We start from the raw sequence: 121,896 nt of genomic DNA on the forward strand, positions 1-121,896 counted from the left end.
GTTACTAGCTCCAGGTGATTACTCTGTTCCTTTGGGCTTCTCAGTACCTGGCCTCACAATTGTAAATAGTGTACTGCCAAGTTCTCTTTAAATTATTTGACTTTAACATCTGTTTCCTGCCAGGATCTTATACATATTTGAGATATGTTGGCTACAGAACATGTGTTGGATGATATATGTTGGAATTTTGAATTATATCACTTCTCAAAATGAGTATTCTACATTCCTGTATATTCCTTTTTTGTTGTTGTTGTTGTTGTGGGACTTGAACTCTGGGCCTGGGTGCTGTCCCTGAGCTCTTCAGCTCAAGGCTAGAGCTCTACCACTCTGAGCCACATTGCCACTTCTGGTTCACTGGTGGTTAATTGAAGATAAAAGCCTCATGGACTTTCCTGCTTGGGCTCGCTTTGGACCATGATCCCCAGATCTCAGCCTTCTGTAGCTACAATTACAGGCATGAGCCACCAGCACCCAGCTATCCTGTATATTCTTAAGAGCATTGTTCAGTCATGAAGGGGGTAGTGGCAGAATAATGACAATGTGGCATGATATTTTCCCTTCTAGGAAGGCAGATTTGTCCTGGGAAAATAATTGGAAATAAAAGACTCATATAGAAGTAGGGTTCACCATAATCTTTATACGAGAGAAAATTTGCTGACATTGGAAATGCTCATTTGTAGGAAAATCATGCTTTTGAAAAAAAATGTTGAGGATCACAGATGAATCTCATAAATTTTGTAAATACATAGTTAAATATATAAGAGTATATACAATTTTGTAAAACATATATATGATAGATATATCATTGTGTATTGTATATGTATGGTATCTAACTATTTTACCAGTAAAGACACTGAGTGGGGAATAGTTAGTGACATATACTCAGGGGCATAGAGTTTATGAATTTGGATTGAAGGAGGCTACAAGTAACAATATTCAACTTAAAGAAGTTTAAACAACAGAAGCATTTATTTTTATCACCAAGAGACCTGATGGTAGGCAATTCTTCAGTTGGTCTGGCAGTTCAATTTCATCATCCAGGACGTCTGTTCTTTCTGTCATTCAACGTCAATTTTTTGTCCATGTATTTTTTGCCTCATGGTCACAAAATGACTGCTTCAATATTAACTATCACACTAGAGGGCAATAATCAAAGCAGTGAGGCCTTAGAAACCATCCAGTTTACATCAGGTTCTTTGGGCTCGTGGAGGCCTAGGAAGCAACTCGAGGTTTATAAGAATACATGTATACTGCATAATGAGTTTTCACACTATAACAATCTAGTAATCCTGTTTAAATGAAATGAAACAAAAACAGAAACAGAATCTACCTTTTCTTGAATTCAAACAAATGGATTGGAGAAGATAATCTGCAGTCTGTTACAGCTCTGCCTGCCTCTGATTAGGAAATAGACTGGTAGGGAATTCACCACGTTAATTGTAGTTAATGATGGATGGGGAGATTATGGAGAATTTTTTGTTTTCTTCCTTATTATTTTCTCTTTTCAAAAGATTTATGAGGGGCTGGGAATATGCCCTAGTGGTAAAATGCTCGCCTTGTATACTTGAAGTCCTGGGTTCGATTCCTCAGCACCACATACATAGAAAAAGCCAGAAGTGGCGCTGTGGCTCAAGTGGTAGAGTGCTAGCCTTGAGAGAAAAGAAGCCAGGGACAGTGCTCAGGCTCTGAGTTCAAGCCCCAGGACTGGCAAAAAGCAAAACAAAACAAAAGATTTATGAGATGTTATTAATATCATGAAAAATTTAGAATTTTAAAGTAGCATAAGTAATCATCTGTAAGACTTTTAAAGACTTATTATATATGTAATGTGTGTTTTGTTAAGTTTACCCAGTAGTTCAGCTTATTTTAGTAAGACCTATTCCTGTACTTTGACCATCCAGTTCTATAGATGTAAATGTCATCTGCAGTTACAATTATGAGCCTTGCAGTGAAATAGTCGACAGGGGTAATGGTGAGTGGTGAGCAAGCTATTTTTTCTCGAGCACTCTCAATTGCCTTAACAACTGAAATCCTTCCCAGAAAAGCCATAGAATGTGGAGGTAAATTCATAATATATTTAACTGCTGGCAAAACTTATAAATGACAAGGTTGTGAGAGTAATCACATCTAGATTTATTTACAAAAATACCCAGAGCCGCATATCAATTTTTGCACCATTTTTTTTTATGGAAACTGGGCTGCCTTTCAACAAATTCCAAAGGTCTTTGAATTCAGTATAACTCACAAATACCTTGGCATTTTTGAGACACAGATGCACATATACAAAAAGAATAAGGTGGTAAATTGTTCATTTTCTCCAGGGTGTTCATTTTCCCAGAGAGCGTAGTATCATCCATAGTATGATCTAGTGATAGAAATGTTTCAGGTACTGATCACCAATTCCTGTGTGCCCGCTACTGTTCTAAGTGCTGAACAGGCACTCACTCCATCCACACAGAAGTCCTATGTAGAAGGTAATATTAGCCTCGTTCCATTGACAGTGTTAAGGCTCACAGAGAAGAGACATTTTGCTAGTACCAAGGGAGTCAGAATATAAACAAAGAACAATCAAATTCCAAAGCCCAGGTTTTTAGCCACTTGCTGTACTTACCTACTATTTTTTATGTTTAACTCATTTAGTTCAGTTCTCTCTTTAAAGGTACCTGATATTTTGTTCTAAGAAGATCAAAAATAATTTGATCAAGATTGTTTCCTATCATCCATACACAATGTAGTCATTAAAGGAGGATGGATGCCCTTCTGTACTCCAGGGTTCTTTCTTCTTTCAAGTGAGAATGAGTTTTTGGATTATTTATTTCAATACATCTCTGGAATAACCTATCTGGCCTGTAAAATGCTAAATTGTTCTCCCCTTCCTTCAGTTCCACTGCCTTCACTTCTCATGAGATTCTCTGCTGCTTTTAAGTTTCCTGCACCTAAACTAGGACTGACTTTGCCTTTTTGTTCATGGACCTTAAAAGAAAAGAATTGAATGCCTGTCAATTTAATTATTGAATTGAAACAAAGACTCTGTAAGCCACATAGACCTCCCGGCTTTTGGTACATGATAGTGGCTGATAGCTCATAGATGAATTCTTTGCCGGGAACTGCCCTAATCTTCAGTTATCTAAGTTAAACATTGCCATTGAATATACATATTACCCCTCCTCAAATCCCATTTTCTTATCTTGTGTATTTGAATATATGGAAAAAAACATGTCAACAAACAAGTTTTTCATACAAAGTCACAAGATTTTTTTATAGCAAGAAATGTTTGGAAAGGCTTCAAATCATGATTCTTTTGGTCTCAGCCCCCTGAGTAGCTAGGTTTACAAACAGGAGCCACCAGTATCTGGTTTTTTATGTGGTTTTTTGTGTGTATGTGCTTACCTTGGGACTTGAACCCAGGACCTAGGCACTGTCTCTAAGCATTTTGCTCAAGGCTGGTGCCCTACCACTTAAGCTACAGCTACACTTCTGAATTTTGATGATTAGATGAAGTTAATGGTTAAGAGTTAATCTGAGGTTAATGATCCTCAAATCTCAGCCTCCTGAGTAAGTGGGATTATCGGCACGAGCCACCAGCACCTGAGTCATTATATAATATTTTCAAAAAATCAGAAAGAGACAAAGGACGAAGCAATGCCACAGTGATACTCACAAGACAACATGTTGGAAATTAACTTTACAATTTGGAGAGAGGGGATTGCGGGGGAGGGAACATGGGAGAAAAAATGAGGTAGAGGGTAACAATGTTGGACAAAAAAATTTACTCACTACCTTACGTATGTAACTGGAATCCCTCTGTCCATCACCTTGAAAATAAAATAATTTTTAAAGTACTAGGAGGCTATGAAACTCACAGTAGTGAATGCAAGTTCCCAAAATATGAAGTTTTACATGAAATCTTAAATTATATCACTGCCAACAGATACTGTCAGTTGAGTTTTCCTTATAGTGACAGGCTCACTTTGTTCATGTTTGAGAAAATTCCTGGTAGATATTTACATCAGGGAAACTATAGTTTGTCTATAAGTCATTCTTCAAGTAAAAATGATGCTTCCTGAACAAAGCCATTCATTCCATTCACGAGTCAGACAACTCCACAAGTCCTTCACCTTGAGACAATCATCAATCTTTAGTGTGCAGCGTAATTCTCATCTCATCACACAGACTACTTGCAAGGGAGAATTCAAATGGTATAATTCTGTAGAAAAACTTACAGTCCAACAAAATGACTACTAAGAAACTGGCACCTGAACAGTAGGGGAAATAAAGAAAGTCTACATTATTAATGAAGTATATAAGTTTAGTCTTAGTAGGAACCAAAGAGAGGAAAATTTGGATTCTTACACATTTTTATAAAATAATTTTGTTACTTAAAGTTCAATATATCAGCACACTGTGAAATTTTCAACTATGTGTTATTATACGAGCTTTGCCTTTTCTTCCCTGACCAATCCTCACCTTACCACAAAAGTTTCTTGAGATTGGAAACAATGTATAGATCACAGAAAATAACCTATGCTTGTTTCACAAATGTTTGTTTTAGTAACAAGTATATTTACCAATCAAGACATAATATGAGCTGGGTGCCAGTGACTCATGACTGTAATCCTAGATACTCAGGAAGTGGAGACTTTAGGACTGTAGTTTGAAGCCAACCTGGGAAGGAAAGTACACAAGACTCTTGTCTAATTAGCCATGAAAAAAGCTGGAAGCGGAGATGTGGCTCAATTCATGGAGCATTAGCCTTGAGAAAGAGAGAGACAGAGACAGAGACACAGAAAGACAGAGACGGAGAAAGGAAGAAAGGAAAAAAGCAAGGAAGGTAGGGAGGGAGGGAGGGAGGGAGGACTGATCTCAGGGACAGAGCTCAGGCCCTGAGTTCAAGCTCCAGGACCTCTACCAAAAATGAAAGAAAGAAAGAAAGAAAGAAAGAAAGAAAGAAAGAAAGAAAGAAAGAAAGAAAGAAAGAAAGAGACACAATATGAATTTTTAACTAAGAATATGTAACAGTCTAATTGAAATAAACAAGTTAATATTCGGAGACAGATACATTTACATACATAGCTAGAAATAAGACAAATTTTGTCCAACACAATCTTTAGCTATAAAATAGTTTAATCTCTCCATTTTTCTGTATTCCTGTCTCTGACACTAGCAAATACCAAAGGCAGAATATCTGCAATGTTAAGACTGAAGTTTGGTGAACAGGGCATATACGCTTACTCTGAGATGACTAGGATTACTTTTTTGCCACATAATAAGCACTGAGTTGACTATAACACACACACAGGTATACACACACACACACACACACACACACACACACCCCACAGACTCACATGCACACATGAACACGTTATACAATAGGATAGAGAGGAAATGGGGCTTTTGACAAAGTCAGTGGAAAACACTAGGGAGGTGAACATATATGTTTAGCAGAGTATACTGTGGTTCTAAAATTGATAATGCTACCTATTCTACATTTTTCTTTAATTTTAACATAATAGAATGGACCATAGAGGTCATTGGTCCAATCCTAACAATCTGTGTATAAGAAAAAAGTGCTCAGTGAACTAACATTTATAGCCTATGAAAAAAATACGTAAAAAGAAAGGTAAATTATTTTGTTATGGTTGTTTGAGCTTCTCCTCCCAACCTCACATGCCTTCACACATTTTATACCTGTTGAAGATTCTAGACTCCTGTCTTTGTTGAGACAGAAGGTGACAGAATTGCTTTCCTCTAGATTTACTTTGCCTCATCATTCATCATTGTCTAGGTGCTTGTGCATATAGCCACTTTATTAAATTACTATTTGAATAATTTTCAAAACCACTCATTATAAGATAAGTTTACTAGCAAAATGTAGTTTGAATATTTCAACTTTGAAGGGTTAAAGAAAAATAGGTATTACAGTATAGTCTTGTCATACATCTAATTAACTGCATGAATTACACTATATACATTAGGCAAAAAAGTATGATTGTAGTGTAGGTTGCTATTACAAGGTACCATAGACTGGGTGTCTTAGAAACAACAGAAATCTATTATTCATAATTCTGGAGACTAGAAGTCTAAGAAAAGGACGCCAGCATGCTCAGGTTCTGTTGAGGGCCCATTTCCTGGTTATAGACTGCTTACTCCCCTTTCCCCCACCCCCCACCCTCGCCGGGCTTGATCTCAGGGCCTGGGCAATCTTCCTAAGCCTCTCTGTGTTCAAGACCTTACCACGTAAGTCACAGCAACACTTCCAGCTTTTTCTGAGTAGTTTATTGGAGATAAGAGTTTCACAGACTTTTCTTCCTGGGCTGGCTTCAAACTGTGATCCTCAGATCTCCGCCTCCTTAGTACTTAGGATTACAGGCATGAGCCATCAGCTGGGCCCAGCAGCTGCTTACTTGTATCTTTCATGAGAAGAAAGAGGACAAGAGAATTCTCCATGTCCCTTCTTTTTTTTTGCCAGTCCTGGGCCTTGGACTCAGGGCCTGAGCACTGTCCCTGGCTTCTTCCGGCTCAAGGCTAGCACTCTGCCACTTGAGCCACAGCACCCCTTCTGGCCGTTTCCCATATATGTGGTGCTGGGGAATCGAACCGAGAGCTTCATGTGTAGGAGGCAAGCACTCTTGCCACTAGGCCATATTCCCAGCCTCCATGTCCCTTCTTATATGAATGCTATTTTTACTTACAAAGGATCCACAATCATGATGCAATTAATTACTTTCCGAAGGCCTCACATTCTAATTCCATGTTATTTCAGTTTAGGATTTCAACATAAAACTTTGAGGGAACAAAAATTCATTCTGTTGTAGAGAAGTAATTATTTAAAACTTTTAAATATTTAATATCAGGTGGTCTTGAGGAGCTTTTCACTGAATGGGAATACTGGCTAAAGAGAGAGAGCATGAGCTATGACCCAAGAATCTAACATTCTTTCATTCAGTCTAGCAGAAGTGAGACGTTCATATTTTCTGCAAATGCATACTGAAGTTCTAGGTTCCAAAGATACAGCAAAAAGCAAGATAAATAAGGTTCTCTAATGGTATCTTAGAAGATTTCTTATAAAATACACACGAGTGTGTGTGCACAAGGGTGTATGTGTGTCTGTACTTGCCTTGGGGCTTGAACTCAGGCTATGAAAATGCCCTGCTTCTGGGCTGGGGATATAGCCTAGTGGCAAGAGTGCCTGCCTCGGATACACGAGGCCCTAGGTTCGATTCCCCAGCACCACATATACAGAAAACGGCCAGAAGCGGCGCTGTGGCTCAAGTGGCAGAGTGCTAGCCTTGAGCAGGAAGAAGCCAGGGACAGTGCTCAGGCCCTGAGTCCAAGGCCCAGGACTGGCCAAAAAAAAAAAGAAAAAAAAAAAGAAAATGCCCTGTTTCTCCTTATAGTGTAGTGGAATCATATTATTTCAAGGTTCAACAGGGCACGTTTAGACATGTAGAATATTATATACATTTAAATTTTATTCATCCTACTAGGGTATTCTCTGAATTACTTGGATCTGTGATTTGGCATTTATCATTAGTCTTGCAAAATTCTAGGCTATTATTTCTGCAAATGTTTTCTTTAATGCTGTTTGAAAAGAAATGTAATCATTACCTTACTTATGTAATGGTAACCTCTCTGTACATCACTGTTACAATAAAAAAAATTTAAGAAACTCCAGTCAAACCTGTTAAATCATTTGTTATTATTGCACTGCTCTTGGATGTTCTATTCTAAGTGTTTTCTTCTCATTTTTCTTTTATTTCTGGTGTGGATAATTTCTATTAATTTGTCTTTAAGTTTCCTTGGCTGTGTAGAAATTGATAAGTCCATCAAAAGCACTGTTTATCTCTATTACTGTGTTTATTATTGCCATTTGATTCTTTCTAATAATTCTAGAATTATTAGAAATGTACTAAAATATCACCTAGTTTTTCCATTAAGGTCTTTGCCATATTAATCATAATTTTTGTCATATTTTTTAAATTTCTATCTAATTAGTGTGTGTGTGTGTGTGTGTGTGTTTGAACTGGAGATTGAACTCAGGACCTCATACTTAGCTTTTTGTTTTACTTGTTTTTTACTTGTGGCTTCAGCTCTAACACATGAGACACCTCCAATGCCATCTTTGTGCTGGTTAAAGATAAGAATCTTGTTCTGGCTCCAAATCAAAACTTTCAGATCTCACCCTGCTGAGTACCTAGGCTTATAGATGTAAACCACCAGCACACTGCTCCATCAGATTTTTTTTTTTTTTTTTTTTTGCCAGTCCAGGGCCTTGGACTCAGGGCCTGAGCACTGTCTCTGGCTTCTTTTTTGCTCAAGGCTAGCACTCTGCCACTTGAGTCACAGCGCCACTTCTGGCCATTTTCTGTATATGTGGTGCTGGGGAATCGAACCCAGGGCTTCAAGTATACGAGACAAGCGCTCTTGCCACTAGGCCATATCCCCAGCCCTCCATCAGATTAACTTTTTTTTTTTTTACCATATATGTCACATCTGAATCTAGTTCAATGATTGGCTTGTATACTGAAAAAAACTATTTATTCTTGCCTTTTTAAACCATGCTTCGTTTTCTGTGCTGACAGCCCATACCATGTATAGGATGGAATATCCTGAAGTAAATATTTTATGCATCCCTTTCCTTCTGATAAAGCTTTTTAGCATGAAAGTTTTTTGTTAACTTACTCAAAATGTGAGATTTGTTGTTGCTATGGTTACCCTCAGGAAGCCTAAAGCTTCAAATTCTTCCAGTGGTATGTAGTGTTTAGGGTGTGAGCTGCTTTGCCAGAGGTTACTTTTCTCAGTTATCTTCTCCTCTTTTGGCATTGGATTTTCCATTTTTGCTGTACCACAGAGAACGTCTTTTGCAGCTTTCCGACTCTATTCTGCTGTTATTTTTTACTTGATGTTGTGGCTCCATGAGTGCCAGGAGATAGGAGGATTATCTGATGAACCGTTTCAGCTTCCCTCTTAGGCAGGTGCTCTATCTCTGATTCTCGAGGACAAGGCCTTCACAAAGGCTCTTGTGTCTCTCCTCCACTTTTAGTTTGATCCCAGCACATATCCTTGTTTTTCCTACAATGATAAAGTTTTTTTTTTCAGTCTTCCCCAGTTGCCCAGTTTTTCACTAGTCCCCTAAAATATGAACTTTTTGTTGTTGTTCCTTTTACAATCATAGGTTCTAGGTTCATATGAAAAATAAGACAGATGGACTGAGCAGTTTTCGTGGTCACTGCTGACCCTCTCTCCTAGCCAGGAGCATGATGGAAGATATATCAGGATTCGACCTGATCTCTCTTGCAAATATTTAGTGAGATTTTTGTTGAAAAGAATCTTACAAGAGGATAAAGTCTTCAAACTAGTCCACACTTGGCCTTTAGCAATTCTTTCAAAGCATTTAGCTGAATCCTCTTACCAGTTTATATAGAACCCAGCCGCATCTGCCCCAGATTAGTAAACATTTAGGTCCTATCTCTCCCTGAAGGAAACTGATTTTCCTCCATTCTGGAGTTATATATTGTTATCCTATAATCTCAATTCCCTAACTAGTTAAAAAATATTAACTTTTACTTTGTCTAGATTTTTCCTTTTATGTACAAATGAGAGATACTATCTTTTTAACTCTGCACATCTTCAAACTGAAACCGGCAATCCTTATTCGAGGATTTTAAGTAGTGTAGTAATGGGATTTGATTTATGCTAAGAACTTGCTATGGCTATTACATGGAGAATATACTATAGAAGTCTGGAGAGAAAGCAAAGGAGACATGGAGAAACAAGATAGGATGCTGTTGCATCTGTTCAAATAAAATATAGGAGCTTGGCTGGGCTACTAACTGTTGTAACAAAAAGGAATGAATAACGCAGGTGTTGTTTTTTTCTTGAGACACAATATAAGAGAAAATTGATGACTGGAGTGTATTAATCAGTTTTCAGTCAGAAGACTGAAACCATACCAGTAATTTGAACAGGAAAAATGTAATATAAAGTTATTAACCGGTAACAGTAGATTAACTACTAAGAAGGCTGAAACAGGTCTGCGGAACTATAGGAATGCTAAATGAGGGAATTGTAAATTATATCTATGGCTGAGAAAGAGCAGCCAAAGAATTAACCTGGAAGAGAGTACACATTCACCAACAAGGCTGAAAGTGAGCTTTTGTTTTGGACAGGTATGGCCACTGCTCACTGGAAGACAGAGATGTTCTCTGAGATGTCATGAACTTCAGATAGAAAGCAAAACCAACAGTTTACATACCAGAGAAAGTTACAACAAAACTGCCCACCATGATGCTGGCTAAACCCACTACCTCTTAAATTTGTGGTTAAGTTCTGGATACATATACCTATGCTTTGACTCCATCATTCCATTGCTGTTTTTTACTCAAGAGAAATAAAAAAACAAAAAAAAAACAAAAAAAAAAAAAACATGACTCCAAAGAAGCTTGAAAGATCTTTCTGGGATAATAGAAATGTTCTGTATCTTGGTCACAATGGTGTTTATGTATGTATGCATTTGCCAAAATCATGGAAATTTCCATTTTAATCACTGTTGCTGGTAATGGGAAATGTTTGAGATATAAGAATAGGGGATGAAGTAGAAAATATTTATCTCGAATTTAGGAAGTAAATTTCCAAGAGAAATATAATAGGATTAGCTAGCAGTGCTGAAGACCTATTAGAGATTTGTGATAAATTTAAAATGAGAGTGTCCAGATGTGTTGTACTTTTTTCCCAGCAAGGTTATGCTTCTCCAATGTTGAGACAGAAAACATAAAGAAGACCAAGATAGGAGAATAGGATTAAGGGAGTAGGGGAAAAAGACTCAGCTATGTGGTACTTCTGCTAGTTACCTTATACTATTACAGTCATCTGGTAACTCAGCAGGAACAAGATGCCTTAATTCATGCATCTGGGAACTGATGTTGGCTGAGACACATACCTCCAGCTAAGTAGTCTGGACTTGGTCCTTTGGAAATTGGATTCAAAAAGCAGCAAAGGGGAAGGTAAGCCTCAATTCACGCACGCACGCACACACACACACACACACATTCTGTGTCTGCTCATGTGTTTGCTAATATCCATTCACCAAAAAAATGATAATGGCTAGACTAGTGCGTGTGAGGTAGCACTGGGGGAAATAAATACATGGGGCATGGACAGAGAGATGTTATGTCAGTGAAGACCATTAAGGTAGCAATCTACCATGAGGAGATGAGGAATAGTGTTCTTTTTCCTACAGCCAGTAAATAACAGCTAAAACTAAATAGAAACAGGAGCCAGTTATTCTCCTAGGGGAAAAAAGCAACATCATTTTCCTAAGAGTATTATAAGCTAGTTTAGGATGTCTGCAATTTTTCTCAATGTCATAAAACTCTAAAGACAATCAATTTGAAAAATATATGTGTCATAGAATGTTTTAGAAAGAGAGAGCTCTTCCTATAAAATGATAGTGTTTAGCAGCTTCTAAAACTTAACTAAAACCTTTTGCTTTAAATGAGCAAATTTGTAGACAGGAAATTGAACCGTATGACCTTTAATGTTCTTTTCAAGTACTGAGATTTTTATAGTAAACCATTTAGTAATCAGTCTATTACAGCTCATACTATCCTGCCTGAGAAAATGCCCTTCTTTTTTCTCATAAGCACATACACACACGCCTCTGCAGAAAGCCGAGCTCTGAAACAAATGACAGTCCTGTTTCATAATATTTGTCTCCTGACAGAAGAGGACGAGCTCTTGAGTTATTGCCTCATTAGTGAAAATAAAAATCATTGACAACTCCCAGAATTATGGGAATGGAAATATTACAACTTGCCTTTACAAAGGCTGTTTCTTTGACTTTCATTTTTCTTTGAACATCCGAAACTTGGGTTTAAAAGAAAAAAAAACTCTTATTCCTAGATAGTGGAAAGACTACAGAAGAAAATGTTGAAGGTTAAAAGTAGAGAAAATGTAGCCATAGATAAAGAAAAACAAAACAAGTCAGCTTTATTTTTCATGGTGATTAGGGAAATAGAAACAATTTTCATTGTTCTCTGTAGAATTGTATCTTAGAAGAAAATTTTCTTTCATAGAAAATAATAAATAGAGAGCTTTGCTGACCCAGAAGTAGATCCCCAAGTATTTTTCTTTGCTCTGCTGGCATAGCAAAGCTTATGGGCAACTTATAATTGCCTGAGTGCCCACAGGTTATGGATCAATCATTCGGACTGCCAGTCATGCCAAGTCACAAGGCTGGGAATAGTCAAAGAGGCTTGGGATCTTTTTTCACAAAGGCGAAATGGCTTATTGTTACATTTGGAAGAAAAACAGAGTGAAAGGAAAATGCTATTGAGCGTACTTAGTGAGAAACATCATTTATATCTGACAGTAGCACATTTTTAATAATGAGGCCAACAGGGAAAAGATAGAGAGCAGGAAAGGCCTTATAGAAAGTGCTCTGAGCTCAGTGAGCCAGCTCAGCTATTGTGAAAGTGGACCCAAAAGTCCATAAGGGAGAAAAAAATATTGTGTTTTTAAAATGCAGTAGACGGCATTTACTTTTATTTTAAGGGGGGAAAATGCTTGAGTCAACCCCACCCACTGACTTGGTATCATAGCTATATTTATTCTTGCTAGCAGAAATTTCATTCCTATACATTTGTGAATTCTTTCTTAACCAAGAGTTTTTCAATTATTAAGATATTGACTATCATCTTTTAATTAAAATAGTTCAGTTTTGTGAGAAGTTAGTATTAGAGTAGGAAGTCACATACAGTTGGCAATATTCTATTTTTGGCCTTAACACAGAAACTTCACATTGTGAATCTTACAATTCCTATAAGTGATTAATGTCTAGTAGACTTCGTATTTTGCATTTCCAGGCAAAGATTAATTATTAACTATATGTTCCTAGTATCAGATGTGTTTGAGGGGGGGGAAAGTAATGAGTCTACACCAACCCATACACAAAATTGCATTTCAGATATTACCATTTATTAAATGTTAGAAGTATGCAAATGAAGCTATATAGGTATAGTGGACAACTTGAACTACATGACAAGGTCCTAGCCACCCTTGGCTACTTAATGAGACCTGCTCTCAAAAAAATTAGTGAACTTTTGATTTGCAGTTCCTTTGTGGCCAGAGATATTGAGCATTTCTTCACTTGTCTATCTGACATTTTTACTTTTTTTCTGAGAAGACTCTAGTTCTTTTGTCCATTTATTAATTGGGTTGTTGATTCTTTAAGGGTTTAGTTTCTTAAGCTCTCTGCATATTCTAGATATTAAACTACTGTCGGATATATACCTGGCAAAGATCTTTTCCCACTCTGTAGGCTACATTTTAGATTAACTATGATTTTTGCTATGCAGAAACTTTTAAAATTTGATACAGTCCCATTTATCTATTCTTTCTTTGATTTGCTGTGTGTCTGCGCTTTTACTCAGAAAGTTTTTAACCTGTGCAGAGTCCTAATGATTCTCATGCTCCTTCCTATAAGAATCTGTGTGCAGGTATACATTATTGGGAGGTGGGGGGGTCTCCAAGGTATTTCTTATTTTAAAATATAGGGAACATATTACATTCAAATAATACCTTTAAGGTGGCAAAAGTTCAATACATCTTTCTTTGAAACTGTGTAAATAAGATCAAAACATAATTTGAAGGCTGAAAAAGTTCTTGCAATATTTTCAAAAGTTGAAGCCTACCACACATAATGGCACATACCGGTGATCCCAATATTTGGGATTTAAATTGCATTCAGCAGTGCTGGTGCCTCTTGACCATTCCTAGCCAATCACTCAATCAACAATTGTAATTTACACAGAATGTAATTATATTCCACGTTCACTTCCTTCTCCAGAGTGGAGAATTGATCATCTAAAGTCATTCTGACAATTCTTAAGTTGTCATGTTAGTGACAGGATGAGGTGACATAAATCTTACTTTGTAGGCCTGTTGAATTCTGGCTTCAATAAATATTGGTAGTAATTATAGCCTATTATTATCCTATTAGCATTTCCTCCGCTGCCCCAAATACTCTCCATTCCTCTTATCCTGCTTTCCTTCTGAGCATATACCACTTTCTAATGCTTTCAAGAATTGGCACATTTCTTATTTTATTGTCTGCCTCCCCCTACTGGTATAAAGACAGGCAAAATTTTATTGTCTTTTCATTTCTTTGCATTACTTTTCTTTTCTGTTTTATTCACTACTATACCCTTAACACTAGAATAGTACTCTCTCAATAACAAGACCTCAACAAATACTAATCAAATGAGTAAATGAACAAGAGCTCATTTGTTGTAACTTATTTTATGTATCCTATATACCAGATACTTTAATTCAATTTGGTAAGGACAATTCGTAGGGTGAAAGAGATACAAATAGGCGGCAGGAGGGGCATAGGTGAAAGGAGGTGGTAGCATCCCACTCTTCAAGCCTTGCAAATGGCTGTGAGGGTGGCGAATAAGAATAAGGTTAATGAGAAGTGCCACACATCTCTTTTAATGCAAATTTGACAAGCTGCCTCTATCTCCCCACCAACTGTCCCCCTCTGTCACCATCACAGTCAGGAACCCAAAGTGAGGGGGCTAAGAATACCCTTATTTTACTTTCCTCCAGATTTAAAGCTGATGGATACTTCTCCCACCATCTAGAGCTCTATATTGTGTATTGGAGGAGTGTGACAAGACAATGGTATTAAATTGTGTCTTAGAAAGAAGAATAATTGATAAACTCAACAAAATATTCCTAATGGTAGTAATTTCTAATGGATTTTTTTTAAAACCCACGTTTAGCCTTATTACTTAGGATCTTTCTTTGGCTTTTTATATTCACATTCTTATATTCACATTCTTCATGTCCATACTTTTCCCTACAAAGCCTAGTTCTTGGAATCATACTCCCATAATAATGTTAATTATATTTTCTTTTGTTGTTTGTTTTGTTTTGTTTTTGCCAGTCCTGGGGCTAGAACTCAGGGCCTGGGCACTGTCCCTGAGCTTCTTCTGCTCAAGGCTATTGCTTTACCATTTGAACCACAGTGCCACTTCTGGCTTTTTCTGTTTATGTGGTACTGTGGAATCGAACTCAGGGCTTCATGCATGCTAGGCCAGCACTCTACCACTAAGCCACATTCCCAGCCCTGTTCATTAAATTTTCCTGCTGAGCAAGATCAGCTTTGAGATTGTTTTAGCAGAAGTGAAGTTTAAGGATGCATGTCCTGTTTTCTTTCCCTCTCCCCATTCTGTCATAGCTACTGGCCGTTGCCCCTTAGCTAATCATTAGTTCTAATGTGCCTACAATGAATAAAGCCTTCATCTTATACTTTAACAAAAGGGGGAAAAAGACATCTGCTGCAAGTATAAAACACTCAGGTTTCACAACATGAACAAAAACTTCAAAATTATTACCAGTTCCTGACATGCAGATAATTCTTCCAGAATTGCAAGTTCCTATCCAAATTATACTTGAAAAACTACCAGTTCCCTAGAATAAACTCTATGTAGTGTCCAGCTCATACCACCCCCGCAGTAGCAGGAAGAATACTGCTTCATATTTCTCCCTTGAAAGGCAATGCAGTGTAGTTGATAAGAGATCAGAACAGATACCATAAACCTGCTGTATTTATGACTCTACTTCTTAGAAACTGTGCTATTTTATTCTGTCCTCCTCTTCTCTCTTCTCCTCCCCGTTTCCTTCACCTCCCTTCCTCTCCTGTCTCCTATCTCCTTCTCTATTCCTGTTCTGTCTTCTCTACTCCTCTTCTCCACGCCTCTTCTTTCCTCTCCTCTCACTTTCTCTACTCTGCTGTTTCTTTCCCTCCCTTTCCTCCTCTCCCTCTCCCTCTTTCAGTGGTCTTGGGGCTTGAACTTTGGGCCTGAGCATTGCCCCTGAGCTTTTCTGCTTAATGCTAGCACTGTACTAATTGAGTCACAGTGCTACTTCTGGCTTTTTTGGTGGTTAATTGGAGATGAAAGGCTCAGAAGCTTTTCTGCCCTGGCTGGCTTCAAAATGTGATCCTCAGGTCTTAGCCTCTGATTAGCTCTCCTCTCTCTTAATCATTCTCTTCTCCCATCAGCAAAATATTTGCTAAATAATAAATTTATACTAGGACTGACAATCCCTAATGTTGACAAAGATGTAGAGGAACTAAATTTCTCATATATTGCCGGTGGAAGGGTAAAACAGCACAGCCAGTTTGGTAAAGTTTCCATAGTTTCTTTTTTTCATAATTTCTTTTTTTTCTTATTTATTGTCCAAGTGATGTACAGAGAGGTTACAGTTTCATACGTTAGGCATTGGCTACATTTCTTGTACTGTTTGTTAAAAGCTAAAACATGCATCTACTCCATGATCAAGCAATCTTAACACTAAGTATAAACTCAAGAGAAATAGAAACATATTTCCATACAAAGACCTATTCAAGATGTCATGGCAGCTTTACTTGTAATATTTCTGAACTAGAAATAACCCAATGCCCATCAACAATGAATGCACAATGTGTAACTACTTAGAGAAAAGAAGTGGCTGCTGATATAAGCATGAATTTGGATGAATCTCAGCAACACAAAGTTGAATGAAAGACTGTGGACAAAAATATTACACAATATGTTTTTTTATTTTAATGTAAAGATGATGTACAAAGGAGTTACAGTTGCATGATTATCTGTCTTTATTTATATAAAGTTTTGTAACAGATAAAAGTATAATGATAGACATAAAATCAGTAGCTCCATGGGCCAATAGGAAAGAATTCTGGCATAAAGCAGGATGAAGGAACTTTCTAGATGCAGTGAATATGTTTTATATTATGGTTTCAAGGTTGTCAATATTTGTCCAAACTTATCAAACTATGCATTTTATTGTGTAGTTATACCTCAATAGGATTGATTGAAAGATGTATACTGCTTTCTAGGCAGGCTTAGAAAATATTTTTCTTCCTAGAGTGTAAAGGGGGTTAGTGTATCAGCCTTTCCATGCATGCACACACAGGTAGAATGGAGAAACTAGGAAGAATCAGTGAGGATGTGAGTCTGTTGATAAAAGTCCTTCTACTTGACACTTTAGATTCAATAGGCATTGAGCACTCTAACCCGACAGATAATATGTTTTGTATTATGGATGGTGTAAAAATAAATAATTCAGAAGTTCTACTCCCAGGTTGCTAATTACTTTTTAATTAATAGTGATAAAATAAACAAAAAATGTTCAGGCCAGGCACAGGTGGCTCATGCCTGTAATTCTAGCTACTCAGGAGACTGAGATCTGAGGATCATGATTCAAAGGAAGCCCAGGTAGGAAAGTCCTTGAGATTCATATGTCCAATTAACCATCAAAGGGCTGGAAGATTTTGCTCAAGTGGTAGAGCACTAGATTTGAGTAAAACAAAATGCGGGAATGGTTCCCAGACCCTAGGTTCAAGAACCAGGGAGCACACACACACACACACACACACACACACACACACACACACTCACACACAAGTAATGTTCGTGGATTCAACTAATTACCATACAATAGGTTCACTAGGAATGTCACAAGCTATTGGGTATCTTATATATGGTTGTTAAGCCCCCTGGGGGTCTTGTATCCCAGGAATAGATTAACAAAGACAAATGAGTACATATCACCAGAGGATGACCTTTTTTATCCTAGGTATGGTGTTCAGGAATATTGTGGGCAAGTCTTGCTCGTGAAGATAATTTGGTAATGAGTGAGCACATTATTTGATACACTGGGATGAGCTTGATAAACAACAGATATTAGAATTGCCAAAAGCAGGCTGAGTAACAATTGGCTCATGTTTGTCATCCTACCTACTTGGGAGGCTGAGATCTGAGAATCGTATTTCAAACCCATCCTAGGCAGATAAATATTTGAGATTCTTATATCCAATTAACTAACAAAAATGGAGGTGTGGCTAATATGGTAGAGTGCCATCCTTGACTGAAAAAGCCAAGCAAAAGTGCTCTGGCTCTGAGTTCAAGTGCTAGTGTTAGTGTTAACACAATAAAAAAAAGACTTGCCCAAAGTAGGGCTATACTGAACAGCTTCATATGGCTAGATCTTTTTTAAAGGGAATTGTAAAACTGAAAGAGCAAATGTAGGTCATATGTAGGTCATTTCAATGACTTCATTCAAGTAAACAAATGTTTTCTTCCTCCTTCAAAGTGCTGTCTGGACATTCTTATTTGGACTGTACTCACAGAACATTGTTCTCCAAGAGTTCACTTGGGGGTCTTGATGCTTTCATTTTCTAACTTCTAGGTGGCTCTAGTGCTATCTAGCTAATAGATGAAGAGATAGACACATAGATTATGTGACATATTTCATGAATTAGGCTTGGAAGTGACAAACATCAATGCCGCCTACATTTCAAGAAGCAGAACCACAGAATTCAATTACACAATTCTACTTAGATACAAAGGTAACCAAGTAATTTCATTTCATAAGTGCTCAGCAAAAAGAAGAGCTAGATTGGTGACCATCAGCTGTCTTAACCATAGAAATTCTACCTGAGCAATTAGAGTACTATAAATGCTCACTGTTCAATTGCTCAAGAGTAGCCAAAAGAGATATACTATAAAGCAGGCAGTGTGAGGGAGGGGTAGCATTCTACTCTCTGCGAAGGAAGTGTACTACTTTTTAGAAAAATGTAAACAAATCAACAGCTGATACAAGAAGAGCAACATTATGCCACAATTCTACCATATTAATGAACCATAAAATTAAATAGCAGCATTGTCGATTCAGAATAACTCCATTAAAGACCTGATCAAATTGCCACTTTGTTTTGTGAACCGTAAGCCTGAAGTTAGTACATTCCTTACAGCAGCAGCAAGTAGGATTGTGTTGATTGGACTGAACTGTTGGGAGATAGAGTTGTAGGAATTTGGCTGTGAGCTCAAATAGGTATCTCATATATTATTAGCTAGGCTCTTATTTTCACTTTGTTTAATAAAGACTGAAAATGAGAGACATAAACATAGAAATACTATATGATCTAGAAATTCCATTTTTGAATATGTACCCAAATGAATTGAAAGCAAAGACTCAATCAGCTACTTGTAAACCAATGTTCTTAGCAACATAATTTACAATAGCCAACATAGAAATGACCTATCTATTAACAGACTAATGAATAAGCAAAATGTGTCATATATATCCAGTGAAATATATAAGCCTAAAAATGAAATGAAATTCTGATATATGCTTCAACAAAGATGAAGCCTCAAAGAATTATGCTAAGTGAAATAAGCCTAACACCATAGAACAAATACTGCATTATTCCATTTGTGAGATTTCTAGGATAGGCAACTAACTAGAAACAGCAAGTACAATAAAAATTACCAGGGCTGGCCAGGTACTGGTGGATTATGCCTGTAATTCTGGCTTCTCATAAGGCTGAGATCTGAGAACTATGATTAGAAGCCAGGCTGGGCACAACAATCTGTGACCAGCAAAATACTAAGAAATGAAGGTATGATTCAACTGGTAGAGTTCTAGCCATGAGTGAAAAAGATAATGAGAAGTGTTTTGGCTCTGAGTTCAAACTCTATTACTGACACACTAAAAATGTATGAAGGAGGAGTAATGCATAATAATTGCTTAATGTGTGCAGAGTTTCTCATTGGAATGGAGAAATAGCTCAGGATGATGACAGTTCTAGAGTTTGAGTTCTGGGAATAAGTAGTAATGACTGAACAACGTTTGAATATTCTCAATGCCACTATGCACCAGTTATTTTATGTATGTTTTCCTAGAACTAAAAATTGAGGAACAGTGGGGGACACAGGCTACATAATAGAGGAACAAATAATCTGCATACAGCCAAATAAAGATCCCACTTCGTGGATGGGAATGTAAGGTTTCATAGAAGAGAGAATTCATTCATCTGAGCCTTGGAAAGTTCCAAGTTGAATATTAATAGGAAGAAAGAAAAAGGATGACATTCCAGATGGCAAGAAAATGTAAACGAATACAGTCATGAAAGTATGTAGCTTATCCTATAAAGAAGTGATTTGAATGGGCTAGTCAGTGTATTTCCTGTGCTCGCCTGGAGGGGGCACTGGTGTTTCTCTTTGGACCTGTGCTTGGTTAAGTGCTGGTTGCTCAACAATTCCCAGTACCTAGAACATAGAATAATGCCACCTGGTTTCACATGAGAAGATAGAACACTCAATCACTGCACATGCATGTTTTTACCTGGTTCATATCAAGGGGATATCATTGTATTCTGAAGAATTTTATTCATAATATATCTATCAATATATATTGTCAGATGCATAGTAGATTTTATTCCTGAAATGTTTACTACTATCTTTTCTCCCCTTTGTTTCTTCCTCTTTTTACCTTTCCAAGCAGATAGATACATTTGCACATGATTCCTCAAGGGAAGGATGAAGTGCTGGTTTTGATTCTTCCAAACGTTAGAACACTTTCTCTACATGAGTCATTTTCATTCATTCTTCATTGATTCATTCACTCATTTATTCATTTGCCATTATTAGGGTTTGAACTCAGAGCTTGCTCAGATTGCTTAATTGTTTAACTGGCGCTCTACCACTTGAATTAAACCTGCAGTCTTACTATTTGCTTATTATTATTATTATTATTATTATTATTATTATTATTTTTTGCCAGTCCTGGGCCTTGGACTCAGGGCCTGAGCACTGTCCCTGGCTTCTTCCCGCTCAAGGCTAGCACTCTGCCACTTGAGCCACAGCGCCACTTCTGGCCGTTTTCTGTATATGTGGTGCTGGGGAATCGAACCTAGGGCCTCGTGTATCCGAGGCAGGCACTCTTGCCACTAGGCCATATCCCCAGCCCCTTGCTTATTATTTTAGAGATGACTAACTAAAGCCTCATAGAATTTTCTGCCAGAGTTGTCTTTGAATCTTGATCCTCCAGATCTCAACCTCCAGATTAGAGTTTCAGGCCTGAGCCGTGGTCATCTGCTTTTATTTTGATCCTTTTAAAATTAACAAGATGGAAATTTCTGAACATCAGGAATAAGGTTTGCTTTTTCACCTATATACATTTTAAGTACTTGTTCCCTGCCCAAGACAATTCTAAACAACATCAAACAGTGCACGAGTTCTTATCTGTACAGTTGCTATCCTTCTGCAGAACATTAGCATTATCTTTTTGTTTCTAAGCTGCCTTAGATCAGCAACTGCTTGAACTCATCTGTCTCAGGAATAATTTGGCCATGCCCCGTAGCCAAGCCCTGTAGGTCTGCCCAGTGTAGTCTTTCTTGGGGCAGAAACAAAAAGCTGAAGAGATCTCCATGCCTCAATCAAAGGACAGTTTTTCTCTAGTGATTTCATCAAACAGGAGGTGAATGTAAGTTCTAAACACGGCTGGGAATATGGCCTAGTGGCAAGAGAGCTTGCCTCATATACATGAAGCCCTGGGTTCAATTCCCCAGTACCACATATATGGAAAACGGCCAGAAGTGGCGCTGTGGCTCAAGTGGCAGAGTGCTAGCTTTGAGCAAGAAGAAGCCAGGGACAGTGCTCAGGCCCTGAGTCCAAGGCCCTGGACTGGCCAAAAAAAAAAAAAAAAAAAGAAAGCAAGTTCTAAACACATATTTTCAAGTCAATGGTGAAAAATAATACCACTGCAGGTGCTGGTAGCTTATACCTGTAATCCTAGCTACTCAGGAGGCTGAGATCTGAGGAGCACAGTTCAAAGCCAGCCTGGGCAACAAAGTCCATGAGACTCTTATCTCCCAGTGAACTGCCAGAAAACCAGAAGTGGCACTGTGGTAGAGGGCTAGCCTTGAGTGAAGAAGCTCAGAGACAGCATCCAGGCCCTGAGGTGAAGCCCCATGACTAACAAAATAATTTGTGATCCTCTGGCTAGAAGGTACTAGTGATATAAACCTTGGGAGTTGTTACTAATGCAAACTTTAGATGTGTTTACTTACTTTATCAAGAACTCTTGAGTGTGGAATTCAGTCCAGTCAGGGCCAAGATTAGTATAGGGCAAGTAAAATGCATAGGACACATAATTTAAGGACATGCAAATGCAGGGTAGGTAACTGATGGGATAGGTGTGACAACTCTGAGTCATCTTGTCTTGGTGCTGTACTTTGTTTTACAAACCCTCCTTGAGATTCTGATGGATGCTAGAGTTTGAGAACCATTGTTCCATTTCTTTTCAGTAAATCATTACAAAAGAAGACTGTGTCTCAGTCTTTTGGGCACCAATTGAGACCTACTGAGTGAACCTTTGAAAATAGAAATTCTCATCTAGTCCATAAGTGTCTGTGAATGAGAATGCTCATCACAGATCTGTTTGTCAGACTGAAGATTTAGAAGAACAAACACAAAATATTAACTATGATATATTGGATAAGCCAAACGTGTAGAGGCACATAGCAGTTAGAGTATAGAGCTACATGGACCATGCAGCAATTTGATGAATTCTTAGAAACAAAGACTGATGAAAACATGATTTACAGCACTACACCATTTGTGTAAATATAAAAATTCATTTTTTGTTTTGTCATGCTGATAGCAAAGCTTGAAGCCAAGGCCTCATGCTATTGCTTAGTTTTTTTTAACCAATGGCTGCTGTTTTACTACTTGAGCTATGCCTCCATTCCAGCATTTTTCTGGTTTGATAGAGATAGTCTTACAGACTTTTCTTCCTGAGCTGGCTTTGAACTACAAGCCTCCAGCTCTGTTTCCTGAGTAACCAGGATTCTATGTGTAAGCCACTGTACCTGGCATTACAAGCCATGTTTTTTAAATTCCCTGTTTCTTTTGGAATAAAGATGCATCAGTATGGAGAGTAGCAGAGGGGAAGTGGAATGCGAGGAATTTGTAAATAATAAACAAGGACACATAAAACAGAAAGACTTGGTCCAAATGGAGATAATAATAGGCTATGAACTAGGGAATGTGATAAACTCAGCTGTTACATGAAGTCCAAGGTGTACAGAAATCTCAGAAGAAAATCCATCATAAACAGAAGCTTCTTGCACCTTTTGCACCACCTACCCTCATCAATTTTTAATTCTGAAGTATGTTTCCTCCTTAGCACTTCCATAATTTGGTCACTGTATATCTTTCTAATCACCCTGCTTTGCCTTTTACAGTCAGTAATCCAATACATCCCATGATGTTTCCCACCCCCAGATCTTTATTTATGCTGTGTTTCCTGCCTAGAACATTCTTTTGATGTTTCTTCCCCTGACTAACTCTTCTTTTTTTCCCTTTTCAACTGAAATCAGTTCTATTCGTTCAGGAAAGTGTCTCTGACCTCTTGGTCTATGCTAATTTTAACCCCTAGTTCTCCCCATACTGGGCTCTCTAGTCATTCATTACACTGGAATCATTGGCTTGGGCTTTATATCTCTCGAGGCCAAGGACCTGCTCTTTTCACTGTTTTAGTTCACTACCTGTCAATATTGTTCCTGCAATTCAGTAAGTTCTTAAATATAGTAAGGCTCACCAGGAAATAGAAATGTTATTTCCTTGTTCACTTACACAAAACTGTGCTTTCTTCAGAGAGATAGTGCCTGAAAACTCAATGAAAGACAGTGGAGAGAGACAAAGAGAAAAACATTTCATTATAACAAACCAGGAGCACAAGGAACACAAGCAGCCCTCTGCAGCTACAAGGATCCATCATGGCTCTCTGGGCAAACATGATTCAGAGCCAGAGCCTAAAGTTTCATCTCTACCTGCTACTGCCATCTCCAGGGGACTGGTTAGTTTTCACCCAGCTGCCAGTCTCCAGATGCTATGGAAGTCATAGCTCTAAATTAAGATCACCTTCATGAATGAACCAAAAGTTAATTCATTCTTTCTTCTCCAGATTTCTGAAAAGGGTATTGCAGATGCCATATTTTCTAGTCAGGTAGCGACAAGAAGGGTCATTTTATACACTCTTCTCATATACATCAAATAATGTCTGAATTTATAGTCTCACAAGAAAACTCCTAAAATAGACCGCCTGTATAAAGCCAAGGAGTTACATGAGAGATTAATATAGCAAATCAGAAAAAGAAATTAAAAATTTACAAACCATCCAGAGAAAACACCCGAAATAGTCTTGAATGGAGGTTTTCCCCCCCACCCTGAGGTTTTTCATTGATATACATTACATTTTGTAAAGACCCACTGGAGGTGTGGCTCAAGTGGTAGAGCACTTGGCTAACAAGTACAAGGCCATGATTTTAAACCCAATATAATAAAAAAAAACATTGTAAAGTTTTGGGGGTTTTCTTTAACAGACCAACTTACATATTCTTAATGATAGAAAAAAATACCATTTGAGAAAAAAATCTATTATACTGGTTAACAAAACCTTTCTCCTAGTCTGTAATATATTATCTCAGAATGAGTCAAGTAATAACTAGGAAAATTAAATTTATCAGCCTCAGCACTAGTGATATTTTACAGTGAGAGATCCTCTCTTTGTTTGTGTGTGGGGGGGAGTTCCATGGACTGCAGGTTGCTCAGCAGCTTTTCTGGCCTGTGCCCAACAGACACAAGTGGCACCTACCTGCCTCTGGTTATCAGCAACATAAATGTTCCATGGGTGGTGGCTCTAAAAAGCACTACACTAGAGAGAGACACAAAGCCATTCTCAGATAGAATGGAGTCTGTAAATTAGAACCAGATTGGATACACAGACCTTACCCCTAATCCAAACCCCAAAGATTCAACTTTCTTAACTCACAAGTATCAAACGTTCCAGGCTCTGGTGGCTCCCACCTATAATACAAGCTACTTAGGAAGCTGAGATCTAAGGATCACTGTTCAAAACCAGCCAAGACAGGAAAGGCCATGAGACTCTTATCTCCAATTAACTACCAAAAAATCTGGAAGTGTCTCAAGTGGTAGCGCATTCACCTTGAGCAAAAAAGCTCAGGAACAGTGCCCAGACCCTGAATTCAGGGCCAGAAGACAAAAAGCCTAACTTGCCTTTATCAGAAAGAATGGCATTGCCCCATTCATAAGGAAATGGAAGGACCTGGAAAAAATTATACTAAGTGAAGTGAGCCAGACCCAAAAAAACATGGACTCTGGTCTCCCTCATATGGAATAATTAGCACTGGTTTAGGCAAGTCACAGCAGAGGATCACAAGAGCCCAATAGCAATGCCCTTATGAACACATAAGATGATGCTAAGTGATATGAACTCCATGTTATGGAACCAAGTATTATATCATTGTTGTAATTATTTTCAACATGCCATGTGAAACCACAAAAAAAGCCAAACTTGGCAAAATTATGTGTGTAAAAATAGCATTTCAAAAATCTAATGAAAAGATACCTAACATAGGAAGTCTAACTTTTAATATTGACTATAGTTTTTCACTGAATACCAAGAACTCCTTAATTTTGGCTTCTGACAAATACTACCCAAGATGACAAAAAAAGAGCTATGCTGATCTCAATAAACAAATTCAACCATTCTTGATACAAAATAATAAAAAAAGTAAAATACAGCAAATAATTATTCAGTGTTTACAGTGAGCAGAATACCAAACGCCACCCACTAACTCTACTCTCAGCTTTTAGCATCTGAATCCCCAGAACCTATAAGGTTAAGAAAATGATGGGATTATCCTGGATTACCCAGTAGGGTTCATTATAATTACATAAGCCCTACTAAGCAAAAGTTTAAGACAGAGAGTCAAAGAAGATGATATGACAGAATTAGAGTTTAGAGTAATAAAATTGCTAGCTTTGAAGATAGAGCAAGAGGCTAAGGAATGCAAGTAGCTTCTTTAATAAGCTAGGAAAGTCAAGGAAAAGATTTTCTCCTAGTGCCCCCAGGAGTGACAAACTCAGTTAAAACCTTGATTTTAGCCCAATGAGACTTTGATCACTGAACCATAAGGAAATAAACTTGTGTATTTAAGCCCCTAAACTTATGCTAATTTGTTACAACAATAGAAAACTAATGTATGGACCATGTAAGATCACAGGTGTATCACAGGGAAAAACCCAACAGCAATATTGTGGGCTGTAAAGGCAGAATAAGGAGATTAATTCTTAGCTTTTATTAGCACAATTAAATTTTTAAATCATAGTTGCAGGTTTTGAACAATAGCAGTGATGCACTGCTTTTTTTTTTTTGGCCAGTCCTGGGCCTTGGACTCAGGGCCTGAGCACTGTCCCTGGCTTCTTCCCGCTCAAGGCTAGCACTCTGCCACCTGAGCCACAGCGCCCCTTCTGGCCGTTTTCCATATATGTGGTGCTGGGGAATCGAACTGAGAGTTTCATGTGTAGGAGGCAAACACTCTTGCCACTAGGCCATATTCCCAGCCCCAGCACTGCTTCTTTTTGACATCAGACACTATTCTGAGGGCTCTGAATGTATTAACTCATTCAGTCATAATAACACTATAATGAAAATACTTTTATTGTTTCTGTTTTGCTGACAAGGAAACGACTTCAAGCTCATATGGCTAAGTAAGGAGCCCATGCTTTACATTCAGTCTCCAGAATGAAACTAAATGCTTCTCATAGAAATTCTATGAAGTTCAGGTGGGGAATGCTTAAAATCAAAACTCTGAACTTCTACAATGGAAGATGTTAAACTATATATACACCACAGTATCGAAGTATAGGGTTATCTATGGTTTTGCCCATTCTGCATGCCTGCCAGCTCATTTTGATAGTATCATCTCAAGTTTCCCTTAGGTAGCCTCCTCCCTCACTGAATACAATCTCTGCCCTAATACAATACAAGGCAGACCAATGCAACCTGCCACCACTACCACCTGATGAATTTTAATCTCAGAAAATCAGAAAGATACTTTTTACTACCTGCTCCCAGATTTATGGAGTTTCCCAGCTCTTGCCTTTTTCTAAGAATTGCTTTTTGAGCTCTTAACTCTGATTCGATGGGCTGCCCCATATCTATCCAGTAAAGCCCTTTTCTTTTCATATAAGTCTACAAGAGTCTGTTCCTTTTCTTGCAAACAAAATATTTGATCAGTCAAGAAACTTTTAATTTGCTGAAAACCTAAACTGAACCTATTACTTTTCCTACCACACTAAAAGAGGCTGAAACATTCCCCTCACAGGTGTAAAAAAAGAAGCAGAGCAAAGACAGTGGATTAGAGATTAGATAGAGCCTCTTAAAAGGAGGCTATAGACTGTAAAGCCATTCAAATAAAACGAAGTCATAGTCCAGTAATCACTCAGTAGTAGTTTGGAACACAGACCATTTTTCCTTAGCAACTATTATTGCACAGACTACGTATCTGAAGGGAACTATGAGTAATGATTCAACCATCCCAATATCCACCAGCATGGACATACAGTAAAAGTTGCATTGAACCTCAACAGTGCTAGAAGGACTAAGGATTATTGAATCCTTTGATTATCTTCAACTACCACTATTGGTGACTGTCTTGATTCAGTGTATGCTATTGAACATTGCTGCCAAGTTTTTGTTGACATAGGTGACAAATCAAACAAGAATTCCTTCCAACAGAATGATACCATAATAGGGCTCATTTATTTCATAGCTACCTTATAAAAGTAGGACATGAATAAAACTTACTCTGGATTCTTTAAGCTTCTGCAAGCCTATGCATCATTGCAATCTAAAAATGTTTCATTGGGGTACGTTTTCTCTCTGCAGGCCCTATTATGTATATAGCTACAAATCCACAGCCTCCAATCTCTCATAGTTAAGATTAAAAAAAAAAACTTTGAGATGATCAGCAACTTCACTGGCCTGATTTTAACAGGTCTTAAAGTCATTTTTAGTTGTCAAAACTTTTTTAATTACAAAAAGCTACATTTTTTTTCAGTAAATGAAATGTCAAGCATTTTGAGATTGCCTGAGGCAGACTTTTTTTTTTTTACAAGTGTTGTGGGTATTTTTTTTTTAAACATTTCATTCGTAACTGATTCTGGGACATTAAAGTCCTTTCGTATGTTGCCATCACCCCCTCATCTATTTCAACAATATTGTCCTAGATTCAACCTATAGAAGGCAGGTTTTACTGTCACTCTACGAATGTCACCAAGATGCCATCCTACTTTTCTAGCTCCATGATGCGTACATTTTATATTTATAGTTTCAGTTTAGTCTTTTTGCTGAATGTTAAGCATTTCTAAAGACATTAAAAGACAAAGTGCGAATCTGGAAATGCACCCAAATTTCAGTATATTTTTCGTTCATTACAAAAAAGTGAATTTGTACTAATTAGTTATCAGAGTACACTTCTTATCATAGCCAACTCACTGATTAGCTATGCATCTAGGATAGGCTGCAAAAATGTCCCAAATCTTTCACTTTCCCTACTATAGCTTTGCTCATTAACAGAGTCTGATTCTTTCACCTGTATGGTTTGCTTTGGCCACTAGAAAAAAGTGAAAGTGATATTCACGTTGCAAGTTTCAAAAGACTTTACAGGTTCCATTCTCATTGCTCTTGAGACTTGACATCACTATATGAATAGCTCTGGGCTGGCCTGGTGGAAGTTAAGAGACCCTGTGGAGAGATGTGCTAGCTACCCCAGCCTTCCTAGCCAGTCCCCCAGACATACAACTGAGTCCAGACAAGATAAGCAGAATCTGGTTCAGACCATAAGGACTGCCCTCAGACTTATGAGCTAAACAAATGGCTGTTATTTTAAGCCACTAAGCTTTTAAGTGTTTGTTACACAGCAAGAGTTAACTGATATAGAAGCACTAAAGCTCCAGGGCTCTGTAAAATAAAAAGATAGAAGTAGCACTACAATTTTCTCATTGTAAAAACATTCTTAGTATCCTGTTTACTTCTGAGCACTCAAGTGGTAAGAAGTCACACAATTCTATATAAAACTTCAGGAGGTATAGTATAGTATGTGAAAATGCTTATAAACATTAAAGCATTCTACAAAATTAAGCTCTGTCGCTACATACAAGTTGGAAGTACAAATTAATTTAAGGGAAATAATGTGATACTAGGGCAAATCTAGGTAGGAAGGAGTACTCCATCTCTGAGGCAGCCTAAGGAATAGAAGGAAAAAAGATCAATTACTGAACACTTGCAATGTTCTCAGTGCATATGTTCAGTGTTCTCTGCATCATATATATGATGTATATATACATTAAATTTATTATTTTTTAAATTTTTATTCTCAAACTGATGTACAGAGAGGTTACAGTTTCATACGTTAGGCATTGTATATACATTAAAAGGGCTAGTTATTATTGAACATTTGCAATGTTCTCAGTTCATATGTTCATTATTCTCTGTATCACATACACAATCATATATGGTAAAGATATATTTCTATATATCAGAGAGAGAGAGAGAGAGAGAGAGAGAGAAAGAGAGAGAGAAAGGAATCCTACAGGAGCCCTCCCCCAATCACCTCATAGTTTATTTCTTGCTTACAATTCTCCCAACAGCTAAATACATTTTTCCATGTGACAGGAAACTGTGCAACTTATTTACACAAAGGTACCATGTATTAAACTCACAACGTAATGTCCAGGTATGTCAAAATGTAACTTTCAAGTCTGAGGTTCAAGTACTTTATTGGAAATTAGAAAGATTAAAAATTAGGAGACAACTTCTATTGTTTCTAATCATTACAGACCTCCTTGAAATATACTTAATATATTTAAATGTACTTTAAGTACTTTTAAATTTATTCAAGTAAACTTCCAAATAACATTAAAAAGTGTAATTTTCTTCTTTTCTCTTTGGCTGTTCTTAGTTCAAGTGTTATGCTCCTGAAACAATCAGTAATGTCAAATTTAGGTAACAGCCACTTTTAGCTCAAAACTCACAATCTCTTGAGTAACTGTCCACTCTTTGTTTTTTCCAGGGATGAGCTAGTTCTTTTCTGGGTGGTTTACTAATAGATGAGGATTTATAGGGTTTCTAGATACAGAGATCCTGCCTTTTCTTGGACTTACTGGAATTTAGCTTGTTTATCTGGTTTTCATCATTGAATTTAATCCCACCACGGCCTATGATCACCCAGAGGCAATTCTGATTCTTCTCAATCTTGTTCCCAGGCAGGCACCTTCAGGCCCACTTGGCACCGTTTGAGACTCTGTGAAGCCTAGAAACACTCAGCTATGTTTCCTATACCAGACTAACGTGCAGGGACCTCTGTGATGCTGACATAAAAGAATATCTGCTTGGAGAACTCTGTCTCAGTGTCCTCTACTCTGCTGCCTTGCTAAATAACAGACTTCTCTAACAGTTATTATCTCCTGGCTATACTTGAGCTATATGACACAATTCCCTCTATCCTCAGATTTCTTCACTTTCAGCCCTTTCCAGTCCATATGCATCTAAAGGAGTGAGGACCAGGCTCCAAGACTCTTAAAAATACTCACCCATCCCTAACTCCTCATTTCTGCTTTAAAGCCTTCCTCACCCCAAAGTCATTTGTCTTCTGGTCTGGTACAGAAACTACTTTCACATCATCTGGAATTCTCACCCACTTTGTTGTTTATGGATAAACCTTATGTTCTAACTCACTTAGGAGGCTATAAAGGGAAAAAAGTGGTAAAAATGTTCTTTGGAAATTCTACAGTTCTTTGCAAACATAAGGTAGTATTTCAGGTAGTTTTCAGAATGGATGATACCTTCCTAATTTGAATTTAGGATTTCTTCAAACTTTTAATAGGGAAAAAGGGGGAAACAAAAAAGTATACAACTAATGGTCCTAAGATCTGAATTCATCGTTTTTCACATATGGTATTCTTCAACATACTATGTTATTTTTCTAGGGCATGGTTCTCTTTTAGAGAAATTTACATTAGCCATAATAGCAGTTGATTTTTCTTCTAGGCATCAAAACTAGTTTTAGGCTTCATTTTTCTTACTTCTTGTGTCACATGCAATTAATTATACCTCCCTCAAAAACTGACCACACTGTTTACATATTCAGGTCACAGTCAGCCACGTCAATGGTCTAGAATTAAACGAAGAGGAAAATGTGCGACATTCATCTTAAAATCAGAAATAAGATTTGCAGAAGTATCAAAGGAATTCTATATGTTGGAAGAAGCTTTTCATAACCCTTTTTTGCTCTTGATCATATATCAGGCCACCCTGAAGGCAGTTTCACACACAGAGATTCATATTTTATGCTTCCTTCTTTTACTATTTTAAGCAATTTTACCTAATATAATCTGATATTTTAAAATCAGATAAAATTTTTAAAATTTTTATTAACACAGTGTGAATACACACACACACATCTGTATGTTAGTTCCACAAATACTATTTTCTAGTTCCTTCCCAATCTCTATTTACTACAGTTCCACTCCCAAATAGACCTTTCTTAGTTTCTATGTATGAGAGAGAACAAGAAGTACTTGTCTTTCTCTGTGTGTTATTTCACTTAACATAACATTTTCTTTCAACCAACATGATATCATTCCTTATTAAGATTTTATTCTTCAACATGAATAATATTTCATTGTGTACATATACCACATTTTCTTTGTCCATTCATCTGCTGAAGGGTACCTAGGATAATTCCATATTTTACCTACTGTAAATGGTGCTATAATGAAAGTGGATATGCATGTTGATATGCTGATTTCATTTCGATTAGATATAGTATTTTTAAAAATGTAGCTGGGTGTCAGTGGCTCTCACGTATAATAGTAACTATTCAAAAAGCTGAGATCTGAGGATTGCAGTTCAAAGACAGACCAAGCAGACAAGTCTGTGAGATTCTGATTTCCAATTAACCAGCATAAAGTTGGAAGTAGAGCTGTGACTAAAATAATAGAATGCCAACCACAACTGGAAGAGCTGAGCGAGAGCAAGAAGGCCTAAACTGAAGCTGCAGTGCCATCACACACACAAAAATTGCAAACTCCCATGCCTTATACAAATAACATAAATAATACATATGTTGATTGTAAAACTGCTCATATTGAATAGTATTACTTATTAAATATGTAATTCTAGAAATCTGACATTCTAATTAGTGCAATGGACTTTTGAGCTTTAGAAAGAAGCAAGAATAGGTTGGGAAGTCGTCAATGCATGTAACATGTATGCAGATAGGTAAGCATGAGCAGAAATGAGGAAATTTACCAGGCTACAACATTTGATTTTGCCCTTCACCAAAGGTAGAATTACAAAACCCCAGATGACCAACACACTGGACCAACAATTAAGATAAAGTCTTTATATCCGCCTTATCTAACATACTTCCCATAGAAAGGCCACATATGAACCTTGAAGTATGTAATGACTACGACATGACCTTTTAGTGCCTGAAGTCCAAAGAGAATCAAATGTCCAGGAACTCACCCTCACTTCCTGAAAAGCACAGGTGTCTAACTTCCCATACTTGAAAGTCATACCTGTGAAATTGCCAAACCATTTGGGAGGGCCACAGCAGGTGGCCCTAATTTCAGGCCTCCTAGTAACCCTGCCTTATTGGATAGTAAACCTCAAGCCCTAATAATTTTAAATCAGTTGTCTCTTATCAGAACTGATGGTCTCTCAGCTGGAGGTATAATTTGTCTTTGCTAATGAATAACTTCTTGGCATCTTCTACTCTCTGTGGTCCTTTTGTGTATTTGAGGCAGTGTTCTAATCAGAGACATTGTATTCAAAGAACATCCCATCCACTGGTAAAAATATATCTGAAATAGTTTATTACTAAAAAATATTTTATTACTTAAAATATCTGAAGCAAAAAATAGAAAATGCAATTATATCTTGTAATAATTTGTATTGCTTCTATTGTTTTATTTCATAATCAAAACTAAAATTACAAATATCTTTGCATAATTATGTGGCTTTATTCTTGCAAAAAATTAGTGAACATGGAAATGCTTAGATAAAAGAAATATATTGTGGGGGGTGCTGGTCCTAGGCCTTGAATTCAAGGCTTATGCACTGTCCCTGAGCTTTTCTACTGAAGGCTAACACACTAATACTTGACCCACAACTCCATTTCTGGCATCTTGGGTGATTAACTGGAAATAAGAGTCTCATGGGCTTTCCTGCCCAGGCTGGCTTTGAACCATGATCCTCAGATCTCAGCCTCCTGAGTAGTTAGGATTATCGGCATGAGCCACAGGTATCTGGCAAGAAATACAAACATTCGTTTAAAACTTTAAAACACCTTACCGAGTTTCCTTTTGGAACAATATATTCCAGGGGCTGGGAATGTGGCTTAGTGGTACAGTGTTTGCCTAGCATGCATGATGCCCTGGGTTCAAGCCAGAAGCGGCGCTATGGCTCAAGTGGTAGAGTGCTAGCCTTGAGCAAAAGAAGCCCAGGGACAGTGCCCAGGCCCTGAGTTCAAGCCCCAGAAGAAAAATGCATTCCAGTTTATACTATATATACAAACTTGTCCATTTCTCTATTAGTTTTCTATCAATTTTAATAATTTGCATGTAGAGATCTTTGGAAAATTAAATTCATAGCTGACAAAGGTAGCCAGGACTGGTTCTTCATAAGCAATTATCTTAAGAGAACAATGTTTGCTTAAATGTGAAGCTTCTCAACAAACTACCTTCAATTGCAAATTGCATATTGCTGAGAGACAGGAAATATGACACATCTTAGAAAAATATTGTCTCTATCCTAAGGGCTAGTGTTTATGCTAAAGGTAATTTTATCTTTAGAGAAAGTATAACATTTACCTTACTTCAACTGGCAATTTAAGTGGTCCTAAAATCTAATTAAATGGGGATAATAAAAGGTTAAAAAAAGTAATCCAGAACAAGGAGCTTTTTTATTCCATTGAAAATTTCCTGCTGTTTCTTAAAATTGCCCAGAAGTGTCAAGAGAGAAGAACTTCCCCTTCAATTTCTAACAACAAACTATTGACAATTAAAATCACATTCCAGGTTTTGATAAACATGGGCCTCACCCTTCCAGATTCTGGTTTGACAAGTACTGTTGAGATACAACAAAACAAAACACAACACAACCTTAGCCTGGCTAGTGCAATGTCATTTGAATAGAGATAGAGAAGAGGTAACCTCAGTGACACTAAGATTAATTAACCCTTATTACAAATTCTTTGCTGCCTAAGTAATGCTTAACTAAAACAATCAGTTTTAATATATTGTAAGGAAAGTAACTCATGTACAACATATACCTTTGATATATTACAGTATTTTCCCTAGGTTAGGTCTGTACAAGCCTAACGTATAGGCCTGTATTATATACATAATCTAGAAGACATTATAAATCTCTATACTTATTTTTACTTTTTTAAAAGTGAGAATTTTATTGTTTTATTATTTTTAATTGATGGATTCAGTTGTACCTACCATGTACATGTTACTTGAAAGTATATATACCTCGCTAAGAATAAAAATTTAAGTTGGAATAATGGAACTATTTCTTACTCTTCCCAATACCTACTCCAGTTTAGAGAATAAAAGAGGATCTGCCTAAACCATTTAATAGTTTACTATTAGAGTTTGTCAATTGTGATATTTTGGCATTAATGCTACTTTTTAAGTTTTCCTTGTATCACTCATGGGAAAATTCAACACTAGCAGTAGAATTTTTAAAAATACTCAAAAATATACCTTAAATTATTCAGACTTATGGCAATTTTCTAATGGTTATATTATAAAATATATGCATTTTACAAAAAGAATTGTTGCACTGGTTCTTCACAATAGGAATTGTATCAATATAACATCCATCCCAATTATGCCACATGCTTTCCATCCTTTATCCCAAGGCACACACAAAGTGCTACAGCACTCAATGGTACTCCAATAACAGCTTGAAGGTAAAGGCTGCCTATGGTCAAAGAGAGTATAGGTTTCTCAGACAGTTCCTTCAGCTATAATATTCCTAATAAGTCTGGCCTAAGTCCCAGGTTTGAAGACGTTCCTGAGACTGCTAGTATTGCCAAGATATTGACTATAGTAAATGATTCCTCTGGTATAACCCCCTATTTTGAATGTGGTAAATCGGATTAGAGAAGCATTTCAATTACCAACCAGCAAGCTGTCTTTTATAATCCAGGGAAACTGCTTAATGATTTTATTAAACCCCTTTAAACTATATTCCTAGCAAGGCTTCTTTACATAATAATCATTTGTTTTTATGGCAATACCCTAATCCAACACCACCTATAGATCACAGGGTCTGAAGATTCACTTGACTTAAATGTAGTATCTTGTTTGTACTTGACATTTCACTTATAAAGATTGTTCAGATAACATAACTTTTGGTGATCATCTATTCAGGATAGCAGCAAGTCAAAACACAGGGTTAAAATTTAATTGACTGCTCCTAAAACATTGATTGTCAAATATGAATGTCAACTCTGTGATTATTTATACTTACTAGGTCTCCAGTCTTAGCACTACTGTGGGAGTTATCATCTGTCCTAATAGCTCCTGACAGATAAACCAGTGATTTTAAATGGTGTCATCAGGATGGAGTACTACCCTACTTCACTAGCCTTGTATCTTGACTATTTACAAAGCTTTTTAGGTAACCTAGAATCACCTCCTCTCACATTAACTCCTGTTATACAATAGAAAGATCAGTATGATTTTTTAAATCAACCTGAACTGGCAATAATATTGATAGACAGTTCTTTTATCTAATCACCATCAGAAATTCTTCTTGAAATCAGTCATACTAAAACATCACCATACTTTGGAGCTGGAATTCCTATATTGTAATCAGTATTGGCTGTAAGTGACAAGAAGGTAAAATATCATTAGCTTAAATCTGATCAAGTATATTTCTCTTGCATATAAGTAGAGTCCTAAACAATTTCCTAAGCATGCTCCATGGAGAGACTTTATAATGATCAGACACATACCTAAACTCTGCCTAACTTGTTGGACCATCTTTAAAACAGCAATCCCACCATGATCCAAGATAGTCACATGAGCATCAGTCCTCATATTCACTAGCAAAACAATTAAAAACGTTTACTGTCCTTCTTTATAATGACACCTTCAGGGGCTGGGAATATGGCCTAGTGGTAGAATGCTTGCCTCTTATACATGAAGCCCTGGATTTGATTCCTCAGCACCACATATATAGAAAAAGCCAGAAGTGGTGCTGTGGCTCAAGTGGTAGAGTGCTAGCCTTGAGCCAAAAAGAAGCCAGGGACAGTGCTCAGGCCCTGAGTTCAAGCTCCAGGACTGGCAAAAAGAATGACACCTTTATAGTCTATAGACTAGAACTCAGTTAAAAAGTCACCTAATTGCAAAGGACCCTGGGAAATGTAGTCTTTGTTTCAGGAATTAATGTGCCCAATGAAAGTTTGCAGTTTCTATTAGTCAACAGAAAAGAGAAAGCTGGGCACTGGTGGCTAATGCCTGTAATACTAGCTACTTGGGAGGCTGAGATCTGAGGATCATGGTTTGAAGCTGACCCAGGCAGAAAAGTCCCCATGATACTCTTATCTCCAATTAACCACTCAAAAACCAGTAGTGGCACTGTAGCTCAATTGGTGGAGTGCTTGGGATGGTGCCCAGGCCCCAAGTTCAAGCCCCACAACAGACCAAAACAAAAACAAAAAACAGAAAAGCAAGAATGAGTCTTAACCCAAAGAAACATGGACTCTATGGTCACCCTCATAGGGAATAATTAGCACAGGTTTAGGCGAGTCACAGCAGAGGATCACAAGAGCCCAATAGCTATACCCTTATGAACACATAAGATGATGCTGAGTGAAATGAACTCCATGTTATGGAAACGAGTGATATATCACTGTTGTAATTACTTTCAACGTGCCATGTGAAACTGTAGCTTCTATTGTTGATGATCCTCTTGTATCCCCTTCCTGTGGTTGTACCTGCACTATCACTGTATCTTATCTGAGTACATTGGAAACTGTGCATACTGGTATTAGAACTATGAAAGTGAAAGGGAATACCAAAATCGAAAGACACAGGATAAAAAGACAAACGACTACAAAAGCAATATTTGCAAAACTGTTTGATTTAAATCAACTGAACAACTCATGGGGGGAGAGGGCAAAGGAGAGGGAGGAAGGGGGAATGAGGGAGGAGGTAACAAACAGTACAAGAAATGTATCCAGTGCCTAACGTATGAAACTGTAACCTCTCTGTACATCAGTTTGACAATAAAAATTCTATAAAAAGAATGAGTCTTAATGTATATACATCCTTCATACATATGCGCACATAAGCACCATCTCTTTATGGAGACAAATCCAAAGTCCTACCCAGTTATTGCATCCACATCATAATTAGAGGATCATGGACGGAGATGTCTCTTGATGGCCATGCACTTACAAAAAAGAGTAAGTCATACACTTTTATATCCTCAAAAGTCAATGGTGTCATAATGTGAAGTAAACATTCAGAGTTAATATGGCTGTTATTAGTCCTCTATGTTATTCAGATGTTTTCATTGCTATGACAAATACCTGAAAGAGAATTTTCAAAAGATGAGAGATTTATTTCAGTTCACAGTTTCAGATTTTTTAGTTTACAGTAATCTGGCCCTTGTTTATGTGCTATGGTGAGACAGAACATCATGGTGGAGAGGGTGTGGTAGAGCAAAGTAGCTCACTCCATGAAAAACAGGACACTATCTAGTGGCTTTCCACCTTCTTCACCTTCTATTCCAATGAGCCTCTAGCCCATTGGATGGTACCATCCATATTCATGGCCTGTCTTCCCCCTCCTAGTTATCTTTTCTATAAACACCCTCACAGACACATCAGGAGTGTGCTTTACTACTCTCCTTGGCATCTCTCAATCCAGTCAAGTTGACAATCAAGAGTTACCATCTACTTAGTCACAAGGTTAGCTAGGAAATATAGATCTATCTTGGAAGCTACGTACCAGATAAAAAATAACCGATTATATTACTAAAGAGGAACTGTAAGACAAGTAATTTCTGACACAATTCATTAAAATTTACATGTTCAAATTTTTACATATTCATATCTAAAGTTCTATGTATTAGGAAACTTAAGAGTGCATATCCAGTAACTACATATTATTTACTATTCTTCAGGGAACCCATCCTTTGAGTTCAACCATAGGGCTGTATTAATTAAACTATCTCACAGATTCTTTATAATCCTTCCTATGGCATATGAAGAGTCACTAATGAACTCTTTGAAATTATAGGAGATAAGAAATCTCTGAAGGGTACTTTATGGAATAGACCATAAATTTGTTTGAGAGTCCAGAACTTTTTTCTAAGGAACATGGTGGGTCTTCTTTGGCTTACCTCCATGCCAAGATGAGTTATTATATAAATTAGAGTTAATATAAAAATCTACCCACCACTAGGACTTGGGTTAAGCATACAAATCTACTTGTAATCAGAAATATAGAAACTTTCTGTGGTCAATGCATGAGTAATGATGTTTTCATATTCATAGACCTCTTCTAAGAGAAAGTGCCAATCCATGGTCCCTGTGTGAGCTGAGCAGAACTGTTGATTATAAGTAATTGAAACCAAACTCAAACTAACTCAAGCTTTTTTTCCTGTCAGCTCATCTGATTGGGAAGCCCAAGAGTGGCTAGTTTTATGTGTTTATCCATTTATCTTCTTGGCTGGTCTATGCCTCTTCCATGGTACATGTTCTCTAATGGTCACCTATTAGCTTCTTAACCAGATTCCCAGGCCATATTCCACTACTCATGACTCCATATATATACATTTTTTTCACGTTGTGCTTCTTTTCCTCTACACAAATTTCAAGGCAGGGGTTCTACTGAGAAAGTTGTACTCATCACTGCCTTTAAATGCTACCCCAAGCATAGCTAGGGAGCAATGCCTGCTGATTTTCAGTTTGCATCTCTATACTGATCTAGACTATGCATATATAAAGTATATTTAGTTATTTTTCTCTGTCTTCAAGCAGTTGGCTATACAGAACCCCCATGTGTGGCCATAGAGTTGAGTTGAAGAAAGGATGCTGACAAACCCATGATGACAGAACTAGGATCTGATTAACCTGTTTATGTAACTTACTCATATTCTCTGGGCCTGCCTGGGCTTGATTCTGAATGTGAAATTGCCACCTTAATGGATTCCTACTTAGCCTACCTTCCATTATAACTACATGTCTGACAGAATCTGGCTCATATTGGCACATGGTAACTTGATGTCAGTCGCTGCATATCTACCAATGCCTAGTAGCCTGCAGGAGAATGAGGAAGGCTTGTTAATTCTCTCACTACATCTTGGCATGAATGCCACACTCCATACTGATACTCCCAACACCATAGAATCTGCTGGATCAGCAGAGCTGATTGCAGCCTGAACCTGCTACAAGCACCTTTTCTGTTCTTAACCCATTCAACACTGGAGACTTTTGTGTCACTCAGTACATATGCCGAAAACAGCATTACTACATAGAAGACACTGCCTCCAAGACCTAAGGAAGTCAGTGGTATTAGTGTTTCCTTTTTTGTAGGAGGGATAAAAGATCCAGTGATCAGTTTTTACTTTACTTAGCATGTCCTAACCTGTGACTCCTTAAAATTTTTTTACTGAAGTATAAGATTCCAGCTGGCCAACTCTCTCTCATCCTTCCTAGTCGGTATAATGCCATCAATAAAATGGATAGATGTGTTATTATGAGGAACTGCCTGGATCTCTTTGGACTATGTTAGAACAGAAGACAAGCAGGTTAACATAGCCTTGTGTTAAAACTGTGAGTACATATTTTTTGTTCATTCTAGGTAAATGAGAATTGCCTCTGATCTTCTTGCCTGACTAGGATAGAAAATAACACACATGCCAAAAATGCCTGCATATCGTGTCTTGAGGCCATGTTAATCTCTTTTGACATAAATACCACGTCCAGCAGAGAAGCTGTGGGTGGGCCGATCATTTGTAACATTTCACGATAATTCCTCAGGATCTATCCAGTTATATCATGGAACAGATTAGCAAATTAAAGGATCCATGAAATTCTTTTAAGTACGTAAGGGTAGCATTAATTCCTGCCATTCCCCTGAGAAACAGTATTATGTGGAATATAGTCACTACAATGGCTGCTGAAAGCAATAGGCAATAAAGGAGAGTATGTTACATTTACTTAGCCTCCTCTTCATTTTATTTCTGGTGCTGGGGCTTGAAATCAAGGCCAGGGCACTCACTGTCCCTGAGTTTTTTTGCTCACAAATGGCACCCTACCACTTAAGGCACAGCTCTACCTCCAGATTTTTTTGGTGCCTAATTGGGGGCCAGAGTCTCACAAACTTTCCTGCCCAAGCTGGCTTGTGACCTCCACATCTCAGCCTCCTGAATAGCCAGGGTTACACGGGTGACCCACACGCACTTAGCTACCCTTCTCTTCAATGACAGCTCTTGGCCTTATACAAACCAAACACCTAACATGGGAATGGAATCAGATGCCAAATTTATCAATCCCACTTATACATTCAGGAAATAGAAAAATGACCATCAGGTAGGTGCCCAGTAGAAACACTGTAAGCCAGACCGTGGTTCCCATGTGCCTATGCTCTCTGGAGATGGGAAGGTCAGAGTGATCTTTATAGAGTTTAATGTCATTTCAGATATTTTTCCCTCATTTTTTCCCTTTTCTCAGTATAACAGTCAACTAAATTGACATTAGTCCCTTTCCCACTGGAGAGATTTTGTGCTGTATACTTGCAACAATGTTATAAGGGTCTATCTGTTAGAGATCTGGCTTCCTCACTATCTCTTAGGTCAGTGGGTCATGGTGATGAGAACTAGTTCAGATCCAGGAATGGACAATGAGTCAGAACTTTTTATTGGCATGACACTAAATTTCCTATGCCTGCACTTTTGTTTTCTTTTGATTAAGCAGTACTCTGTTTGTATGCCCATCACTATTGTCCCCAGGGAGCTAGAGCTTTCAATCTTCTTCCCAATTCTGTTACTTAAGGCCCCTTGGCAACCACTCCAACCTTTCTGGTCATAATGATAATTGCACCCCCATGGCTCCTGCTGATTAAGCACTATTACCTGACCTGCTTTTGAGTCCCACCATTCCCAATGCTATCAACCAGCCCCATTTTACAACAGCCTCGGTGATTTAACCCAGGCCAGCATGTAGAGGAAGTCACCACTAAATGTCTTAGTAATGCTGCTGTCCACCTCATCAATGCTTTCCTCATGGCTTTGGTGAGCAATATGTCTTGGATACTTTTCCTTTCATGGAATACACCTACCATAGTAGATATACTACTATCTACATAGCTCTCTCCAGCTATATTCCTCATCTACCATTTGTTACAGAATATTAGATATCAACTTAGCTCAGCTTGGACTACCACATTCTCTGAATATTTACAAGCACCTAGCAGTGAATTTGCCCCACACCCTGGGGTTCTGGTCAGAATGTCCCAAAAGAATGGCATGAAGGCAATAACTCTTCCTTATGTGGTTGTAGTTTTTAGCCTTACTAATCAATCACTATCAAAATCCAGTCTACTGTCACTTCTCTAGCTCTTGTCGATGCTTGCTTAACAAGTCTTTCAGCAATCTAGAGGGTATTGTCCTCCTTTGCCCACCTTTCTTTGTAATTAGACTTTCCCCAGATGAGTGATATCATAATAAGCTCCTTTTTACACTAATATATATATACATATATATGTGTGTATTAAGTGTACAAAGTATTGCATATACTCTTTTTTTGCCAGTCCTGGGGCTTGGACTCAGGGCCTGAGCATTGTCCTTGGCTTCCTTTTGCTCAAGGCTAGCATTCTACTACTTGAGCCACAGTGTCACTTCCAGCATTTTCTGTTTATGTGGTGCTGAGGAATTAAACCCAGGGCTTCATGCATGCTAGGCAAACACTCTACCACTAAGGCACATTCTCAGCCCAGCATGTACTCTTAATAGGGAGGATTAAGGGACCTTTGAAGGTTATATTGTGTTCAAAGGACAGAACACTGCCAAAATCGCGAGAATTACATGTCCCATTCCATGTTTTGAGGTCCAAGGCTGTCCCAAACGGGGCTCTGACCCTCAGCTGAGTTTTTAATATTCTTTGAAGGCCAATGGATATAACTATTAAGTCAGGAATTTTAGAACAGTTGCTAGTGTTTCACACTTATAATCCTAGATACACAGGAGGTTGAGATCTGAGGATCACAGTTTAAAGCCAGCCCAGGCAGGAAAGTCCATGAGATTCTAATTTCTTATTAACTACCAAAAGGCAGAGGTGGAGCCATGGCTCACATGGCAGAATGCCAGTCTTGAGTGAAAAAGCTAAGGGGCAGCACCCAGGCCCTGAGTTTACTCTTCAGTACTGGCACAAAAAGTCATAAATTGGGCTGGGAATATGGCACAGTGTTACAGTGCTTGCCTTTTATACCTGAAGCCCTGGGTTCGATTCTCATATACAGAAAAAGCCAGAAATGGTGCTGTCGATCAAGTGGTAGAGTGCTAGCCTTGAGCAAAAAGAAGCCAGGGACAGTGCCCAGGCCCTGAGTTCAAGCCCCAGGACTAGCAAAAATAAAGTCATAAGTTTTATTTTCCACTTTTTATGTTCTTCCACTTAGGGAGAAAAGGTCTCTTTATAAAATGTAAAAGATACCTCTGGTCTTCACACCTGCATTTTCAATAGTTGATTTCCTACTTTCAGTTGTCACCATCTCTCTGTACAGTGTCATTGAAAGTTAAAGCAACCAAGAAATCCCATTGTCTTATATGAAACTGTGTTTATCCCACCAAGGATTTTTCAAATCCTTGCACCAGTCAGAGAACTCCCCTCTAACAGAACTTTCTCCCAGATTACTACCAAGTTTTAGCAACGTTAAGCCAAAAGCCATCCTAACTACCCAGGATAAGAGATTCTCTTTGCCAGTCAGGTAGTGAGCAACCCCGTCCCATCCCACCTTTACTCTTGCTTTCTCAGACCACTTTTACTACCACTGCCTCAGTCCAGGTCCCCCAGGAAGAAGACAGTGAGATGAGTGAAAAGTACAAAAAGTTATTTGAGATAGTTTGTGACAAAGAAATGGGAACAAGAATCAAGAGAGAAAGCCTTCAAACTATAATGTACATCTGACACATATTTTTGAAGTGAGAAAGGAAGTAGAATCCAGGAGAGCCTCAGATTGCCATGCAGATCTGATCCTCTCAGCCCACCTAGGGAAGAGCTCTGCACAAAGATTGTTTCTTAATGAAGACCTTAGTTTGGCAGAAATGGTTATGTCATGGTAGCTACATGAAGCTTGCCCTGAAAGATCAGGGCTTTACCATTATGTGCTGAACCTGAGCATGCTGCAGTTGACAACTGTCCACTATTGGCACTCTACAGCTGATAAAGAGGGAATTTCTTTCTTTCTTTCTTTCTTTTTTTTTTTTTTTTGCCAGTCCTGGGGCTTGGACTCAGGGCCTGAGCACTGTCCCTGGCTTCTTTTTGCTCAAGGCTAGCACTCTGCCACTTGAGCCACAGCGCCCCTTCTGGCCGTTTTCTGTATATGTGGTGCTGGGGAATTGAACCCAGGGCTTCATGTATATAAGGCAAGCACTCTTGCCACTAGGCCATATCCCCAGCCCAAGAGGGAATTTCTTGAAGGAAAAAGAAAGTGTCATCATCTACTTGTTTGCTACAGTAGGCAAAAGTGATGGATGTCCATCCATTTTCATCAAAAATACAAATACCTTCTATAGCAAACAGGTAGAGACTTCCCCTCTCATAATTCCCTTTAAAGAAAACTTACCTACAACGTGCACTGAGAATGCTAGATAAAAGGATAATCACTCCATTTCTTAAGAATCTGCTCATTTCAGATACTAAACAAGGGGCCTGATGTAAATTATGTTTAACCTTTAACCTTTACGTTATTCTTTGGCCCAGGATATCCTTAATCTCCAAAAAATATGCTGTTAGCAAAACTGAGTAGTACAAAAGATTCCAAGAAACGTCCCATGTGTATCTGTAGCTTCTATTATTGATGATGTTCTTGTATCACCTTCCTGTGGTTGTACCTACACTATCTCTGTATCTTATCTGAGTATATTGGAAATCGTCTATACTGGTATTAGAAGTAGGAAATTGAAAGGGAATACCAAAATTGAGAGACACAGGGTAAAAAAAGAAAAACAACTACAAAAGCAATACTTGCAAAACTGTTTGGTGTAAGTGAACTGAACACCTCATAGGGGGAAAGGGAAAGGGGGAGGAGGGAGGGGAAAATGAGGGACGAGGTAACAAACAGTACAGGTAATGTATCCAATTCCTAACGTATGAAACTGTAACCTTTCTGTACATCAGTTTGATAATAAAAATTTGAAAAAAAAAAAAAGATTCCAAGATCCAGGTCAGGCAATTCAGGTCAAGACATTCAGTCTCCTCTCCTCTCCTGTTGCTTTACTTCTTGAATTCCAAACTTGTATCTTTTGCTGATTCATGTTCCGACTTTATCTCTAAGTTTCTTTTCCTTTTGAGTATTCCTTTGATTTTCTGTCTCTTTCATTTGTTGCACTTAGTGTTTCCTTCTAGGCTTCCTATCTACTAGCTATGGTGACTAGGCTTCAGTCCATTTCCTCAGCCACCCTTATATCTCTACACTCAGTCATGAGTGTAAAATGTACCCAACTCTATCTTCTCTCTTTACCCCAGCATTTTTCCTACTTTTTCTCTGTTAGCTAATGAGTGAGAAAATTTAAAGAAAATCATAGGCAAAGTAGATATGTTAGCTCCAATTTTACAGATAAAGAAACTGAGTCCCCGCAATACTTAGGTAATTGCTCAACAGATAACGTATGGTATAGCAAGGTGTTTTAGCTACTGTTAAGATACTTTTTTTTGGACTCTGGGCCTGGGCGCTGTCCCTCAGCTCTTCAGCTCAAGGCTATCGTTCTACCACGTTGAGCCACAGCACCACTTTTGGTTTTATGGGGGTAAATTGGAGATGAGTCTCACGGACTTTCCTGCCTGGGTTGGCTTTGAATTGTGATCCTCAGATCTCAGTCTCCTGAATGAATAGCTAGGATTACACGTATGGGCCACCAGCGGCTGGCTTAAGATACATTACTTAACACTTGGGAAACAAGTAATAAAAGTGAGGTTGCATGTTTTTCATACCACCCTGGGATAGTAACAGGATGACCCATGCATTATTTAATTATCTAAGGGATGAATCTCTGTACAATTTTGCCATTAACTATTAACCAAAGGCTGCGACTCTACATTTATAGGTTAATTTTTCTGTGTAGTAAAAAAAATCACCCCAAAGTTATAGTTTCACTGTCCTTTTTATTTTACACATCTATTCTATAACTTTGTAAACTTATTTCAAAAGGCCTTATCTGGTAGATTATAAATATGCCATAGCGCAAAATACACTTTCAACCAGGCTTACCTTACTATTGATTTTTGCCATTTATTTGAGTAATACTTTTGATACGTCTATTCTATATTTGTATGAGTCATCTTTTTAACTTTTGAAAATCACTCTTTGGAATTATAATACTTGATTTCAAAGTCCTCAATCTTTCCTATTCTAGATTATCTTTGAAGATGGGAATGCCAGTTTATAGAAAAAAAGAAGGATCCATGACTTTTTTGCCAGTACTGGGGCTTGAACTCTGGGCCTGGGCACTGTCCCTGGGTTTCCTTTGCTCAAGGCTAGCACTCTACCACTTAAGCCACAGCACCACTTCAGGCTTTTTCTCTTCATGTGGTACTGAGGAATCAAACCCAAGGCTTCATGCACACTATGCAAGCACTCTACCACTGAACCACATTCCCAGCTCCACTCATGACTTTTTGAGATTAATTTTCTTTGCAATTGGGAGAGAAATCTTATGCTGCATCTCTCTTCATGTCAAAGATAGATCTTCATCTTGGGCTACGGTTTGGGAAAAAAATGCCTCTTGCAGAGATTTCTATTAAAACAAAAGAAAACAAAACAAAACACCTCAGATACATTCACTATGAGATTTGCCTAGAAAAAGCATCCCTTGAACTGTTGACAGCTCCAAGGAAAGCCTCAGTGCTTAAGACATGGGCTTTAATTTTTTGAGGGCTCTTTTGCCTTGGGAAATAATTAGAATGAATAAAAGGAAAGCCAAGATCTTCTTCATAAACCACTATGAAGAACCAATCCACTTTGCATAATGGAAAACATTCATTTTGGCAACGTGATGTACATGGGGTTCATGTTCCTTCAACGCATAATTATTGCCTGGCAAGATGCTAAAGTCCCTTCTTTTCCTAACACAAAGCAATGTTAGGTAAAATATGAAAAAAGACTTTTTAAATCATAGTCAAGTTGAAAAGCAAATTCCCATGTGGCAAAGCAGTAGGAAAGAATTGAAGCCAGACAACTTTTAGAATTCTGGGCCTGAATATATCCCTCAGGGGTTGAGCTTTGGCACAAGACCAAACCTGAAATCCAGGCTAAAGAAACAAGTCAAATCAGGAAACTGGCCCTAGGCTTTGTAAATAAGGCTGGTCCTAAGAAGGGCTTTCCTTGTCCTTTGCCAAACAGTAAAATATATAGAATTAGGGTACATATCCTGGGGCATTGGTGGAAATAGACCTACCTATAAGAAATTCAATCCCTTATTGTGATCTCTGAAGTTGGGAACAAGTTTTTAAAATCTTGGCATGTGAGTATCCTTTAATGAGAAACAAACTAATCTTGACTCAATAAAATGTGCAAGGCCAGAGAAGAGGCAAAAATTAAGTCATCTGTTTGTGACACCTTCTTGATATGAAGTGTACAGAGACTCTCATGGAAGGTAATTCTCACTAAAAATGATCTCACAGCAAAAAACAAATCACATGAGGACACTCTATGTCTTGAGTATTAGATGCTATTAATCTCAGAATTCATTGCAAGGAACTATAGTGAAATCTAATAAGTATATGGGGAGCCATTCTTTCCCTTTCCCCTTATTTTTCTTGGGTTAATTATAAAGGAAGCTTTTTCCTCTTTAAAAAGCATTGGGAATAGTTGTGCCTCAGTTTGAGCACCTCAAGAAAGGAACTCTGGAACAATGATTCAAGGACAAGTACTTAGAAAGATATACAAATCACCTGTATGTTGAGGGTAAAGGATTAGGAATGAAGCAGGATAATTATGAATTGAAGCAATATAAACTCTCAGCAGATCACCTTGGCCTACCCCTACAGTAAGGCAGGTAAGATACAGTATTAAGCCACCTATAAGTGTGAGCAACTGTAGTTTGACCCCAAAGGATAGCTCTGGAAAAAGAGTATCAAAAACATAGCTCAGAAGCATACCACCTAAGGGGTAAAGGATCTAGGATGTTAATAATGAGATATCATTTATGATAGGGCACAATAATTATAAAAAGAGATTTGGTTTGAGTTTGCTCTCATAGTTTATGCTTTGCATTCTAATTTGCTGTGTTAAGCAGAGTGTTGGGGCTAAGGGGTTGGACAGGACCTTTAGATATAGATGGAGATCCTGGCCAATAAAAGTCCCAGAGAACATACTGAAGTGATGAAAGTCAGAAGGCCACACATCAGATAAAGAAAGGGTCAGTTATAAGCAACTTTTGACTATATCTTTGCCCTTTTATTCTCTTTGTCTATTGGGAAGATCTATTCAGGGAATAGAGCCCTATTTCAGAAACACATTTATAAGTTACTCTCCCCCACCCCGACTCTTCTTTTTGCTAGTACTGGAAAGGCTTCATATCGCTTTAGGCAGCTCTGATTGATCTGGTCTTCTTCTAGATCTTTCTGTGTCTACCCTGAAGCCTTTGGGGCCTTGACTTCTGATATTTAAACCACTCAGGTTCTTAGAAGCAAAAAAACCGTTTCTGTCATAAATATCAGCTCTGCAAAGAAATCTTCAGAAGTATGAAAGTAAATGATTCTCTTTTTTTCTGCTCATTTTAATAAGAGAAGAGGTTTAGGAGTAAAAAGGAATTACCAATAAAGGAAACCACATTCATTTACACTGCAAAATACTGTTCTCAAGAACCAGACTCTGAGACAAGGATTCAAGTACAAATAGTGTGTTTGAGGAATATACAAATCACCTATATGTTGGGGGGTAAGAGATTAGGGGGGAGCAGCAGTGATAGTTATTATAAATTGAAGCAATATAAGCTCACAACAGATCACTCTGCCTACACTTCAGAAAGGCAGATAAAATACATTATTAAAGCCACCTATTAGAGGGGGAAACTGGAGTTTGACAGGAAACATGACATAGATTTCTATTAATCACTTTAAATTCTCAGTCTCCATCCAATGGGCAAATGATCTCAATCACTGCTGGAACAGCTCTCTTCTTATAGTTACATGAGAATCCAAGCATCTTTTAGAGAAAAAGGGTAAGGGTCCAGGGTAGTAAAAGTGTGCCCTTGCCCAAAGACTGATTGGACTTTTGTCCTAAATTCCACACGTGAATTCTAAATCCTTGTTGGATTTTCTTATTCATGGTGGGCTACTTGGGTTATACCTGAAAGCTTATGGTACGGTTATAACTCTGAATGGAGTAAATCACACAGACACACACACACACATAGTCTTGTTGTCTGGTTTGGGCACGCCAGAAAGACCAATAGTCTAAAGGAGTTGGGGTTACAGATTGAAATTAACCACAACTCACAATTTAATCAATAAGTCTTATACAATGAAGGTCAAGTAAAACTTATACCTGCTGAAGCTAGGTAGAGCTTCCTCAGTGCACAATTGATACAGAACGTTGTTGTCAACTCTGTATTTATCGTTACATATCAGTGTTAACATAGTAATGTGGTGGGGGTAATGAGAGTTTCATGTTTCCAAGTCTTTAGATGTACACCCATACTTTGCCCTATAAATTTTTAGTTTACGATAATATATTATTTTCTTATATAAAAAAGTATAGCTCTGAGTATAACATGTTTCACGAATCCTTAAAGTGAATTATTGAACCCAAGAATAATTTTGGGAAACCTTTGATGTTTTTGTAGTTGGAAAGAAAATCTTAGACAGACTTGGCAATCTGGAGAAATGTGCCCTTGACCTTCAGGTAATCATGGCTGATTGATCTGTTGACAAAAATTTTTTCCTTGAGGTACATTAATTCTTCACTTTGGTATCTTTCTTGAGTCAAAGAATTCACATAGTTAAAAACCCCAAAGTGAATCTAGCAGTCCTCTTCTCTACTTTGTATTATCTCCTTTAAACATTGCTTTGTCCTTGAGTTTCTGCCTGTTGCCCCTCCTCTCTCCTTAGCACCAAAAAGATTCACAGTAGTATTCTTCATAATAGCCACAAGTGTCTATCAAAGTAAGAACCAAGTAAATTTTAGTAGTCATACAACTGGATATCATACAGCAATTAAAATGAACAAACAAAGTGACACACAATGACATAAATGAATGTTAAATGGGTGAAACTAGAAACGAGCATATAAGCTATATTATTCTAGAACAGACTTAATTTAGTGGCTGTTCAAAAGGATAGAACCTCAGAGACTCTGGAAATATTTGTTTTTATCATTTTTTATCTGGCAACCTTGTGATTTGAATTCATGGCTTTGTGCTTCCTAGGCAGTTATTCTACCACTTGAGCCATGCACTCAGCCCTTTATGCTTTGGTTTATTTTTCAGATAAGGGCTCATGTTTTTGCTTGAAGACAGCCTTGAACTATAGCACCCTACTCCTACCTCCTACATAGCTAGGGTTATAAGCATGCTCCTACAATGACTTCTTTGTGTTTTGAGATAAGGACTCACTTCTTGTCTGGGCTGGTCTCAAACCATGATCCTCCTCTTTCTGTTTTCTGAACAGCTGGTATTATAGGTATGCACTCCTATGCACAAATGAGCCTGAAAAATATTTTTCTTGACCCAGATACTACTCATATGTGTGTGCTCACTTGGTCAAAATTAATAGAGGTATAAACTTATGATTTCTGCAATTTTTTCTTTCAAATTTTTATTATCAAACTGATGTACAGAGAGGTTACAGTTTCATACGTTAGGCATTGGATACATTTCTTGTACTGTTTGTTACCTTGACCCTCATACCCCCCTCCCTCCTCACACTTTCCTTCCCCCCCCCGAGGTGTTCGGTTCACTTACACCAAACAGTTTTGCAAGTATTGCTTTTGTAGTTGTTTGTCTTTTTTACCCTGTGTCTGTCAATTTTGGTATTCCCTTTCAATTTCCTACTTCTAATACCAGTATAGACGGTTTCCAATATACTCAGATAAGATTACAGAGATAGTGTAGGTACAACCACAGGAAGGTGATACAAGAACATCATCCATAATAGAAGCTACAGATACAGACGGGACGTTGAAAGTAGTTACAACTGTGATATAACAATAGTTTCCATAACATGTATGTTATATTCCAGTAGAAAGTTCACAAAAACATAGTATCCCTCTCCTTGAACTCAGAGTTTAGAAAAAAACAAGGATGGAAAAGAATCATGTATATGATTTCTGCCTATGGACAGCCAACTTGTCCTGGCTTGCCAAGGACTTTCCTGATTATACTACTGGAAGTACTACTTGTCATGGGCCAGAAACTATTTCCCGCCCCCAAAGTGCTGGTCTAACTGGGATAGTTGGTACTGTGTGTTAAATATGTTCCTTAAAGTTTGTGCATTGGACAATTATTCTCTAATTTCATATGACAATGGTATTTGAAGGCAGGAAGGAACCAGGTCTAGGTAAAGTAATAAGTGTGGGGCCTTTGTGATATTAGTGGCTTTAATAAGAAGAGGAAGAGAGGTCTGACTTGATACATTCCATCTTTTATCATATGCAGTGCAAGTATGCTCTCATTAGTTGTCAGCAACCTTGGCAATGGACTATTTATCTCCCAGAACTGCAAAAAAATAGATTTTTTTCATTATAAATAACCTAGCCAGTTGTATTCTGTTATAACGATGAAAAGTGGACTAAAACACTTGGCCATCCTATCTTTACTTACAAATAAAGTATAAAGCCTTCTCTGGGATTGTGCACAAAAAAGTGGACTAATATTCTAGAATATGGAAGGAAAAGCAATAAGGAAGAGTATACATTATCACCTCAATGAATTATTCTGCCACAATACTTCAATTTACTAATCATCACAATCAAACAAGCTCTGTTTGATAAAATAGAAACTTACTCTATCACTTTGAAAAGTGAGATTCCACATTAACCTAAAAGCTCAAGTCACACACACACACACGCACACACACACACACACACACACACACACACACACACACACACACACACACACACCTGAATCTAGATCCTCAGGGAGATTCTCAGTTAGAAAGTTTACTTTTAAAAAGGTCAAGTTATTCTCCCTGAAGTTCCTGTAGACAAGTGATTTTAAGACAGAGGCCCCTTGAGATCTAAAGGAAATGCTATTATAATACAAATAAATGTTCACACAACCCAGCTGTGACATTTGATACCAGAGAGAATATGATTAAAAGTACATAACACAAGTCTAGCTTTTCTCAAATGAAAAGGGAATTGTCAGAGACAACACTAACTTGCAAGGACAAAAACCTAAACATGTGAATTTCCTTTTATAGTTCAAAGGATGATAATGTTGAGGGTGGGTGGTAGAAGTTGGCTGCAGTATAACTACCAAATAGAAATATTGAGCTCAATCCTGGACAACCATCTTCAAAATGGAGATCCAAAGAAGAGAAGGAGAAAGAGGACCCAGTTTAAATTAACTTTAGCCAATAAGACTTCTAAACAAAGTGTTGTTTCTTTAAAGTCTTCTACTACACAATGATTAAATGAGCTCCCACGTACTTCTGATTAAAATCATTTTGTGGGGCCCATTTCTCCCATTCCAGTTCTATAGCACTTAATGTTCCTTCCAAAATTGCTTTGGGGAAAGCAATCTCATGTCAGGGAAATGAATTCCAAAGTGTTTCCCTATAAGGACTGAGAGAAATTCATAATTTCAATTCACAACTTGGAAAATAGCAGGCTTTAGATTGCTTTTGGAAGTTTGCGAAATAAATTCAAAAATCCTGATGTTGAATGAAGTGATCTTTAGACAGTTCACATACATACTTAGTCTTTACAAATATCATTACCAATATTCTTCTGCAAAATGTGCTTGTTTCCAAGTAAACTATCTGAACAGAATGCTTTGTAGGCATTAGCTTTGATAAACATCTTTTCAGAAGAAGTACTTTAACCTTTGGACTTCACAACTTTTAGGCATGTCATGTATTCAGATTCTAAGCACACATTACTTAATATTAATACAACCACAGATTGAAAAGGTACTCCTATGCAAATTCTTAGATCTTTTGTATCTGTCCACTCCCCCTTTAGGACTTTGTCCAGTATATGCATCTCTATCCACAGGACCCATGATAAATATTGGGACAGCTTAGAATCTATTTGGAAATACACCCCCCACTTACATTCCTTTACACATGGCTATTCTCTTCTTTCCTAAGTATACACTCTTAAAAAAGCACTAAGTTAGCTCAAATCCAAGGATTATTATTCACATAAATGATCCAGGGGATGTAACTCAATGTTTTATGATGTCCAGGTTCTTTTTCACCCTCCCCTCTACTTCTGTTCACTTAAAATAAGCATAATCTCATGTTTATATTTTTCCTAAAACTATTGTCTCTGTGCCTTTTTAATTTGTTTTTGTTAATTTTATCACACTATTTAGTGTACATATGCTCTTATTTATAAAGCAAATAGTTGGGTACTGGTAGCTCACAATTGTAATCCTAGCTACTCAGAAGGCTGAGATCAGAGGATTGTGGTTCAAAGCCAGCCAGGACAGGAAAGTCTATGAGACTCTTATCTGCAATTCACCACCAAATTTGGAAGTAGTGCTGAGGTTTAAGTGGTAGAGCGCTAGCCTTGAGTAACAAAGCTCAGAGACAGTATCCAGGCCATGTGCTCAAGCCCCACAACTGATACACACAAAATAAAAGAATAAAGAGGTGATTTTATAATGACAAAAAGCATCAATTCATGAGCTCTATACAATAATCATGAAGCTTCTGAACTTAACAAGCTTTAAAGTACATGAAGCAAAACATCAGATAACTGAAAAATGAAATAGATAATTCCACAATTATCACTGGTGATTTAAATATCCCTCTCTAAATAGTCAGTAGAACAAGTAAAAAAAAAGTCATCAAGTATACAGGAAACTTTAAAAGCACAACCAGCAAAAATATTAGCATATCCACTAAGAGCAGAATGTACATTCTTTTCAGTTTACCTTCTCTGCCCTGAGATGCTTAGATAGAATTTAGGCAAGGGGAAGGCAAAGTACTTTAGAATACACATTGACTGGATTGGCTTAAACTACAGAAATTCATTTTTTCACAGGTTAGGAGTCTGAGAATTCCTGGATCAAGGTGACAGATAGTTTGTTATCTAGGAAGGGTTCTCTCCATTGCAGATGGCTGACTTTTCACTATGTTCCCATAGAGTCTTTTTTAGTGTGTATAGAGTGGGGGAAGAGATCTCACTTCTCCTTTGCTATATTCTTCCATTAATCCCATCACAAGGGCCTTACTCTCATTACCTCATCTAACCCTAATTATCTCCCAAAGGACCCCTCACCAAACCCCATCAAATTGGAAGTTAAGGTTCCAATGTAGTTGTGATGGTACACAAACCTTCAGTCCAGAGCAGATTATTTATATCTATCTATCTATCTATCTATCTATCTATCTATCTATCTGTCTGTCTGTCTGTCTGTCTATCTATCTATCATCTCCTAGAAATCTGTGACATGCAAGCTATTATTCGACAGTTCTAGACTTGAATCCCAATCATTACTTTTTTGTGAAGATCCAATATCCCATTACATATCCCCTTAGAAACGCTAAGTGTTTAAAAAAATAGAATATTTTAACTTAACATACATAATGGTATTACAACATCATTACAATATGTGCAAGAAGATGCCAGGGACCTAGGCTGCAGAAGGAAAAAAGGAAATACAGCATCTTAGAATAGCTAAATGCCAATACATAAACATGACTACTACTTTTTGGTGGAGTTGGGTATTAAGCTCAGGACATTGCTCATGCTAGGCACTTGCTATATTACTGAGCTAAAGGCCAATCTCAAACTATGACTCTTTTAGCAAATGAGAGCTTCAGTTCTTGGCTCAACAACTGTGTGACTTTGAACAAGATACCTCTCTGAAACTAGTTTCACATTTGTAAGGCAAAAGTAAATGAGAGAAACCACTTCTCAAATTTGTAGTGAGACCAAGAGACTCTAAGAAGAATAATTTAAAAGGTTTATTTCAGTACTAATGTTGCCAATCATTTGAATCAGCATTTCCTCAGCCATCATCTTCTAACAGAGACATACAGTTGTTTCTCTCTCTCTTATGGTATGACTATTCAAAGGCATTAAACTGAGATTAAATGTATTTTTTACCTGATTTAAAGGTTTTCATGAACTTAATAGTCTAAATTGTATAATCCCAGAATGCCTTTTTCTTATTAGACTTGAAATAACTTACCTTTCTTCTAAGCACTTTGGGTAATTTTGTAGTGTATAATAGGATTATTTAAAGGAAAACTTAAACTAGTACAACCACTCTGGACAGAAGTCTGGCGGTTCCTAAAAAAAACTAAACATAGGTCTTCCCTATGCCCCAGCAGTACCACTCCTGGGCATCTACCCTGAGCATCACAAGCCAGGATACCATAAAGACACGTGCACACCCATGTTCACTGCTGCACTGTTCACCATAGCCAAATTATGGAAACAGCCTAGAAGCCCTACAATAGATAGGTGGATCCAAAAACTGTAGTACCTTTATACATAGGAATTTTATTCACCTATTAGAAAAAATAATATATCATTTGCAGGGAAATGGATGGACCTAGAACAAATTATGTTAAATGAAGTAAGCCAAGCTCAGAGACCCAAAAGGCACATATTTTTTCTTATTGTGGAAGCTAGATCTAAAATACACCAGGACATGATAAATTATACAGGACTCTAGGCATTCACATTCAGTTAAGATCATAAGAGGATATTCTTAAAAGAGGAACACAAAGGCACAGTGCCTAAGTGCATCTGAGCAGATAAAATAATATTTATCTAAATGAACTCCAGGATATGGAAACAAGAGGTTTTATTCTTTGTTGCTGTTTTTTGGTTTCTTTTCCTTTTGTACTGTTTGTTTGTTTATCTGTCTTTGGGAGGTTAAGGGAGGGACACAGAATGAAGACATGCAGAAGTGGTACTCATTAGACACTATGTTGAAAATAAATTATAAAACTTATGGTTGAGGACGGAAGGGAAAAACGAGGAGAGAATGAGGGGAGGGGTGACATTGTTCAAAAAGACATGTACTTGCTACCTGACTTATGTAACTGTAGCCCCTCTTTATATCGCCTTTATAATAATACATTTTTTAAAAAGAACAACTGAGTCAGTTATAGTTACTCGCACTTTACTCATTAAGGAGACTAAGGCAGGGGGATTGTGAGGTCAGCCTAGACTGCGTTAAATACTCATTGAGTGTCCACCAAATGCTGTTCTAGGAACCAGGTATATAGTAGCAAATAAAGAAGATAATAATCCCCTATTTTTCACCCTAATACAAATAACTATAATAACATAAATGTCGGGCTGGGAATATGGCCTAGTGGCAAGAGAGCTTGCCTCGTATACATAAAGCCCTGGGTTCGATTTTCCAGCACCACATATCTAGAAAACAGCCAGAAGAGGTGCTGTGGCTCAAGTGGCAGAGTGCTAGCCTTGAGCCAAAAGGAAGCCAGGGACAGTGCTCAGGCCCTGAGTCCAAGCCCCAGGACTGGCCAAAAATAAAAAAAAATTTAAAAAAATAACATAAATGTCTTAAAGTCGGATTATTTCATTCCAGAACTTCTGTTTGGAATGGCCATTGTTTCCATTCTCAAATAAAATTGAGATTCAAGTTGAATTTTAGCAGTGTAGACTAATAAACATATCTTTAGTGCTAGAGCTGAATTAATCTTGAACACATTTATCAGATGAATTGAACATGAATAAAATGACATGTTCATGGGGCTGGGAATATGGCCTAGTGGCAAGAGTGCCTGCCTCCTATACATGAAGCCCTGGGTTCGATTCCCCAGCACCACATATATAGGAAACGGCCAGAAGTGGCACTGTGGCTCAAGTGATAGAGTGCTAGCCTTGAGCAAAAGGAAGCCAGGGACAGTGCTCAGGCCCTGAGTCCAGGGCCCAGGACTGGCAAAAAGAAAAAAAAAATGACATGCTGAGAAAGAATAACCTTTTTGTGATAATTTTTAAGGCTTCTTTAAAGGTTTATTTTATACTGTAAGAAGGGAGTGAATATTACAAGGTACTTAGAATGTAAGTGCCAAACAAATCTGCAAAGAAAAAAGAATTTTCGATATAACTTCAGTAATCTGACAACCACAATGATGAGTTATAATGATGCAAGAGTGTTGTCATCTTCATAGGTTTTAAATAAGCATGCTTGACAAATCGCAATCATCTTGTGTTAGGTTTCGACAGGGGCCAGAAAGACAGTTTCATTGCTAGTTATGAGCTAATATTTAGGCATCTGTTCCAATCATATCAAAAGTAGAAAAATTTAGCTATGATTTGTTTGATGTGGAGGAGGCTGCCTGGGTTTCCCTTTTACAGTGAGTCCTTTCATATTGTACAATATGACAATCTGAGGGTGCCAGTTTTCTATTTTACTGGCCCTGTGCCCTCTATGAATTGCTGACTCACTTGATGGAGTAGAATTAAAAGCCAGTTTGAATCAGTAGGCATTTGTAGCAGAGAATGTAAGTTTCCCCCCCAATTTCCATTTTCTTTTTTTCAAAGGAACTAGAAAATTTAGCTAGGCATAGCATCAGCAAAGGTCAACAATATCTTGGAAGCAAGCTTGCACGTATTAAAAACAATAGCAGTAGAATAAATGATAGGGGAAATTTAAAATGTTGGGTAATATCTGTTGCATCTCACAACTTTTAGCCTCATTCTGTAAAGGGATCAACCCTGTTTAGAGCTAGCTAGATAGTAAGCAAAAATGGAACAGAACGTAGTTTTATCTAGAATACATGCTTTGTCTGTGACCTGCAATTTCAGAGGCTCACGTAATCACATAGTTACAAAAGTCAAATACTTTCTATAGTTTCGCAATGAAGTAAGTTAAAGACTAGGAAAGAAATAATACAGTGGCTGGCTCCTCACGTCACTTTAGTCTTTTTTTTTTTTTTTTGCCAGTTCTGGGGCTTGAACTCAGGGCCTGAGTATTTTCCCCAAGCTTTTTTTGCTCAAGGCTAGCACTCTACCACTTTTTCTGTTTATGTGGTACTGAGGAATTGAACCCAGGGCTTCATGCATGCTAGGCAAGCACTCTACCACTAAGCCACATTCCCAGCAGCTACTTTCCTTCTTGATCAGTAAATAACTGCTAGAGCCAATGTACAACTCATTTTAATTATTTGAAATTCCCACTGAAACCTATGTAAGAAGACATTAAGTAAGCCGGTACAGAACGGAGTGAGAAAAGACAAGTCAGCACACACAGTGACACAGCAATGGAATGTTTTTAGAAGAGATCTTAGGCTAACTTTTGAACCTAGGTAACAAGTAGTAAATAAAGAGAAGCTTTACATTAGAAAGAATCAGAAACAAAGAAACAGAAAGCTTGCCTTTAAAGTTATGATGTTTAGAGCCCCCAAGTAGTATTAGGAACCTCTAAACTACTCAGCAAGAAATGGGGGGTCAAACATGATAAATCCCCAAGAAAGGCTCACTTTAGATTTAGCCGAAATAATCAGTGGAAATGGACCTTTAGGAAGGCTAAGACAAGGACCATAAAGGACAATGGAGAAGGAGATCTTGTAAGAAAACAGAGCTAAGGGCTATCAGAGAAGCTAAGAAATTAACCCAATGCTAGAACAAGGATATCTGGCACTTCTAAACCAGAAAGTCTTAGTTACTATAAGGTGATGACTACTTAGTGGTTCCACTTTTCCATTTTAAAATGTCAGTGTTTTGTTCTTGTGACTTTATTCCTATTCTAGCATCATGTAGTCAATAAAACAAATGTCTTTTTTCATAAATCAGAGGATCAGAAGGAGACACAACTGAACCTATATAGACAATTTAAAATTTTCTTTATTAGAATTACAGATAATATAGTGTAATACATTCAATTATTATCAACATGCTTTTTATTATAAATTGATATGCTACATTTATATGTATTTTTTTAGTCATGGGACTTGAACTCAGGGCCTAGGCTCTGTCCATGATTTTTTTTTGCTCAAGGCTATAACTCTACCACCTTTGTTGTTGTTGTTGTTGGTCATGCGCCTTGAACTCTGGGCCTGGGTGCTGTCCCTGAGCAATTCAGCTCAAGGCTAGGGCTCTATCACTTGAGCCACAGCTCCACTCCTAGCTTTTGTTGTGTGGTTAATTAAATATTAGAGTCTCACAGATTTTACTGCCTGGTCTGGCTTTAAACTACAATCCTCAGATCTCAGTCTCCTTAGTAGCTAGGATTACAGGCGTGAACCATCAGCATGAGCCACCAGCACTCAGCTGGAAACAATATTTTCAAATGCTCTGAAAACAATCAAAATTAAACTTAATTCACTCTGGTTAGAAACAAAGTACAACATCCTTAGGAGCATAGAGTTGAATCCCATAGGAATTAACTTGATCTTCATGAGAAGATCAAGTGTCTTAGCCCATGAGACTCACAGAACTCATATAAGGGTTTCAAGATATAGATTCATTTACTAGGAAACCCAGCTGGAGTCATAGCTAAAGTCTAAAGGCTAGTTATAGAACTGGGATTAGGCCTGAGTTTCTAATTTCTAATCCATGGCAAAACTAGTACCTATCCTGTCATAGTTCAAAAGAGTTAAACAAACAACTTATTAGTCACTCTAAGATTTACCCCCTGGATTACAGATACTGTTCCACACATGAGGGGTTAAATCCCAGGAAACCTATTATTATGTTGAAAATAGCATAATCACAAATGCATTGAATACATCTAACCTACTAAACACCATAGCTTACAAAATCCTACACTGTAAAGTATTGCCTGTTTCTCCTCCTGATCCCTAGTGATCTTGGGGCTAACTGGGAGCTGAACTTGCTGCCAAGTATGGCTACAGACTATCAGACCACATGTTACTAGCCCAGGAAAACAAATACAAATATTTAAAGTACATTTTCTATTGAATGCACATTGCTTTTCTATCATCATTACATTAAAAATGGTAAATTAAACCATAGTAGGTCAGGGACCATCTATATATAAGAAGTCCCACTCCCATGCACCTGACTTATTCCCAAATGTTCCATCTCAAATCACTGAGCTCATAATGAGTCAAGTTATGAAATGAGAAGGTTAGAGACAGTTCTTATGATGTCACCACTTTTTGATCAGGAGCATGAAATTTGGAAATAGACAAATGACTTTTTTAAATGCCCACAAAGGAATATCGCATCCTTTGTAAAAAGTTCTCCTTGGTTGAACTGAAATAATCATAAACATTGATTTTGAATGCTTATTTCATTTATAACAATTAGATACATATATTTATTCTTGTGTATGATTTTTTGAGACAGGGCCTCACTATATAGCAGAAGCTAGCCTCCAACTTAGTATCCTCCAGCCAGAGTCTCCGACATGTACTCATATTTGTTAGGAATTTACATCTGACTACCTTTGGCACAACCTCCCAAGACAGCTTTTCCTTTTTCATGTTTTCCCAAATCCCACTTCCCCAAACATTTCTTCCAGATTTATAGCTTCTGGAACACCAAAGATATGAACTATTGCTGCCATTTGCTCCATTCTATTTACTTATTTCTTTATGTGACAATTTTCTCCAATAGACTGGAAATACTTAAAGCCAGGGATTTTTGCCTTATTCTTCTCTGTGTCCTCAAAAGCTGGTTGCCTGCATGTAGGTTGAATGTGCAAGATGAACAAATCCCTAAAGAGATTGGTAAATTACACTGGTCCGTGTTTCTACCACATTGTTCCCCAGTGTAAAGGGCCAAATTCCCTTCTTGGCTGGACAAGTTACCTATTAACTTGGGCAATTCTCTTAACCTCAATTTTCATCTGTCAAATGTCTCTTTGTACTATCACATGTTTACAGTGAAAAAGAAACTGTGCTTCACAAGACCCCCAAGACTATTTGGAACAGAAAGCAACGAAAGCAAGCCATATGTTTTATGTGTACTAAAGAGGTTAGCTATCATCTTCCAAAAACAAACAACAGTCACCTACAATACTTTGTAAGCAATATTAAATTACCTACGTGACTTAGGTGATTTTTGAGGGGAGAGCTTATACCTCTTTATGTACAAATTCACTGTGTTACCTTAGGCTCTTCAGGTTTATTTCCTTTTGAGCACATATGTCTTGACTACTTGTACATTGAGCATAAGCACTAGGCACAAATTGGATTAGTTTTATTAATCTGCAATATAAATATTTTTGTCATTTTGCCTTCTACATACTCGTAGTATTCAGGGTCCATTCATAATATTCATTTATTAATGGTAGATAAATTTATATTCTTTTGGTTACAAGTAAAATAAAATTTATCCACAGCTATGCAAAAAGGAAAATGTATTCATTCATGTCCTTGAATATGATAAGTACACCACAGTGTAAGAGTTCAAGTGATGCACTTAAACCTAGGCTCTTCTCTCTCATTCTCTGTTGTGCGCTCTCTCTCTCTTTCTCTCTCTCTCTCTCTCTCTCATTTGCTCTCCTTCCTCTGGGTTGGTATAATTCTTTGAACAGAGTTTCTACTTCATTGCTGAGACACCCGTAGCACCTCTTAAATCTCAGGAAAATGTAGATGTGTACCTAGATATTTCAGCAAAAACTTTCACTGCATCCATTGCCTTTTCCTAAGCCATGAGCTTACTTATGAGTCAATTTCAGTGGTTTGAGGTAAGGCAGTGATTGACCAGCACTATGTAATATGATTAGTGTTGGAATTAGAGTTGGAGATTATTTCACCAAATGAATCTGCTCTTCAAAAAGAAAGGCAGTGGCCTCCAGTCAAAAGAAATTTGGGATAGTTGCTAGAAGGATCTGTAGATATTAGCCAAGAAAACGTCTTATTCCACTGAGATGTGTTATTATAATGCAATACCTGAGATTGGCTAATTTATGAACAACAGAAAATTGTGTCTTGGAGTTCTGGAGGCTAGGAAGATTGTGGGACCTGCATCTAGAGAGTGCTTCTTGCTCCCTCATCCTGTGAAAGGGTAAGAGAGGGGGTAAAAGAATAAAGAGAGAGAGATGGGCAAACTGGGGAGGCCAATTAGCCTTTTTATAATTAACTACTTCTTATAGTAATGGCATTAATCCCACCATGAGGGTGGAGCCCTTACTGCCTAATCATTTCTTTAAGGTCCCACCTCAATACTCTTACAATGATAACTATGTTTCCAACAGGAGTTTGCAGGGGACATTCAATCATTCATTATCCATTCATTATCCTCCTTAAGTCTTAGGTTAAGTTCTGGAGAAGCAGATTTTGAGATAACTGAGTAAACAGGGTTCAGTGAGAAATTCTCTTAAGTAATATACCTTTAAAGAAGTGGGATCCATAACCATTAAATCCTGACAGTATGTCCCTCATCAATAATTACCTTTGCCTGCTAGCAAGTCCTCCATAAAGATATGAGCTCTCACAGTAGATGGTCCATAGCCAAAGAATGGATGATGTAGAGATATAAAAGCCAAGCACCTTTGTTGTAATTTGGGATCTCTTTGAAGTGCTTTTGTGGCCCATATAAATTGTCTGAAAACCTGGTTGTGACTACATCATGGGCAAGTCTCTATCCAATCCTGTCATCCTGGACCAGGATCCTAGAACAGAGAGCTCCTGGTTGAGCACCAAGCATCCACTGCACATGTTCTCTACCATTACTTGGTGAGGTCACTCCATAGGAATGCTTCCTAATTCACCTACCTACTTGTTAGCTTTTTCATGTCTCACCCAAAATAGTGTTTTCCTCTCCTGTCTTCCCCTATACCATTATTCTCCCACTGAATTTACAGCAAGTATGCCTTGCTGGCCCATTAGAGGAAAGTTTTTGTTAAGAATTGTGTTTATAACTAGGCAATACCAGCAGTTGGGAGTGAAAATCAACATATAGAATAACCAAATCTTTCAGTTATAATACTTAGGAGTCATGCTGGGTTGCAAACAAGAAGCTAACTGAAACAGGGGTTTGCCCTATTCCAGAGAAGAATACACCCAAGCTCAACTTCCCATGGGACATCTTTCCCTCACAATAGGATTGCAATAATCCATTAATCCCAACGTCCCAAATAAGGTGTGTAAATAACTAGCACCCCAAATTCACATTACCTGGTATCAAGCAGCTTGAGAAGTCCATTGCTGACAAGCTTTCTTTTAGATGTATATGTCATAAGAAGGGAGAGTAAGGACTAAGGGACCTTTGTAATAGAATCCAGAGTCACCCTTAAAGCCCAGTAAGGGCTCCGTTTCACCAAGACTCAATTAATTTACTAATAACAGGGGCCAACTCAGCCCATAGCATGGCACCATTTCTCAAAGAGACCAGTTAGCTACATTGTCAGATTACTTTGGATCTTTTCCACAGGGTGTGTGTGTGTGTGCGACTATAGGGAAGCAATTCATTCTTTCCATAACTGATTCATAATGCTAATTTTCCTTCCCTGTGTACAGTTGCTCCACTAACACCACTGTTCAAAACTATACAAAGTGACCATCTCAGACAGTATTGTCCTAAAACTAAGAGGCCATTTCGCTACAAAGTAATATTTGCACAAAGAAAACCACAGCTCTCCTTGGCACCTCAACACACACACACACACACAAAAAAAAACAGGCAGACAAATGAAATGGCCTTTTAGACCTCTAGTTAACTTTTTAGCTTTTAGAATATACTCCATGGAGTTAGGAGTGACATTACCTATTCTTATCACTATGAATGACCCTAAGTGAGACTAGAAGAAATGTTAAGCTGAGCCCAAACTGCTGATTCACTGCATAATGAACAAAAACAATGGTTACTATTTTAGACTATTATTTTTTGAAATGGTTAGTTCCATAACAATAGATTATTTCATACAACAGGTGAAGCCAAAAATATCTGAAATGGTACATAGGATGGGTTTGATGCTGGTGAAAAGAATACATGTTAAATTCTGTTCCACTCTAAAGAAAGATTCCAGGCTCTTCTCAGTAGGACACATCAGGAGGTGGCAAAACCGGTTCTATGACTATCACTCAAATACTTCCTTCAGCTCAAATAAAAGGAGACTACAAGGGAGATGTTTATTAGCTATTGACTTTGAAGAACTACTGCAGATTTTTCCCCCCAGTGGGAAAGGGCGGCCCTGTTGGAGTAGAGTTAGATGTGCCTTCAAGACCTATCAACTGCCAGTTGCTTGATTATTCAATTGTAGATATCTATAATCAAACCCAGAGAGTTGTCCCAAGAGCCTGTCACATATCCTTGGAAATTGGAGATGTGTCAGCATAAACACTGCTGTTTACCTCTTAGAATTCTGATTACAGCAAGCTTGCTATAACACCAATGACAGAAGATCATGCTGTTGTTCAGCATAGAAAGGATATATGAGCTTTTCATGGATCAGCTGAGTGTCTCTGAAAGGAAGGATGGAGGAAGAAAGAAAGAAGAAAGGAGGGAGGAAGGAAAGGAAGAGAAGGAAGGAAGGAAGGAAGGAAGGAAGGAAGGAAGGAAGGAAGGAAGGAAGGAAGGAAGGAGGGAAGGAAGGAGGGAAGGAAGGAAGGCAGGCAGGCAAGAAAGGCTAATTTAGCAGTAGTACTCACTGGATACGATCTTGGAAATGAACTATACAACTTAGGGGGGGAGGGAGTTGGAAAAACTGGGAGAGAACGAAGGAGGAAGTGACACTGTTCAAACAGAAATGTACTCTTTATCTGACTTATGTAACTGTAACACCTCTGTATATTACTTTTACAATAAAATTTTTTTTAAAAAAAGAAAGAAGCTTGAGTCCTTTGTGCCCTGCCTGAGGTTTAACTGGCGAGGGGATCCTGGCAATAAGACACTGTTGGGGAGTGGTGATGAGAATGTGGCTTAGTGGTAGAGTGCTTTTATGTATAAGGCCCTAGGTTCAATTCGTTGGTACCACAAAACAAAATTTTAAAAAGGGAGCTGTGGGTATTCTACAAGAGATAGAGAAAGACAAAGCATTAGAAAAGATTCAGTCAGTATCTAAGAGCTATACAGTGAAGAGGGTTTAGAAGAATCATGCTCATCTCTGAAAGTCTAGGATTTGGATGCCAACAGAACACAAGGCACTGACAATCAAGACAGTAGCACTGAAAACAGACCAAGGGCTGAGGTGAGAGTCGCCAGAGGAAAAAGTATCACTTACATGCTGGAATGTTCTATCAAATCTTCCCAGTAGGAGCCTGAAAATGAACTGAAAAATGAAACAAAAAGGAAAGAACTAGAACTAGTCAGGTGTGGTGGCAGCACACACCTATAATCCCAGCACTCAGGAGGAGGAGGAAGGAGGGTGGAGAGTTCATTGCCAATCTGACCTATATGTTGAAACTCCATCTAAAAACAATGAGAAGAAAGGGAGGGCGGAAGAGAGGAAAGAAGGAGGAACAATTTGAGCTATCTTCCATGTCCACAGAAAACAAAGACATCTAACGATAGAATCATTTAAGGCAATAACTTGGCCAGCTCTATTCCTACCCTCTTCACTCCTGGAGAAGCTATTGTTAAAATAGTGGGGGTGGTGAAGGGGTTGGTGAAGTAGAACTACAAGGATAGATAGAAAAGATCACTTTCTCCGAATTCTAGGCTTCTTGCTGGCAGAAGGAGTAACAACAAGCTCTAACTTTAAATCCGGTTTGAGTTTTTATCATTTTAGGGGGTTGCTGATTGTCATCATCCTCTTCTCAGTCTTTCCCCCCACAAAGTCATAGAATTTTTATCTCTGTAGTCTTGTCTTGTAAGTAGATGCAATAATATGATTAAGTTCTGGACAATGGGTCATGAGCTTAAAGGAACTAGGTAGCTTTTTCCTTCCTGGTGGCTGGAATGTGATGTAGTGGCTGAGCTATTCTCGACCATATAGACTAGGATGATTCTATTATTGTTGTTGTTATCATTAAGGAGTTGTAAAAGAGGGTTTCATTTCAACATATCAACTTATGAGTATAGTGCATCTTGATTAATGTCACCCCTCTTATCATTCATTCTTCCCCATCTCTCCCAACCCCACTCATCCCCTTAATTTTCCTAGTTAGGATGACTTGTTAGAGTGGTGGAGCAAGGAAGCAGAGACAGACTAACCTCAGCTTACTTTGTGGAGCAGAGCTTCCCCATTGCTCTGAATTTGTCACAAAATAAGCAAAGCTCTCAGTTATCTTCTATATTAAGCATTCATGGGTCCATTTAAGTTGCCTGGAGGCTACTTTGCTTGGCCTGAAGCTCTGATCTTGAAGCATATTTGTCCAAAGGTTTGAGCAAGATAGTCTTCAACATGTAGGGTGTGTGATAAGAACACATGGCTTCTCTTTCTTACTGTATACAGCTTCCTAAATGAATGGCTCTTGAAGGTGGGGCTACTTCTGCTTTAATATATAGGTAAAATTCAGCTCTAGACTCCATATTTCCTTCTTAAACCCAGCCTGAAGGGACACTGGAAACTATTAAGGGAGAAGCACACATCCTTTCCATAGCAGTAACAGGATTCAGTTTGATTTCCTACTCCTATACTTGCAAACTCAGTGTTGTGAGTCCTGTCAGAAACATTAGTACCAATGGGTTCTTCTTTCACAGGCCTGAGTTTTGCTTCCACAAGGGCCCCTTCTAAACATTTAAATTGCACCAGTCTTTCATTTCTCTTTGTCCTCTCACTCCAGACAGAATACCATTCTTACCTAAGTGATACATAGAATTTGATGGCATTTTTCATTTGCCTAATAATCAATTCTTCCTATTAACTTGTGTTAGAAGTAATTAGGGTGGTTTGTTCCTTGAAATCACTTTGACTGGCTGGGCTAAAGCTTGAGTGACACTCCTGAAGAATTTCCCTTGAAAGAAATTATCATAACATCCTTTCCTTATCTGTCACTGCTCTCTCTCTACTCATTTCTATCACAGTATTTACTGTGTTAAACTGTGATCATTAAAGAGATTTTTTTTTCATACATTTCCTTCTCAGGCTAATAGTTTCCAGTGGTAAGAGCATATGTATTTATTTCCTCAGTAACTGGCACACAAAAAACTGAACACACGTTTGAATAAATGAATGAGCAAGGAAAAATACAAGTGAAAAAGGAATTACTTGTATGAGGTCCAGAAGGCTCATGTAGCACCACAATGAAAGACAAAGTTAGATAGTGAGGTGAACAACAGAACAGCTATTGCTTCCAGATGTGAAGCACTTCTCTAAGTGTAAACTCTTGGTATCCTGAACCAACCAATAAGGTGGAGAAGGAGCACTGTCACAATGGGAATAGAGAAGACAACGTGCTGGAGGACTGCTGATGGATGCAAAAGTGTGTAGACGATTCGCTATTCTGAGGGTCACCAAGATTTTAAGAGACACCTTACACTTTGGCACCTGGTCCTGGCAAACCCTTCTCCGGGTTTCACTCCCGGTTTCTTTGCCTGGCGCCTCAATAGAGTAAACAGGTAAAACACCAGAGAACTACGTCCCAATTCAGAGGCTGTTCTGGGCATGCGTCATTCCCGCGCTCTTGCGCAGGCGCAATACTCTTCCCTGGGAACTAGTACTGCCCATTTCCGATATGGGGGCGCGCCAGTTCAGGATAATTTATCACCTTTTCTGTGTGTGTGTGCGGGGAGGGGCGCCCTTCGGTTCCTGTGGGGAAAGCCTCGCGAGATTGCCTATGGCAGTCCCCGGCGGCGCCATCTTTGTGCCTGGCGAGCGACGGCGTCCGACGGAAGCCCTGAAGCTGGAGGTTCGCTTGCCAAGCTCTCACCGAGACCGGATCCAGGAAATACGAGGCGGGCCTGGGTGGGAGGGACGCATCGAGGGAGGAGGGAGTGAAGTGAAGGGGGCGGCGGCGGTGGCGACGGCGGCTCACACCGGATCTGGGCTTCGCGCGGCGTGCACCCGAGGGGGGTCGGGCAGGGAAGCTACACCGGCCCGGACCCCCCCGCGGGAGCCGACGGCGGGCGTGAGGGCGAGGCGGCGGTCGGGGGTGCTGCGACCGCCGGGTGAGTGTCTGGGAGGAGGCCCGGCACCTGCCCGGGCCAGGGCGTCGGGTGTGCCCAGGGGTCGTTCTAGTCATCCTCCGCCCAGGACAGTGGGCGTGTGCACAACTGCAGGTGTTCGGGGGGCTTGGCTGGGCCTCGAACTGTAGCAGCCACCAGGAATTGCGGGGCTGCAGGAGGTCTGCGCAGGGCCTGACGCGTCCGCGCCCGTCCCGGACGCCCCGAATGGCACCTAGAGGCCGAGGGGTGAGGGAGTGGCCCCGGCGCGCTGTCTGTGTGCGGGGTGAGGTGTGTGCGGTGGGGCGCGGTGGGTTTGATTGACGTTCGCCCCCAGGGTGGAGGGGATAATGATGTCCTTCTTTGCGGCTTCCTGGACATTGAAAAGAGCGAACCTGTGGACAGACTTCATGCCTCAGCGAGGTGTTTGGGGATGACTAGCAGCGCTCGCGTTGACTGGGTTGAAGATGTTTAGACTTGGGGAAGGGTAGTAGTAATGATAGTAATAATGGTTGTAGATGAGGTTTGCAAGTTATTCTTGGCAGGTATTGAGTAACAAGGGGGGGAAAAAAAAACCCAATGTCTACATTCATTTAAAGGAGATTACATTAAAGGAGGTCTGAGGTCCAGGAAGGAGAATTAAGAGTTAGTTCCAGTGGAAGTTCTGTAAGTTTAATACCTTGTGTGTCTGTTCTTAGAGTGTATAAAAGCAGGATTTGGGGCGTGGGGTGTGTGTTGGAGAACAAGGTGTAAAAAGCTTGAAGAAAACTCACTTTATACGAGTAAGGTATTTTAAAGCCAAAAAATTGTACTCTTTGAAACAGATATTTCAAGTCTTTAGAAAATTTGCTTAGTTGGGTCTAGACAGGACTTTTCAGTTCGGTTTGTTCTTTGGTGATATGTATCAGATAATAGTTTTGGCATAATTTTGCTTATGGTTTGTAGAACAGGAATGAAAAGGATAAAAGAACAATTCGACCAAAGAAGTTCTGTTGCAGTCGTACTCATTTTGGAAGGTTTACTTTTTTCTTTGCCTTAGGAATGATCTACAGTGGTATACAAGAACATGTAAGAAATATTTTGATCAAGAAAGGGTTTTGTGATGAGAGTTTAATTAATGCAGTGTTAAATTAGAACATGCATCATCCCCCATTGTAAGTTTTGTGCTGGTGTCTTTTATGAGCACTGGAAGAATGCAGACATATACACGTAGATAATTTTAAATCAGTGTGTGACAGGAACTTTTAGAACTTTAGATCTCCCCCTGGCAAATTGTCTTAAAACTAAAGAGAGTTAGACTTCAGGAACGGTAAATATTAAATATGTGTGTACTATCTTTACATCTATGTTCAATTGCCCTGAATTTTTTCTTATGTTTATTTGACACATTCTTCTCCTTAATTATAGACCACACTGTACAGTTTGTGTTGGACCGAATTGAGATACCATTGAGTATATCCAGACACTGGGTTTGTAGGTAATGTGTATTTCAATTTAATCCTTATAGTTACCCTGTGCTAAAGATAATGTTGTCCCTGTTGCAGAGATAATGACAATAACCTCCAATATTCCTCTGTAGTTTACATAGCTGGGGAGGTCATATTCCTGCTACATTGCAGAGCTAGAACTTAAACACATACATGTCTAGTTTAAAGAATGTTCTTTTTCCACATTGTGCAGACATTTATGTGCTGACTGATACAAATTTTATGAAAATGAGAATTTGTGTTATAAGGAAAGTTTTCAGTTCTGTTGATAATCTTGAAAGTTTTCAGCGTCCTTGACCCAAAAGAATCTTAAGGCTTATTTTTCTTTTTAGATGTGTCCATTTTCTAGTCAGGGCTAACATTTGAGCAGAATTCTAATCTGTAAAGATTCTTAATAGTCTGTAGTTTAGATGTTCCAATAACTAATAACATTGCTTTGTTTCAATAGTATTTAAAATTACATTGCCAAAGTAAAATACCAGCTATCTATAGGGATTTGAGTTTGCTTAATGGGAACTGGGAAGCATACATGAATACATCCCTGCCTTCTCTAGCAAAGGAGTACTGAATATCTCACTCTGTTTTTCTCCTCTTTAATTCAGTACAAAGGTTTGGGGCTTAGGTCATGGTTTGCAGAAAATACAGCAGATGTTATGAGAATCAGCATAATTTTTTAACAGGCGTAGGAATATCCAGACTTTAGAGGTTCTCAGGCAGTATTTGAGTTGTTGATGAAGTAGCCAGGAATGTTTTTCAGGGTGAGGGTGGAGTGTCACCTTTTCTCTCAGTGGTGTCTGCTGTTGCTTCTCTGCTGTGCTGTTGTGCCTGCCATACTGACCCTTATCTCTGGTTCAGAGAGACACCTCACATCTGGGTAGAGTTCAAGAAAAACCCCATAGAGATCAGGGGGGAAAACCATGATACCTAAGTCATGCTTATGCTCCATTTGGTCGAGTTTACTTATGAAACTGTCTTTGACCAGAAATTCTAGAAAATAGAATTGTTATTGAGCAATTTGGAGTTTGTTGCTCCATTTTTGAAGAAGTAAATTTTTTGAGTATTTGGCAAAATATCTCTGTCGTATAGAAAAGGAAAAAGAATCCTTGTGTTACTCAGTGCTTACATCATTAGCATGTGTGTCTGTGTGTTGGGAGAAATATGAGGCTGTTTTAAATAATACCTTGGAAACCTGGCAATCTTTGGGCTGAATGAGCAAGTTCTTAATTATAGTTATACTCTCAAGAAAGGGTTAACTATACTTGTGAAGGTAATTATTCATAACATTTGGGCTATTAGAGTGAAAAACATGATAAATGATAATGTAACTGAGTGCCTACCAAGTAAACAAAGAGGCCTTTCTGATTTGATTTTTATTGTCACTACATAAAAGACACCAGGAAATTGTCTTGGATGTAGTTAGAAGTTTATTTTCATATATTCTGCAAAATAAATCTTAGATTATTACCTTGGCCACATATATTTGTCTAAAAGTGAAGTGGTCTTGATGAACTACTTGGAACTGTCAAATGGAATCTTAAATATTTAACAGCATTCATTACAGTTCAATTCATTTACAGATCTGTTATTTGCTCACCTCTCCAATATCCCACTTCCTTCCTTGCTTAAAATCTCTAAGCTTATTTTCCTTCCTCTCTATCTGTAGCTGTTCCTGCCATTACCTTGGCCCCTCCCTTAGTTCTTAGTTGACACTGAAGTCTTTACTGGGTGAATTGTGACAAAGAGGGCTTCAAAACCTCCCCAAGCCCATTCCCCTTTAAATTCCTGTGCTATACAGCAAGTTAAGGGGGAAGAGTATAAGGCCTCATTCTTTCTTGAAAAGGGGAATGAGAATAACATGAGGGAGGACTCCTCTTCCCTCTTTCTTTTTGGGGTGGGGTGTCTTCCCGAAGCTTGAACAAAGGGCCTGGGCACTGTCCCTGAACTATTTTTTACTCAAGGCTAGAGCTCTTTCCCTTGAGCCACAGCTCCACATATAACTTTTTGGTAGTTTATTTTTTTATTTTTTTATTTTTAAGACAAGACTATCCCAAAATTTCCTATCCAGGCTGCTTTGAACCAGGATCTTCAGATCTCAGCCTCCTGAGTAGCTAGGATTACTGGTGTGAGTTACCAATCCCCCATACCCAGTGTTCAATTTCTACTCATCACATTTTTTGTGTGCTGGTCTTGGGGCTTGAACTCACTGTCTGGGTGCTGTCTCTGATGTTTTTTGCTCAAAGCTAGTGCTCTACCACTTGAGCTACAACTCTACTTCTTGTTTGCTTGGTGCTTAATTGGAAATAAGTCTCATGGACTTTCCTGCCCAGGCTGGCTTGGAACCACAATCCAAATATCTCAGCCTTCTGAATAGATTGGATTACAGATGTGAGCCAACTGAACCCCAGCTTTTCCCCCTTCTTTTTTTTTTTTTTTGCCAGTCCTGGGGCTTGGACTCAGGGCCTGAGCACTGTCCCTGGCTTCTTCCCACTCAAGGCTAGCACTCTGCCACTTGAGCCACAGCGCCACTTCTGGCCATTTTCTGTATATGTGGTGCTGGGGAATCGAACCCAGGGCCTCATGTATATGAGGCAGGCACTCTTGCCACTAGGCCATATCCCCAGCCCCAAACAGAATTTTATTTTTAATTTTTATTTATTTTGCCAGTCCTGGGCTTTGAACTCAAGACCTGAGCACCATCCCTGGCTTCTTTTTGCTCAAAGCTAAGCACTCTGCCACTTGAACCACAGCGCCACTTCTGGCCATTCTCTGTATATGTGGTGCTGGGGAATCAAACCCATGGCTTCATGTATACAAGGCAAGCGATCTTGCCACTAGGCCATATTCCCAGCCCCCCCCCCCCCCCTTCTTAAGTATGAAAGAGAAAAGCGTTGTAGAAGTTGGCGTACTGCTGGAGCAGGCTCTTTTCCCTAATCTTCACAGGCCCTCTTCCAATCCCTCATGTTCCCACCTCTCCTTAGGGCATCCCATCCTCCATCTTACTCTCTCAAGTAGATCTTGCCTTCCTCATCCCCATGTCTTCTCCCACCTTAGTTCTGCCTTTTGCCCCCATTCATACCTATCCTTGTGCTGTGCCATAATCTAGAAGGGTGAGGATCCTAAGGAAGCTTAGACTCCCAACTAGGGAGGGAAGATTTCTTTATTCTACTCCCAGAATACAGTGGAACAGGGTAGTTGTTTTCATTTTAGTTGGAATGCTAGATGGGTTTTCCCATAGAAATATTGCTCACACAAGGATTGGTATTTTGTTACACTTCTATAACCTTCCCACTAATAATTGTTTCTTCAGAAGCCAAGATCTGAGGTTCAACTAGATGATTTTTTAAAAATCAACTTGTGCTCTTGAAGTTGTTGGAGGTTGCCTGCTTTTTTAACAAGTAACATAACTTTAGCTAATGAAATTAAGTTTGATGTATGGGTCATGTCGCTCTTCTAGGAAATAATCATTAGGTTTATTAGATTGTCAGTGAGGATTTTTAAAAATTTAAGCACATGTTTTGAAATAAAAATTAATGTGTAGTCCATCAACTTAATCTTTGTTGTTAAAGCAGATCTTACAGTGCTATTGAAAGAAAAATATTTTAATTTGTCATAAAAGGAATATGTAGTTCCCACTATTTCCTGATGTTTTGAAATTTTTCAAAGTGTTAGCCCTCTTGCAGTTATTTTACCCTAGTTTACTTAGTGGTAAACATGGACAGTGTGTCTTACCTGAAATTTTTAAAATAAAGTTTTATTAGTCTGTTCAGTAACATATTGTTAACCATTGTTTGTGGTGCTCAAACAGTAGAGAGATTTCAGAGTGATAAAAGCGAAGCCAAATACACTTAAATGTGTTCTTCATAAATGTATTTAATCTTAGCTTGGTTGAAGGAAATATTCCCTATAAAAGCCAAATGAGCCTTTTGGGGGGCTCCAAACGACTCTAATCAAATAATGAATTTGAGTATGCACCCTATGTTTATTTTAAGCTTATGACTTCTTTATACTGAATATGGTGGTTAAAAATATGACCTCTGGGGGTAAAATGTTCAAATGGGCAGATCCTCTGACACTAACTCTGCATTCTTGGGCAAATTGCTTAATCTCTGACCTATTTCCTCATTTTTGAAATGGGGATAATGTGGTATTTACCTCATGTGAGGATTAAATGAGCCAGAAGATGTTTTGTATTTAAAACTTGCCTAGCAGTTGTAAATGCTTAAAAAGTCATTCTTGATATTATTATTGACATTGTCTTGGTCATATGGCCGTTCCTACTTTTTACCTCCTCAGCTGATAGCCCTTTCTGTTCTGGGAGTGGGGTAACTGTGAAAGATGTATTTGCTCATTTGGTAATATTTTTTAAAGTAAATCTTCTTGAGGGCAATAGGGAAAACGGTACATTGACTGCTAGATCCATCCACAATTTGCTACAGTACAGGAAATCCATAGAATATTAGGCTATTTTTTCCCAGTAGCACCATTTCTATCATGTTAAGTATAAAGAACTATGCCTCTTTGATGTATGAGGAAAATTGGATTGAGTAACTGCAGTGCCTTTATTAAAATTTAATGATCTTGGCATCCATAAGGCTAGAGTCTGTGTAGAAGGAGACTCAATTTCTAAATGGTCTATAAAGATTTTTTTTGTTTTGTTCTTTTGAAATTAGCAACATTTTTCCCACAGAAAAAAAAATGTTGCATGTGGTGTTCAGATTCCCAGACCAGCCCAACATACCTGAATTTAAATACTGATGATACTATAAAAACTAACTTTTATGTATAATAGCATCTCAGCGAGAACATGTACCAAGCACATCAGACTATGAAAGTAGTCTTGTAGACTTTATGACCCAGTGGGGTTCTCTTCCTTCCTGGCCCAGGCAAGAACTCATCATACATTGGGAAGAGCACTTGGTTATTTGAAGGCGGCTAAGGAGAGGGTAAAGAGCCTAGTCTGGTCTCTAAAATGCAGGCACTTTTTCCTGCCTGGATCCTCAAAAGGCTAAATTGCATAGCATGGTGGTTAAAAGCATGGACTACCCACCCAGGGTGCTTGCCTTCAAATCTCTGTTCCATTATGTATGGAACATCTCATCTGTAAAATGTAGATAAAATAGTACCCTCCTTACAGAGTATTTGGAAACATTAATACTCTTGATCTGTGAGTGCACAGGAAATGTTATATACTTAGGCTTATTAATCTTTCCTATTTTTTCTTTGTTTTTGTGATGGTCCTGGGGCTTGAACTCATTACCTAGGGGCTGTCCTTGGGCTTTTTTTGTTCAAGGCTAGTACTCTGCCACTTGGACCCATAGCTCCACTTCTGGTTTTCTGATGGTGAACTGGAGATCTCAACCTACTGAGTACCTAGGATTACAGGTGTGAGCCCCTGGCATCGCTCTTTACTATTTTTAAACCTCTAGAATACCCTTCTCTATTTGGCCATCTATCTCTGTTGTACCTTATGTAAGTTGTACCTTACGTACCAAAATCTGTTACACTTTCCAGAGGATTCTTCTCTTTATTTTCCCTTGATGGATAGTTTCATTTCATTCCTTTCATTTTGAGCCTGATTTTGTTTTATAATATTGAAGTAGTAGCATTTAATTCTTTCTGTGAACTTGTTTTACCCTCGCTTGAGGCCTTAGGCAAAAAGATACATTTAAAGAGATACCTTGTTATTGGAAGTAAATACTGATTAGACTTTTTTCAGCTATCTTGTGATATAAATTTCTCAACTTTGGGAAGTTTTTGCCTTTTTAAATAATCCCTCCCTCATGTTCATTCTCTCTCTCTCTCTCTCTCTCTCTCTCTCTCTCTCTCTGTCTCTGTACAGGTACTAGATAGCTTGAACTCAAGGCCTTCTGCTCTTGCTTGGCATTTTCATTTAAGGGTGGTATTATACCACCTGAGCCACACCCCTACTTCCAAATAAACTTTTTAATTTATGGTAAGTTTAGACTCAGAATAAAGTTGCAAAGATAGTATGAATCTTTTGTGTACTCTTCACCCCCAAACTGGTACACATATAAAAACTAAGACTATTTTTGGTGCTATCTGAATGGAAGTTTTGTTGCTTTTCTCACTTAGTCCTTTTTTTCTGTTTCAAGACATTATGTTGTATTTTGGTCTTGAGTGTATCTGTATCTCTCCCTACCTCCTTTTCTCCCTCTCCCCTCTCCCTATTCCTTCTCTCTCTTACTTGGACAGACGCTTGAACTCACAGCCTCCTGCTTGCTTGGCTTGCTTATTCATGGCTGACATTCAACTACTTGAGCCATGCCTGCAGCCCAGGTGCTGAATAACTGAGTGTTTGTATTTATATTGTTGAGTCCTTCAGTTCTTCAGTGAATAAATGTCAGTGGTTGTAATGCCATTTTCTGATTTATTTTCAATTTTATACAGGTCCTCAAAGGCTAGGTCTTTTCTGTACAGGTAGCAAGAGCAAAGATTCATTTTTTTATAGTCTAACAAAGGGAGAAAAAATAGCAATTTAAAAAAATAAAGGGAGAGAGTCTTTGATAGTGGAAAGATCCCTATGGGGACTTATTTTATATACACTTTTGATGAATTTAGCTTCAAAATAGTAAGTCATTCTCTTAAAAAATGTTAAGCATCCTTCTTTTTCTTGGATATAAAAGCAAATTGGGCCAGGTGCAGGTGGCTCACACCTGTAATCTTAGCTGCTCAGGAGGCTGAAATCTGAGGACTGTGGTTCAAAGCCAGCCCAGGCAGGAAAGTCTTCTGAGACTGTGATCTCTAATTAACTACCAAAAATGTTGGAAATGGAGCCATGACCCAAGTAGTAGTGCACTAGACTTGAGAAAACAAAAAACAAAAAGCAAAAAAACCCCCCCCAAACCCAAACCCTTCAAGGACAGTGCTTCCGGGCCTTGAATTCAAGCCCCAGGATAGGCACCAAAAAAGTAAAATAAAATTGGTATGAAGTGGAGGATTTAATTTTTTTGCATTTGTAATTATGACTGAATTAATACATTAGTTTTGAATTACTATAATAATTTAGTGTCAATAAGTTAGGACATGTATTTGTAAACATGAGCATCTAGACAATTAGTACTTTCAGTCTGAGTACATGATTGATTTCCAAAGTCTATTTTCTGGGATACCATATGCTTCATGTGCAGGTACTATTGTTATTCCAAATTACCATACATGCTTTAAATTTTATGTCAGAGTCATCATTTACTGTAAACAGAGTTATCTGCTAGGCTGCACATCATGAACTTTACTTTTAGAAAGTCTTATCTTTTCTGCCACAGAAATAACTTTTGGCTGTTAGTCATAGATGCCAAAGAAATTACTTTTGAGTTGTTTGGATAAAAATGTTTCAGTTTAATATGGTGTGTATTGGTGGACCCTGCTGGAAAACAAACTCTTGGTAGGTGGAAATCCCCTAGAACTTAGAAAATTGGGACAGGTAAACATAATTAACTTAAGTTGTTTATACTTAGAATAAAATTATTGAATTGGACAAATTATTCACTGTCAAACATTTTGTAAAATTAAGAGGTTTAACTAGGTACGTCAACCAAATGATTATTAATGGATAAGATTTAAAATCATTTCTTTATTGTCAAAGCGATACATAAGGCAGTGTGTACATTTCTTATCCAATTTGTTACCTCCTCCCTCATTCCCCGACCCCCCACCCTACCTTCTGCCCTCCCCCACCATGAGTTGTACAGTTGGTTCACAGTATATAGTTTTATAAGTATTGCTGTTGCATTGTTTTTTTTTTATCCTTTGTCTCTTGATTTCGATATTCCCCTTCCAATATATTTATATACAATATCCAGGGTACCAAAATCAGATACAGTCCTGAGCCTTGAACTCTGGGTCTGGGCACAGTCCCTAAACTGTTTTTTTTTTTTTTTTTTTTTTTTTTTTTTTGCCAGTCCTGGGGCTTGGACTCAGGGCCTGAGCACTGTCCCTGGCTTCTTTTTGCTCAAGGCTAGCACTCTGCCACTTGAGCCACTTGAGCCACAGCGCCACTTCTGGCCATTTTCTGTATATGTGGTGCTGGGGAATTGAACCCAGGGCCTCATGTATACAAGGCAAGTACTCTTGCCACTAGGCCATATCCCCAGCCCCCCTAAACTGCTTTTGCTCAAGGCTAGCACTCTCCCATTTGAGCTGCAGTACCACTTCCGGCTTCTTCTGTGATTTAATTGGAGATAGGATTCTCAGGGACTTTCCTACCTGGGTTGGATTCCAAGAGCTATCCTCAAATCTCAGCCTCCTGAGTAGCAAGGATTACAGGCGTGAGCCCGCAGCACTTGGCTTCAAAATCCTTCTTGTTTAACAAAAACCTACAAGGTGAAATTTCTTGTCTTACATCTTTATGAATCAACACTTGCCTCTTAGTCTAGACTTAAGTCATTTTGTCCTATTTGAGCCAAATAATTTCAAATCAGCACCTGTAATTTAGTTTGGCTATTTTGACACTTCTAGGAAATTTTGGTGATTAGCATGTTGCTTTTAAAATATTGGCTGTTTAATTTTTGTGTTTTGACCTGAGGCAAAGGACATTAAGGATTTTGCTCTCATGTTTCTAAACAATTTTGAAAGATGTACTCTTTTACATACAAAGAACCAAAAAAAACTTTACTGAACCTTAACATGCAGAAAGTACACATTTTAGTAGTGAATAACTCAAACGAATTTTCATCAACTAAACACATTTTTGTACCAGCTTCCAGAACAAGAAATTAAAGATCATTTGCAACTTTGAAGTCCTGCTTAACAAACATTCTACATTCAGCCATTTTCCTGACTTTTTAACACCTCAAATTACTTTTGTCTACTTTTGTACTTTATGTAAGTGGAATCCTATTGTTTGGGTTCTTTTGAGCAAAATTGTGAATATGGGATATATCTGATTTATGTGTTGTTGGACACTATTCACTATCATTACATGTATTACTTCATTGTATGAATATATCACTCTCTGTGTGTGTGCGTGTATTGTTAATATCATTGAAATAGCTCTCAGTGTTTTCAAAATGTCATTGTGGGTTTGTCTAGGAAATCAATGCAATTAAAATGTTCAGAGGAGGAATTACAACTGGTTTGTTAAAATGTGAGCATTTAATTAATTTTAAGTTTCTAAAATGTTAATTTATTAATAAAATATTGACTTTCTAAATGTCAGAGTATGGGTATTTGTAACTAAATCTTCTATATAGAGGCTTGTGCTTTTAAAATGATTTCTGATAAAATTCATTGAAAAAAATGTGTCCTGTATATCCTTGCCTTTTTTGACTTGCTAATTGGTACAGGTTGGTTTTTCACTATATGCTGAAAATGAGCCTTTGTTAGTTGCAAATATATTCTCTCATGTGTGGCATGGTTTTTCATTTTTATTTGTTGTTTTATAAATACCCATTTTATTTTGTTTATTTGTTTGTTTGTTTTTTTGCCAGTCCTGGGGCATGGACTCAGGGTCTGAGCACCGTCCCTGGCTTCTTTTTGCTGAGGCTAGCACTCTACCTCTTGAGCCACAGCACCACTTCTGGCTTTTTTCTGTATATGTGGTGCTGAGGAGTCGAACCCAGGGCTGGGCTTCATGTATACAAGGCGAGCACTTTACCACTAGACCATATTCCCAGCCCCAAGGCCCATTTTAATGTGGTTGGTATTTTCTTCTATGTTTAAACTAGGCATCAGACATGGTGAATACTTTTTCTTTACCATTATTTTTGTGTATATTTTTGCTCATCTTCTAGAAGCTGTATGGTTTTTGAGCTGAAAATGATTTGTGTGTGTGTGCGTGTATGTGTGTGTATCTCATGAGGCAGAGGACAATACTGTTTTTTTCCCCATATGGATAGCTGATGGTCCCAGCATGTGCCTTTTTCCACACTGTTGTGAAAGATCAAGCGCTCATATGTGTTAAGGTTCTGTTTCTGTGCATACTGTTCTCTTCCAGTGGCCTACTTGTCTCTTGTCCTGATACCACATTGTCTTGTTTATCATACCTTTGTAGTCAGTAGAACAAGTTCTTCTACTTTATTTTTTGAGAACACCTTGGCTATCCTCAGTCCTTTATACATTTATATGGACTTCAGTATCATCTTTTTTTTTTTTTTTTGGCCAGTCCTGGGCCTTGGACTCAGGGCCTGAGCACTGTCCCTGGCTTCTTTTTGCTCAAGGCTAGCACTCTGCCATTTGAGCCACAGCGCCACTTCTGGCCATTTTCTGTATATTTGGTGCTGGGGAATTGAACCCAGGGCCTCATGTATATGAGGCAGGCACTCTTGCCACTAGGCCATATCCCCAGCCCCTTCAGTATCATCTTGTCATTTTCCACATGCATGCTCACAAAAAAATCTGTTGTTGATTAGATTGGAAGTGTTTGGAATCTAGAACTATTTAGGGAGAATTGATGTCTCTATAATATTGTTTTCGATTTCTCTTTGTATGTATGTGTGTGTGCTGGTCCTGGGGTTTGAACTCCAGGCCTGGGCATTGTTCCTGAGTTTTTTTTCTCAAGGCTAGCACTCTAACACTCGAGCCACAGCTCCACTTCTGGATTTTTGGGTGCTTGATTGGAGATAAGAGATTGATGACTCTTGATATTTATCTTTAGAACTTTCTATTGGTGTTCAGTCTTCTTAACTGGAAATAAAAAACTTTCAAGTTGATATGTTTTCATTTAATTCTTGTTTCACATTGCTGACTAGTACTTTGACAATTTTTATGGAAGTGATATTAGTGGGCATCATTGTCTTTTTTCCTTTCTCGAAGGAAAATGTTCAGCATCTCTTCACTAAACATAATGTTGGTTTTAATATTTCCCCAGACATTATACAATTAAGGAGGTTTTATTCTGTTATTATTTTTCTAAAAACTTGTATTTTGAGTGGATAGTAGACTTTATCAGATGCTTTCCCTAATATTAAAATAACCATATGGCACTTGGAACACCGATGGCTCACACATAATCCTAGCTACTCAGGAGGCTGAGATCTGAGGATCAAAGTTCAAAGCCAGCCCAAGCAGTAAAGTTCATGAAAATCTTATCTCCAGGTAACTACCAAAAAAGCCAGAATAGTCACACACAGTCAGACTAAAGGAGCATATCATTAGGGAAGGAACATAAAGCTGTAATCTCTCTGAACATTTAAAATAGTATCTGTTGAAACAGACACCAGGAAATGGAAACATTTTTTTCTGTTGTTGTTGATGATGATGGTCTTCCTTCCTTCCTTCCTTCCTTCCTTCCTTCCTTCCTTCCTTCCTTCCTTCCTTCCTTCCTTCCTTCCTTCTTCCCTTCTTTCCTTCCTTCCTTCCTTTCTTTTTTTCTTTTTTTTGTCAATCCTGGGGCTTGAACTCAGGGCCTGAGCACTGTCCCTGACTTCTTTTTGCTCAAGGCTAGCACTCTGCCACTTGAGCCACAGCACCACTTCTGGCCTTTTCTATATATGTGGTGCTGAGAATTGGATCCAGGGCTTCAAGTATACAAGGCAAGCACTCTATCACTTGGCCGTATTCCCAGCCCTGATGGTGTTTTTTTTTTTCTTCCAGTCTTGGGGCTTGAACTCAGGGCCTGAGCACTGATCCTGGCTTCTTTTTGCTCAAGTCTAGCACTCTACCACTTGAGCCACAGCGCCACTTCTGGTCATTTTCTATATATGTGGTGCTGAGGAATCAGACCCAGGGCTTCATATATACAAGGCAAGCACTCTTGCCACTAGGCCATATTCCCAGCCCCCCCCCCCATGGTGTTTCTTTTTGCTTTGGTTTTTTTCTTTCCTCTTTTGGGGGAAGGGGTAAATGGAGAACACCAAAATGGGGGAGGAAAGATGAACAAATGCAATCATGCTATTCAGTATATACTATGTGTGAAATGACCTAAGTAAGTTGTGGGCAGGGATGAGAGGAGGAAAATGGGGGAAAGTAAATGAAGAGGTGACATTGCTCAGAAAGAGAAATGTACTCATTACCTGACTAGTGAAATGCTAACCACTATATACAACACATTGAAGTTATTTTAAAATGCAACACATGAGTAGTAACAATTAAATTATTTTTTAAGTGCCCAAAGTGGCTCAAGTAGTAGTGTGTTAGCTTTGAGCAAAAAAGGAAACGCTCAGAGACAGAGCGCAGGCCCTGAATTCAAGCAACCAAATAGTGCGTGCACACACATACATATATGACTTTGTCCTCTAATCAAATTATATTGATTGGTTTCCTTTTGTTAAATCAGCTTTGCAACTCAGCTTAGTAAATATTACATTTATCTTTTATTTTACGTAGTAAGTTTGGATCTTTGTTCATGAGTGAAATTGGTCTCTTAAATTTGTATCTTTTGTTGGGTGCCTTATAAAATGAGTTAACTCATTATAAAATGAGTTACTTCTTTTTTACTCTTTGAGAGAGTTTGTGTTAAAATTGGCTTTACTCTGTTACATATATGATAGAATTTTGCAGTAAAGACATGCAGGCATGTAGGCCTACAGTTTTCTTACTGGGAAACTTTTACTTACAGAATCAGTCTTTTAAGTTAATAGTAGTATTTACCAGGCTTATTTGTACTTACTACTGTTTTGGTAAATTATACTTGTTTATAAAATTTGTTTCATATGAATTTTAAATGTACTGGCGTTAAGTATACAGTGTACACAAAAAGTTCAGTGTACACAAAAAGTTCAAAAGATTTCCAATGCTGTAGTGAATCCACATTTTACTGTACTTGTCTCATTTTCTGTGTACTCTCCTTTTTTGCCCAATCATTTAAAGCATGTCTAAGATGTAATTTCTCCCCTATATTATTGTGCCTCTTATCAGCACATTTTGTTTTATGTAACTGTAGTGATATCATGTACAACACAGTTTAGAAAATTACTTAGTCTCTATTCAGATTTTGCTATTTCAGCTTTTCATAAGATCTCCCCCCACACCCTGTCTTCTTTCAAGGTGCAGTGTTACTGTTTTATTCTTTGTGTTTTAGTTAGATTTATGTACTTAATTGTTTTGGAGTAGTAGACAAATGTACATGTCGTCACTTTATTTTACATCACATCTGGAAGCACATACTTAGATAGTTCAACTGAACAACTTGATTTTATGAAGCCCAGCCTTTTACTTGGTGCTTTCTACCATAAATTGTTTCCAGTATGTACATTAGTTATTTAATTAAAACTTTCAAAGTTGTACTAGGCTAGTGCTGTATTAGTAAGGGACAAAAATAATCACTCCTAGTCAAATTAAATAAATTTAAATCTATCAAAAAAAAAGTTTCAAAGTTGTGGTTGTTCAAATTTGGTAACTTCTGTCATTTTTAGCTAAAACTTTTCTCTATGAAAAATCTTTTCCTCATTCAGTAGGGTTTGCTTGACCTTAACTGTCTTGTCAGTTCTTGAGTTATTACAGTCCTTAATTGGGAAACTGAAGACTGCTTGCTTCTTTAAGATTCTTTGTATTGTTTCTCTAAGGTTTATGCTAAAGTATTTTTCTTCCTTCTTGGGGAACTAGTCATTCCCAAATGGTGGATTAGTAGTTTCATGGGTTCGGCTGTAAGAAATGTCTCCAGTCCTGAGTGAGCAGTTCTAATTCTACTGAGGAGATAAAGTAACTGAGAAAAAGCCCTGAAGAAAATACTACCTGCTGAAACTACTGCTGTTAGTGCATGGTGCTCACTTGTGGTATGGGGATTTACAAAGTCCTGTACTTCACCAGAGACTAAATCAGTCTTTGTATGGAATCGTTTAAATTTAAAGACCTCCAACCCTAAAAGGGCCCCATCATAGTTTTGTAACCAAATTAAATTTTAATGACTACCTTATCTTTGGAAACTGCTGAGACCCCTGATGATTTGCTTCTCACTTGCTTTGGCTGAAGCTCTAATCTCAGCAAAGGTAGTGCCTCTGCCAGTTGGAAGCTATGGCCTTAGGCACTAGAGGTTACTCAGGGGAGGGAGGACTATGGCACTTTCTCTTCCTTTGATTAAACATTTCATTCACTGGAATTTCAGATAGTAAGGTGACTACTTACATTTTCATGACATTTTTTGTGAGTCCTGGGGCTTGAACTGTCTTAGCACTGTCTCTGAGCTTTTTCATTCAAGGGTAATGCTCAACCACATGAGCCACACCTCTTCTTCCAGCTTTTTTTGGTGTTTAATTGGAGATCAGAGTCTCACAGGCTTTCTTCCAGGTCTGGCTTCAACCACGATCCTCAGCCCTTGGCCTCCTGAGTAGCTAGGATTACAGGCAGGAGCCAACAGCTCCCATTTCTTCATAACATTTTATTTATATACTAGATCACTTACTCGTGTTCTTTAAAAAAAAAACTTTCACTGTTTAATCTTACCTCTTTGATTTTTTTAGAATAGTGTTTTCTGATTTTTCTTAAAGTTTTTCATTGTGAATTACATTATGTCAAACTGTACAAGGTATTTTAATTAAAGTTTTACCATTTGAAAAATTAGGGGTAAGTAGTGTGTATCTCTTTTGAAAATGCATCTATAGTGTTATTAACATATTTCATGTTTACATACCTCCGTTCATATAATCCCTTCCTTTTTATGCATTCAAAAGTAAGGATAGCTGGGTATTGTGGCATGTGCCTATTAGTTATAATTATTTGGGAAACTGAGATGGGAGGGTCATTTGAGCCTAAAAGTTGAAATATTATCACAAAACAAAATTTTAAAAGTTGAACAGGGATTAAAAAAATAAAAGATGTCCATGTGATTTCATGTATTTAGATTTAGGTCTTAAATCAAGTCCCTAAGCAGTTACCATTAGCTATGTGGTACAAATTCTTTGAACAATTCATTTGGTCTTAGATAAATCGCCAGCAAATGTTTCCAAACTAAAAGGGACTAATTCTATCTAGGACCCACTGGTTGGAGCTTGTGGACTTTGGAAGATCTGCCCCAAGTCATGAGTATGCTTTTGCTATTATGAGGTCATAAACTTGTTTTTTTGCCAGAGGCCTTTTGCATATTAAAAAAAATCATTCTTGAGCCATACAAAATTATCAGTACAAGCAGATGGCTGTAGGCAGCAGAGGAAAAGTATTTTAAAAAATGCATGCCCTGTCATATACCAAATGATTTTAAGCCCTTGGGAAAGACATTTCTCACACCTGAAAAACAAAATGTACTCTTGCAATCCACTTCAGCACCATCCCTTGCATGACGCTTTCCTTGGCTCTCCTTTTTGTCTTATCTTAAATATTTATTTTTCTGCCAACTTAACCCTATTCTATTAAAACCACCTCTGATTTCTCTCATTTTAAGGGAATGCATCTTCTTTATCTCTTAAGTTCTGATTTTGGTAAACGAATGACCAATGGATTCAGAAATATGTTCAGGTTAGAAATTGGTAAATCATTTTATTAGAGATATTAGGAATTTTCTATATGTGTGAGAATTATATGATACATGTAGGCTCTATTTAAGAGAAAGAAAGTCACGTAGAAATTCATAACATAAAGGGTTAAGCCTTTAAAATTTTTATATTCAGAGATTTTTCAAGCAACTCCACTTTATCGATTGATCAAAAAGCTTCCATCTATTTGGAAAAATAGCAGGAAAGGTAAGAAGTGTTTTCTTACATAAGTTAGAACATCTCACTATATTCTAAGTCAGTATTTCCCAAAGGAATTCATTGTAAGAAATGTATCTATTCATAATCTAGTGCTTATTGACCTAAAATATATGTTTTTCAAATGGTGTTTATGGTATTTGGTTATATTTCTTTTCTTTTTTAAAGGGTACTTTCACCCAGTAAATAATATAATTTAGCAATGAGCCACAACCTAGCAATTGAAAAATACTATTAAATAATATCATGTGGAGTTGGGTACAAGTGGCTCATGCCTATCATCATCCTAGCTACTCAGGAGACTGAGGTCTGAGGATCACATTTTGAAGCCAGCGCAGGCAAGAAAGTCTGTGACTCTTATCTCCAATAAATTACTCAGAAAAAGTCCAAAGTAGAGCTGTGGTTCAAGTGGTAGAGCGCTAGCCTTGGATACAAAGAGGCTTAGAGACAGCACCTAAACCCTGAGTTCAAGTCCCAGGATCGGCCAAAAAACATATGATGTGGAAATGATCTGCCTCTGACATATGCCACTAGGAGGTTGTCCTATCTTCCTTTTAATAATCTCATTGACAATTGACCCACCAAAGGCATTAAGACATCTTAACTAAGAAAAATTAGATGTCCAGTTATCTTAAGGTCTTATACTTTTGAAGTCACTCAAGATTTATATTGATTAAAAACCTAGAGAATAGGGGCTGGGGATATAGCCTAGTGGCCAGAGTGCCTGCCTCGGATACACGAGGCCCTAGGTTCGATTCCCCAGCACCACATATACAGAAAATGGCCAGAAGCGGCGCTGTGGCTCAAGTGGCAGAGTGCTAGCCTTGAGCGGGAAGAAGCCAGGGACGGTGCTCGGGCCCTGAGTCCAAGGCCCAGGACTGGCCAAAAAAAAAAAAAAAAACCTAGAGAATAAAATGTATTTTTTCTTCGAAGTGCTGAAAGTGATAATAAAGACACATTTAAGAATAAGAGGCAATTAACATGATAGAAAAAACTATTATACGGTGGATACTAATTCTTGCTCATACTTGAAGTTCATTTTTTTGGATAATATTCAAGATAAAGTGAGAATTTAACAAATAAGAAAAGTATAAAGTGCTGAAAACAATATAAATAGGGTATGTTATTTTAGCTCTACTGTGGTTGTAAATTGAAGTTTACTCAGGAGGTTAATTAGAACCTTGTATGAATGATAGCTCTGATATAAGCCAACACTTGGCATAAAATGATGTGAACATTGACTTACTAGATTTACTGAAAATGCCTGCATCTCATGTTTGAAAGAGTAGACTCATCTGTAAAATAACTGAATATGATTAATATTCCATATATAAATTGCTCCTTGAGGAACAGAAACAGTTGTATAAGTCAGAATTTTTAAAAAGTTATGTACTATTTTAGCTGTATAATTTAAAATTAAATGCCTGCATCATAGACTCAAGCTTAATCTTTCCTAAATAAAATGAAAGGCTCAGGATGGTTACTTACAACCATGTGTACCACAAAGTATTAATAAGCACTGGACTGTATTTTGTCTTTTTGAACTGTGGCTTCTATGGAATAATGTAGGGTTTGATTGCTATAAAAGGTATTTCTGATGTAAAAGAAAAGATGATTCAACTTGTGATGGTGTTTGGGAAAAGAGCCACTTGCTGTCAAAGTGTAGTCTAGCAGCTTATCTGCTGATTTTGTCATTTTCCATATTGAGTTGAGAATTTAGCAAAAAGATAAACTTTTTTCATTTTGTCAGATTTCTAGACTACTAAAAAGAAGGTGCTTTCAGAGCTGGATATGTGAATTCAAAATTCCTTTGCCAGGGTTCATAAACCATATTGAGGTATTTTTTCTAATTTAAATAGTTGTTTATAACAGTTTTAATTTTACAGAAAATTGAGAAAATAGTACAGAGAGCCCCCATATATATATATGATACCCAGGTTCTATTAGTATTTTACATGATGCATTTGTTATAGTTAATCAGTATTGAGCCATTGTTATTAACTAAAATCCATATTTTATTCAGATTTCCTTAGTTTATAACATTTTAGTGTATATTTTTCTGTTAAAGAATTCTATTCAAGAAACCATATCATATTTGGTGGTTATGTCTCCTTAGGCTCCTCTTGGCTATAGTGGTTTTTTAGACTTTCCTGGATTTTGAAGACCTTCACATTTTGAGGATTACTAATCAGGTATTTTGTAGACTATCCTTCAGTGGGAGATTTGTTAAATGGTTAGATTGTGGTTATAGACATTTTTAAAGGAAGACCGTAAAGATAAAGTGCCATTTGATGCTCTCATCACATACTCACAGTATACACTATGAATATGACTTATTAACATTTATGTTGACCTTGCTCCACCTGGCTGAGAAACTGTTTGCCAGACTTCTATATTGTGCTCTTTGGAAAGAAGTCATAGTGTGCAGTCCTCACTAAAGGAGTAGAAATTTATGTTCCATTGCCTTAACATTAAGTTAAAAATGAAGGAAATCTGAATAAAATATGGACTTCAGTTAATGATAGGGGTTCAGTGAAGATATGTTATATGTATAAATTATTTGGAATTTTTGGAAGATTTATCGCCCCCTTGCCTAATCATTTCTTTGTATCAGTGTAAGCTAATGGATATTTATTTCTATTTTCAGTTGTTTTCTAATACTCTCTTACTTAAATTGATATTCCAGTTTTCCTAGCTTTGACCATTGGGAGCTCTTTTAGTTGGCTCTTCTGTTGTTTTAACATATCCTTACTGTTGAGGGATTTTTGTTTGTCTGAGTACTTTCTTACTTACTATATACTTATCCTTTGTATTTCCTGACTCAGTTCTGTAATCAGCCACATCTCTATCCTTTTGTTAAAGAATAGCATTAGAAATCATTATCTCAGTGCTAGATGTGTTCATTGATGCTTGGGAATTGTTCCTTGTGAGCTCTCTCAACTGAAATTCTATGTATATAATATCTATATATGTATACTTACAAGTATTTCTATTTATAGTTTGCTGATGACAAACATTAATTTGGGGACCATTAAATTCAAATATGCTTCTGTTTGTTTCTGGGGGCTATATTTAACTTGATTGGGTTTTTTTCCCTCAATACTGGGGATTGAACCCTGAGCCTCACACATGGTAGACAAGCACTCTACCACTAGATCCAGTCCCATAGTCCTTGAAAATATCTTTGGTGATGATTTTAATATAAATATAATTTTGATTGTAGCAACATATCTCTTTTGAGACTATAACATTATGAAATAGATGCAACAAATCTATGACTATTTCAAAATGATTTATACTATAATGAAAATCCAACAGGATGACAGTTTAGATATTATTTAGAAGGTCTATTTAGGGAAAATAATTACTATTTTACTATATCTCTCTTGTTACTTTGTACTGCTTTTACATATATGTACAAAACTTGAAATTGGAGCTCTTACCTTTGTTAGTAAAAGATTCTTTATTATGCTTCAATATCATCCAGTTGTTGCTGTTCATCTTGAAAAATTCAGTCTAATACAAATACTATTCTGCTTTTTAAAGCTGCCTTTAAGAATTAAGACATCACCCATCTCATCATGTTAGCAACAACACAAGAGAATAACGGTGAAGACTTCAAGTGTGTATTCCTTGTTTACTTACTAACGCTACAAGGGCAGGCAAATCATTTACCTGCTCTGAGTCTCATTTCCTCATTTGTAAAATATGAATATTAGTACTTCTTGCATGGGGTTATTTTGTGGATGAAATTAGATAAAGCTTTTAGCACAGTGATAGGCTTCAGGAAATATTTAAAATCACAGCCTCTAAAGCATCAAGCAAGTGGAAGAAAAATTACAAAAACTTTATAATCATATATATATACTTAATTTTGCCTAACAGTTATTACTAGACCAGGCCACTCCAAAAAAATCAGTGAATATTTTAATGAATATTTTTAGTGAATAGTTTTAATGAATATTTTTAATCTTCAAAGTCCTTTCCACACAAGAAGAATCCTTGAGACCTGGGAGATTGCTCACACCACTGATCTTAACATGTTAACGAGGGTCATTAGCCAGAATGTTATTACCTCTCTAGAACTGTTTGCTGCTGCTGAGATTTTATGGGACGGGTCAGGATACTGAATAACTTTTCTTTCCTGGGGCAGTGTCACATAATGAGAAATTATTACACCCCATATTATTGCATCAACAATATGCTATTTTTTTCTTTCTTTCTTTCCTTCTTTTTTTTGCCAGTCCTGGGGCTTGGGACTCAGGGCCTGAGCACTGTTCCTGGCTTCTTTTTGCTCAAGGCTAGTACTCTACCTCTTGAGCCACAGTGCCACTTCCAGCCTTTTCTCTTTATGTGGTGCTGAGGAATCAAACCCAGAGCTTTATGCATGCCAAGCAAGCACTCTACCACTAAGCCACATTCCCAACAATATGCTATTAAGGCACACTAAACGGACACAATATTATATTTAATTAGCTAATTAATTCACTGTTCTACAACTCATGGCCTTGAGCTCACTTGGCTTGCTTGCTTAGCTGGTGTTCTACCACATTAGATCATGCCTTCAGTCTAGCTTTTTGCTGGTTATTGTGGAGTTGGAGCCTTGTGGCCTCTCTGCCCTGCCTGACTTGGAACTACAGTCCTTTGGATCTCAGCCTCTTGAGTAGCTAGGATTACGGAATTGAGCCACCAGTGCTTAGCCAGTAATTCTTTTAAACTTCATTGTGGAACACATTGTAGGTACCATTAACCTAGCCAGTATGTAAATAACTGAAGCAAGGCAGGCCTTATTATTTAGGATTTCTAGGTACTGTGGGATCTAGGCAAAGTGGAAAATGGCACCTCAGCTTCTGTCAATTGGTATTTGCATTTCATAGGCTAATTTTTCAGAGGAAAGCTAGATGTTTAATTTTAGTGGAAAGTTTCTATTTTAAAATGTAGTGCAATTTGTTTTAAAATCCAAACAGATCTGTGGGCTAGATTTCAGCCCACAGACTATTGGTTTGCAACCTCTGATATAATTATTTTGGAAGTAAGCTAAATTCTGGCAGAGGTAAAATTCTCTGAGCCATAATGGCACCATTCTATGTATTTGCTGAGCTCAGAGACGGCTGTGGAAACAAAGCACTTAAATGTTCACATCATTTTCTGGAGTGTGGGGAATTGTGGTATCAGACCAGAGCTCTTCAATTAGGAAGAGGAATTCTTTTGGGAGAAGTCCTAGCAGCTCCTTTTTTTGGGAACAGAACCCGCTGTACTTATGGTGCCAGTTCTCCCGAATTAGGGAGATGGCTATAAAACTAAAGACAGCCTCCCTGATGCCATTTCTAAGCATAGCATCCGGAGCCCCAGTCTTTGTCTTGCTTGCAAAAATCAGGAGTACCCCTCCCCCAGAGCTGACAGGCAGTAAAGGTTACCTCTGCAGAAGCTCCTGGTTCATGTGGCCCATGAGCTATGTGATGATCAACAGTATTTCTTTCTTGATTTAAGATTACTACCTACACAACTTCGTAAGCTACAGCTATGGCCATCTGGGCTTTAGTGCTAGCATTTCAAGGGTGTCCTCGGAGTTTGATCAGTTCTGAGACCAGCCCATACAGCTCAGATTCTTCTTTGTGTTATTTTTAATGTTTTATTTTAAAATATTTAAATAATTTTTAAAATAGCTTTTATTTAAGACTTAAACACAGAAAGTTGTGTAATACCAATTATGGTATAATTAATTATTCTAAAGTAAATACTCTTATAAGTCCCTAAGATAGAACTGTGCCAGCCACCTTAGAAGTCCCTTGTCCCATCTTGATCATACTCATACTCTACCATTAAAAAGAAAAAGTAGGAGCTGGGAATGTGGCTTAGCAATACACTGCTTGCCTAGCATGCATGAAGCCCTGGGTTCGATTCCTCAGCACCACATAAGCAGAAAAAGTTGGAAATGGTGCTGTGGCTCAGGAGGTAGAGTGCTAGCCGTGAGCAAAAAGGAGCCAGGGACAGTGCTCAGGCCCTGAGTCCCAGGCCCCAGGACTGGCAAAAAAAAAAAAAAAAGACACTGAAATTTTATAGTCTGCAGCTTTTTAATCCTTCTTACCAAAGGTATATGTCTTTTTTTTCTTTCTTTATTTTGCCGTACAATTTGAAGAACTGTGTCCTTTTCACCTATCAAATTTCCTGGGGTCTAGATTTTGCTTGTTAGGCATACAGAGAGCAGCTCATGATGACTCTTGTGTGCTGGATTTCTGTATGTGGACATCTAGATCCAAAGGTTGATTGGATACACATTTTAAGCCATCAGCAAACTCTACATGAAGACTATGGGAATCACATGTCTGCTTTTCTCTCTTTTATAATATTAGTAGGCATTAGTATTTAATACCTATATCTATTTTCAATCGGGGCTGCAAAACAGCAATATTGTATCATTTTATCTTGGTAAAGTGACAAGCCTTCCGAAAAATATCCTTCACAATCACAAAAATGAGTACAGTACTTTCTTATGTTTAAAAATATGGGACTTCTTAGTGGCATCATTTCAGTTCAAGACTGTGGGAGATCATGAAACTCTTGTCATACAGAATAGCAAGTGAGATATACATGATAACTTAATATCATGTCAAATTAACATAGAGCCAGCTTAGATCTGCTGGTCAAAACTGGAAAAAAATTTGAACTTCAGAGTGTTAATGTTAGATATATTTAAATTCATGATTTCAGGACAATACTATAAAGAACAAAAAGATTACCTTTGGAGGACAATACAAACTAATCATTTTCTTGGACCTATGTAAAAAGGGGCTAATATATCAACTTTGCTAATGGATAACAAATAATAGCTGGCAAATGTCTCTGCTTGATTTTAAATGAACAAATCATCGAGTACTTCTCATATTGTATACAAAGTAGCAGTCTGTTTTAATTTTCATAAACAAAGTTAGTGTATATTCTGTATAGTAATGCATACTCTCATATATATGGACAATAGAATGTATGTTTGATCTGCTTTGTAGCAAAGACTAATATAATACAACACTATATTAAAGCTTTGTTTTAGTTTTTGATGGTACTAAATACAAATATACTTTTGTGTTTTATTTTTTATTATCTTTAAGTAATTGTTCAGAGAGGCTTCAGTTCAGTATGTTAGTTTATGAGTACAATAATCTCAGTCAGTGATACCCCCTTGATACTTTTCTCCTATTTCTCCCAACCCTACCCATCACTTCAATTTTCCTAGTTTCATTTTCATATACATACCTTGAATATTATGACTGCATTGGCCCATCCTTTCCCTTTCCATTAATCTACCCTTCTCCTCATGACCTTACCCCACTCTAACACCAGAAGTTTTTAAGTTTTTTTAAAAGACCGTGACTTGATTATCAACTGAAATATTTTATTCATAATCTGGCATTAAAAGATGGTTTTAAACTGTTGCTTAGCCTCTTAGTGAACAAAGGGGATATTACATTTAAAAAAATACTTCAACATTTTTATGAAAGCTACTCAGGAGGCTGTAAATATAGTTCAAAGCCCGCCCAGGCAGGAAAGCCCTTGACACTATTATCTCTTACTAAGCACCAAAAATAGTCAGAAGTGGAGGTATGGCTCAAGTGATAGAGTGCTAGTCTTGATCCCAAATCAACAGAGCCCAGGCCCTGAGTCCAAGCACCAGGATTATCACACACACACACACACACACACACACACACACACACACACACACACACACACATTATTACATTTGTTTGGAGTGATATATACCACCATGAAATACTAAGATACTAAGTGATTATCCATGTCTGTTAGGGCTTTTGTTAATGAATACTGGACAGAATGTCAGCTACTATTAAGAAAATGTTTATGTCAGCTTAGAATTCCATTTGTTGTGAAATGCCAGTGTACTATCAATCATCTTTTCAGGTTACAGCCATCTTTTTGGGTGTTTAACTCATTGGCTTCAATTTGAAAGTACCTTAATAAAATATTTCCAAGACAAGTATTTGCAACCCTTAAGAAAAGATAACTTCTTCCTTGTAGCACAGATTTTTACATTCTGAAACAGCCAGCTAATTTGTAAAAGTATTGTTTCTTCCCTCTCAGTCCTCCATCACCCTGAATACCTTTAAATCATTATTCATATGATACACTAAATGGTGCTCATCATTAGGAATGTGCCCTGGGGACTTCTTGCTTCCTATTGGTGACATGGAACTATTATAGACTTTTTAGAAGATCGGTTTGAATTTGACTCATGATTCTGCCATATACTTAGTCTCTGAGTTCATGTTCTTATTTGTGAAATGAAAATAATTATAGTTAACTTAGAGGACATGATTGCTTAGTAAATGGTAAATGATAATAGTGATAAGATTAATGGTAATTTCGTACTGGAGGCTGACAAAACTAGCTGAGAGCTGGCAACTCCAAAGTACCGTGAACTGCATGGAGCCCAAGCGCTTACACCTGAAACCTGTCTTTCATTTTTGACTTTTGGTTTTTCTTCTTATATTGACATTGTATTTTAAAGACCTTTAATTAAGGATGGGAAACTTCAAATGAAAAGAAAAACAAGATTTTTTTTTTATACCAGTGGGAAATCTCTAGCATTTGGATGCTTCAGAAGCTCTTTATAAAGAAGTTTGGAGTTTTTCAGAATGTGGTCAGCTCCTAACAGAAAGTCCTGGTACTGATCATTTCCTGGTAGGAAAGCTGTTAACATTTCTATTGAATTTAAATTTGATTCTGTTTTCACTTTACCGAATATCTACTGGATTATCTAGTCTCTGTGAGGCCCTGTGTCTAGTCAGTTGTATACCATCAAAAGAAATACAAAGAGTAGGGAATGTAGCTTAGTGGTAGTGTGCTTGCCTAGCATGCATGAAGCCCTGGGTTCAATTCTTCAGTACCACATAAACAAGTAGTGCTGTGGCTCAAGTGGTAGAGCACTAGCCTTGAGCAAAAGAAGCTAGGGACAGTACCCAGGCCCTGAGTTCAAGCCCCAAGACCAGCAAGAAAGAGAGAGAGAGAGAGACAAAGACAGGCACTGGTGGATCACACCTTGTAATCCTTGCTACATAGGAGGCTGAGATTTAGGATCATAGTTCAAATCCAACCTAGGCCAGAAACCCTGTGAGATTCTTATCTACAATTAACTACAAAAAAAGTGGAAGTGGAGTTGTAGTTCAAGTGGTAGAGCACTAATCTTGAACAATAAAGCTCAGGGACATCATTCAGGCCAATTTCAAGCCCCAAGAGTGGAGCACGAATGCACGCACACAGGCACACACATCATGTCCTTTATTCCTAAAAGCTTGCCTAGTTCCTAAGACTAAAAATATTTTTACATGCCACCACAATTACTGATTGAGTAATCTTAGTAAATTCACTACATCTAACATTGATTAAATACTTCTAATGTACTACTTACATTTCAGTTTTGTCAATTGATACATCAGTATCCCATTGACCAGGAAAAAGTAGGAAGTAGAGCTGTGGCCCAAATAGTAGAGCACTAATGTTGAGCACAAAAGCTCAGGGACAGTGCTCAGGCTCTGAGTTCAAGCCCCAGACAAGGACAAAAAGTATGTGATCATCTAGTGATTAAACACAGCATACATAAGAGAGTCTATGATATTTACTGTACTTTTTACTTTTAAAATTGGCAAATGCAGATTAAGTAATGGATTGCTTAATTGACTTTGTGTCCTGCCAGTTTATTTATGAGGCATTGTTGCTTCCACAGTTACTTTATGAGAATGCTTAACTTGAGTTGTGAACTGAGAGCCTGCGTTTTAGTGCTTGTGCCAGTGGCACCAGAAGTAGGAGAAAACCTACCAGGCAGGTCTGGCTAATAATGAGCCACAAGTATAATTTTAAAAAAAAATTGCCTTTCCATTTGGGTTTGTCTTGTTACCATTTGGACATTGAGTTTTCCTTTATTTAAACTTTAAATACAAACCTTTTTTTGCTTCAAACTACAAAGAGAATGTTAGGCAGACCATACAAGTGTGCTTGGTGCTGTTCCCAGTTCTTTTTTCTTTATTTCATTAGACCAGACATCAAAATGATTACTGTGCTTTAGAGGAGTGATGTGAGAGCCCTTGGGCAAACATGAGTGACATACATAAGTAAGATTTCTCAAGGCTAGAAAAATGTGGTTGCCAAATAATAATAGTCTACATTTTATCTTGCTGCCGCTATTTTTTATTTCAGCTTTAAAATGAAACAAGATTTTTGGGTTTTTAGTTTTTTATTTTGTTTTGGCTTTGAGCCATTGAGTATATCAGAAAAATCTCTGGCTAAATTCAGCTTGGTCTATTTTCTCACCTTGGAATTAGATATATACATATTTTAGGTTTTTCACTTTTAACATATCTACGGCATTGTTCTGAATACAGTGAAATGAGTAATTGGGGCTGATCACACTTTATTTTCTTTTCATAGAAAATGACTGTGATGTTGGAAGATCATTTCTCTTGGAAGGCCGATTAACATCCATTTTCTAAGAGAAACTCAACCACCATTTGCTCTGGCATGGCGCAAAGCAGCCCACAGCTTGATATTCAGGTGCTTCATGACCTTCGACAACGTTTCCCTGAAATTCCAGAGGGTGTGGTGTCTCAGTGCATGTTACAGGTAAATTTCCTGTCAGTGATAGTGATATAACTTAGTTACAGTTTTTCTTGTTGGAGTTGCCTTTGTGCAGTGATCAGTTAAATGTCAGCAGTGTTTTACAGGGGGACATTTAGAGCAGAATTTTCAGCCATTAACAAAACATTTTGGACTGGATAATTCTTGGTTGTGAGGATTTGTTGTATGCTTGGCATAATGTTTAGCAGTTCCTTATATACTAGTAGCATATCCAAAGTTGGGATAACTGAAACTGTCTCTAGATATTTCCAGATGTTCTATGAAAGGCACAGTCTCTCCATACTGAGAATCACTAATGTTAAGAAGAATAAAGGCACGTAGTAAAAAGTAGGGTTTTTACATTTAACTCCCTGAATTTTTTTGGTTGTCATCATTCCCAAATCCTTAGAATTTCTTTCTTCCCCTTAGTTGCAGTCTGGGGGATTGAACCCAGGGCAAGAGATGTACCACAGAACTATACGCTAGGGTTGAATTTACAATTTCAAATATGTAAGTTACTTTTGAAGTTCACTGTACATTCTGAGCTTTGTTACTGCTTTTCCTTATTGATACTTCAGTTTAAGTGTGAGGCCATTTCTTTAGCTTAGAAACATTAACTTTTCATCTCTGAGATACAATGTGTCTTCTTGTTGAAGGACAGCAAAGATACAGACCTGTTGCTCCCCTATTAAATATTATATCCTCTTTCACAAGATCTCAGTTATGGCACTCCTTATTAAATTGTCTTCTAGAAGCAATATTCAACCCTGCCCATTGATCTTCACCACACACAGGTAGCACTCTACCTGTGTTAACACTATCCTAACTGCAGTGTGAACAGCTGAGGGTACAACAAACTATACAGGGGAGGGTAGAGAGACTCACATAACAATAGCAGTAACAGAGGTGTTTCCTTTATAAAGCCATTATTAGGTCTAGTCCTTTGGGATTCAGACTTTTACAGTTACTTTGCCTTTTTTTCCTAACCCATTCCCAGTCTGAATTTTCAGCTCTTTAGCCCCATAGAGCAAAGGTATTTCCCTACTGCAGTGAAACCAGAGGAAATATTCCTAGAGGAATCCACTTCCTGGCAATCACTGTCCTCACCTACTCTAGGTCTACAATGAGACCTTGTTTTGTTTTATTTATCTTCTATTTACCTGCCATTTAACCAAACTGAGAGAATAGAACTTGAAATTCAGGTCAATGAATACTTGTTTATATTTACCTTGTGCTGAATCTTTCATTTTTCCTTCCTTTGTAATTAATAACCTATTGTTATGGAGATATACTACCTACTGGCTCTGAAAATTTTCTGCGCTTAAGTGAAAACAAATGAGATTTAGTAGTTTGCACTTGGAATGCAGGCCTTAAAACCTTTCTCTTGACTAGCATCCCTTAATTTAGGATCATTTTTTAGGAGTATGATGCTTCCCCCCTTCAGTCCTTTCAATAGTATTCAAATACACCTTGTTAGTTAAAAATTCTAACCTCTACCCATTTACTCTTTGATACATTTTTAGCAAATTTCAAAAGACAGTTAGCAAATCAAATATGACATTTGAATATTTTTCCCTATTTAAAAGGCCCATGTTTATCGATGCTATAAAATCTGGGGAAAGCATCATAAGTCACACTTTCCCTTCTGTCCAGAGCATGTAGCAAGTGTAAAACTCAGCCTGGGTATGTAGAGTGAGAATATTGGGAAATCTTTTGTGCGTGAATAAATTCTTTCCTCCTTTTTGCTTTTTTAATTAAATTTTTTATTGTTATTATAAAGGTGGTGTACAGAAGGGTTACTGTTTCATAAGTCAGGTAATAAACGTATATCTTTTTGGACAGTGTCACCCCTTCCTTTGCTTTTTTCCCAGTTTTTCCCTCCCATCCCTGCCCACAAGTTATATAGTTCATTTTCAACTAGTTTCTACTGAGTGCCACTGCTGCTTTTGTTTACCCTTGTTCCTCCATTTCTGTGTCTCTTTTCCCCTCCCAAAGACAGATAAATGAACAAACAAGACAAAAGAAAAAGAGAAAAAGCTATTGTTTCCAGTTGCTGGAGTTCATTTTGATAAATATTATTTTATATGATCAGAGGCACAGAGGCATTGTGCTCTGTGTTCCTTCCCTAACTGTATCCTCCTGTGGTCTCACTGTATGTGAATGTCTATAGAGTACTAGATGATTATCCCAGTGTATTATTTTAGATCTAGCTTCCACATATGAGAGAAAACATTGAATCTATTTTTGATGATACCCTTGTTATAATCTGAAGCTGAGTGTCGTAGCCGGGATCCAGTGGCTCACACCTATAATCGTAGCTACTCAGGAGGCTGAGAGCTGAAGATTGCATGCAGTTCAAAGCCAGCCTGGGCAGGACTTCTGTGATACTCTTATTTCCAATTAACCACCCCCAAACCAGAAGTGGCACTGTGGCTCAAGTGGTAGAGCACTAGCTTTGAGCTGAAGAGCTCAGGAAAGTGCCCAGGCTCAGAGTTCACACCCCATGACCGACAAAATCAAGCAAGCAAGCAAGCACGCACGCACACTGAGTGTCTTGCTACACACCTAGAGAGTTAGGAAGATGGAAAATTCAAGGCCAACCATGGTTACATAGTGAGAACTAGTCTCAAATAAGTGGAAAGAAGGAAATAATTAACTGTCTTATATTTGTGATCTTAATTTTTTTCATATATTTGTTTTAGGTTTATTCAGTTTGTTGCTATAAACATGCATTTGAATAAATTGCAAAATTCATTCTTTCCTCATTTTGAATTCATATCCTTTTTGTGGGGATACTAATTAAATACCCTAATTCGGTGGTGGAAAGCATTAAAGCTTAAGAATCTTAATAAAATTGTCAAGGTCTGGGAATGTGGCTTTGTGGTAGAGTGTTTGCCTAGCATACATGAAGCTCTGGTTTGGATTCCTCATTACCACATAAACAGAGAAAGGCAGAGATGGTACTGTGGCTCCACTGGTAGAATTCTAGCCTTGAGCACAGAGAGGTTCAAGTATAGTGCCCAGGCCCTGAGTTCAAGCCCCAGGACCAGCAATGAATGAATGAATGAATGAATGAATGGATAAATAAATAAATAAATAAATAAGTCAAAGAATAAAATGTGTAAGCCAAAGGTTTATTTTTAAAAATTCAAGAAGACAGTTTACTTTGTATATTTCATTTTACAAAGCCTTAGTTGACTGAATGTGATTTCTTCCTAACACTTAAGTTTGGTAATGTCCTTTGGCCAAATACTCTATCCCTTGAAATTGTGTGGAAAGAGCACTTGGATGCAGGAGGCCAGGAATGTGGAACTGGCCCTCCAGTTAACAAGTTCCATGCTTATTGTCAAACATATTTATTTCTAGGCTTCTTTTTCCTCATGTGTAAGTGTATGTTGGACTGTAGATGAACCCTTACAGAGTTCTCTCAGCTCTGAAATTGATTGCATTTATGTCCCATTTTAATTTTAACTGGATTTAATTTTCAACGGAAGCTAAAGTGTTTCATTTTTATACAAAATGTACGTTCCCTGAAATAAATGTGTGATAGTATGTGTGTGCATTATATTTGTGTTATTATAAGATACAAATAAAGTCATGATAATTAAGAAACTTTTTATGGATTATGTCAAAGGCAATGAATAATACCTGTTTAGTTTACAAGCAATTGGAACTTCTAAAATAAGTTTGTAATTACTGTCTTTGTGAATGTATACAACTAGAAAAAAATTCAGATTTTTCAATGGAATTGAGAATTTCCTTTCAGCTGGCAAAAACTTTTTAAATTGTAGAAATGAATTTCATTTAGGTGGTCCACATGAGGGCTTTTAAGTCACAGAGCCATAGTTCAAAATGTGGAGTTGGAATTTTGTTTATTTTGCTCATTTGTTTTGAACGAAAGTTTGAAAATATATAGGAATACATTCAAGTAAAAGGAAAGGCTTTGTTATTTTATTATTTTGACTCTTAAGGAATTTTGTCTTTTCTTTTTGTGGTCATGGTGCGTTAATTGTGGTGAGCCCAAGATCCATCCAACATTTTAATTTGTTAAGATACAAGTATAAGGGCTGGGAATATGGTTTAGTGGTAAAGTGCTTGCCTCATATGCATGAAACCCTGGGTTCAATTCCTCAGCACCACATACATAGAAAAAGCCAGAAGTGGCACTGTGGCTCAAGTGGTAGAGTTTTAGCCTTGAGCAAAAAGAAGCCAGGGGGCTGGGGATATGGCCTAGTGGCAAGAGTGCTTGCCTCATATACATGAGGCCCTGGGTTCGATTCCCCAGCACCACATATACAGAAAATGGCCAGAAGTGGCGCTGTGGCTCAAGTGGCAGAGTGCTAGCCTTGAGCAAAAAAAAGCCAGGGACAGTGCTCAGGCCCAGAGTCCAAGCCCCAGGACTGGCCAAAAAAAAAAAAAAAAAAAGAAGCCAGGGACTGTGCTCAGGCCCTGAGTTCAAGCCCCAAGACTGGCAAAAAACAAAACAAGATACAAGTATAAAAAGAATCCTGGATTTGGAGTAAGAAAACTTGGGAGTTGATAATATAAATTGTTTGGGATCTCCTTTCCAGACTACAGACCATATTGTTCTCTACTTATCTTATGACAGTAATATTTTTATAACTCTCTGGCAGAGCCTGTCTTCTGCTGTTAAAGCTTTGTTAATTTTGCCAATGATGCTTTTACCATTTTTTTCCATAGAATAATAACAATCTTGAAGCCTGTTGCCGAGCCCTTTCCCAGGAGAGTAGCAAATACTTATATATGGAATATCATAGTCCAGATGACAACCGAATGAATAGAAATCGCCTTTTACATATTAACCTAGGTATCCATTCTCCTGGTAGCTACCACCCAGGAGATGGAGCTCAACTTAATGGTGGTCGAACACTGGTACATAGCTCAAGTGATGGACATATTGATCCACAGCATACAGCAGGTAAACAGCTAATCTGTTTAGTTCAGGAACCACACTCAGCTCCTGCTGTTGTTGCTGCTACTCCCAGCTACAATCCATTTTTTATGAATGAACAGAGCAGAAGTGCAGCTACTCCACCTTCACAGCCACCTCAACAACCATCTTCCATGCAAACAGGAATGAATCCATCTGCTATGCAAGGGCCTTCACCACCGCCACCACCTCCATCATATATGCACATACCTCGGTATAGTACAAATCCAATTACTGTTACAGTATCTCAAAATCTCCCTTCTGGACAGACTGTACCAAGAGCTTTACAGATTCTTCCACAAATTCCAAGCAATCTCTATGGTTCTCCTGGTTCTATTTATATTAGACAGACATCTCAGAGTTCATCAGGAAGACAAACTCCCCAAAGTACGCCATGGCAGTCCTCACCACAGGGCCCAGTGCCTCATTATAGCCAACGTCCTTTGCCTGTTTATCCACACCAACAGAACTATCAACCTTCTCAGTATTCTCCCAAACAGCAGCAAATCCCTCAGTCAGCTTACCATTCACCCCCTCCTTCTCAGTGTCCTTCACCCTTCAGCTCTCCACAGCATCAAGTGCAACCTCCCCAGTTGGGCCATCCAAGCTCCCATGTGTTTATGCCACCTAGTCCTTCAACTACTCCACCCCATCTATATCAACAAGGACCTCCTAGCTATCAGAAGCAAGGGAGTCATTCAGTGGCCTATCTCCCGTACGCAGCATCTAGCTTACCCAAAGGTTCCATGAAGAAAATAGAAATTACAGTTGAACCTTCTCAGAGACCTGGGACAACAATTACTAGGAGTCCGTCACCCATCAGCAATCAGCCATCTCCACGGAATCAGCACTCGTTGTACACAGCCACCACACCACCATCAAGTTCTCCTTCAAGAGGAATATCTAGTCAACCAAAACCTCCATTTAGTGTTAATCCTGTGTATATTACATATACACAGCCAACTGGACCTTCATGTGTTCCATCGCCATCTCCTCGGGTGATACCAAACCCAACTACAGTTTTTAAAATTACCGTAGGCCGAGCAACAACTGAAAATCTTTTAAATTTAGTGGACCAAGAAGAGCGCTCTGCAGCACCAGAACCTATTCAGCCCATTTCAGTGATACCAGGATCTGGGGGAGAAAAGGGAAGCCATAAATATCAAAGAAGTTCTAGTTCTGGATCAGATGATTATGCCTACACACAAGGTAAATTTTAGCCTTCCTATGAAATGAGAGGTTTGTGGCAAAGTATCAATCTCTTATTCAAAGTTAAACACTGTTTATTAGCTATTTAAAATTGAATGTTTTGGGGCTGGGAATATGGCCTAGTGGCAAGAGTGCTTGACTCGTATACATGAAGCCCTGGGTTCGATTCCTCAGCACCACCTATATAGAAAATGGCCAGAAGTGGCGCTGTGGCTCAAGTGGCAGAGCGCTAGCCTTGAACAAAAAGAACCCAGGGACAGTGCTCTGGCCCTGAGTCCAAGCCCCAGAACGAAAACAAAAAGAATATAAATTGAATGTTTCATTTTTTATTAATATTGGGCTATAGCATTACTATTAAAAGTAAGGGTAATGATTCTGAGTTATCTACATACCTTGTTTTAAAATATGAAAGTGCAAGCATGATGATTATGAACTAGTAAGCCTTTTGGTGAGAGGAGACCATCCATTGGGAAAAATACAGTCATGTAACATGGCCGTTGTTAAAAATAGAAACTACATGACTGTGAATGCTTGCCTAGCATGCATGAAACCCTGGACCCTGGGTTTGATTCCTCAGCACCACGTACACAGAAAAAGCCAGAAGTGGCACTGTGGCTCAAGTGGTAGAGTGTTAGCCTTGAGCAAAAAGAAGCCAGGGATGGTGCTCAGGCCCTGAGTTAAAGCTGCAGGATTGGTGAAAGAAAGAGAGAGAGAGAGAGAGAGAGAGAGAGAGAGAGAGAGAGAGAGAGAGAGAGAGAGAGAGAGAGAGAGAGAGAGAGAGAGAGAGACTATAGAGTGGGGAAAATTCATACAGGATAAAGTAATTCATCAAATCAAAGAATTTCCATCTTTTCCAAAGAGGATGGCCTGAATGGCATAATAGTATTTATAAGTAATGAAATTATTAGTGGAATAGTAGACCTTTTTTAGATTTTTGAAAAATCTATTCCAATTATTTCAAATTGCTTTAGGATAGTTTGAGAATTTGACATTCTTTCAGTATATAAGAAGAAATGTGATTCATTTATAATTACGTATATAATTTATACATACATATCAGCCTCTTAAAAACAATTATGTTAAAGAGAGTCCAAGGGATGGTAAAGAATATCCTTAGTAAAAGTATGATAACAGAACATATGGATGATGTCATTTTGGTAGCAGTTACAAGCAAAATTAAAGCAGATAGGGAAGTCAAGAAGCCCTAGGAAGACCTTAGAGTAAGTGTTACCCCCCCCCCCAAGTTGGCATCTTTTATACATAGCAATATATGTAGAAGATGTCTTTTTTCCTCAATGTTTTCCAAAGTTATTCTCTGCAATGACTTTATCTGTGATGCTCTATAGCCTTGCTGTTACATCAGCGAGCAAGGATGGAGAGGTTAGCAAAGCAATTGAAACTTGAAAAAGAGGAGCTAGAGCGACTGAAGGCTGAAGTTAATGGCATGGAGCATGACCTGATGCAGAGACGGCTGAGAAGGGTCAGTTGCACTACTGCAATCCCCACGGTAAGTGATCAATTGGGATGTATTGATAAGACCATTTGTTCCTCTGTGAGGTTGTTCCTGGCAGGGTTTTGTTTTTGTTTTATCAAACAATGCTTTCACTAGTTCTCATCAGTATTTTCAAAGACTGACAAGAGAGTGCCATCTCATTTATTATAAATTGCTTTCTATCACAGAAAAGAGAACTCTTACCGATACTTTTATAAGCTATTCTTGATGTACTCATTCTTCTAAACACACATTATCTAATTTTCTCATACATTCATTTTTCTAAGTACTTTTGTTAAAATGAGAGAGGAATTTTGAAGATGTTGTAGACTATCTTGAGGCAGTTTTGTTATATGTGATTGTAGAAGCCAGATGAAAATATTGACTGATAGTCGTTCAGGGGAATTGCTCCTGTACAAAGATTTGGTTTATTTATTTTTGATGTGTTATTTAATGGGTTTGAATTCTAGTCATCTGAAACAACTCTGAAAATTCTAAAACATTTCTTCTAAAATCTACTGGTTTTTCAAATTTCTATTATCCAACCTCTCATTTCAACTTTTGGCATGGCTTTTTCAAGAAGTTGTGTTTTGGTTTTTGGTTTTTTTTTTTTTTTTGCATATAGTTAATGAGCGTTGTACTAGGCTAGGTAATTAGTACTACCTGCCAGTATAAAATTACACACACCAGCAGGTAACTATATTATACTGTACTGTATATGTTTATGGGCATTGAGAGAATCCATACATTAACTGGTTCCTGAATACACTCAGTGTACTTCTACTTTAACAGTTCTCCTGGAATGCCCCTCCAAAAATCTGTGTTTATAAATGCTGTTGTTCCTCAAGCCTACTTGCCCTCTACTTTTTCCATGTAGCTATTCCTCCCTTGTTTAAATTCAAGGTAATCTCTCATTGTAAGTTTCCAGATTCCAGATTTCAAGAAGTAGGCAAATGCATCAGCTTCCCTGAAGTCAGCATGCCTTTAGCTTTTCTCACAGAGTTGTTTTCGTCTGAGCTATCTGGCTTCAAATAGGGATCTGTGAAGATTCCTGAAATTATATGCACTTTATTTATGGGATTATATAAGAGATGACTGTGTAGCTTTCATTTGATTTTCCTAAGGTTACCAGATTGAAAGTACAGGTAGTACTGCTACAGGCAGAGTGCAAAGGGGAAGGCCTTTTTGAAGGAAAAAGAACATGAAGTCATGAAGGTTCGAAGATAAGATAGAGTCTTACTTTTAGGAAGCAGTAAGTAGAGTTCCCTGGTTTAAGCATGAAATTTCTTATGAGTTTCCAGAAGTTAATGCAGATAGAGGTAGAATGGAGGCTTAGACCTTAACCAGTTTTTCAAGGTGTTACTCTGCTGATAACTGGGAACCAAAGGAAGTTTTTGAGGAAAAAGATTCCCGATGAACAGGCATATTCAGTGAGTTAGCTTTTTTATTATTGACTTGTCCTTAGTTTAGTCATCATTAGAAGGGAGAGTTTAAATTACGTAGTCACTTAGAAAAGTACAAGGCAAATTGGAAAATGATGCCAGTTGAATCGTATTTGGGGAAATATACTGAAGCCTGTGACTCATAAGGGAATCCTTAGGTAACTATAAAACATTAAACAGATCTATACCTTAGAAGTCATATTCTTTAACAATGTAAACTTTGTTTAGCAACTATTTGCTGTATGAGAATTACTGCTTAAATAAAACCCTACTGATTTTTCTAAAATTCATAGTAGAACACGGTTTAAGGTAGTAACGGGTTAATGCTTCAAAATATCTAGATCTTAAATTGGATTTTTTATTGAAAGTCTTTTTTTAGGAAAATGATATTGATAATCCAGCTGTCATGGACCACATAAAGATATACATAAAGTAGGCAGAAAAGTATAATAAGCCCAGGTATAGACAGTCCTCGAGCTTCAAAAATTGGCAGTTCATTGAGGCTGATAATCAAGAGATAAAAAGTTGGAGTGGGCCTTTGAATGAGTTGCAAATCTCAGTGTTCCACTATTTTGTCACTGGTAGATCCTTGGATAAGTAACATTCTGTTTATGCTTATGTTTTATGTATAAAGAATGTGTGGCTCATGCCTGTAATCCTAGCTACTGAGGAGGCTAAGATCTGAAGGATCTCAGTTTGAAGCCAGACTAGGTAGCAAACCCCCAAGACTACATCCCTGAGTAACCAGCAAAAAGGTAGGCTGGAGGTGTATATAGTACAGATGGTAGAGTACCAGCTGTGAACATAAAAGCTCAGTAAGTGTGAGGTGTTGAGTTCAAGCCCCAGTGCCAGGGAAAAAAAAAGTATTAGAATTGCTTGATGAGAGTGGAATGCACATTTGTGATCACAGCAATGAACTTTTTTTTACGGCAAGCACAAGTGTGAGATAATATAATAGTGCCATTTCCCCCCAATTTGGTATTTACAAAGCATTGTATATTAAGTTCTATAGAAAATATAATCATTAAAGGGATATGACTGTGAGAAAAATATGTATACATATATATGCTATATATGTGTATATACATGCTGTACACATACACACATCTAGAGAAAATGTGAACCAGAAGTGTTGAACAGCTAACTGGTGATGATACAAGTATTTTCAGAGTTTGGAGTTAGAAATATTAGCCTTTTGCTAGTAAGATACAAAGGCGACATAATTTCATGGAAGAGAAGAGTATTTTCAATCTTACCTTGAACGATAAGTAATGTTTTAATAAGAAAGCTGCCATTGTTCCTATCCTGAAGTTACTTCCCCCCTTTCATCTTATTCTAATTGGATTTTTGAACCACTTTACAGCCTTTGAGTTCCAGATACATAATTTGGGGACCAAAAAAGAATATCAGGGGCTGGGAATATGGCCTAGTGGCAAGAGCGCTTGCCTCGAACACATGAAGCCCTGGGTTCGATTCCCCAGCACCACATATATAGAAAATGGCCAGAAGTGGCGCTGTGGCTCAAGTGGCAGAGTGCTGGCCTTGAGCAAAAAGAAGCCAGGGACAGTGCTCAGGCCCTGAGTCCAAGGCCCAGGACTGGCCAAAAAAAAAAAAAAAGGAATATCAATGATCTTTAAAGTGCCAAAACAGTTGACTTACAGTATTTCCCCACCTTTTGAAATTAACTTAGAATTTGACATTTTGAAATATTAGATATATTTTGTTGCCTTACAAACCTATATTTGGTGACTCTTGAAATCTTAACATTTTTAAATTATATGTATATTAATATGTAAATATAGTATAAATATAATATATTAATATATGTGTTTGTTTGTTTGTTTTGCTGCTACCAGGGCCCCAACTCGAAGTTCCATGCTCACTTGGCTTGCTTGCTTGCAACTGGCATTATACCACTTGAACCACACCTCCAGCTCCACATTTTACTGGCTGATAGGAGATGGAGTCTCAGGGATTTTTTCAAGCTGGCTTTCAGTTGTAATCTTTTATATCTCAGCCTTTTGATTAGCTAGGAATATAGACATGAGGCACCAGCCCCCAGCTAACTCAGAAGCAATGACAAAGAACATAGGTATCTTATCAACCCTGAGTTCAATGTGTTCCAGTGGTTTTTGTTGCGAGCATATGTGTAATAGCCTGTTGACTGTAATGCATATTTTCACAATGAGTTACAGAGCTTCCCTACTCAGGACCATCATGGCTGAAACATCTCTGTTCAGATGGCTCAAATTATCTAGGAAAGCTCAGCCTCTGCTTCTTGATGGCCACAAAGAATAGATTATTTTTACATGTTTTTACTAGTATAGCATCATTCTTGAGATCTTTTCAGTAAATGCTTTATCTTTGAAAGTTCTCAAGTATATGTTTTAAACTAGTTTAATATTGCTTAATAATTAAGGGAAACATGTTACACATTATTGTCACATAATCAGTTTGCTGGTAGGAATGGGGAAAGTAAAGCAGTTCCTAACAAATATTTTCAAGTGATTTTTGTTGTTGTTCTCTTGGAAGGGATTCTAGCTCAAACCTTTTTTTTGTCATTTTTTGAAACTTCTGGTTCTTGCATTCCAACTCACTGTTATAATACCTCCTAAAGATCTTGTATTTTTGTAAACTTAAGATAATCTTTCTGCTCATTTTCTTCACTGTTAACATATTTAACTTTTGCCCCAAAACATATTTTAACAGAATAGGATGGCTTACATGTAGTAATAGGAACTTTAATATTTTACTCTGTATAGTTGAAACCATCCTAGATAATTGAGTTAATTCCTGGGCTATGCTAAAATTTCATTACCCATGCCTCTAGAATCCATGCACTGACTTTACTATTTATGAATATGCACAATAAAGCATAAAGAAGGAAAGGCTTCCAAAAAATGTTCTTGCTGCATTTCACAGATTCATATGTGCTCCTGAAAGGGCAAAGAAGTTGGGTAGGCTCAAAAGTTTGCAATAAACCAAGTTGGAGAAAGAACAAATTTGTGCCTGAAAAGTTTATGTACTAGATTAAGTACTGTCTTCATTGTAGGAAAAAAGGCAAAAAGATTTCTAAGTGAATTAATATGTAAGACCTGTATATAAATCTTGACCTAACAGTTGTTGGATTTATAACTTTGCGAACATTAATGTGTCTGTGTCTCAGTTTTATCATCAATAAATTGGTGTGGTATATGACATTACTATCCACCTTAATGAATTGTTTAAAGGAACAGAGGAGAAAATCCTGGTAAAAAGTGCTTGAAACTAACACTAACATAAGTAGTTTTGTCATTTTTAGCAGGCTAGACAATACCTGAACCATAGACATTTCTTCCTTGAAATATTGGTTCTTAAAATTTAACTTACATGAAAACATAAATATACTCTCTATAGTCACTCTTGCAGCTTTTGTTTGTTAGTAGCTCTTTTGTTGTCCCCATTGCACTTGATTATTTCTTTAAAAGCATGACATATAAAACTTCTTAAACATATCCTCTTATGGACTAAGGCCATATTCTTGGCGATAGCTAATCAGAACTAATAACATGAAACAAGTTGTTAAATGTTAGGTTTGATAATGACTTTCCCACAATTGCTTTTTTTGGTCCTTTCTTACTAGCCTGAGGAAATGACAAGATTGCGAAGCATGAACAGACAACTCCAGATAAATGTTGACTGTACACTGAAAGAAGTTGATCTTCTTCAATCTAGAGGTATAGACTTGATTATTTGGTAAACCATAAGTAATAGTGTGGTATTTTAAACTGCTTAACTAGCAATCATTTTGGTTTTATAGATTTAGGAGACGGTATATTTCCATTATAAGATTAAGAGATTCCAACATCCCATCCATGGTCATATATCACATTTGGGGAGTTTGAAAAGTTAATTTTACTTTGGCAGTTTCATCATTTCGTTCATAGCATTTAGACTGTTCTGTGTTGTTACTTTACATTAATGGGGTTTTGTTTTGTTTCTTGTTGCGGGGGGGGGGGTTGAACTCTGGGCTTGGGCACTGTCCTTGAGCTCTTCTGCTCAAGATTAGCACTCTACCACTTGAGCCATAACACCACCTCTAGTTTTCTGGGGGTTAATTTTATGTAAGAGTCTCACAGACTTTTCTTTTGGAAAATAGACTGTTTAAGTTGCTGCACACTGTTGACTAATAGATGACATTCCCATAGAAAACATTTTTAAGATTCCAAGGCAAATCTCTAAAATTAAAAGGACGTTGAATTAGATATGGATAAGAAGGTTAAGTGGGGAGAACAATATTTTTTAGAGTCTGTAAAGAAATGAAACACAAAATTACTGATCAGTGATCTGCAAACACACCCCCCTCCTTGTTCTTGAAAAAGAAGTTTTAGTGAAGTAGTAGACCCATTTGCTTACATATTGTTCATGGCTACTTTTGTGTTTCAAGGACACAGTTTAGTACTTGCAACAGGGATTATATTACAGGCCACAGAGTCTAAATTATTTATCTGGCCCTTGAAATAAAGCTTGCTGACCTGTGCTTTAGGTCATTGTGGATGAGTACTATTTATGTAAGATAATGTGGACGTTCAGTTATAGTCCAACATTAAAATATTGATATATTAGTTGAATATGCAGCTCAATGGCAGTGTGATTGGATTGCTTGTAGTGCACAAGGCCCTGAGCTCAATCTGCAGCATAAGAACAAAAATACTATTTATATTCATGTCCTATTACATTAAAGTTGATGTGTAATTTTAAACAATTCCCTTTTTTAAAACAACTTTCCCCAAAATCTCTATATTTAATTCTTAATTTTGACAGCTAAGAGAGCTTCTACGTTGTCATTTTTAGGCAAGATAAAAGAGGGAAGTGAACTCTCAAAAGATAGAAAATTATGTGAACAATATAAACAGGCAAATTTGAATGCAAAAGTTGAGTTATGCACTCCAGGTTCCCTTCAAGTTATTTTTAGATGCCTAGTCACTGTGTAGCCTACTAGTTTTAAACAGTAAAATGAATCAGTATGCATGATGTGGAGCTTATACAAGCTGCTGCATCAAGTTTTTTAATTGTGCTGTCTTTAAGCAAAACAAAAGACACTAACTGAAACATTTGGTTAGGATATATATATATATATAATATAAGACACACACACATATATATATACATATATATAGCAAGTCTTATAGGATCCAGAAATCAGAACATCAGTTGTACCTTCAGTAATTGAAGAAACTAGATAAGCAGCATCTTAAAGATAAAAATCTAATTCATCAAATAGTATTGTGACTTTTATGAACTATAATAGGAATTGCTTTTAGAAAATTCTCCTAAAATAAAAGAACATATCCAACTAGGATAAAGCATTTGTAATAGGACCTGCAGAAGAAGCCATTATTAATGTTTTATAAGCAAGGCATTTAGTCTGCATTTGACAATGAGCTCTTTGTAAGCATTTCTAAATCTCTTAAGGAGTACAAAGATACTTACTGTACACTAAATTTCACACCTTAGAAAACCTTATATTAAGTTTTTACCTAAGTTTTGGCGGTGTTCAGCTTGTAGATTACATGTAAGTTCATGGATTGAAAAACAGCTTAAGTATTTAATAAGGGAATTTTTATTGGGGGAAAGAAATCAAGTTTAGAAAACAAGAGATTTGATGTACATATGACATAAAGCATGGGTATAATTAAAAAGCTTATTTGGATTTGTGTAGAATAAGCCTAGTACAGAAGGGAAAGTAGGACCCAAAATTTGCACTGAGTCATAGTAGGGTTAAGGAGTGATCAGTTTAGGAGGTGAAAGCTGTGGCAATTCTCAGTGATTATTCTGTGTATTCAGAAATAGGCAGCATTGTTAAAGCCTGTAGATAGCATTTAACATTAAATTTAAGATTGTTTTTCCTGAAAGTTGAAATTTATCTAGATTATTTGATATCTCAAAATATGATTTGATATCTAATTTACCTCTTTGTCTTCCATGGATGAATTTATGATGATAAAGTTTTAAGGTGAATTATGAAAGTAAGCTTTCACGATCTTCTTATAGCTTGTCCATTAAATTACAACAAGCAGAACAAATAAGTCAGCAATTTTTTCATTTCCCTTCATTAACCTCTTCAAATGCCCCATGTGCTTGGGTCTGCTGAAAGAGACTAGTTTTACCATTAGGATTATTTCTCCTTTTGGTAAGATATTGTAGACAGATATTAGTGTGGTTAGATTTGATCTTTCTTATAGTGATAAAACAATTTCAGTGGGAAAAGGAGGTGAGGAATAATGAAAATATTTTCTTACATTTATTTTCTTTAAAAATTCAAATAACAAGACAAAGAACCTCAATATCCATATTTTCTTTACAGGAAACTTTGATCCAAAAGCCATGAATAATTTTTATGATAACATAGAACCTGGCCCAGTTGTACCACCAAAACCATCTAAAAAAGGTGAGTAGGGACATAACACAAATACTTGAGAAAAAAAGCAGTGTTTTTGGTATTTCACCTAACTATCTAAAGTATATTGATGATATTAATATGATAATATTAATAATGATCATTTTGATGGGATATATTTTTTAAAGAAGTTAAAACAGTATGTCATATAGTTTATATTATGTTTTATTCAACATTGTAGAGGCTATAATCCTTACAAAAACAGAAGTGTAAAGATCTTATGTTAGAAAAAGTTAGATCTACAGATTTTCAGGCAATCCTTGTATATTTCAATCCTTTGTGTATTTCAAAAGATGAATATAACAGTATACAGACTGCCTATTTCTTCATTAAGGGTAAAATAAATCCTTATAACAAAGGTTTGAGTGAATTATTCTCAGATACTCGTTACATAGAATTGATTTTTATAGTCAAGGCATCAAATGGGTAATTAGAATCTCAGTATCTTAAAACTTAATTTCAATTAAATTTACATGTTGAATCAATGAATGTAGATTTTGCCCCATTCCTACTAGCAGCCCATATTGTTTTATAATTATAATTCTAAAGACTGAATTTAAGTTATATATTTCGTGTTTAAAAGATAGTTTAATCATGAAGACTTGGGGTAGTAGAAAATGTCTTATATTTGAAAATATTACTTGAGAGCTGAGTGTGGTCTTGCTCATCTGGAATCTCAGCTGCAAGGATAGTAGAATTGAGACCTAGTCTAGCCAAATACACAAACACTATCCAAAACATTACTAAAGTAAGAGAAAACCTAGAGGTGTGGCTCAAGTGTAGAGCACCTACATAGAAAGCATAGGTAATTACTTGACGCTATAATAATTTTCATTTTAGAATGTTTAAAATGTATTTAAATAATGTAACTTGACCTAATTCTAAGTGTTTGATATTTTGTTTATGGATTTCAACACAGAATCTGTTTTCTAAAAACGTTACAAAGAACAGTCTTAGTGGTGACTGCCAAATATGGCAACATTATATGGAGTTTCATGCTCAATGCTACTGGGTTGTATACATACTGATCACTTTAGTGTGGGGTTTGTAAAATATGAGCTTCTGAACTTGCATATCATGTGTTGGTAACCAAAGTCTGTCCTTTGAAGGAATTGTTTTGTGTTTTTTTTTTTTTTTTTTTTTTTTTTTTTGCCAGTCCTGGGGCTTGGACTCAGGGCCTGAGCACTGTCTCTGGCTTCTTTTTTGCTCAAGGCTAGCACTCTGCCACTTGAGCCACAGCGCCACTTCTGGCCATTTTCTATATATGTGGTGCTGGGGAATCAAACCCAGGGCTTCATGTATACGAGGCGAGCACTCTTGCCACTAGGCCATATTCCCAGCCCCTTTTAAAGGAATTGTTTTGAGAAACTCTTCTCCTGAGAGCAGAGCAGCAAGCTGATCAGAAATGGTAGACAATTTGTCTATCATATGCCCAATGCAAAACAAAGTCATTGTTATTACTCAGGAAATGGCAAAGTTGCAGAAGTTCTCTCATGGTAGGAGATAACGTAGGGCTTTGAAGGAAATTTATAACTTTAAATGCTTATGTAAGAAGGGAAGATCTAAAATTCCACTATAAGACGCAAGCAAAGAACAGCCTACCTTATTTGAATGGAATTGAGTGGAATCTCACTAAGATTTTTTTCCCCAGGCTGACTTCAAACCAAGATCCTTCTGATTAGTTGGAATTACAGGTGGTAGCCACAGTATATGGTTCCCAATTTCTTAAACACGCATCACTTGTTCAGTATGCAGAGTATATAAATAGTGCTAGATCCTATAAAGGGAATTGTGCATGTGCACAATTTGTGTGTGTGTGCCAGTCCTGGCTTTGGACTTGGCCTACAGTTGTCCCTGAGGGGTTTTTGTTTGTTTTGTTTCATTTTATTTTGCTTCTCAAGGCTAGTGTTCTACCAGCTTGAGCCACAGCAGTGCATCTGGCTTTTTGCTAGTTTATTGGAGATAAACCTCTGGCTTATTGGATATAAAGGTCTCACAGATTTTCTTGCGTAGGCTGGATTCAAACCTTGATCCTCAGAGCTCAGCTTTCTGAGTAGCTAGGATTACAGGCGAGAGCCTCTGGTGCCCAGCTGACAATCTTTCATTAAGCCTAGAATGCTATCTATGTAAAGTCACAACATTTTCATAAATAATAAAGTTTAGTTTTTGTCAAGCTAATTCAATTGCCTGCGTGAAGTCACTTGTTTTCATCTTTTCATTCAGACTTGTTAAGCATATTCTTTTTGGAGGCAAAGTTTTTCTATATATCCCAAGTTGACCTCCAACTAGAAAATCTCCTGCCTCAGCCTCTGGAGTTCTGGGATTGCAAATGAACCACTATAGCTGGCTTTATTTTGCTTCTTGAATTAAATCACCCTTTAAAAACACATCTAATTTAGTGCAGATTCATTTACAATATCATTCACTTTAAACATCAGTAAAATTCTACTAAGAGTGGTTTATTGGTTTGAGTAAAATGTCTTGGACTTATTATACATATACTCTAGAAATCCAAGTGGAATATGGAAATGTAGCAGAGTAATAAGGGTGATAGGGATAGAGAAACATCTTTGGATTGGACTTTGCTGTTAAGCCAGTGTACCTGTGTGACTCAGCAGGTCTCCCCAGGACCTCACTGGAAACTTCCATAGGTGTAAGGACACGTGCCTGGTGTTGCAAGACCTGAGTACTCCTCATATCTAATCTGTGCACTACATAGAGGTGATCTGTTCAAACACTTAGCTGTGTATCTTAACAAAGTTTTTGTCAGAGTCAGCATGTAATGCTATAAAAGTCCTTCACAAATAGAGCTCTGCCTTATTCTTTGGAACCTAAAGAGACATTTACTCTGATAGTGGAGTTAAATTTAAGTGTCTAAGTACCATGCTTAAATTTATGGAACAGTGATTTCCAGAGGTGGGTTGTAACTAGGGGATTACATATGGGCTGATAACTGATTAGAAAATGCATGATCCTCTTTCTTTGCTTCATAAAGGCAAATAATACCTAAACTGACAATATTTTTATCTACTACAAAGATTTGCTCACCATCAACCTATTAATTCATAGAAGTAATATTCTGTCAAGATTTAGGGCTGCCTACAGTTTTTATCTATGTTGCATGTATCTACTGGTCTGATGCAAATTTAAGTAATTGGATTTCATGAAATAATTTTGTTTGTTGGTACGTTGTATTTTGAGTTGTTTCTGCTCTTAATTTGGTTACATTTATATATGTAGCTTATCTTTTTTGTGAGTGTATCTTTTTTTGTGCTGCTCCTGGAGCTTGAACTCAAGGCCTGGCCACTGTCCTTAAATGTTTTTGCTCAAGGCAAGCATTCTAGTACTTGAACTACAGATCTCCTTCCAGGTTTTTGGTGGTTAATTTGAGTTAAGAGTTACCGACTCTCCTGCCTGGGCTGGCTTTGATCCATAATCCTCAGATCTCTGCTTCCTCAGTAGCTAAGATTATAGGTAGAAGCCAGTGGCACCCAGCAGTGTAGTGTATTTTCAGCCCATAATTTTCTGTTTACTGCTTATTCATATTTACTGAAGTGTACTCCCCTCAATACTGATTTTTCACATTGATATTTAATTGCTATTGCTGACATTTTTGACATTTAATTGCTAATTGCTCTTAATCCACTAAAAAGTGGGAATCTAATAGGGCATTTGTTCCAAGTTATCAGAAAGGATTGAAAAGGTTATAAAAGCCATTATTCTGTGTAGGTTGCAAAGCAACATTAAATATAGAACTTGGCAGTTCAGAGAACTAAAGGTAAAGTGAGCAAAAGAAAAGGGAAACCCTCAGCCGTGAGCTGCATCAGCAATCCTTGTGAGCCTGTACTTTCTAGCTGAAGAATGACTTGATTCCATCTAACTGGCTTCTTCTTATGCAGACTCCTCAGACCCCTGCACCATTGAGAGAAAAGCCCGAAGAATTAGTGTGACTTCCAAAGTACAAGCAGATGTCCACGACACCCAGGCAGCAGTTGCAGATGGTTTGTACTTCTTTGTCCAGTGTTTGTGTTAACCCGTGAAGAGCATAATCTGAAAACCTCATCTTTATTTATTTATTTTTTTGCTTGCAAAAGTAAAAGCCACCGGGCCGGGAATGTGGCTTTAGTGGTAAAGTGCTTGCCGCGCATGCATGAAGCCCTGGGTTTCATTCCTCAGCACCACATATATAGAAAAAGCCGGAAGAGGCGCTGTGGCTCAAATAGCAGAGTGCTAGCCTTGAGCAAAAAGAAGCCAGGGACAGTGCTCAGGCCCTGAGTCCAAGGCTCAGGACTGGAAAAAAAAAAGTATAAGCCACATGTATAATTCAAAATATTCTAGTAGCTAAAGTTAAAAAAAGTAATATAAAATTCATTATACTGTGTTTTAATCTAGTATATGTAAAATATTTCAATATGAAAAAATATATAAAAATTTTCATAAGTTTTCAAAATCTGGTGTTATTTTTTTTCTTTTGGCCTTGGTTTTGGGGCTTGAATTCAGGACCCAAGTGCTTAAGCTTTTTAACTCAAGGATAGCACTCTGCCACTTGAGCCATAGCTCCACTTCTGGCTTTTTGGTGGTTAATTGGAGATAAGAATCTCTGGACTTTTCTGCCTGAGCTGTTTTTGAACCATGATCAACAATCTCAGCCTCTGAGTAGCTAAGATAAGAAGCTTCAGCCACCAGTGCCCTGCTTAATGCTACATTTTGTACATTTTAAAGTATGTGTCAGTAAGGACTAATCATATTTCAAGAGGCCTATGGCAGCCATATTGAAAACCTTCAGCTCTGTGGTGAGAGTAGATAGGAACTTCTCATTGATAAAGCTTCTTTAGGTTTGTCCTGGCCTTCAGTTGAAATGGCATGTGCAAGTATTTTCCTTATACTTTCTTGAATTCCCCCCAATGTGCAAAGGTCCCATCCTAAGAACAAAAGGCACATAATTCTTTCTCTTTACCATTGGCATATTTGTCATTTTAAAATTAAAATTTCTAGGAATTTTTCAAAATCTTAGTTGCATATTTTGAGCAATTATCTTCTGTGTTCTAATTACCATATACGCAATATTGATTATGCTATGATATTTATGAGGCTTTTCTTTTTTGTGGAAATACAGTTCACTTATAATCTATTCAAAAATATGAAAGGAAAAACATACTTTGTTTATTTGTATATAAATATGCATATTTTGAGCCCTGTAGAAAAGAAAAAGAATGGCTTGAGTTTTAAAATATGCCACAAAAAAGAAAAGATTGCCTACCTAAGAATGCAATGAGAATAGACATCTTAAAAGAGGAATTCTGTACAATAAAATGGATCGTGTCTTTTTTAGGTCCAAAAATAATTCTAATTTAGATACCTTTTATAAGTATACTTTTGGTATGTGAGTTCAGAATAATTTATTATTCCATATTGTCATGGCACTAAGCAGCCAAGAATCCCCAAATGTCTTGGATTAATTATGTTAAAAGAGATTTGGGGTTTTTTTCTGGTTATTTATGTAATTTAAAAAAACTACTCAATTTGAAAAACCTTTTCATGTTGAAGGCTACATTTATAATTAACATATACAAAGTAACAGCTAGGAGTTTAATGCCTTAATTTTTCTTGCTCTATAATAAATATTCATGAACTATGTCATCTGTATTAGGAAAGGATAAATTGTTATTAGAACTTGTGTATATTTTAAGGTATATTATTCCTTGTAAAGACAGGCTACTATATAAGATTTTTTCTATAAACAGTCTTTCCTTAAGCAGAAGACTTTGCTCTTTCTTCCATACAAGAAACAAAAAGCTATTAAACCTATATGTTTTCAAATTATAAAGCAAAACACAGGTGGTGATGGCAACCGAAAGTGGCCTTTAAAGCAAGAGAAACAAGCATCTCTTCTGTTTGTAGTTATAGGAATAGGCCAAAGAATCCAGTAATTTTCTGTTGTATTGTAAAACTAGAGTCACCTACCTGATTGGAGACAAATCTTATCAAGGGGTAAAGTTCAGGGTCTAAAACTCAGTTCCCTTTACCTCTTGGGGAATGTTCACACCATCTATTTGTCACAAAAGACAAATTGATAAGCCAGAAGTCACCTAGTTAATTTTCAGTGGAAGATATGCTTAGCCCCAAACAGGTAACTGACAAAGGTGCCTCAGATCTGTTTCTTTGGTTACCTATTTGGAAGACTTGCTTACTTTAGATCTTAATCGCATTTTCAGTTCATAGTGAGGGATTCTCTCAATCTCCTGGCCTTGCCCCACTTTCCTAGAATGAATTGTATCTGAAGAGCTTTAGCCTTCTAGTCACTGGACTCGTTCTCAGTAGGGAGTGTTCCCAAAAGGTAGGATTTACAAATTAACTAGTAGAGCCAAAAGGCTCAAAAAGAATAAAGACTTCATAGCAACACAAGTTTGGAGGGTTTTTTTATGCTAAAGATCAATAAAAGGTTGCCAGTATTTGATATTGCCAGTTAGAGACAATTTTTCAAAAACTACTCTATGAAGGATATTTTTAGTACCAACAAGGTTAATACACAATCCAGGATAAAAGTCTTAGAGTGAATGAATTTTAGCTTTATGAACAACTACAGAGTTTTTATCTGTTAAAAACTATGCCATTTATAAATCATTAGTATAAATGGCCATCATGGGATATTGGAGCTTTAAAGATCTCATAGATGATGACATACACTGCATAAGACATTCCATAGAATGGATAATAGTTTAGGAAGGAGAAGCCAAGGTAAGATGGAGATACCAAGGAAATCTATGGAGGAGATTAACTTAACATGCTATAAAATAGTTCTCCTTCTTATACCATCTAGGATAAAGCAGTTCAGTATTTATGAGTAATGAATTAGGAAGGCAATCTTTTCTGGACTTGTATCTATCCTCTTCTTACAGCAAGAAAAGCAAACTGTTTAGAACAGGGTAGATCTTCTATATTATAAGCTTTCTGTTCATTTATGTCATCAATGTCTTTGCCAGTTGGCTTACCCATGATATAAGGTAGGAAATGTTCTCCTTTGCTGGTGGTAGTTTTTCAGTCCAGTTTAGATCTAAACATACTTGAGAATAAATTTAATCGATGTTCTCTTCTTCTTTAATCCTTATTCTCCTCAGAGCATCTAAGTGGTGCCAAACAAAGTCCTCGGCCACAACCCCGAGATGAAGACTACGAAGGGGCTCCATGGAATTGTGACAGCTGCACCTTTCTCAACCACCCTGCACTGAATCGCTGTGAGCAATGCGAGATGCCACGGTACACTTGAATTCAGAAGAGTCTGCACCAGGTTGAGAGTGAAACTTTGAGCAGCCACCAGAAGAAAAGGAAACTCTCGGGAATCTGTTCATCTGCCAAGCCTTTTCATTTCCGATTGCAGGGGGTGGGGGAAAGAGGAGGAATGGCAGGCACTGGGAGTCAATGTGCTCACAAAAGGAAAAAGAGGGAGTTTTGTTTTGTTTTGTTTTTTGTTCTTTTGCTTTCTTAACTCATTACAGAGTGAGAGAGAGAAGGGGATACTTGAAACTGGGAAAGGATTCACTCCTAGAAGAATGTGCACAGGGGAGTCAAGAGCTCTTCTGGAGAATCCCGGTTGTTAAAGTTACTGCTGAGTGGCCCTTACTTTTTAAAGTGGAACTTTGAATCGTGGGATGAAATGTTACAGTTTTCTGCAGACAAACTGTGAATTCCAGAGCAGACTTAATGTGGTCACAGCTCTTTGGAAACCAAGGCTCCCTGTGCTTCTTTCTGGCTGCTTCCTATAAAGAGAAGTACAGGAAAAAGCATCTAGAATGTGGGTATTTTATCTTTTTGGGGGCAAAATAATGAGGTTTTTTTTTTGTAATTGCTGCTTTTTTCAGGGGTAATTTCAAACACACATACATACATAAACAAGTTGTTTTCAAATGTGATTTGTAGCAGTCAGGAATTGGGCTTATCAGGCACTTAGTGGGAAAGTACAATCAGAGGAGGTAAATTCTCTTTGGCTTGTACAATGGTTCATCAAGCTATATCAACACTGATAACTACTTATGCCACATAAAAGGCAGACTTTTTGAAGTTACTATATGCTTTTATTAGGCCCTTAGTTTAAAAAATAAACCCTTACAAAGTATGATTTTATAAGTGACATTTCCATTAAACTGTGCTTTACCAATGGCACAGTGAATGTATGCCAAATACCAGTCTATTCCAAAATCCACTTGGAAATCTTGAGCTCAGATGTGGTTCTTAAAAAATGTTTGCAGTCCGTAGGGCATTTTTGTCCCTCCTTTCAATTTTATGAGGAATTGATGATGTTTACAGCACAGATAATACTTTGTGCCATAATTCTAATTTAGCTGATAAAAGTCAACATGGGCTGTTCAGTAAAGATTTATTTGCACATGTTAATAGGCCAATGTGAGGGAAATTAAAGTTGGCCCATATCATGTAGCACACTGAATTATTTGAGCAAGAGAATACTATGAAATTAAGAAATACTATGGGGCTAGGATGATAGCCTACTGTGTAGCCTAGGTGTGACCCTAAACACTGCAATATATATCAAGAGAGTAAGGAACGCAGAATACTTTCAAACAAGCGTCCTTTTAATTTCAACAGTACTATTTTAAGAAATCACTGCATTTGCTTAGATAATGTTAAAGCACTATTTCTAAAAGAAATTGGGACTGAACAAATGAGTTATGTGACTCATCAGGATGTATCAATGGAAAAAATGACTACTAGCACATTTAGGTCCTCTGCCGTTGTTGAATTTCCTTCTTGGCTCAGAATTGGCTTTTGGAGTCTCCTCCATTTGATTGAATATAAAGAGCAATAACTTTGATAGGTTTCCCCATTCCGTATAATTTTATGTGAGATTATAAACTTATGTATACCAGGTTTTGCCCCTCCCCGTTGTGTACACAAACATATATAAACATGCACTCTTTGCGTGCCATTATTGTATTCTAATTTAGCAGTAATCCCTTGACAGACCTGGAGAAACAAAAGCTGCACTTAGTAGCGTAATGAAACCAAAGGTATAACTCATCACCGTAGCTTTCCATCAAAATCATAACTTCATACACTGAGTACAGCTTTGAAAGCATTTTTTTCATATGTGGAAAACTCCCCAGAATATATCCACTTGTCTCCCCAAGTAAGCCTGGTTATGTAATTACACTGATAAAACATCTCTCATACAGCAACTGTGGAAAAACTGTGAAAATAATGGTGAGAAAGACACACTTAAGAGCATCAGCCTGGAAATGGTATTCTTCAGAGGCTTTATAACACTGGTTTCTGTCCATCTCCAATAACAGTCTGGCAGTCCTACTATCCTGTAAGATGTATTTGTATTGTTTCATATTGTGTTAGTGATGGTCAGCCCTACTTGGTGTCATGAAACAACATGGGGGAGATTTTACACACACACACACACACGCACACACACACACACTCATACATACATGTACCCTGCTCCATATTCAACCAAGAGGTTTACCAGTATTCGTAGAGGTATGCTGAAGTGGCAGCAATTATCTTGGCAGTTGTGAATTAAAAATGAAAGTAGCATGTCTGAAAACAGTCTGATGTTTTATTAAAACCATGTAGATGACTTAAAACTATTGCATGAAAATACATCAAGGTTAATAAACTGTTATCATACAGTAGATGCATGGTTTCAAGCCCTTTGATGACATATGTAGTCTACCATTGCTTTCACCTGCCAGGAAAAATTAGGAAAGAGTGGGTCTGCTAGGTGTGGAGGGTGGGGTATGAGAACTCGGAGATTGACTTTAAGGATGTTTTCTGCACGTTAATTTATAATTGTGCACAAGTTTCATATGCCACCATTGGCTGCATTCAGTTTGTAAAAATGAGTACAATAATTTGACACTGATAAATTTGATATATTTAACTGTGTCCCATATATAGACTGCTTTTTGCATAAGGCCAGTTTGGTTAAGAATTCACGCAGTTTTCAAGGTGCTTTCTCAGGATGTCTTGTCAGATTGGTGTGCATAAGCACTTGGCATATAATTGGTCGGATATAAAATCGGGTGATTCCTGGCTACAGACTTGCCTCTGCCCTGGGATCAGTTAGTGTACTCCTGTGCTTGTAAGAGGCTTGCTTTCTTAAAAATACTAGTTTGATATAGCTGGTATTATAGACCTGACTATACATTTTACATCATTTCACTGTTTTGTAAACTGGGTTTTTAGGAAACACATTTGCCATTGTGTTAAATGAATATTGCCCCTTGAATTTGGGACTTCTTAAAAAGTATAAAGTGGTAATAGAAGAGCAGAAACTTATAAGCATTGTATACTGTTTGGATATTGACCTAGTTTGGGAGAAAGTAGAAGCAAGGGATTTTAAAGAAATGCATTGTAAAAATATAGTTTTAGAGCAGATTAATGATGGTGGGGGAAAGTGTTGCTAATTTGCTTATTTCCCTGGAAGAAGTGGGAAGTATAAGCAGTTTGATTTTTAAGGAGCTGGTCTCAACTTTAGTACTTTTGAATTATGAATGAAATCGATGTTTCTTTAATTTTTGTCAGTTGCTTTATCACAGTTACCTAGGGTTTATATCCAACTTTTGTCGCAACTCCATTTTATGTAGTCTTTAAAAGGTAATTGTAATGTCTTTCTGACAGTATAAACAGAAAGCAAGAATATAAGGCATAGAATTGTCCTTTAAAAATATCAATGATGTATCCTGGAATGTGAAGCTGACCCTTTATAGTTATAAATTGAATTATTTTAATATTGTACCACTGTTAGATCTTGAGTGAACCCATGTTACAGTGTGTGTGTGTGTATCTGTAGAAAGAAGAAAATGACTATTAAAATGTTACTTTAAAAAATCTGAATTGGGCACCACTGCCTGTGTTGCACCACTACTGTATCTTTTTGAAAGAATTAACAGTATTTTCCTATTGTGAAAGTTAATTCTGATGTTTTCACCTTCACCAGACTGTTTTCCTGTATTATTTGCATCCCCAAATATTTAATACAAATAGATTCTGCATGGCTTGGGCATTCAGAGATTAATAGAATGATGACTCCATTTTAATTCCTAAAGCCATGAAAAGTTGCTTTGAGACTGAACAATTCTGAATTCTTATTTATAAATAACACCACCAATGCCCATGCTTCTTTCCCTACTGTAAAGGAATTGATCAGTTTCTTCATTAAAGCAGCAAAAAATTATTAAATCTTGTAAATATCATGTGTCTTTTAGATTTCTGTGTATGCTGTGAATGAAGTTATTTTGAAATTGTACAAAGGCATTTTTAAAGGCTATGCATGCATCGTACCTCCAAACAGTACATATTCAGAAAGTCAAAGATTTCTGCAAAATAAATTAATAAACTAAAGCACTACATTCTGTATCTTTTCTGTGTAGTTAGATATAATTTATAGAATCAAACTAGTTCTTGTCCAAACATTTGTATTTCTGGATTAGCAAACCTATTTAAGCACATTTTGCTTTATTAGAACATGCAGTAATGGTAGATTTGGGAGGAATATTAAGTGCACATTACTCTGGAAGATTTTGTGAAAATGTGTGTAAGCAGACTTTATACAAAAGTT

At 37.5% G+C, this 121,896-nt stretch overlaps 1 protein-coding gene across 4 annotated transcripts; it reads left to right on the plus strand.

Annotated features, from left to right (window-relative positions):
• Window positions 1-66,932: 66,932 nt before the first annotated feature.
• Window positions 66,933-121,685, plus strand: Tab3 (TGF-beta activated kinase 1 (MAP3K7) binding protein 3). Of its 4 annotated transcripts, none has more exons than XM_048336252.1 (9): window positions 66,933-67,094; window positions 86,222-86,345; window positions 94,594-94,785; window positions 99,481-100,939; window positions 102,286-102,446; window positions 107,496-107,589; window positions 110,220-110,303; window positions 114,212-114,313; window positions 117,431-121,685. In XM_048336252.1, the coding sequence occupies exons 3-9, from the start codon at window positions 94,684-94,686 to the stop codon at window positions 117,577-117,579; spliced, it is 2,151 nt and encodes a 716-aa protein (XP_048192209.1). In that variant the 5' UTR covers window positions 66,933-67,094; window positions 86,222-86,345; window positions 94,594-94,683; the 3' UTR covers window positions 117,580-121,685. The 4 variants fall into 4 exon arrangements, with proteins under 4 accessions (XP_048192209.1, XP_048192212.1, XP_048192210.1 ...); XM_048336255.1 differs by having other exon boundaries at window positions 86,270-86,345; XM_048336254.1 differs by lacking the exon at window positions 66,933-67,094 and adding an exon at window positions 85,908-85,990.
• Window positions 121,686-121,896: the final 211 nt, after the last annotated feature.

Source organism: Perognathus longimembris, chromosome 28 (genome assembly GCF_023159225.1).
Source record: "Perognathus longimembris pacificus isolate PPM17 chromosome 28, ASM2315922v1, whole genome shotgun sequence".
In the NCBI taxonomy this organism is placed as follows: domain Eukaryota; kingdom Metazoa; phylum Chordata; class Mammalia; order Rodentia; family Heteromyidae; genus Perognathus; species Perognathus longimembris.

What these genes read in the sequence shown, in the direction of transcription:
- Tab3 (XM_048336252.1), top strand. Translation starts at nt 94,684, where the DNA reads ATGGCGCAAAGCAGCCCACAGCTTGATATTCAGGTGCTTCATGACCTT. An exon ending in TGATTATGCCTACACACAAG is followed by an intron (nt 100,940 to 102,285) that starts GTAAATTTTAGC and finishes GATGCTCTATAG; the next exon opens with CCTTGCTGTTACATCAGCGA. An exon ending in CCAGGCAGCAGTTGCAGATG is followed by an intron (nt 114,314 to 117,430) that starts GTTTGTACTTCT and finishes TATTCTCCTCAG; the next exon opens with AGCATCTAAGTGGTGCCAAA.